The sequence below is a fragment of the Paralichthys olivaceus genome, chromosome 13, assembly GCF_024713975.1.
Source record: "Paralichthys olivaceus isolate ysfri-2021 chromosome 13, ASM2471397v2, whole genome shotgun sequence".
Taxonomy (NCBI): domain Eukaryota; kingdom Metazoa; phylum Chordata; class Actinopteri; order Pleuronectiformes; family Paralichthyidae; genus Paralichthys; species Paralichthys olivaceus.
In genome coordinates this window covers 3,514,245-3,656,780 of record NC_091105.1, presented here as the reverse complement: position 1 = coordinate 3,656,780, position 142,536 = coordinate 3,514,245, and the positions used below count along the sequence as shown (strand labels likewise).

General features: G+C 42.3%; 7 protein-coding genes and 1 long non-coding RNA gene across 20 annotated transcripts; 5 read left to right on the top strand and 3 right to left on the bottom strand.

Annotated features, from left to right (window-relative positions):
* Window positions 1-12,113: 12,113 nt before the first annotated feature.
* On the bottom strand, window positions 12,114-21,537 carry LOC138413564 (uncharacterized). Of its 4 annotated transcripts, none has more exons than XR_011245938.1 (4): window positions 19,451-21,537; window positions 14,204-14,318; window positions 13,989-14,056; window positions 12,114-12,528 (listed from the first exon to the last, which is right to left on the bottom strand). It is a non-coding gene; the product is annotated as an uncharacterized lncRNA (long non-coding RNA). The 4 variants fall into 4 exon arrangements; XR_011245937.1 differs by lacking the exon at window positions 12,114-12,528 and adding an exon at window positions 12,537-13,562; XR_011245936.1 differs by lacking the exon at window positions 12,114-12,528 and having other exon boundaries at window positions 12,549-14,056; window positions 19,451-19,583; window positions 19,787-21,537.
* Window positions 21,538-21,701: 164 nt separating this feature from the next.
* On the top strand, window positions 21,702-29,111 carry LOC109639775 (homeodomain-interacting protein kinase 2-like). 6 transcript variants are annotated; one of them, XM_069537709.1, is made up of 14 exons: window positions 21,702-21,837; window positions 22,380-22,820; window positions 23,392-23,576; window positions 23,665-23,788; window positions 24,287-24,409; window positions 24,722-24,790; window positions 24,878-25,065; window positions 25,152-25,519; window positions 25,892-26,032; window positions 26,736-26,910; window positions 26,993-27,129; window positions 27,467-27,588; window positions 28,414-28,440; window positions 28,554-29,111. In XM_069537709.1, exons 1-12 carry the CDS (start codon window positions 21,835-21,837, stop codon window positions 27,490-27,492), a joined length of 1,980 nt encoding a protein of 659 aa, XP_069393810.1. In that variant the 5' UTR covers window positions 21,702-21,834; the 3' UTR covers window positions 27,493-27,588; window positions 28,414-28,440; window positions 28,554-29,111. The 6 variants fall into 6 exon arrangements, with proteins under 6 accessions (XP_069393810.1, XP_069393814.1, XP_069393811.1 ...); XM_069537713.1 differs by lacking the exon at window positions 28,554-29,111 and having other exon boundaries at window positions 25,913-26,032; window positions 26,757-26,910; window positions 28,414-28,519; XM_069537710.1 differs by lacking the exon at window positions 28,554-29,111 and having other exon boundaries at window positions 25,913-26,032; window positions 28,414-28,519.
* Window positions 29,112-56,808: 27,697 nt separating this feature from the next.
* On the top strand, window positions 56,809-68,094 carry tbx20 (T-box transcription factor 20). Of its 2 annotated transcripts, none has more exons than XM_069537703.1 (8): window positions 56,809-57,267; window positions 58,429-58,666; window positions 59,501-59,665; window positions 60,610-60,718; window positions 63,070-63,228; window positions 63,801-63,877; window positions 66,038-66,153; window positions 66,372-68,094. In XM_069537703.1, the coding sequence occupies exons 1-8, from the start codon at window positions 57,138-57,140 to the stop codon at window positions 66,698-66,700; spliced, it is 1,323 nt and encodes a 440-aa protein (XP_069393804.1). In that variant the 5' UTR covers window positions 56,809-57,137; the 3' UTR covers window positions 66,701-68,094. The 2 variants fall into 2 exon arrangements, with proteins under 2 accessions (XP_069393804.1, XP_069393805.1); XM_069537704.1 differs by having other exon boundaries at window positions 56,810-57,267; window positions 66,041-66,153.
* A 7,365-nt stretch (window positions 68,095-75,459) lies between these two features.
* Window positions 75,460-81,725, bottom strand: herpud2 (HERPUD family member 2). Of its 2 annotated transcripts, XM_020103448.2 has the most exons (10): window positions 81,586-81,725; window positions 80,540-80,651; window positions 80,240-80,462; window positions 78,962-79,039; window positions 78,560-78,667; window positions 77,945-78,117; window positions 77,598-77,723; window positions 76,967-77,302; window positions 76,754-76,862; window positions 75,460-76,386 (listed from the first exon to the last, which is right to left on the bottom strand). In XM_020103448.2, exons 3-10 carry the CDS (start codon window positions 80,384-80,386, stop codon window positions 76,141-76,143), a joined length of 1,323 nt encoding a protein of 440 aa, XP_019959007.2. In that variant the 5' UTR covers window positions 80,387-80,462; window positions 80,540-80,651; window positions 81,586-81,725; the 3' UTR covers window positions 75,460-76,140. The 2 variants fall into 2 exon arrangements, with proteins under 2 accessions (XP_019959007.2, XP_019959006.2); XM_020103447.2 differs by having other exon boundaries at window positions 80,240-80,651.
* Window positions 81,726-82,340: 615 nt separating this feature from the next.
* Window positions 82,341-84,842, bottom strand: pkdc (protein kinase-like domain containing). Its single transcript, XM_020103423.2, has 3 exons — window positions 84,714-84,842; window positions 83,674-84,058; window positions 82,341-83,381 (listed from the first exon to the last, which is right to left on the bottom strand). Exons 2-3 carry the CDS (start codon window positions 84,042-84,044, stop codon window positions 82,739-82,741), a joined length of 1,014 nt encoding a protein of 337 aa, XP_019958982.2. The 5' UTR covers window positions 84,045-84,058; window positions 84,714-84,842; the 3' UTR covers window positions 82,341-82,738.
* Window positions 84,843-86,137: 1,295 nt separating this feature from the next.
* Window positions 86,138-91,550, top strand: ankmy2a (ankyrin repeat and MYND domain containing 2a). Its single transcript, XM_020103406.2, has 10 exons — window positions 86,138-86,357; window positions 86,786-86,850; window positions 88,409-88,547; window positions 88,675-88,773; window positions 89,033-89,193; window positions 89,379-89,593; window positions 89,727-89,862; window positions 89,981-90,109; window positions 90,283-90,412; window positions 90,627-91,550. The coding sequence occupies exons 1-10, from the start codon at window positions 86,291-86,293 to the stop codon at window positions 90,755-90,757; spliced, it is 1,272 nt and encodes a 423-aa protein (XP_019958965.1). The 5' UTR covers window positions 86,138-86,290; the 3' UTR covers window positions 90,758-91,550.
* A 2,383-nt stretch (window positions 91,551-93,933) lies between these two features.
* sostdc1a (sclerostin domain containing 1a) lies at window positions 93,934-97,211 on the top strand. Its single transcript, XM_020103424.2, has 2 exons — window positions 93,934-94,232; window positions 96,184-97,211. The coding sequence occupies exons 1-2, from the start codon at window positions 94,037-94,039 to the stop codon at window positions 96,630-96,632; spliced, it is 645 nt and encodes a 214-aa protein (XP_019958983.2). The 5' UTR covers window positions 93,934-94,036; the 3' UTR covers window positions 96,633-97,211.
* An 884-nt stretch (window positions 97,212-98,095) lies between these two features.
* On the top strand, window positions 98,096-130,184 carry crppa (CDP-L-ribitol pyrophosphorylase A). 3 transcript variants are annotated; one of them, XR_011245799.1, is made up of 11 exons: window positions 98,096-98,475; window positions 98,837-99,104; window positions 100,717-100,866; window positions 105,000-105,104; window positions 106,136-106,181; window positions 107,628-107,725; window positions 111,088-111,165; window positions 111,310-111,402; window positions 113,940-114,059; window positions 127,553-127,940; window positions 128,036-128,086. XR_011245799.1 is itself a non-coding variant. In XM_020103407.2 (10 exons), exons 1-10 carry the CDS (start codon window positions 98,246-98,248, stop codon window positions 129,232-129,234), a joined length of 1,293 nt encoding a protein of 430 aa, XP_019958966.2. In that variant the 5' UTR covers window positions 98,096-98,245; the 3' UTR covers window positions 129,235-130,184. The 3 variants fall into 3 exon arrangements, 2 of the variants coding, with proteins under 2 accessions (XP_019958966.2, XP_069392688.1); XM_020103407.2 differs by lacking the exons at window positions 127,553-127,940; window positions 128,036-128,086 and adding an exon at window positions 129,130-130,184; XM_069536587.1 differs by having other exon boundaries at window positions 127,553-128,086.
* Window positions 130,185-142,536: the final 12,352 nt, after the last annotated feature.

Sequence of the window (142,536 nt, the reverse complement as noted above, 5' to 3'; positions counted from 1 at the left end):
GTAGATGGTGAGGGGATTTTAATTTTTCTGTGAACGATCCCTTTAACCTCTGGTGTTTTGCTGCATAACAGACCAAGATTTATGACATAAGTACCACAAAAATCAGTCAAAAGGCCGATATTACATGGTTCATGTATCAATTAAGTTCCACCTACATCTGTGAACCAGTAGATGTCACTAAACAACCACAGCATTGCACATCCACTTCCTGGACTCACAGTTCAACATTTCACCTCCTGGAAGAGTCTGTGTTGATCTGCTGATGATTCCAGTTCGTTTATTTAAAGGAGAATAATCCTCACTGTGGCGTCATTCTCCAAAACAATTGCATTTCTTTTTTTTTTTAACAAACACAAATCGTGTTTGTTCTTCTCCAGTTTCAAAGACTCACATTTTCTTAATAGCAGCCAGACAACAGCTGCAGCCTTATCACCATCATCCCTGAATGTAAGAGACTCTGCAGATGCCTGGGCCTTGACAGGGAAAATTGTATTTTCATAGAAAAAATATGGCAACTGGTAAATGAGCAGACGAGCAGATACTGATGCCTTTGGGCTGAGATATCGGTGCCATATTTTAAACTGGATGCTGTGGTGCTCTATCTGGCGACAGAGACGGGAACATCAGGAAATATGAGTTGATCTCATCTGTTTGGCTTGGAGGGAGCAAGAGGGGGAAAAATCCTGTCTGCCGTCTGGTGGTGACATCATGACAGCTTCCCTCAAACTCCACAAACAAACACCCAGCGGTGAAACCTTGCAACACCAACTCCTGCTCGGGCCGGTGCGGTGGTGGGCCTGTGGGTAGAAAGAGAAAACATGGAGGGATAACAAGTTTTGGGGAGACAGTGTGTTTGTTTTCTTCGCTGGCTCAGCACCGAGAGTCCAAAAGTCTGCATGTGAGAATCTGTGAGAACCGACAAAAAGAAAAGGAGGAGAAGAAGAGGCTGAACCCAGAGTTGAAGCAGAGGTCTGATCAGTGAGAGGCTCCTCAGGGCTGTAATACTGAACTCTGAACATGTGGGAAACAAACTATGGGTTAAATCAGACAAATGTATTGACCTGGTCAAAGAGGTTATTGTTGTATTATTCTAACTCCGAGTCAAATTCTTTATTTCTTTTACTCTGTAGCAGTTGGTAATGAGTTTACAGGGAATGTTATTTCACAGAGCCCCATAAGAAGTTCAGAAAACTCTTTGTGAGCTAAAATGAGAGAAATAGAGAAACTCTTTGACTCAGAATCAAATCAAAGTAACTACACCAAAAAAGGAGAATTAACTAAATTCATAAAGTATTTTTGTAAAGTATAAATGTTCATTTGTGTTATTTATAATATGTTTGCTTCCAATTAAAACAAATATTTTAATTATTTTTATCTTAAGTCTTAGTTAACTGAAAAATCCAAACTTTATCCTCCACATGTGCAGAATTTTTATGTTTGACTGTGGATACAATTTTTTTGAATGTTAAGATAAAACTCGACCCTCAAAGAATTAACAGTATAGCTAATAGATGAATGGATGGATAATAATTTTACTCTCTGAGACTTCTGAAGAATTTACAGTCAGGTGCATCATTTTTCCAGGACAGTGTAAGAACACTGCGGGCTGCCGCTAAATAAAATCTCAATTTAGGTCAAACTGTCTAATTTGTGAAATTCCTCATAATCACAGACGGAGCCACAAAATGTCATGTGTTGCTTCACAGGCTGTTTTAATGTCACACCGTCTTATTCTAACAGGCTTCCTCTCTGCCCACACACATCTGGCAGGAGGCTTATTGTTGTACCACCCTCCAGCAGTTGTTGTTGGAGCACCGTGCGTTTGTGCCGTCCTCGTCCAAAGCCACGCCTGAAAACCACCAACACATGTGGACACTGCATGGGGATGAGAACCCCTCCCTGCTCGCCACATCTCTCACTATCGTCCCCAGTTTCCAGTCCACCAAAACCCCCCTCCTCCTCCTCCTCCTCCTCCTCCTCCTCCTCGCTCCCACCATTGTATTTTCTCAAACTCCCGGCTGAATTGTGGCTGCCGGGCCTGAACCAAAACACAATAACTGAGACTGAGCGGTGGTCAGGGCTTTCAGAGAAGTCGAGGTGTCGCTGGACGGGACCGTGGTGAAGGACAAGCTATTGAAAACTGTTAGCTCAGCTTGCCCTTGAACTGAGGGAATTTGTTTTTACACCAAACACAGCGTGGCAGAGGCACAGGCTGGACGAGAGGGTGGGTGGGTAGAGTCAGGGGTGTTTTTGGCTGAGTCGGGGCTTGTGGGTGACGACACCTTCTATCCAAGACGTTTTGCGGGATGTTGCCTAAGGGACCTCATACTAATTAAAGACAGCTGGTCTGGACAAAAATATCTGTGTCCACACATGAATTAAACCAATGTCCGTATGAAAAGAAAAGACTCGGCACGGATTACAGTCGTCTCCTCTTCTTTGAAACAGCTCAAACTGCAGGATTCCATTCAGATTTCTGGACGTCATTAAAATCCAACGTTTCATGCATCTTAACACTTCCTGCAAACTGCGGTCGTCCAGTCACAGCTGAGGCCCTCAGGCTCGGCTGGTCCGACAGAATTTGGGTTTTGACTTGTGCATGTGGCTGGTTTACTGAAGAGTTTGCGGCACAGTAACTTTTCAACAACAGCTCTGTCTTCTACCCAATCATACATTCACAGGCTTTCTTTCACTATATGTCTCTCTCTGTTTGCTCAGTGACGCCAAGTCACAGCAAAAGTCTCTGTTGGTTAATGATGAATCAAAATCCATTTGACGATAAAAATCTATGAACCTTTCACGGATATATCGATTCTCTGTGTTTGCAGATATGCACGGACGTATAATCTTTTTTACACACTGAATAATACAGAAATAAATGTGCAGTTATCTTTACATTTTACATTAAAGAGTAATGATCTTCATCAAACTGGGGATGTGAGCAGCCATTTCGCTGTGATGTGTGTATCTGATCATTTGTCAGGTCCATTTGCATCTCAGCGACAGGACTGATCAGATCACTGAGGTCGTCTCTGCCGCACAAACTGAGGAGGAGGAGGAGGAGGAGGAAGAGGAGGAGGAGGAAGAGGAGGAGGAGGAGGAGGAGGCTTGGACAGAAAGGAACCCAACGACTCCAAAGTAACTAGGGGACAGTGGGAAATGTTTGTGTGTGTCTGTGTATCTTTCGTTTTCTCAGTGTGTGTGTGTGTGTATTTATTTTGTTGAAATAAAGTCGTGCGTAACTAAAAATTTCAAACAATTTTTTGTTGAAATAAAATCTTTTTGTTGAAATGGGCACGATCCTGCATGAGTTCATGTGTCGGTACGAGTGTGAACATTGTGTTTTTTTAAGCAGTACTATCTTTGTGTTGTAAAACTTCATGTATTGTGCATGTGTATAATTTGTGCACATGTGTTTGGATGTTTTTCCACTGATGCACTTTTGTTTATGGCTCCTGAAGGGTCCTCACAAGTATAGTGACATCATCCCTGTGCGGTGAGGCAAGCGGTGGGACAGAACACGACGAGGGGGGTGGAGGAATAAATTTACCGACCAACTGGCTCTGTGTGTTCCTGTGACATGTTTATCACGGAGCAGAAACACATGCTGTCAATGATCACTCGTTGTTTGAGGATCAGTTATCTCAGCATTAAGGCCCATTAGTATTCTTTGGAAACCAATTCAATTAGTGCTCTCCAGGGGCCCCGGGGCCGCAACACCACATCAGTCAGACCGCTGGAGAGAGAGAGGAACTGTCACAGCAGCGTGTGAGTGCGTGAAACTACATCTTAAAAAGAGATTGAGGATTTGTTCCCCACCTCTCACTCCCTCTAGAGGCATGTTTAAGGTCCAGATACGGAGCGTTTAGGTTTATAATGAGAAGTGATCTCTGACACGCGGAAAAATTGGGTCCGGATATTTTCCAGGGATTCTCTTTCACATGTGAAGAAGCAGCAGGAGATTGTCCGGGTCAGACTCGTCCTCAACTACAGGACAATGTGTGGAACATTCAGACGAGAGGAGGAGCCTGTGGAGCAGCAGGAGGCAGGACATGACGTATAAATACTGCTGCAGAGATGATAGGTTTTTTTCAACAGCGACGTCGGCTCTTTTCGAATCTCGTCGTCTTTCCAAGTTGACCACTTCTCTGGTGCTTCTACGTTTACCGCTCCTCTTCTTCATCCTGAGATATTTATATAACATGGACTCACTCTGTCCGTACATTTTAGGAGCTGCAGGAAAGTTCTGGAAAATGTCAAGAGCAACTGACATTCGTTCTCACAGAACCTCCAGAAAATTTAAGGCAATGAACTGTTTTGGTGAATCCACTCTCTGACTTGTTGGACGGCTCAGTTTTCATCTTTAAGTTTTACTTTCTGAACTGATGAAAGAACGTGAAAGTGCTTCACAAACTAGAAACCTAAAAGTAAAATCATATCATAAAAAAAACAAAAAAACAATGAAAAAATAAGAGTAGTACCCCCACCCCTTAACCCCCCCACCCGGTCGTGGTGGTTATGGCAACCACTGTTTTGGGCTGAGGGAGCGACGGCCTCGGCCCGGTCTTAATCCTGGTAACACAGCTGTCTGGATTACCGGCGCACCTTGACCTTGAGCGTTTGAATCCCTCGCTTCCCGGGACAAAGCTGTCGGCCGGTTCACCTGCTGCTCCACTGATGGAGAGATAAAGCCAGGACGAGACATCGGGCTGAACGGAGCCTGATCCACATCACAGCCGCTGTTTGGTTCCATTAAATAAAAGCTGCTCAGCTCAGTGTTTGTGTTTCACTTGACAGAACAGGTCATGTTGACTTTTTAAACCAGAACTCATATCAGCAAATGAATGCCTCGATTGTGTGATCAGAGATTTCCTGTTATTGAACTGCTGTTGATGCTTCATATGTGCTCATTAGTGTCTTTTAATCCAGCATTTTTACACCAGTTCCATTGTCATAACTGTGGCCTCGGTTGTAGAAAATCTGTGAGATCATATATATCAGAAAAGATGATGAGCCGCTTTAAGCTTTTATAAAAGGTCTGACCCACAGAGATGGACGACTATCATTACACCTCACCCTGTTTTTGCATTATCAAATATCTAATTAAAACCAAACTGATCAGAAACAAAAACACCTGAACAAACTATCTGTAAAGAAATGTATATAAAGTGCATTGATTGTTTAGTTTGGTCCATGTCTCATCTGCTAACATGGAGGAGGCATGGGTTATGACCTGTAATGCAATCAGCCACCAGGGGGCAATTGAGACTCTGGCTTTACTTAGCAGAGCCTTCATTTTGTTCGTCATGTCACTAAATGTATAATCTGATGATGCAGACACAGAAAGTCAACAATCAGTTTCCTCAGAGTTTCTTTGTAAACAACTCTTCAATTGTTCAGTCCAACAAAAATAATTATATATATATATATATGTTTTTTAAATTGAGGGACAACACTGATGATATTTTGTAAAGTTGTGGTTTAAGGTAAATTCTTATCTGAGGACTGGGAGCAAACAAAAATGATTTAAAGTAAAAAATCTGAAAAATAAAGGGAGAGAGAGACAGGGGGGAGAGTTGGAGGGCAAGCGAGAGGCCAAGCGGCGGGTTGAGAGAGAGGACATGATTGGCTTAAGCCAGTGCAGAAAGATTGTTTCCTTTAGCCCTGTGCTGCGATTTCCTGCCCTGTGATCATCTCTTCCATACGATTAGGCCGATGTGCAGAGCATGCAGTCATATGACTTCTTTGCTCCGCGCTGGCTGTGCAGACAAATGAGTCCGAGCAGCAACACAGTCAGCAGCCGCAGGACTCAGAGGATTAGCTGCAGCACAGAGGACGACGCGCAGGTGATGTGCTTCAGTTACGAGGGTTTAACTTGTTAGAGGCTCCGTGAGTTGGGTTGGCTTGATGGATGTGTTTTATTTTGTCATCTAAACATAAGAGCACTGCTCCACATAAAACCTCCATTGTCCATAACTCTAACGTCAACAATTACAAGTATAACCTCAAATTCTAACCGTGAAAATATATTGTGTAACAATTCTTCATCAGAATGTGGATTTATGTTATATATCTTGTTGACTTGAGTACTTACAGACATTTTACTCAAGGTAACAGGACGTTTCATTTGGTTCGACCTCATCCGTGAACATGATTTGCACCTGAGTGGTGAAGACAACAACTCCCACGATGCAACGCTGTTTCACGACATCATCAAACTAGGTTTTTTGTCATTGTTTTGATCGAGAGACCCCTGGTGCAGAAGTTACATGACCTATTGTATGTACAGAAATGATCTCCTCTGAGTAGCCAGACGCAAAGTGACAAAGGAAGATGTACAAGAGTAACACACACACACACACACACACACACACACACACACACAGACACACACACAAAGACCAAACCAGCCCTGAGTAGGATACATGTAATATAATTAGGCTAAATCAGTGACCTCCTTTTCAGACCCTACACAATGCCAGAGGGGCCCTGCTCTCTCTCTCCCTCTGTCTCTCTCTCTCTCTCACACACACACACACACACACAAACACACACACACACACACACACACACACACACACACTCCTGAACTAACACCACCACCCAGCTGGATATTTTGGTTAATGGACACAAGAACAGTATCATTGTGGAGCCGTCACATACAAAGAAAAGGAGGAGCAACACAATTACTGACAGTTTGAGTTTGCATCGAAAATCAATCATTCGACCAAACACACGTGTATTTCAATGGTTTTCTAAAAAACATGTTTTGAAATCATCATTTCATTCAAAAATCATTTCTTATTAAGAAATATTTTAACTGTGATCGGCGAAATGCTGAAAGTAGCCAAAGTACAAGTTGCTCAGTAGCACAGATAAATGTAGTAAATGTACTGTACTGTACTCAGACAACTGGATAAAACTCATATTAGACATATAATATGATTATTAATATTCAAACTGTTCAATACGATTTGTGCAAATTTGTCCAATGTGTCCGAGACAGTCATGTAAAGATGAACCAGAATTTTAATATGACTTTAAAACATCGAGAGAAAAACATTATCAATAATCATTGTGCACACAGGTCATTCTCCCTCTCTCTCCCTCTCACTCTCTCCCTCTCTCTCTCTCCCTCTCTCTCTCTCTCTCTCTCATTACCACTATGATTTTGCCTAAGCCTCTTACTGCTACCTGATCAAGTATTGGGGAAGCAATCTGGAAAGCCAATTGCTTTAATTGAGGTGAAGAGTCCTTGACCATTTGAAAAGGAGGGGCGGGCGGCACACAGTGTGTTAATGTATGTGTGTATGTGTGTGAGTCCACCGCTGCGACTTACACAGTCGACGGGGTTCTTCTGTCACTTGTCAACACCCTGACGGTTTAATCTTTCCTGCCTGTGTGGGTATTAAAAGATTATGAGCGTTCTGCATGGCTTCATCCGCGCCACATAAGGGGCTGTTTCTCCCGGGGGCCCCTCGGTTCACCCTCCGAGGGGGTGAGACAGGGGCCGACAGTGGGAGAGAGGTGTGGAGAAGAGGTGGAGAAATTACAGTTGTGTTTTTTTTTTTTTGAACAGTTTCCTCCAGTTGCTGATACACGAGAGACTTTTTTGTCTAAAACTTTTGGCCATTTCACCACCGTACCTCTCGGCCTGTGATTGGCTCGTTGGCAGCGACTGGGCCTGAGGAGGGGGCTGGTTCTCACGCTGCAATCGTTTATCTACAAGATTTAACACACACACACACAAAAAGATTGAAACTAAGAGGTGCATTGATTAACTCAGATAAGAGCTACTGGAAAAATGCAGGGTTTTACAACAAGTCCTCTAAATTAAAATCTGTTCCCGTCCTCCTTCATTGCTTTTCATGGCTCGAGGGAAAAAGCGAAGAACCTTATGGTCGTTTTGAAAGTTTTCTGGAAGCTGGTGGAAGGAGAATTCTTTTGACGCTGTAAAAAAAGGATAACACGTCATGACTGACAGCTGATACTGAATCGTGATTGGTCGAGTGCATGTATCGGTGGGACCTCAATACCGCAGCTCCACCCAACGATCACTATGGCGCCGACTCTGACTCCAAATGATGTCAGAAGCGTCAAGATGACGATGAGCTCTTTTTTTGTGGACGTGTCCTCCGTCTCTTTCAATCTCTCTTTACAGTTTGTTCTCTAAACCACACTGACTCAGATTCATCAGAAGCAGACACAACATTTAGCATACGTGAACTGGAAGATGACTAATAACTATTATATCTTTAAATCTTGTTCCAAAATTGTGCTTGTGTTTCTACCCACATAAACATAAACACCACAGTGCCTCACACTTCAGGTCAGATGTGCAGGGTGTGTGTGTGTCTGTGTGTGTCTGTGTGTGTCAGCGAGCGTCTTCATTAACACTGGCTCCAGGTACAGAGGCGAGGTGTAATAGGCTCTTTCAGCGACTTGCCTGGCTGGCGTGCCGCAGTGATCTTTCAGCGGCCAGGCTCCCCGCTAACGCCCCTCCGCTCACTGCAGTCCTTCAATTAGCAGTTTATTATTACAGGGGCCCTCGCCTTCGGCCCCCGAGTGCTGATAGCTACATGCCAATACAGCTACTGACAGTCTGTGAGCTTGTGTGTGAGAGAGAGACGTGCTGCAGAGTGACACCTTTCAGCGCTCGTCTTTTGGGCTTTTCGATGAAACTTGCCGTGCGTTGGCCAAAGATTTGACGTACATGTGTTTGAGCGCTGCAGAATATACTGATCCACTTGTATGTGTGTTTGTGTTTGTGCGTGTGTGTATTCATGCCAACCCCATGAATCCTGCACATGTCACATGTGCGTCATGTTCTGCTTCGTCAAAGTGTAGATCTGTTGGTGAGAACTCTCTCGGGTTGCAGAGACTGACACAAGAACGTTGCTCCTGTTTCAAAGGATGACGTGCATGTTATACCTTTATTGGCTTTGATTTACTTTAGGTTTGGTAAAAGTAATTGATATTTTATTTGCAATTTCAATGCAGCAATCGTGTCTGTGCATTAAATTTGGAGCTCACTCTCACTACACTTCATATTTTTAACCACTCTTAGTTTTAATGCTTTATTACTTTTATTCTTTGTCATTGAAACTTCGGAGCAATATCTGCCACAATAATATTAAGATATTGAAGTTCTATCTCATCTTATCTCAGAAGGGACACAGGCGACATAAAGCCGCTCGTGTTTACGAACAGTGGTTTAATCTGCTCTTCCTTCTCCTCTCTAACTTACATATTGACTTTATCACCAGTCAAAAGTGCCGCAAGTGCAAAAATGGTATTGAAACGTTAACAAGCAACAAAGTCGTCATCTGTCACCGTCTGTATTGAATTGACCGTCATCATCTGCATAGAAAAATCTATTACGGTCAAAACCATCTGTCATCATCAACACCGAGTCATCAGCTGTCAGATGTTCTTATTTCACAGAGTTCAGATGAATAAACAAATAAACTGTCATATAAGAAATTAAAAAATAAATAATGTGGATTATTCAGAGATTAAAAACAGAGAATAAAAACCTGGTAGAAGCTTCACTGTCACAGATCAAGAAACATTTTGAGGAGTTCTGCTCACTGCATTCACTGCTCACCACACACACACACACACACACACACACACACACACACACACACACACACACAGTCACACACTCAGGCACACAAACACACACACACAGTCGCACACTCTCACACACACACACACAGTACTGGCAAATTGTGGGCTTCTCTGTCTCGCTTTTCTTTCTTGCATGATCAGAAGCTATGCACACACACACACACACACACACACACACATACGCACACACACACACACATAGACACACACACACACACACACACACACACACACACTCCTCCCCTGTGCTGCTGGTTAGATATTGTTAGCATTCCATTTGCCATTTACATTTTCTCTGCTTGACATAATTGAGGAATGGATGCTCTTATGAAAATTAAACTCGCGGTCCTCCTGGGTTACTGTAACCCTGTTAAAATGTAATGAGATTCTTTATGCGTCGTCTTGTGATTTTTTTATTAAATAGAATATCAGTATGACTAATTCCCCGGGCCCAAATGTGGACTGGGACACCGCATTATTGATAGGCCAGTGCATAAGTGGTCTCTCTTGGCCTGCCTCTAATGGCCTAATAATGCATTATACCAGTATCAGTGGGCCTGCGGCTTGCAGTGCTTATTGTCGTTATTGAAAACACCTGAGCGGACCATTCATCAAGGTTAAATCACCAGGGCCCATCCGTTCATTAGCCTGTCAGTAAACATCTTTATTTAGTTTGGGCTGCCGATACCGACAGAATAGAGGCACGAGGGGCCGTGACGAGCAGCTGCGGCCCCCTGAGCGTCCAGGAAGACACGAGGACACGAAGCAACGAAGCCAGCCCGCGATGAGGCTCCCGGCCGGCGACCACCGTGCCGAGCCTCCCCTGTCAATTGGAGGGATGATGGAGCAGAACGGATTAGGGCGGTCGTTCCCGGAACGGAGGCAATTCTTGCGATAGCCGTGCGTCGGCTGTGCATATTTATCTTCTCTGATGATTGTTTTGAGTGTAAGCAGAGGGAGAGGCTGAAAAACTGTCGGTGATCTCAGTGAATTTGGAGCCTTTCTCTCCCGGTGACGGATGGGCCCCGGGCCCTAACCAAGAAAGATTGGCCGAGGCGGAGGAGCCAGTGGAGAAATGATTAACCTCATTGACTCCCATGTTTGGTTAAAGAGCAAGTTGACAAATCCTCACTGCCCAGGCTGGAGACACCAGTATCAACATATTTAATGAGATATAAATATCTTTCAAAAACATCATTCAAACGACACTTTGAAGAAAATCAGTTCAACACAAACGATTCCTCTCATCAAACTTTGAGTTTTAATGATGTTGAATAACTGTTATGCATTCGTGTGTTTGGATCAGGATAAATCTCAGCTTTACAAGGAACAGTATATTTCCTGGTCAGGTCACAGGTCACACCACAGAATGAAAACATGTAAACACGTGATTTTGATTAACAACATTGGAGAAAGAGTTCATGTTCATATCTGATGCAGACTAACTAAACATTTCAATATTTTAGAATTTTATTTTTCCATATTTCTACGTTTGAATCATTACATCAGTCCCAGTTTCTTCTAATAAAATCTGTAATATAAACTTTCGGCCTCACACTAACGTCATTAAACTACAACAAGACATGAGACTCATCTGTTTTGGCCTCGGAGCCGACGTGGATAAATAATTTATTGTCTCCTCGTAATTAATTTCTTTACAGCTGCAGGACTCTTGTAGCCGAATCGGACAATTTAATGAATAAATTAGGCAGATTTGAGAGAATTAGTGACGTCTCTTACCGCGTGCTGTAACACAAATGGGACCTAATACAGTTGACTGTGACGTTAACGATCAATTCGGAGAAAATTGCAACAGATTAAGGAGACGGGACAAAGTTTCAGGTCTTAATTCTAATAAAGAAACAAAAAAAAACAGACTCTGCTCTGATCGGTTTGGATCCTAATCTGGAAAATGGGCCAAAAATCAGACGCTGCCATCGTTGGCTCAGAATAGATGATGTGAGGGCAGAAATTCTGACTGAGTCCAAATGGAGATTACAAAAGCACGGAGAAGAAGAATTTGCTGACTTGTGGCTCATGGAGACAAATGGTGTGTTGGTTCATCACTTTATCACTGACAATCTGTAAGAAGCTGATATTTTACCAGAATCATCGGGGGGTTGGTTTCTTCTCCTTCTGTTCTTTGAACAGTCGGACAGAAAGCTGCAGACACATTATCTTTAGTGGTGTAACACCTTTTTCCTCAGCGTGGATTTGAATTTGTTTTCTGTCAAAACCATTTTAACAACATTTCTGACTTTAACTACGTCACTGAATCTGAATCTGAATTTGTTAAAAGCAAAGTGATTCGATTCCTTTCGCCAGCTCCATTTACATGTTGAGGGTTTCCAGCCTGTTATTAATTAATGTTCCACTTCTGACACACACACACACTAATCATATCAGCCCCAAACTTGAATAAATGCTTAGAATTAAGTTTAATTTAACTTTAAACTGAACTCTGAACTCTGAACTGTGTGTGTGTGTGTGTGTGTGTGTGTGTGTGTGTGTGTGTGTGTCTGAATTCAGTGGGTCCAGCTGTTGTTTGTTTGTGTTTGGTCTGAGGCCCGCTCAGTGACAGACATGTGCAGCTCTGTCTCACCCACACACAGATACACACACAGACACACACACACACACACACACACACACACACACACACACACACCCTCTGAAATATATATGGTTCTCTAGAACTTCTGGTTCTCATGAATCTGAGCTGTGTGTCCTGAGCTGGCAGGAGGAGAGCCGCCCGCCACATCAATTCATCAACACCGCCGGCCGTCCGTTGCACGTATGGCGGCTCTGTGTGTCAGACGTGTGTGTGAGTGTGTAACGTCTCTTCAGATGTACCACCAGTCACGTCCACAGCTGCATGAACAATGATACAGGATCCTGGGAGAGACAAGGAGAAATAACATAGTGATTTTTCAATAAATTAAATGTATTTGTGCTTCTGTCTGTCAAGAACAATTTATACTTTTTTTTTTACAACATATTGTCTTGGATAATTATTCAGACTTGTCGAAAAATACTAAATTAATGTAAAGTATGTTCAGATGCACATTAAAACAGAAATCACTGTAAGTATTATTGTTTTCTACATCAGTGGTGAAAATTTGTAACATTTATATAAAACATTTTGAGATTAAAGAAATTAAGTAAAACTGGGTTTTTAAATCTTATCAGGTTGAGTTGTTTCTGGAGAGTAACTCTGATGTTCAGAGGATGAAGAGATCATCACACATGACATTAAAATACATCATATTAATAATAGAAGATTATGAGGTTGAGCTGCGTCTTTGAATAAAAATCCTCTTACTCAATCATTATTGTGTGTATTTTCTATTTTTTACTTTATTCCTGTATTCACACATTCACAAAAACACACACAAAAAAAAACATGAGGAACAACATTCTATTGTGGAATACAATAAGAATGACATAAAACACGTGCAGGTATTTGCCCTCATGCATTTACACACAAACAGATAAACACTCAACAACACACAGGAAACATGAAGTAACTCGAGGAGATGAAAACTTCTATTGATTATTTAATTCTGAGGAGTCGATGTTCACGCCAGCATCATCGAATCACGAGTCTGGTTCAAAATGTCAAGGAGCAAAAAAAAAAAGGATGAATAGAATGATAATAAAAAATGTTGTGCTGAAAAAAATGTTGACTCCCAGACTCCTAATGATTAAAGTCCTTAAATTAATTAATTAAAAGTACTTTTAACTTTTAATTAAAAAAAGATTCCATGTCCTCACGTCTTCACCTCTTCACCTTTAACACCTCGAACCAAAACCTCGTAAAAAAAAACAAAACAACAGCACATAGACAGTCGTTTACTGTGTGCACCACCGGCTGTGTTATTCCTCCGTGAACCACCAGGGGGAGATAGAAGCATGAAAAGCCTCTTGACCTTTAAACACAAAGAGGACGAAGTGAAGCCGAGAACAGAGACAACACTTTTCAGCTCTGGAAAACATGAGGAGTCACAGAGGAGGAGAGGAAAGTCTTCAGGGAGAGAAACCGACAGAAGAACAGTCGTCTCTCTCTCCACCTCTCCTCACCCTGACTCACTCTGTCTTTGTCCTCCACTGGGAATCTAAACCTTCTGTGACACTACATAAAACAATGTATTCTCAATTAAAACACCACGACGCAAAGTGAAATTATGAATGAAGAGTGATTTCTGGGGTTTTTCCACTTCCTGACGTGTCGTCTCACCTGCAGTCGACCTCTAACTCTCTAAAACCTCCATTTTTTAAAGTCTTTTAAAGCAGTGCCAACATATTTTTCCAAGCGACTGCAGACAGACACTAACAATTAAAAGCTGTTAAGTGACCTCGTTTGGCAGCAGCAGCAGCACCAGCGGCGGCGGCGGCAGCTGGACAGACGGCAGCGGTGGCTCTCCTGGCAGAGAGAGAGAGAGAGAGAGAGAGAGGCTGAGGGGAGAATGAAACCTTCTCGACAGCGTTCGTCATCCCGGCCTGGGCCCCCGAGAACTTCTGAATGAGTAAAATGATTTGATTATGTTGAGGCTAATGACGAGGGGCATACTTAAATCCATCTCCACGGTTTTCTTTGCTTCTGCCCCTGATTCAGCGCGCTGTCAGCAGCTTGTTAGACAGGTTTTAACTGCGGGGCTTCGGCTAACTGCACCGTCAGACGAATGCTGAGGGAAAGAGAGAGGGAATGAAGGGGAGGCACGAAGGTAATAAAAAGAAATAAAGGAAGAGAGAACAGGAAAACGGGAGAAAGGAAACTAATGAAACAAGAAGTTGAAGAAACTTCTGACCCACGTTTGACCCATGTTGTCTGGAAAGTTTGACTCAGAGCTTCATCTTTAGCATTTAGACAATAAGATAAAGCTGCAGTGGCTCAAAAACATCCAACACTGGAAGACTGTCGACTGGAACTACTTCAAAACCACCAATATTTTATCACCATGCACGTTTACCAGCTGTATTACATAGATATACGATCTTATTACTTGTCTACAGTATAATATTTTGGAGTTGCACAACAAAGTTCACTGTACAATGTAAATGACAATAAAGTCATTTTATTCTACACACACATTAAAATACTGTCACTCATTAGAAACCACATTTAAATTCACTTGATCCAGATCTTAACTTGGATCTGCACCAAATAAAAATCTGGGTGTAGTGAATTTAAACGTGGTTTTATAAGGTGACTGTTGTTTTATAATTTTACTCTGTAAGTTGCTATCAAAGTGACAGGACAGCCATGAGACTCTTTTTCACAACACCTTGCAATCGACTTTGGGAAACCATGAAATAATTATTTAACAAATGTAAAAGTGAGAGTTGGAACCCAGCTCACTTTCAGCTGACAGCTACTATATGAATTGAATGTGAATAACAGAGACTTGGTTGGGGAAGTTGCAGCCGTCGCCTCGATCTGATGTTTGAAAGGTGCCAAGCAAGAGATCCATCGATCCACAGAAGAGATTAAATTAGATATAAACATGTGTTTGCATGTGCGTCAGGACAAAACACCTTCACTTAGACAAGATGAAGATAAAGGAGATACGACGGCCCATTGTTCATAAATGTCCCCGCTGCTGCAACAAATCAATTCAGGCCATTTTGAGACGTTAAGTCACTTTTTGAACATCAGGACCAGAACTCAACAATCAGCTGCGTGTCGACCTCGTCCGTCCCGTCACTTTGACTGACGTATCAAAGCCGTCGAACAAAGCTGGTGACTGACGGACAGTGACCTCTCCTTCCTCCCCGTCAACACAACAAAGACACTCGCCATCCATTTACAGACAGCTGCCGCTCCGCACGCCGCTGCGCCAGGCCGCCCTCCAACCCTCGGAAACCAAACAGATTACTGTAAAGAAAAGGAAATCACGTTAGGGGATGAGAGTGGAGGTGAAGAGGAATCGCAGCCTGTTGTTCTAATATTAGCAGCGCTATTGTTGTAGGTCAGGCCTGCTGGGAGCTCTGTGATTGGTCGTGATACACAAAAGCAGTTGTGTCATTGTGATTTAATTTTGTGCTCGGGACAATGTTCAGAATAATGTGTGTGTGTGTGTGTCTATTGTCACAGATGCATTACGTCCAATCAGTGGACGTCAGTTGCTCTGTTACGGTCTCATCTACTGTTGTGCTTTTGTTTGTGTATGTAATGAGATTAGATCAATATATCGGGATGATATTGATTTTTCATTACGTATCTGCAATGGGGAGGTAACTGTTGTAACATGACAATGAGATAGAGTCAGAAATCTGACATAATTAAGACAAAAGCAACCTTCAAACCCAGTTTCACACGTCACAGAGGATCAAAACAGAACAGAACACATATATATAAAACCACAGCATCTTGATCACCCCCTAGTGGCTGGCAGCAATGTAGGTCATAGACCCTGCCTTCTTCATGTTAATGAATGGTACATGGACTAAATGAAAAGGTCAAATTAAACACGTCAAATACAAGTTTCTGTCATCTTTGGTGTTTCACACTGCTGTATCATTTTATCGTCCATCTTTATTTTCAGTCTGTGGGCGAGATGATGATGATCACTTAACATAAGCAAGTTAGCATTGTCGCTGAAAGATCTCTTCCTAGGATTAACGAAGTAGATTAAGTTGACTGTGCTGTTATTGATATAAATAGAATAAGTAGAACTGCAACAATAACCAGCTGGTAAATATTGGCATTGAATGATCGGCCATTAAACATCCATCAAACTACTGTTACTGTTACTTCTCATTGATGCACGTGCTGCGTGGGTAAAAATGTCTGAAAGTTTCTTCTGTTTCTTTTAAATGAGCCGAAGGTAAAACACTGTTTCAAATCCAGCTGTTCTCTGATCACTGAAGCCAAAGCTGCATCCGCCTCGCTCCCTCTGCTCCTCCCGGGGTTAAAGCTGTCAGAGGGCACAGTAGACGATGGGTGTCAGACTAAATAAACGCCAGGAACCCTGGCTTATTTGTATGGTGTTAACAGTCTGACTGCGAAGCCCCCGCCCACCACCGCCACACCCCTTCAACTCTTCCAGAAGGAGCCCCCCCCCCCCCCCTCGATGGATGGACAGTTCTCACAAACTGAAGGATCTACAGGCAAAATGTACAGTTTGGATGAAAACACTCAGTTGTGTATAATGGGAGTGCATTCAGGCAGACACACAAAAACACAATGAGAAAAAGCTCATGCGGGTTCCAGCCAGTATTGATCTTTTAACATAGGATTATACAGTCTGGCTCTATAGGCTTAGCGGCCTTTAATTCCCTCACAGAATAGATAGACTGACTTTGGCTCTATACATATCTGGATCAATGCAAATCTACTTTCGCCCCAGCGGTTCAATTTTAAGCGAATTCCATTAGCCATAAGTAAAAGTTTTCTTGGGTAATGTGATTAGGAAGGGGAGGCGGTCTTCACCATGGAGTCCCTAAGAAAGCGGTGAAACATTTTTTCCCTCCTTCCATTCTTCTTCTTCGTCTTCGTCCCTCCTCCATGTTTTCACTCTTTGTCTTTCTCGCAGTCTCAGCGGCGTGACCTGCTGCAGTGGCTGAGGAAGTGACGATCACATAGTGACGAACTGTTTGTGATGCAGGGACACACGCACACATGTTAGCCGGCAGATGAAGAAGGACGGAGTGATTTTCTTTTTGTGGCTAAGTACACTCTTACATTTCAGTTCTAAAAAGAATCGTAAAGTATTTAAGCCCTGAGACGTAAGTTTTTGAAAATGGAGCTGGTCCCATATTAAGTCGAGAAATCCAGTTTTTGGCCGGACCATAGATTGTATGTAATGATGCAAGACAAGAGGTTGTATAGTTTAGAATGGACAATTATTGTTTAATGATATTTTAATTATCTTATATTGTCAGAAATAGCTTGATTTTGCTGATCATCAGCCTTAAATCATATCATATATAGTTTAAAAAGAGTTTTGCATATTTGCTTAAAAATTCCCAAAATAATTAGGGTTTGGTCGCAGGTCAATCGAGCTAAACTAGTCTTCCCTCAGAGTTGATGAACAAAAACGTTGTTTATTGCTGAATGTTAATAAAGTCTATCTCCACTGTTCTCGTCACAGCATAAGTTCAGGAAAATAGTTTGTTCTCTGCGTTTGCTCAACATGGAATCAAAGAGTGAGATTAGCTAAGTGGTCAAAACTAATCAGATCACAAGGTTTTAACTGAGCGACATTGATGAGCTAGGGAAAATAATTCCTCCCGACAGTCCATCAATCTCATCCATATTCACTCCCCCCCCGAACATCTCCACGGTTCCTCTGCAGACCCCGAGAATGTGCTAAATGACCTCGCACACCGAGAGCGTGGCCGCGCGTTCACTCGATAGTGACCTCATTGATGAGCCAGCTCCTGCCAATACTGTAACACACACTCACTCACACACACATAACACCAGTCAGGAGGTCAGGGCGACCCCATCATCATCACGCCAGCCGAAATGGACAGCGGCGGCAGCGCAGCAATGACATTGGCCGTCAGCAGTGAATCTGATGACTAAGAAATCCAAATATGAGATTAGTCCCTCTGACTATCCTGATCCTAAGTGCCACTCCACACAAATGGGGCCCTAAGAAGATAATAACCGTACAATTGCTTTTATAGGGATGGAGTTATTCAATTACAAGCCTCTGGAGTGAAATGTTGCTATAACTGTACCAAAGCCGAGCACGGCCATTTTTATCATCTCAAGAAAGTGGGACGTTTCCCAGAGTGTGGTGTTCCTTTAAACAACCATATTTACAAAATCATTAGGGCCCGAGCACTAACAGTGGGAGAAGGAGCACCCTATTGAAATGCAAGGAATCGTTATTTGTCTTCTTCTTCTTCTCTGTCAAAATTGCTCTACAGCACCAAAATTCATGGTACTTCATAGTTAAAATTGTGAGTTTTTCTCAAACTGAGTAGCCGTAGCACTGCGGCGAAGGTTGATGCTTCGCCATGAGACAGGAAGTTGTTATAACTCCACTTTGCATTGTCCAAATTTCTTACACATGATCAGAGTCACAGCCTGAACAGATCCATATGTCAATATAGAGTCAGGGTCATAGCGCCACCTAATGAAACAGGAAGTTGTTAAACTACTGTCATTATATAAGCACACCGAAAATAAGCACGTCGTAAAGTCAGGTTGTTCCTTTCATAAAGATTATATAAAAAGTAAGCAATTGTATGATAAAATATAAATATAAGCAAAAGTAGCCCAGTCCCTGTAATACAAGCTGTGCACAATGGGCTTGGCTTTTAACACATAAAGAAGCAAAATTATTTAATTTTAATTAAATGCACAATGAGAGCGAAGGCAGCATTAAGAAATGAGAAATGTCAACTGTACTTGAACTCACCATCTTGCACGAACTACATTTGGTTTTAATTTACATATCAAGACCCTCTCAGACATTATCAGACCAAACTGAACTGCCACATTCAGATGCAAGTAAATTAAACAAATGACTGCACAACTACCACAAGCTTTCCTGAAAACCTTCTTTCCTTCAATGAGAATTAACTGCGAACAGCGCGGCTGCTAAATGAATGAACGTGTCTGACCATTCTTCCCGGCTCTTTGGCAGCACCGAGTCAGAGCTGTTGAAAGTCCCGAGGCCAGCTCACCCTCTCCTTATGCCTCCAACTTAATCCTGTTTACCAGGATTGAAGTGGAGAAGTCTCTCTGTACCCCCCTGCTGCCTCCCCCATCAAAAACATTTCCTGGACTATACCTACGTGCCCTCATCCAGGACAACTTCTATTACTTACAAATTACAGGCCCTGTAACCCAGTTACCCACCAAGGCTTTGGTTCTTCTGGAAATCAACAGGGTTTCCAGGGGACAGTGGCTCAGCCAAGGGCAAACAGCAAAACAGCCGAGTGTGTTGGCTTCTTGAGGGAATATGTTGAGAGTCGAAACACAAGATTTTCCGCTGTGGTAAAACATTTCAAGAGGTCAGCAAAATAACAAATATCTACGAAATGCAACAAACATTAAATAATTAGAAGCTTACGAGATAAACAAGTTAAAAATGTAAATCTGAATATTTTATACACGTTTTTTCATCAATATTACATGATAATCGATTATCATTTACCTCCATTCTCTACAAAGCCCTCCCCAATAACCACTTACAATGGCTTTAAAATGATTGATTGATTGATTCATCCTCTGATGCTTTCCGTGCCCCTCAGGAGGAGACGAGTGTCTGTGGATAATCATCCATCAGACTCTGGGGAATCACTGATTAAGTGTGGAAGTTGCGTGTTGAAGGAGAAACCCTACCAAAATGTTTTTTCTTCAAATACATGGTAAACTGTGTCAAGCAGTCTGTGTGACCACTCGCCTCAATCATCTGTCCCCCCAGACGTGTCTGAGAGCAGATGTCCAACCATCATCCATCTTAGTAAACAAGTCTTTGAATCAACAGTGAAGGAGACAGCTTGGCTTAAGACACAGGGTCCCTCCAGCAGCTGTTTTCAGTCCCATGTTCCACTGATGACATTATTGGGCCCCTCTTAATTCTTCTTCATCTTATGATCTACATTTTTATATGCATGCTTTTTATACAACTTCTGTTGCTGCTCTTAGTGTGAGCACAAATCTGTGGAGCCGAGCCAGTCATTTGGAGCTTTACAGAGACAGTGTGATATATGAGGCATTGATAAGTGCAGAGGTGCGGAGGTCTCAGGACACACAGACATGCTGGATTGTCGGAGTGTCCTGCAGGCGTCCTTACAAGAGGGGATTAGTTTAAGCTAACTTTCTGTCATTCACATAGACAGTAGGTCATTCACAGTTTATCTGCAGCTGTTTCTGCCAACTACTCTAGAGCACTTTCACCAGAGAGGTCAAGTCTGGGAAATTTCACACAGATTAAACAATTATTGTCCTGCACACACACACAGAGAATAACACAGGAATGCCCCCAAATATGATGTATGCACACATATGCAATTATAAGAAAGCCAACGTTTAATGTAAATTTTATATTTATATTTTTCTTTGATGACCTCCTCGCTTCCCATTCTGACCCTGTTAAATATCTGATCACATTCACATTCTTTTTTTACATTTGGAGAGCACCCAAAAACCAGAAGACTGTCACTTGCACTATTCTTTGTCCATACATACTTAGGGCTAGTAATGAGGTATAATGATTGAAAGATGAAGTGATTTGAAATAGGTAATGTCAACAGGTGATTGTTATCATGATTCAGTACAAAAGCAGCATCCAGGAAAGGCCTAGTCCTTTAGGAGCAAAGATGGGCCGAGGATCGCCAGTTTACCAACTAGTGTGAGAAAATTATTGAAATATTTAAAAACAGTGTTCCTCAAAGAAACATAGAAAGGGATTTGGATATTTTATCCTCTATGGTGCACAACATTATTAAAAGATTCAAGGAATCTAGAGATATTTCAGTGCGTAAAGGGCAAGGGCGCAAGCCTAAGCTGACGAACTGTGCTCTCCGATGCCTCAGACGACACTGCATCAAGAGCCCGCTTTCATCCATAAGTGATATAATCACATGGGCTCAGGATTACTTTGGCAAACATTTGTCGAGCACTACAATATGTAGTAACATCCACAAATGCCAATTAAAACTTTACTGTGCCAAAAGGAAGCCTTGTGTTAACAATGTCCAGAAGCCCTGTCGACTTCTCTGGACTTGAAGACATCTGGGATGATCCATCACACAGTGAAAAGAAATGGAAGAAATGGATGCCGTGTGCTCTGGACAAAAGACAAAAAGGACCATCCAGGCTTTTATCAGCAACAAGTCCAGAAGCCGTGGTCTGACATGGTATGGGGTTGTGTCAGTGCCCTTGGCAAAGGTTACTTACACTTCTGTGATGGCTACCATTACTTCTCGTAGCTTATTATACAAACCTATCCGCTTCAGTGATGCTAACATACCTAACTTCCTGTAATTTTTGGATTTAATAATGGATGTCTTTGATAGGTTTATAGAATGCTCTCTTCTTTCTTGTTCTGTTTATTGGCAGAGTGCAGCCATTTTAGATCAAAGACATTCGGCATCCCTTTTATCAAATCTTAAATTTGATAAATACAATGCCAAATGTCTTTGATCTGCTTTGGTTGCCAACTAAACAAAAAATTAGGTTGCTGTGGCAACAACACTGTACAAAATGGACGACTTTAAGCCTAACTGAGGGGGCAAATGGCAAGTTTATTACTATTATCGTCTATTGGTTGGAAAGTTGTTTGTTAATCACATTGCTTTTCAGTCTACAAGTTTTACTTTATTTTAAAGTAATGTGAGGAAGACAAATACAAGCAGGGAAATGAGATGTCACTCATAGAAATCAGTGGCTGATACAAATACTGATATTGTTTTGCACTGTTGTGAGGTATTTTCTCAACCTATAATATTCATGAATATATCATATTTATATTTTATATTATTAATCTGAATCTGCTAAATAACCAAATGTATCAAATAGTGGATTGAAAAATACTTGGTGGAATAGTAGTATAAATTAGCATAACAAAGTTAGTAACTCAAAATTGTACTTCAGTGCAGTACTAGTAAATCTACTTTCCTCCTCTGGAATTCATATTTATGCTGCACATGAATAGAGCTCACAAGAGCTTGACAAATCATATCCCAGGATGTAAACTCTTAGTGGCATGGATGTGTTAAATGTTAGGATTTATGAGACAAAATTTGACACCTTGTTTTTTTTTCAAATTTCTTTCTGGTAGCCTTTAAAATATAGGGAGGAGAAAGACATGCAGGTGCCGAGCACATCCTCATGTCCCCCTCAACCAAGTTGTCAGTCCCAGAACCACATCAGAAGCCTCTGCTCTCCCTTCTCTTGCTATGTGGTGCAGTCTATTATTGGAGAGGGCAACTATGGAAAAGTGCTCAAGTGTGTGAAAACAGCCACTGGTGAAACGGTGGCTGTCAAGGTGATGAAGAAAAAAACGTCGATATTTCTGACAGAGAAGGAGGTGTCCACGATGTTAATCCTGAAAAATTATGATCCAGACAAATTCAACTTTGTGAAGTTCAACAGTGTTTTTGTTGACAAACAGTTTGTTTGTGTCGAGTACGAATTGCTGGACCAGAGTCTGTTTGATTTTGTGATGAAGAGACCCAACTGCTGTCTGTCTGTGAAGGAGATACGCCCACTCTTGCATCAGGTAATTTCTATACTAGAGTTGCGCTTGCATATAAGAGTTGGACATAAACACAGGAACTCCTATAGAATACAATACAACTGGCTGTTCACCAAGCCCTGTTAATGTTACTCATGTCTCATGGAAATATTTACCACTCACAATCCCGACTAATGACTAATGTTTGATACAAGCATTGTAAAAACTAAGTTTGAGGCTGCTTATCTTTTACTTTACCAAAAGCAACAACATTTAGGATAGATGCGTCTGTTAGCAAATATAACACTATCAAATAACAAGTATTTGAACTGCTCCATACACTTCTGCTTTTGGGTTGTTAAAGAGTGGAGTGGTGGAGGGACTAGTGAACGGTCAGTTGTTGTTGATCTGAGGGCATTTTTGTTCTTCAGTGTTATGTATGGTCAGATAGAGTTTTTTAACGTAAATTTGTTGTTATTTTGTGCCGTACAAAAATCCTTACTATTGAATTGGACTTTTGAATGCAACTGATGTTTTAATAATCTGACAAAGAGAAAGAAAGATCATCTGATAATTTGTACAGCAGCTGACTGTATATTGTTCATCATGTTAATAGATGGCCACCACTTTGGAACTCCTGCGCAGCTTAGACATTTTACACACGGATCTGAAGGCAGACAACATCATGATGGTGGACCAACTAAACCAGCCATTCAGGATCAAATTGATTGACTTTGGCTTGGCTGGTTGTGTTGCAGAGATAGAATCGGACATGCCGTACATCCAACCACTCATCTACAGGTGAGTTATTGGCAAGTGGTTCTAGATTTTACAACCAAAGCAAACAATAGTTGCCTCAATAATGTAATAACTCATGTCCTCATTTTAGGGCTCCAGAAGTTATGCTGGGACTTCCATTAACACCAGCGACTGACATCTGGTCTCTGGGCTGCATTGCTGCAGAGCTGTTCCTGGGCTCTCCACTTTACCCTGGAAACTGTGAATATGATATAGTCAGTATTAAAATCAAATATATTCAGTAATTATTTTGAAGCAACAAGGAAATAAGCAACTGATTGCTATAACTGTATGATTGAGGGAAAGATAACAGCGCCTTTAAGGTACACATTACCATCATCATCATCATCATCATCACATTGTGCACGCCTGAGAAACAACTGATGTTTTTACAAAATGGCAGCTAAATAACTTGAAAGTCTCAAACAGGAAAGTAAAACACTTTGTGCATTTTAAGGTTATGACTATTGCTTTCTCCAACTTACAGTCCTTATGCTAAACTAAGCTAACTGCCTCCATACCCCAGCCTAGCTCAATCTTTGATAGCCTTTTGGCTATTATCTGATGATGATGTTGAGATTTCTAGGCCAGTTCTCAGTCTTCTGTTTGCTGCATGATGCTTCTCATTTCTTGTGAATGGGCAGATGTCATCCAGGACTGGTTTTTAGTTATCAACTCATTGATCCTACTTGTGTTGTTTGTTGTTCCTACAGTTACAACTTATCACCCAGACACAGGGTCGGATACCGGAGCGACTGCTCAACATTGCAAAGGACACCAGATGGTTTTTCAGGAAAAGATGGAAACCTCGGGCGACAAATCAGTGGATACTGAATGTTAGTAGGTTTCCAAATATCTTATATATGCTGTAAAAAAAAACACTGGTTTCTACATCCAAATTCATATGTCAACTCCTGCCTTATGCAAGCCCTTCACACCCCTCGTATGTACAGTATGTGTCAGAAGTTTTCTGGTGGTTCGGAAAGTGTCTGATATGGACAATCACCGGCTGTGTTCTTTATATGTGAAAAGCTCCAGAAAATGTGAATTTTAAGACATTTTTTAGCATTTATGTCCGAAAAGAGTTAAGTGACTTTCCAACTTGAATTTGGGACACATCAAGTAAATCAAATGCTATTTCTCTTTAGGACCCGAGGGTAATGGGACTAAAAACGAGGATCAAGAGCAGATTCGAATCCCTGGACTGCCTCATCAAGGTAAGATTTTTAGTTTTCGAAAAACAATTGACAAGACATGAGCTTAGAAAATTTTATTGAACTTTGTGATCTTTTTCTCTGACTCAGGTCAGACCACTCTGCCACTTACTGGAGGAGGACAACATGACAGAACTTGAGGACAGACAACTTTTTATAAATCTACTGAAGAGAATGCTACGTGTGGACTATAGCAACCGCATAACACCCAGACAGATATTTCAAGATCCCTTCATAACAATGAACTACCTTGCAGAGAAATACCCCTACAGCTTCTAGTAAGTCAACATTAAGATCCCGTGTATAAAATCTCTCAAATGATGTAGATAGGCATAGGTTCTCAAGTCAACTATTTCTCTTTCAGTATGAAGTCGTCCTTTGAGCTGATGGACGTCTGTCGGAGGAGGTCAGTTAACCCAGTGCAGCCATCGTGGTCGCCCCTACAGTCATCCACCAGCACCACCAGCCTGGAAGAGTTCAACACCTCCAACTGGGTCATTCCTGCTTGGCACTGGCACCAAGAGCATCCTGTTATATTGCAGTTGGCAATTAATTTTTCAAAATCCCTTTCGTTGGATGAAGACCACAGGCCACGATGTTACCAATCAGGTTCACAGAGTGTTGCATCCAACAGCCTTCATCGAAGGAAGAGAAAGTGCAGAAGTCCAGAAACTGATTTATCAGCTGCAAAGATGAGGAGGCTGGACTGCATTGAGGAGAACACACAAATAGGTAAGAACTGACTTTTACTCAGTGCATCTTAGGGTAGTTTTGTGAAACTTGGTGAATCTGCTTCATACTGTGAGATTTTGAACATTTGAACTTCAGGAATATATGAGCTGTTACCAGCTAACATCTCATTCTTGTATATTTAATGCTATGTTTATGGTACCTGTATAAAATTAGAATATAGCCATCAATTGTAAAAACATCCACAAATGTCTCTGGAAACCTTCTATAGCTAGTATATGTTAAATCAGTTCAGTGGATGAAATCTTAACATCTAATGTAAAATCAAGAGATAATGTTTGATGAGTGTTGAAGTATTTCAATAATATTAATTTGGTGAATATAAAACTAAAAAAAATTATTTTTTCTTTATAGTGTTGCTTCCAAATGCTCCAGCTGAGGCTACATCAAGCATTGACCATAATTCTAGGAAGAGAAAGATCAGAAGACAAGAGATTAGTTTACCACAAGTGAAGAGGAGGATGATCGACGAGACTGAGATGGACACACAAACTGGTGAATACAATGCATCTCAGTTTAGCTACGTCCTGTACAAACTATTGATTTAGAGGCAGTTTGGTGAATTGGAATTTCCTTTTTTGATATTATTATATCACCTATTTCCTTTTTATACCTCTGTGCCAGCAACTGCCAGTGGCTTGAGGCATTATGTTTTCAAGTTTTTGCATGGCAATCCATCCAATTCTGGTGAACGTCATATCTCAAGAATGTATTGAAGAGTTTTTTATTATTCAGACCCCGAAAAGGGAGCAGCCAAAAGATGAAGAAGAAGAATATCCCCTTGAGGGCAGGAGGTCAAGGTTAAAGCAACCTTGTGTTCCTGTGAATAGGATAAATCAGGACTGCCTGTAGAGAATTTCACAACATTTCGCACAATTAATTTGAACTCATGGATGACCTGATTAGAAACACGTTTTTCCTTTTGAATATATCTGAGGAACACATTGAGGAAATATGTTCAGATTTGGCACACAAATTTCGAAACATTCGCTTGGACTCACCAATTAACTGATTCGATTTTGGTGGTCAAAGGTCAAGGTCACAATGGGCCTCTTCAATGAGATATCTCAAGACTGCCTTGAGGGAATTTCTTTAACTTTTGATCAGTTGTCAGTTGGACTCAAAGATGAAGTGATTAGATTTCAATGGTCAAAGTTAAAGGTCACAGTCATATTATGTGTTATCTGGTTATTTTTAGATTTCTTCCAAAATCTTCCAGCCGACGCTTCAGCCAGCAACTACGAACCTATGGAAGAAAATACAAAAAAGAAGAAGCAAAAGAAACAGAAGAGGAAGAAGCAAAGGAGAATTGTTGAGAAGACAGAAACAGAGACTCTCACCAACTGTAACGAGGGTTCAGGGACTGTTGACATGTAGGTATTCTTTAATATCAATGTCTTGATTGGATGATACTTGTAGGATTCAAGACACTTAAATAATATTTGTTGTGTGCAGATACCCAGAATGCTCAGACAAGAAATGTCTCCATCTCAAGAATCCAAGGAAGAATGGTGGGAAAAAAGAGGTAATTGGAGAGGGCGTTCCAGAACGGCCAAAAGTGAGCAGAGGAAAACACCTACAGAGAGAGACTGGTGAGCAGCTTTTCAACTTAAACAATATTTGTTGTGTGCAGAGCACCAGAATGTCACAGCTTTCTACCTATGCCTTGATCCAGTCACCCTCACAAGCTGCTAGTCACCTCATTCCCTTCTCCTGAGACTCCCTACACATACACTCACCTGCTCCCCATTCCCTCATTAGTTCGTGTACATTATTTATACCAGTCTCTGCCAGATTGTTTGTGTGTTCCTTACTAGCTAGCGTTTTTTATTCCGAATTCTTGCCTGCCTGTTCCAGACCTGATTACGACCCCGTTTGGATTTTTGATTTCCCAGTTTTGACCCTTGCCTGTCTTTTTCTGCTCTTCAGTAAATAAACCCCATTTACTGCACTAAGACTGTCTGAGACCCTCTTGAACAGGAGTTGAGGGCTCAAGCAGAGACTATTCAACGTCATGAACGGAGACTTACCTCCATCACTGGGGGCTTGCAGGAGATCGCCGCTCGTTTTGAGAACAGCCTGGAGTCTGTCCGCGCCACCTACTCTGACTCTGCCAAGGTGCAGGTAGTCACCCAGTGGCCTGTGTCATCCACTGGCCGCCCCTCTCACAGCCCTCACATCCCAGAGGTCTCCATTCCAGTGGACCCTGGCAGCTGGTAAGGCTTTTGTTGAGTTAAAACATAGATTCACATCTGCTGCTATTCTCACCATTCCAGACCCCACACAGCAATTCCTGGTGGAGGTGTATGCCTCTAACTCAGGGGTCGGCACCATCCTGTCCCAGAGAATCAGTAGACCTTTGTGGTCTGGACTGACCACAAGAACCTTGAGTCCATCTGCTCGGCCAAGTGGTTGAACTCTCACCATGGCTTGGTGTTGAGTACTGTTTTTTAACTGCTTTAACTTTTCTGGCAAACCTGATGCCACCGTCACCCCCTCTGATGGTAACACAGTCATCCTCACTATTGTAGATCTCTTCTGAGACTGCCCCATTTATCCCCTTACCCAAACTACCTTCTGCCAAAGAAACTGCTCATGTGTTTCATCTACTTGGCCTCCCCAAGGACATTGTCTCTGATAGGGTGCCCCAATTTACCTCTCGTTTTTGGTCTAAGTTCTGCAGGTTCCTGGGACCATCCAACAGTCAAATGCTCAAGCAGAACTGATGAACCAGGAGATGGAGATTGTGCTACGTCTGTCATCCTGCAACCCTTCCTTATCGAGGGCGGCCCCACCTACATGGTCCGCCGTCTCATTAAGAGAATACTCAAAATTGCTCCGGCCCTAGAAAGAAAAGAAAAAGACAAAAAAGGGCATTCCAGCACGGCCACAACTGAGCAGAGGTGGGATGTTGTAGGGTTTTTGCCGGAAGCTCCGGTTTTTCCCATTTCATAAATTTTTCCAATTAAAGTTTGAATATAATTTTTGTTTCCTCAAACACTTCTTATTAAATTAGAGCTAGTCTGGCCCCGGCATCATAGCTGTGATTCCACTTCAAACAAATGGGTTTTCCAATGACAGTATAACTTGGTACATGTGACAGAGGCCTCAGTCTCTCGCTTTTGCTTACTCACACTTAAACCCAAACACACACATTATCCCACACACACTCACTCAGTTACTACACACCCACCTTCTGCCTCCTCCACTTTACCTCCCTACCACAAGGCCATGAGGGCAACAAGCTGGGTAAGTAGCCAGCTAATTAGCTAATAATGTCACGGCTCTGGCCATTTCCATGGTGTTTTCTGTCTTTCCTCCTCCTGTGTATGTGTGTGTGTGTGTGTGTGTGTGTGTGTGTGTGTGTGTGTGTGTGTGTGTGTGTGTGTGTGTGTACGTGGGCGTGGTCTCCACTCAAAAACCCTGGTCTCTCCTCCACTCATCGCCAGATTGTCACAGTCAGTCCACTCTCGGCCGCTCTATCGTACTTTCAGAAGAAAGGATATTTTCGTATGTTTCTCGTGCATTCAACTTATTCTATTCTATAATCTCCTGCTCACCCTCAGCCAGCACTCAGCCTGTCACCTCCCTGCCACAAGCTTATTATTAAAGACTCTGTTCATTCACAAACTGTTCCTCTCTGTGTCTGCTTCCAGGTCCAGTTACCAACAAATAACAAATAACCTGTTAATCAAATTGGCAGCCACTGGCCCTTTAGAGGCTCACGGACAGTCCATTAGCTTTGGCGACTGTCATCATAGCTCTGATCTGTCCAATATTCAACCAAAGAGTTCAACATTTCTCATCCAACGTTTCACCTTCATCCATTCACAGCCTCCGCTAATAACGACCCTCCTGTCTGAAATTAAATGTTTTGAATGTCTGGCTTTACCGTAAATGACCCTAGACTGTATATAAACACACACACACACACACAACGCCTCGAAGAGCGCTGAGCTCTCCTCGCCTCCCCAATTAGGCCTCTAATTTGGCTAATGGAGCATTAATGGAGAAAGAGGCTGCTGAAGACCCAAGCTCAGCACAATGTCCTCCAAACTACACACACACACTCTCTCACACACACACACACACACACACACACACTACCCTTCCAATCCCCAACCTAATACAACACAGAGATTAGATTTCACTAACAATAGTATCAGAATGCTCCTCTCTGGAGACACAAACAGATAGGCTTGGCATCGTTTTAAGAGATTCACAAACACACACACACACAAAAACTTACAGAACCACACTGGCTGGGCTGAGAGGGAAACAAGAAGTAAGTTCATTCAGTGTGCAGACAAAATGTATATCGTAAAACACCTTCCACAGAGCAAAGTCACAAAGTGCTCCACAAAAGTAGAATTAAATCAAAAAGTCAATCGGAAAATAAAACACACATTTGGAAAACCACAGAAAGTTAAATAAAGGCCAGTTTGATTAAATGAGCTTTCTGCAGCTTTTTGAAGGTGTCAACAGAGACTTAGCCACTTGGCTTAAAATCTCTCTCTCACACACACACACACACATGCACAAACACCAAAAACACTCTCATTAAAGATGTGGACAGCATGGGAAATACTGCAGTGCTGCAGAGAGGAGGATGAACATGGCGCCATCACCCTTCTCCTTATCACACACACACACACACACAGATGGTGTACTGTATATGTACATAACCTCGTGTGATACTCTAAACATGTATGACCTGTCTAGTGGGGCTCTGCTCTGATCTGTCATGCGAAACCTTCACAGATGAAAATTGGGAGATTTTGACACGAAAGAATTAGATAAAATTCAAACCCTCATCATTTCTCGTTGTTCCTGTGAATCTGAGACATTCTGCCACAGTGAGGTCATCACCCGAAAAACATGTTTCAGCAGCTTTAGTGAATATTGGTGCTGTGTTGCGATAAGACTCCCATGGTGCCTTGTTGGGTTGTGCTGGAGTTTCCAAGCCATGACGGCGCTGGCGACAGCCATATCTGACGCTCTGACCCTTTTCAAGGCAGCCGCCAGCACTTCAATCTCTCTTTCTGTTGCTCACACACACACATCCTCCCCACATCTGTAGATAGTGTCGCTGCTCCAGTCTCCAGGCTTTCGATAAGGGGACCCCCTTAAAAAGAGGAGGGGAGCAGTGAGCGTTTATGGTGAGCAGTCTGAGAGGAGAGCCTGCATTGGAAATAGAAACAGAAAGAGAGAGAGAGACAGAGAGAGTGTGTATGCAGTCATCCTAATCTCCAGCCCGGCTCCATAAACACTGCTGTGGCCTCACAGAGCCTGAGCAGTTCTGAAGCTCCAAGTCTGATGCAACGCTTTACACCGTGCTGCCGCCGCCGCTGCTCACCGACAACAAACCCAGATTGGCTCAGGCCCTTTCTAATGATGTCATCAAATGCTGCTAATGGAGGGAAAATAAAACCCTGCAGTCCTTCACTGCATTACCCTGAATTGGATGCAGTCAGAACTGAAAACTCAGCTCGGAACAAACATTTCATTGTACAATAATCTAAAAACTAGAACCCTTGCGCTCTATTTGTGGCTTTCAGGGTTCCCAGGACTGCTACAGACCACCTGTTAATACATTTTTTATTCATATTAGATATATATTGCAAATCACACCAAACTTGTCACTGCAACTTTGTATGACAATTTACAATAAACACGGCAAGTGTGAAGTAACAAAGACAGACAGAGGTTTGAGTAATAAGTGGGTAGATGAAACAAAAGCCGTTTTCACTGCAGATAAACTCCAGTTCAGCAAGAATTTCTCTGCAAGAATCAGGTGAGGGGTGGTGCAGCAGGCAGGATGTAATGTATTAACTTTTTTTATTAACGGCACATCGACCCTGTCGTCGGCTTTTATCACCACAAACTCTCTTGACATTTTCGTCGGTGACGTCTTCTTGTATGACACTACTGTTTGATCCTATTTTTCTAAAATAATTTTGCGTCTGTTGTGTGTCAAAAATTCCAGATGCAGCTTAAACACCTAACACATGAAGCCGCTGCATCTAACATCTGAAAACAAATGTGTCCTGTGATATTTCAAGATGCCAAAGCGACAGTGTTTGTATGCTCAGTCTTCTCATCTTATCACAAGCTACATTCTCCTGAACATATTATTGTCTACATTTGATTTCACGTTCACACAAAAAACAAGGTGATTCCTGCCAATCCTTTGGTATTGGCTCACTCAGCATCTGGAGAAGTTGCACCAGGCTGTGATTGGTCGAACACCGAGAACAAAGTTAGGTTGCGAGAATCAGGAACAGATAAGAGCCAGAGCCAGACCAAATAAAGAGCAGCAGTCTGTTAGCATTCCACACGTTGCTCGATACCCCCCCTACCACACACAGACATTCCATGTCTCAGGAAAGTCACAAATACACTAAATGTGTTTTTGTTTTCCCAACTTGAATTATAACTGAACAGTGATGTGTGTTTTAAGGTACTTCACCACTGTTTGAGTGTCTGGGAGCTTGTTAGTGATCTAATAAATACCTGGTCCGTGATGAGAGAACAGTAGTGCAGCAGAGGTGATATGGTGCACAGCTCATAGACGGGCAGTGGTATCACAAATATGCACAGAAAATAACACAGATAACGCACACAATAACACATGAAAAGGACAGTCTGCATCATGGTCCAAACGTTAATATGAATACAAAATAGTCTCAAATGCCATCTCCTTCCCAGATAACATACAGTGGGCCAATTTAGGAAATTATTCTGCACTCCTGGCATTCTCCTGACCAACTGGATGTGAGCCGAAAGTGGCCCCACGAATGTTGTCCAAATATCCCAAAACCAATATGAGCCCTTTTAGCTAAATGTTCAGTGCCTTAGGTAAGGTGTGTGATGATCTAGAACACCTTGAGGGGCTTTCTATCTATTTTAGTTCATCATGCACACCTTTGAGATAAAGTTTCCCATGTTATAAGTTATTTAGGGGAAAAAAGATTAAAATCAAGCTTGATGAAAGTCATTTTACTTAGAACAAGGAAAAAACAAAAAATATTAACTTTCACATTTGCCTGCTACGTTTGCAGACTGGTTCCTATGTTTGGTTCATTCCAACAGGATGCTGTTTGTCAATGTTTCCTGTGTGAGGCAGTTTTGTTTCTCGACTTTTAGGACTAGATGAATGATAAGCTGCCGAGTTCAGGACAAAAGCTCCAGACTTCCATCACCACAAGACTTCCATCATCTCGAGACGTGGTATTGACTGGACTGAAACTTTCTCTTCCTAAACAAAACACCAGGAGTTAAAAAACAACAACCAATCGCTGTTAAAAACCATCGAGCAATGACGGCTATGCCCTCTCGTGCTTTTGCTCATTCATGCCATGGGAAGTAGGATGCCGTTCATTACTAGCAGTTGTTTGGCTTGTGTCAGCTTTTACGAGTGAAAGAGGAGACGTTGACTTCCTGTTCGTCAAGATGGAGACCACCCTGTCCCTAAAATGTTCCTTTTAAAATGGGCAGATAGCATTCGTCTTTTTAGCATTTTCTCATATATGACTATATTAGGAATATCCCTGTATTTTCCTCATTTTAGATAATACTTTACGTTTACACCTGGCATCCACACCACTCTGCAGTTTTCGAGCTCCTACTGTTTCAAATTTTTGTTGAAAACCTCTGGGGCAATGTTTGAGTTTCATTCCTGGTTGGTTCTCATCATTCACGACTCGACTACCAGCAGTGAATGTAAAGTGTTGCCAACACCTACTGTCAGTAAGTCATCGTCAGTCCAAGAAAAGAAATCCCTCTTTTGTTTCGTCGTTGCTTTTCATCTTTTGTAGTATTTTCTGTAACTTAGTAACCAGCTGCAGATAGAGAATTTGCTTCCCGTGTACGTGGATAGTTGTGAGATATGCATTTGACATGTAGCAAAAAAAGAAAATGAGTTGGAGGTTGCCTTAATCAATGCTATTTTTTTTCAAATGATTGTGACATATCTTCAACAGTGATTTCAAACTTGTCTATAATACAAATGACAAGAAAACATTTTGCTTAATCACAGGAATTGGGACATCAGTTTTTCTGCAGACTCCATCTCATTGATTAAATGGTTACGCAAAAGTGGTTTGCATTGCATGACTTAAGTGTATTGCTCCTTGATTAACGCTAACGGATTTCCTCAAGTATGTCAATGTCACAGGACATGTTGAAGTGTGTAACAATGCGTCTGTTCTCTGAGGTCACTGACAAGCCATGACTTAAACCACTTGACAGTCGTTTCACCTGTGATCTCTCAGGTTTTACCTCAGTGTTCGCACCTCTTCTGTGAGCAAACACACTTGGATGGGGTGTTAATAGACAAGTTCGTTTTGAAAAAGTTCAGTGGAGAGGGCCGCTGGCATTGGATGATCCCTAACTTCAAAGAGCACAAACACGTCTGTTATATCTGTGCCACAAATTGCCGTCTGTTCAGTTTTGGTATTCATCTCTGCAGATCCAAACGGCTCGACCGACAGCACAACAGTACCTGTGTTGTTGAGGGTGTAACTGCAACTACGGCCCCAGGGAATCCGCTGGCTGAGAGCCTCAAAGCCACACAAGAGGAGCTAAGCCCTGCTGAAGAGAGGCTGTCATCTTCTCTCTGCTGCACCTGTGGAGACTGGCCTGCCACTCCACGGGCCCAGCCGGGAAAGAGAGGGGAGATTTGGGAGGATTTGGGTGAGAATAGGAGCCCACTTTGCACCTTGACACTGTAAATGCCTTGAATAGGCTGACGGCCTCTGGTATCAGCCCCGAGGGGAAGGAACAGAGGTGATACTTGAAGTTATTCCTGTTTGTTTCATCCTGTCTGGTGTTTATTATTACACTTTACTTGAATGAAAGATTTTTACTCTTTTTCATGGGAACAACTTTGTTCAAGGCCGCGTTCACACCGACCCTAACCCCTGCATTAAAAGGATGTGCGTTTGTGGGGGTTTGTTGCTTCATATACTAGTAAGACAATGAGATACTAACAGGGAAGTGCAGTCGAAGGAATCTATTCACTTAAAAAGCGTCTTGGACGCCAGATCGCATCATAAAGATTTGTAATATCCTCCGACTGGATATGTACAACTCTGGGATGTTATCACGGTGGCAACAGGTTTATCTTTTGCCATAACAATCTTGAGGTAAGCAGAAAATATGTAGCGCTGAGTGTACAAAGTAATCCACGAGGAATGCACACTTGCATGTGTGTGACCAGCCAACACAGCGTCTTGGCAGATGACATCATGTTGCATTGCAGCTGAAGTTAAACCAGGTTTAGCTTTTTTGGGGGGGATTTCACATCCTAGTTTTATTGCTGTATGTCAAATATACAAGCTATGAAATGAATGAAAAATATTTGAATGGTAGTTTGAATTATGACTAATAAGCAAAAGCATTCCAAAGTGTCCATGGGCAAGATGCTGAACCCAAAACTGTGCCACGAGTGTGTAATTGATGTATGATAGAGAAAGCACTGCACATGGTTTGCCCTGTATGAATTTTCCATTTTAACCGTATTACTCAGTAGTGACAGGATGCTGAGAAAGTTTAGTAAGACATAATTTCTCATTAACACGAATTAACTCTTTTTTATGTAGCTAAAACTTGACATACACTGTATACACCTGTTTTTTTACCAGATTTCTAAGCTCAACAAATCAGAAACTGAATTTCAGCTTTGCCGTTTATCGAGTGGTGTACGTAGAGGAGCGGGGAGCACGCTCCGGAAGGTTGGGTGATATGTCAGAAAGTCGGCTGTCTTCATATTCTTGCACAGCTGAAGTATAGTCACAAGTCGATTCCCCAAAGTTTGGCAAAAATGGCAAAAAACACAGTGATAGTGACACCAGGACATGGTGACAAATAAAATGTTCAGAGAACATGGAAATTCCTCCTTCTATCAACACCGCCAAACCTGAGAGAAGTGTCCTTGATGTTTTGTCCCATAGAAACACGCCTCTCCCTCGTTAGCATCGTGAAAGCTTCTACTCTTTCAGGCCGGTCAGGAGGGGCTGACAGGAACGCACAGTGTGAGCGATCAGATTGTGGCTTGATGATCAGAACGTACAGTATAACTTGTGCAGACAACTGACTCGTACAGTGTGAGATGGAATGAAACAACATTTCTCTGTTTGCTCAGCTGAGCTGATCACAGAGGAGCATCAACTCCTGCAAGACAATTATCCCATCAGAACATCCTGCTCAATATTTACGAAACCTGAGACTCAAACAAGATGTCGTCATGGAATAACCGAAGTTGAGTAGTTTATTGGTTTTATCATATGTTAAAAAAAATTCTGAAAGACAGATATATGTGGCACTAAACCTGCTCAATTCTCCCAACTCCCTCCATCCACAGAAGAGCGTTTCACAGTCTGGTACTGCAGACGTGTTTACACACACTTAAGCCTCACTGTATTTATTACTGACAGAATTCCCAGGAAACTTATAGAGTCAAACGAACGTCCAAAAAACACAAATACTTAAAACCTGACAAATATTCTCATGCAGAATCACACACACACACACACACACACACACACACACACACACATACGCAGCAATATCATGAAAACTGCACTTTGCGATCACACATTTTTCTCTGGACGAGCACCTCCGATGCTCACGAGTACTTAACGCATTAGAGAAACAAAACAGATCTACCTCTCAGCACACTCTTTAATCCTCAGGCATCCAGCTCTGGGATGGTGTGAGAGAGCTGGAGGTTGAGCTCTGCATCCCAGCCGGTCCTGCGCTGACAGACAGTGCTCTCTGCAGAAGGATAGGTCACCGGGTCGATCTTTGGTCGAATGACGAGTAGACACGAGGGCCACACCGCTAATCCAACCAGACGTAACGATGGCATTGCTAACATGCGAAGAACACAAATATCTCTTTAAAGGGCCAAGTAGAAGAAATGAGTTCGGTTGTGAATGCATCTGACCCGGACAATCTCCTGCTTCATTCTTCAAACATGTCAGAAAACTGTTTTGTTTCCCTCTGCCTCTGGAAAACATGACATTTTTAATGCAGCTTCACCGCGACGTGAAACACCTGAATTGAGTTTTACACAAACTTTATTCCAAAATGTGAAAGTACAGCTGATAACTTTGTCCATGTGCAGCCGAACAATGGCTGAGTGAAAACATTACACTCTGTTAACCACATAAAGACATTTGCTGCAACAAGTGGATGTGGACAGCTTGAGAAATGAGGCCGTTCATAGTGTGTGCGGGAACAAATGGAGGGCTGAGCGAGTGCTAGCAAAGTACACGATCGATCACGGGGCGCGAGGGGAGGGACGAAGACAGAGGGAAGGTCTGAGCGAGAGTCGGAGACGCAGAGAGAGGGAGTGAGGGAGTCGGGGGGCCGGTGGGTGGGTGCAGATAAAGCCAAGCTCTGGAGGATTAACTTGTCTTGAGTGTGTTTCAGAGCCGACGTGGTTGAGGGACAGGCACTCTGCTCCGGGGCTCTGGAAGTTCTCAGCAACGTCCAGACGCCCTGTCTGCGGTCTCCCGTTCACACACACAGATACACACACACAAAAACAAGCGGCAAGTGGCATCCACGAAAAAAATAAAACGCCTAAATAAAGACATGCACACATTCACAGTGCTCAAACAGAAAAGGGCACTGACAGTAGTTCCCACATTATTTTTGGCTTGCCTTATTTTTTTCCAGATGAGACAAAAAATTTGAAACGAAAAAATAGTTTTGGCCCAGATTTGGCCCACACTCATCCGGCCAATTCTGTTCGGGGCCACAAGACGACCAGAAGCGCCGCCTCAATGCCTGTGTGGTCCACATCCGTAGGTTATCTGGGTTCTGACTACGTAATCTGACGGAAAAATAAAGATGCTAATGGTTGTAATGTGATCACGCTCAGCAGGGTTATCCAGGACCAGCAGGTTCACGCTGTCAGCTGCACTTGTCCCCTTTTCATTACCACCGTCCAGGTGCCCTTGAGCAAGGCATTGCTGTAGTGCAGCTCTGTGTGGCTGTCTGCAAAGGTGTGAATGTGTTGGTTTAACACCTGACGTTCCAACCAGTCCACCTTTACTTGACACTGATTGGTTTGTAGACGGGCGCGTGTCATCAATGATGTGAGAAAGAGTTTCAATGTGGAGAAAAACTGAGTCACATGTGAAAAGCAAACTCTGGTTATTTCCTTTCAGCGGTTTGTTTGATGAAAGCTTGATGAGAATTAATTAATGGATGGATTTTTTTTTCTTTGGTTCCCTGATTATTTCGGCCGCTTTGAATCCACCGGCTCATTTTCACACTGTGACGCTCTTGGCTCTGGCTGCTCCTCTGGTGTCAGTTGAGGAAGGTGACAGGAGCCGGTGTGAAAGCACTGATAGCAGCCGGGCTTTTCCAGAACGTTCCCACACGGAGCGTCTCCAGAGCCGCAGACTCTGACAGCATGATGGGTGACAAGCGTGCCTGCTGTCAGTCATCCACGTCTCAGCAGCTGCAGGATATTCACATGAGCAGTGCTGAGATGATCGGGCAGTTCATCAATCAATCACGTCAGGTTTAATAATCAATACATATTTAAAGTTACAGTAAGATTCATGTGCATACAACATGACTCAGTGCTTCAGGAAGTTTAAGAGATTAACTCTCCTGTTACGAGCAGAGAAAATTCTTCTACCTCTTAAGATAAATAAACCATTTATATCCTCCACTGAAATAATACAAGGCTAAAAAAAACATTATTCAGTTGTGAAAACATTCAATTGCTGCCTCATGGGTTTGTATTTAAACCAATGTCCTCACAGAATATGAATTTTGCAATTCAACTGATGATAATTGTTTGTACTGACTAATCCACTAATCATTTTCTATTACTAGCGTACATTTGTTTATGATGAATATTTTAAATTTCGTCTTTAAGAGTTAAAACATTTCGTTTTTTTCAACTTTGAAAGTTTTGCTTTGTATTTATTTATCATCAAGATTTCAAGCATCTGACGGTTAAACGTTAATTCCCATTGATACAGCACGAAAACCACACACACAGACACACACACACACACACAGAGATGAAAAGCAGATGTCCAAATGACAGAGACAGGCAGCAGGTGACTGTGTGATTGTGTACATGCATTTGTGTCATGTATAATTGTGTGTGTGTGTGTGTGCATGTAGTTCGGACGTCATGATTACTGTCATGTTGACAGTAGGACACACACGTAGTGCTGAGAGGAGGGTGTGTGAGGAGCCTCAGGGTGTGTGTCAGCAGTGGTGAGTTAATTGAGTCTTTACTCTGATTAGAACCTGCTGTGTGTGTGTGTGTGTGTGTGTGTGTGTGTGTGTGTGTGTGTGTGTGTGTGTGTGTGTGTGTGTGTGTGTGTGTGTGCGTGTGTGTGTATAGAACATTATCCCTTATAATTGAATTGTTGTTCTTGTAAATTCACATATTATTTCATTCTTTCTCCAAAACTAAACAAAAAACAAAAAACCCAGAGACATTATGGTTTTTCCTGAATTGTATTTTGCAGGAAATCTATAATTCCACAGACTCATCACACGTCACACTCATCACACCATTTATTTCTTCGTCAAGGGACAAAAAAAATCTTCTTTTTGTCATTATTTCACATATTACACAAAATTTGTTTTTGTGAAAGATCTGGTTAGTTCTGGTTTCACATTGAAAGTAAATATAATTACAATAATAAATGCCACATTTAAATATTTTCTTAAACATGTTGAAAGTTACATTTGTCTTTTTAATTTGTATTATTTATTGATGGTTTAAAGTAAACAAATAACGTTTAATATTTATTTCAATATTTCTTGAATCAAAAGCTGCAGCCTTTTAAAAACTGGTGATAAACCAGAAAGCAAACACTGCATTTATGTGCCGTTTTGTAGAGTCGTCATTCTGCTTCTTGCTCTCCGCTGTCGGAGAAGTAAATGAATTTGCTGCGTCTTCGTTCAGTGGTGGTTGGTTTGTTCTATTGTGTGAGTGATTTGTCATCTTCTCTTGTGCATCAGGAAAACTTGGCCGGAGGACAGCGGCCTTTGTGTCGTCCTGGTGTTGAGCTTTGGTGAAAGGGACCAGCCAATGAGCTAAGTGATGTTTAGCTCTTTGCCTGGCCCGAACAACACACACACACACACACTGAAGAATACACAACCACAAAGACACACACAAGGATTAAAGTATCACACATGCCGAAAACCAAAGAAAAAAGCAGAGAAGTAATGTCAATGCACTCGGCAGTCGTCTACGCTGCCTACAAACCTCTAAACAATCACACACGCACAGAGGAAAACACACATCCTCTGTCAGGCTGGAGTTGACGTTGACAGGCCGCTCTTTTGTCCATCATTCACCCGCAGACGAGAGCACAAACAAGAGAGAGCGGGAGAGATAAAAGCCCTCCCCCCTGCCCGCCGTAATCCAATTACAGGCCTGCAAATTTGATTGGCGCCCCAGGAGTGTGCCTTCAGCTGTCCGTCATTAGCGACTAGAGAATGGAGGGGGGGGGGCTTGCTGAGGGTGCTGTTAGGGTGGAGTGGTGTGTGTGTGTGTGTGTGTGTGAGCCAGAGCAGGACTTGCACTTTATCTCTGTTGGCTCAAAGACGTCTCCTCTGTCTTCATGTGCCAATGTTCGATGTACACCTCCCATCAGGGCCATTAGAAAAAAAACCCACTGAAAAATGCCTTTATTAAACATTTGTCAGATTATCAAATGTGCTGCAGATTCCTGTGCCAGGCCTCCAGCTCACACGAGTCACGTGATCGCGGCGAGACGAAATAAAAGGTTAAAATCTTTTCTTTCTTTTTTTTTTAAATAACATGCAGGACTCTGTTATTTGTCGGATGATCTCAAATCTCCTGGTGATCTGGTCGCACAGAGATTTCTGAGGAAAGTAAGAGCAGAAATGTCAGAGATCTGGATGCTGATTGGCCGAGTGGATAAAGTGATAAAGGGCCGCTGTAATCGGTAAAAGCTTCTGCTGCGTGTGCACACGACAGCCTGGACACACTCCGACATCTCATAATGACGTATTTCATTTTTGCGTCTGTCGCATTTTAGAAGCGTCATCAACCCCCCCCACACACACACACACACACTCAGCGGAGGATCCCCTGATGTGTTCACTCATCCACTTCTCCTGGATTTGTACGGGCTGTACACCAGGAGGTCAGGCAGATAAAGTCCACAGAAACTATGGAGCGTCTCACGCAGACATTTGTGTTCACGCATGAACCTGCTCTGAGGAACTGCGGAGCCCGGTGCACGTCTGAACGCAGAAAGTGAAAGATCCTGAAGCAGCTCCATGTTCAGAACAATAAATAGTTTATATGATGAAGCCGTGTACTTGAGATCATGGCAGTGTTCGGCCTAATGGACTCGTTCGGTTTCTCTGTGGATGCCAGCGAGACGCCAGCCGTATCAGTGTGGTGCCTTGTATCTGCCGAAGGAAGATCAGTGAGGAAGTCACAGACGTGCCCCGGGTCTTATCTTTTATTGGCTGGCTCCTCCGTCAAGCTTATCTTTATTGGCTGGCTCCTCCTGAGGACAGCCTGTAAGCTGTGCAGGGCCGAGGTGGAGGTGGAGAGGACGGGGGTCGGGGGTGGGAGGCGCTGCCAGGATGACTGGGACCGACACAGATAGCTCTATCTCCAGTGTGGGAAAACTACACAACCCTGTTTCCACCTTCAGCACAGAGTCACTACTGTCTCTCCTTCTCCCTTCCTCTCCTTCCTCCCTGCTTCCTTTCCTTCCTCTCCGTCCTCCCTCCTTCACCACTCATTGTTTTGACCTCACAACCTATTTTACATGTTGAAAAATCACTTACAGTTTGTGCTTCATAACTCTAGACATCAGTCATATGCAGTTTGGGGCTTAGTGATTTGCCCGATGACTCTTCAACTTGCTGACTGGAGGAGTTGGGGATCAAACCACCGACCGACTTGTTAGTGGACAACCCGCCCCATCTCCTGAGCCACAGCCTGGAGACCTTACACTCTCAGTGACTCAGTGTCGTTCACCCGCCTGTTGAGTTTGAATCAGTCTCATGAAATGTCTCATGTGTATGGAAACATCAGTGAGGTTTAGAAAACCTTATTTTTGTTTTAATATCGTGTGAAGTGCATGAACACACATCAACACACATGAACACACATCAACACACATGAACACACCAGAGCACACAAACACATTCTCAAAAACAAAAGAAAAGTATATTTGCAAAGAATTCTTTGTTTTTATTTTTTCAATCTTAGTTTGGCTAAATTTCATGTCGAGATAAATCTCTTCTTTTTATTCTTCTTTCCATCTTGTGTGTATTTTTTTTAAATTAGTGTCCTGGACTCACCACAGACACTGACACTGTTTTCAATCAGCAGCCTCCGTGCATGTGTGCGTTTGTGTGTATGGATGTGTGTGTGATTTGCTGTGTTTAAGGGTTTATTATTAAGGGTTTATTATTTAAGATTTGGGTTTAGAGGAGTTATTAGAATTTGGTTTAAGTTGCGATTAAGGTTAGCATAAGGGGTTAGGGAATGCATTACACCAATGAATGTTCTAACTAAGATAGAAATTGTGTGTATGTGCATGTGTGTGTGTGTGTGTGTGTGTGTACGTGCGTGTCTGTGTGTGTGTGTCACTGCTGTTCTCAACACTTGTTTCCTGGAGTCTGTCCTATCAGTGAGATAAACAGCAGATCTCCTCCTTCGGCAGGTTTGAAACAGGAACAGGTTTGTTCACAGGCGTTACACGGTTTTATCATCCACATCCAGAGGAAAGCTGATAGCTGAATTCTGCAGACCCCGACTCAGCAGTTAACAATAATTAGCTTTTTGTTGAGGGTCCGACACGAGATATCCAGCCTTCCTGGAAACAGACACCTGCACTTGTGAAACACGACAAAAATAACTTCTTGCACTAAAAGCAACATAATGATGTTTTCAAACTGAAGTGTTCACGGTGTTTGGCAAAATCCACATTCGACTGTTACCAACTACTTAACGACGCAGGTTCAAGTGTAAGCAAGGATGTGACAGTTCACTTGAAAGCATCCTGCGTTCAACTATTTTCAGGTTGTGTGTACATGTATGACATAGTGGCCGTAATGTTGATGTGAGTCATAATCGGATTACGCTCTGTAACAGGAATATAAATGGAATATTCTATTAGCAGCTCATGTAAACAATCGACAATTTTTATATTAACATTTGAGCTGTTATGACCCCACTGCTCCTCCCTCTGTCTGCAGGTAGAGAAGGGCGGAGCCATCTTACCTGGCGGAGGACAGACCAAAAAGACTGAAGCTTCTGTTTCTCACCTGTCATTCCGACATGGCTCCAAATCACTCAATCCTCCATGTGTCTGAAATCCTGCTGAGTGTGTTTTTACGAGTGTGTCCTGCCGTTGCCCCCCGTCTGTCTCCATCTCTTCAATGACATCACTCGAACCATCAGGGGGCGAAGTGTGTCTGGAGATGGAGCGGTGTCATAGCGTTGCTGTGACAACCGCATCGTCCTTCCCAAGGGAGAGAGAACAGGAGGCTTATCACTCTGAAAAAGCTTTTAAAACAGAAAAAAAATGAAACAGTTGAGGCTTGAGAAAGCAGAGCCTGATGGGTAAATAAGTTAACCAGGATCCATCTCCGCCATTTAAGACCAGTTCCCGTATTTCCTAATTGCTGAGCGAATAGAGTGTGAGTGTGTGCTTGTGTGTGTTTGCAAGGTCCGTTAACTTTTCATTAGAAACACAACAAGGCTTTTGCCGATTGTTTAAGTTGAGCAACATGTTTAAATGAGTGAATTGTAAGTATTGACCAAAACCTACGACTGGTTTTTAGAGTTAACCGGCCGGTGGCCATTGAAGGTTCAGTGTGAAAGATTTAGGTTAGATTCTATTGGCAGAAACAGAAGATTAAATAATACAGATGTTTCCACTTGTGTGTTTCATCTAAATAGTTTTCTTTACCCTAGAATGGACCCTTTATATTTATTTATATTTACATCAGGAGTGGCACCTCTCTACGGAGGCCTTGAGTTCTTATGATAACTGAAGCTACCGCAGGTTCTCTTTCATGTTTGGAAGGGGAGGGTGAGGTGAGGGGTGCTCAGCTGCAACATGCAACTCCTCCACTAGATGTCACTAAATTCTGAACACCTTTAACCTTTAATTTAATGATTTCTTGTAGTCGCAGTCGGCTCCAAGAGCGAAGATAGGGAAAGAGCGAAGCTCTGTCAACAGCATCCCAGTATCAACCAGTCAAACACACACACACACACACAGATGCAATAAGTGAGAACTTGATTTAAATGACAAATAAGTAATCGCCAATTTTACATAGATATGCTCGACCACTATCAAACACACACAAAAACCAAGAGCTTACAAAAGACGGACTCAAAAATAAACACACATGAGCTTCACAAACTTTCAGCTTTCTCCTTCCAAGCTAAATGCTCAGACCCTTTCACTCTCAGCCAATAAAACACACACACACACACACACACACACAGATCCAGACCTGCCTGCTCCTCCGCCCCTCCTCCCTGGGAAAGGCTGAGAGGACAGCAGGCCGTCACTGTTAGCGTTACATAGCACTCAGAGCTCGCTCAGATAAGACAAGCAGAGGAGCCGGGTCCTTCAAAAAGACCACGACCAGATCCTGACCCAGCTGCTGGCGACACATCAGCGAACAGCGTCTAAATACTTTCCTACTCCACATGTGTGTCTGAATTTCAGGCCTTGTTGCTCCAATCTCCCAATTCAGTCTCTGAGAATGAGTCTCTATTCATTTGTATTTAAGAACGGCTCATTGGTCTAGAGGGATGATTCTCACTTATAGGGTGCACAAGGTCTCTGGTCCAACTCCAGATGTTTTATTATTAATGAACTCTGTGTGTGTGTGTGTACTTAAACTGTCACTACACGTCGCCTCAACAACATACATACAAACAGTATCCAGTGGTGATTTTAGGAGGCGCCTGTGGCTCAGGAGATAGAACGGGCCATCTTCTCACCAGAGGGTCGGTGGCTCGATCCCAAGCACCTCCAGTTTGCCTTCAGAATTGTCCTCAGGCAAGATACAGAACCACAAACTACCCCTGATGACTGTAACAGTGTAGGAATGACGTGTGACAGAAACCCCCAAATATTTACAGTCAGGATGTGAAAAATTTAAAATAATAATTATGAATGAATAATTATTTAGTTCTTGTAGTGTGAACTACAGTCTGCAGACTAATGCAGCAGTGTGGGGTAGAGGAGAGAGACGAGCTGATAAAAGTAGGAGGAGGTGATGTGTTCACTTGTTCACTAATTGAAGAGCTTCTCTAATTGTGGCTCACTAATGGACTGTAGAGCTGCTGATAGGATCCGTCAGATAGTTTATCTATGAACCGACACACGCGGGAATACAAAGGACAAACAGAGCACATTAAAAAAGTCAAATTAAATTAAATTAAGACTGAATCATCAGTTTTTCTTCTGTTAATGGTCTCGTGAAATAACTGAGATATACACCTGTGTAAAATTAAGAGTGTTCATATCATTCATGGTGAAAACAAAGAATAGATTTATGATGTGATTTATAAAAGATGTGAGGCTAACTAATAGTCCAATATGTCCATAAAGGACTGAGCTGAAATGTAATGTTTCGTTGGATCACCTGCTGATGTGTATTCATATAAAACCCTGAGAGAGTGAATACCTCGGGTTTTCACAATAATGTGGACTTTGATTCATTGGAACATGAGTCAAAACAAGATTCTCTGCAGAGCAAGTGTCCCACAGGAGCTTGGTTTGAACTCAACAGCCACAGCTGATTTCTGCGAACTGTTCTGTTCAGTAAACTGACCATTACAGCCTCAGTGTCCAGATCCTCACAGGAAATAGTTTATAAAAGAGGGAGTCAGACGGAGGGATGGTCTGGTAATGAAGCGGTGGTTCGGTCTGACTCTGAAATCTCTCTGGTGATCCAGTTGTGTCGAGCTCTGAGGGTTTATCATGGTCCGGGTGCCGAGCAGGGAGTGGGGGGTCAGCGGGGTCACAGTGGGAGTCGTGAGGGTTCAGGGACAGATTGTCTGTCTGTCTGTGAGCTAATCCTCAACACACACACATACACACACATACGCTTAGACATGACCCCTGTAACAACAACTGTATCTGTCTCTGGTGTCTGTGTGGGTCTTCGTCCCACTCGAGCTCTAAAACACATATTTCACTGCGGCTGTGTAACCGCGTCCATCACTATAGCTGAACTCCTGCTGCTGCTGCTGAACTCCTACAGACGGGGAGGCAGCGCCCGGGGTCAAAGGTCGGAGAGAAACAGAAGCCGCCGGTCGCATCTCTCTTTCATCACTCCATCGTACTGTGCCTCCTTTTTTTCTGAGCAGTATGGAGCAAAGTAACGACAGAGTTATTAACACATGTAATTTATGGAAAAAATGACATCAGTTGATTTGTTTGCGTCTCAGCAACAAACTCACTTTGACTCTCACACATTCCAGCTCAGCACAGTTGTGTGTAAAGATTCAATCGTTTTCTCAGCTTTAGAAAAGTTACTGTTCCTCTGAGTGGATCATTGATATTAAAACAATCATGCACATAAGAATAAGATATAACAGGCCTGGAATAAAGTCTTGCCGTCTCTCGTCGGCTAAATAAAATGTTTTAATACAAAGGGCTGTTGTTGACGTACTGATTGACGGGATTGTTGGCCCAGTGTCCCCACTTCCAGTATCCATTGTTTCAAATTAAAAGCCCTGTAGCATTTCTTATAGTCTTGTGGTTGTAATCGCACACTGTGCTCCTATATTTTTTTCCCGTCCCCTGATCCAGATCTGCAGCAAAATCACGAGGATCTGTCCTGACTATCCTTCCACCAAGTTTCTTGATGACCTGTCCAGGTTTTATGAAATCAAAACAAAAACATGAGCTCCTTGTAGGAGTAGTAAAATATTTTACACGTAGTCTTGAATGAGACTGAGGAAGCTGTCACTGCTACCCTGTTTAGAATGGACATCAGTCATTTCAGTTTAGTCAGAACACAAATAACTAGTGGATTCCTCAGATGATCCAGACCAATGGTCCAAGTTCAGCCTGAACAAAAGAGGTGGTCTAAAGAGCCTAAGATGGCCGACTTGGCCCGTGACATCTTGACAGCGTTGGAAAAATCTGGACCATGCGACATGGGCCGAGAAATAACCCATTGCATTATTAACACTGTGAGATTTTTTGACATTTTCACCACTAAGCCAGTAAAAAAATGTTTATTAGAAATTATTTAGAAACATCTGACGTTTATGGGATTGATTTTGTTGTGAATCCAAATGAAAATCTGGATCTAGCTGATATAAATGTGGTTTGGGGTTGTTATGCTCTTCACCACAGAAGATTGTTGTTGGATTTTTACAATGTGTGTTGGCTCTTTTCATGCACTTGTATGTACTCACAGTAATATTCAGGTCCACTCTCTTGGGACTGCAGCAGTTCTTAGCGGCTGCTTGGTGTTTATGTGACACCTCTTCCAGGAGTGCTAATGCTGGAGAGACGTTTAACAGCCGAACAGGCCGACGAGCCCTCTGCTCCTCCTTGCTGCCTGGAAACAGTAATGGATGGTTGGATAGTGACTGAGCGGGGGGAGGATAGGGGGGTGAAGAAGGGTGAGGGAAAATGTTGTTATGAGGAGCGGGGGGGGGGGTTCCTTGTCCCGATCCCATGGCGGCTCCCCTGCTGCGCTGGATGAAAGCTCCCCGACCAGCCGTCGTCGCGGTAACTAATTTGCTGAGATTTTCTGCTCGACTGGAGGCACGAGGAAGAGGCCGCCCGCGCCCCAACTCCACCGCCCTCCCCGTCCGACCATCAACTTCCCCTCATCCCTCCCTCAACACTCACAATCTCTCCATCTCTGCTTCCCCGACTCCAGGAATCCTCCTCAGCTAAACGTTTTTATTCAAATTCCAAAGAGAAGTGCATACAAGTCCAAATCAGTCAGAGATGTTAGGACGAAGAGATCAACATCATCGTCCCTAAGAATGAACAGAGGATCGAGTCCGACCTTCCTCACTCTCACCTCTCTTCCTTCTTGAGCCACTGCCACGTCATCTCGGTAATATTTCCTAATCACTGCTGTGGCACCATTTGTAGAGTTCAAACGGGTCATTGGCAAAACGGCATAATCCTCCTCTTGAACTCTGATGGCCATTTTAATGGGGTCAAATACTGGAAGCGGATCACATCCTAACAACCATCGCAATGTCTGACGTGTCGACTGCGGGAAGCAGGAGGACGAGGGCCCTTTGTGGCTCCCGCACTTGGCAAATCCAGGAGATAGAAGGACCAACATGTTCGAGACATGGATCGATTGCAGGTTTGATGACATTGATGAGGGCGCAGCGGGAACAGGCAATCGTTCATCGTGGGATCATGTAGAAAATCTCACGGGAGGCAACACGTGCATGTGTGTATAGATTGTTAACAAATGCATGGGAACTGTGTGAAAACTGCAAAGAAAAAAAAAACAGTGTGTGTCTGTCTTGATTGTGCACAAGTGTCTACGTGTGTGTGTTCATGTGTGTGTGTGTGCATTATGGTGTAACTATAATCTCAGATAATTCCGGGCAATAACAACACTTGGACAACAATAGACCTTTTCTTGGGGCTGTTTGGCTCCGCTCCAGTTTCCTCTGTGTTATTTTAGCACTGACGCTAATCCCACTTCTCACAGCGTTCAGGCTGCACAGCGGCCAAGGCGAACACAAGATTACAGTTTATAGATGTTTTTTTCTGTCCCGACCCATACGTAAACCATATGTGTGTCTCACAGTCGTTTGCAGATGTGGATGCTAAAGAAAGTGTGTGCAGCATAGTTTGTTTTCTCTTCTCATCTCTGTCTTTTATTTCCTCTGACTCTGACCTGCTTTGTTTCCGGATGCTGCGAGATACTTATTATTAAGTTGGTTGTGTTGTTCATCTTCGGTTGATTTATTTCTCCTCTTTCATACAAACTTTTTGGATTAAGAAAAATATTGTCTGTGTCACAGCAGGAAAGGAGAAATGTAAATAAGAAGCATTGCTATAAAAAGTAACCCTGCAGTACCAACATGAGGAAATATAAAACTATGAAAAATATATACAATGCAAAAAAAGAATTGTTTATTGAGAAATAAAGATCTGACTCATTAGCCTGGTTTCTTTATAGTTTCCTTGTGTGTTTTGCTCGTTGTGGAATTCTGGTTCTTGTTTTCCCTCCATCTCACCTGCACACCTGAACAATATATCTGATCATCCATCATCAGCTCACCTGTTTCCAGTTTCCTCATCGTCCTGCAGTCACGACTGAAACCAGCTCCATGTCAAACTGTCTCTATTTGTTCCTATATGAGTCTGATACATGTGTGTAGTTACCTGTTACACCTTTATGTGTGATTGGGAAAATGTCTATGTAATCTCTCTAAGCATGAAGAGAGGCTGGAGAGGAGGATTTGGTGGAGGGGGAACTTTAGTTTGTTGGGTGGGGGGGGGGCAGAGAGAGAGATTACTGAATTGAACAGCGAAAAGAAATTATTTGGAAACTCATATTCAGTTATCTTCTGGTACCACAAACATTTAATGTTTGTTTTTTTCATTATTCCCTTGTGAAATCTGCAAATATCCAAATAATGTCCTATCTCACAATGTTAAAGAAAGGGATACAATCTTGATCCAGATTCCTAAATTTGATGGGGTCTTTTCTGACCCACAGTGGATCCTTCCAACAAGTTTCATTGAAATCTGTTGAGTTGTTTTTGTGTAATCTTGCTCTCAAACCAACCAACCATCGGAAAATGGTGAAAACATAAAACCACACGGCATCTCAAAATGTATTCAAAATACCTCAGGAATTAAATCCTGTCTATGACATTCTCCTGGAATGATTCAAATATCTTGAAAAATCTTGTGTGTCTATACATATGAAGGCCGTCGTCTGACTGAGAAGAGGATGCCGAGAATCTGATAATGAATATAAAGTTTATAAGTTGTTTAATAACCTTTTGACCTTTACTTTAACTTTTCAGCCTCAGTGTGAAGGCTCCCGTGTGCAGAACTCCTCCGCTCTTCTTGCCAAAGTGAAAATCTGTGGAGCTGAAGTGTGGAGTTCTGAAATCGAGGTCAAACTAATAAAAGGACATGGAGGTGAAGTCCACAGTCTAACATGCAGCGATGACTCCCCCTAGGCCTGGCCATATTTAGAGATGTGACTCTTGGCACATCTCAGGAACAGCCTCCCCGAGGGGGTCATCGGGGTCGATTCGGTCTGCAGAGTCACCACACAATTACAGCACTCCTCCTTAAAGACATGTACAAAGAGGTTGAGGGCTGGAGGAGTGTATTCCTCAGATCCCTGTGTTAGCTTTTAGCACCACGCCCCTGCCGCTAAAATCTCACGGTTGTCCGTGCTATGCTGCAAAAAGGGTTCTGGTGTTATTAGCCTCTCGCCGTCGGTGTCTGTCGCACTCTCTCACACTCTTGAGGACATGCAGCCTGTAGATGTGTAACAATCTGTCTGTTTTTTACACCACTCAATTATTCAGCAGCATGGTGGAGTCAAACATTCCCATTTAAAGATCTAACACTTGTTTGACCAGCTGAATGTCCAATAGTTGTGTAGAGACGGACAGAGCAGATGGGTGGGTGAGGGGTGAGGAGGACCGACACGATGCTTTTAGGCTCAGAGACCGTCAGTGTGTGCATTTTAAAAAAAAACACAAAGACATAATTAACTCCTTGAAACAATATTTCAGTAGAATAATGCAAATATATAATAATAATGAAGAATAACTTAGTCATGCATTGTTGAAAAATACATTTCTCAAGGTATCTCTGCATTCGACTGATGAATGATGGGATAATGATGTCACCATGAAGTCAGGATACGACGTTGTATAGTGTAGTAATACACATTTTACGGCCTCCGCATTTTTATTTTCTGCTTCGCAACATAAATGTTCCATATTATGTAGTGTAAACTTGTCCAATATGGACATTACTACCAGCAATATGAGCGCTGCTTAGATATTGATTCACAAAAGGCTGAACACACAGAAATTGTTGTTATACTATATCTTTTTTAATTTAAAAAAAAAAAACCCTGTATAACTTTTATGTGCCGTTCACTTGTTTCTGCCACGGACTCTAAAACTATCCAAACAGTGAGTCTGCTCCATTTTCCTGAAACTGGCAGCACAAGAGCTGGATAATGGAGGAAATGTCATTGACGTTGACGCTCTGTTTGCTCCTTAATACACGTTGTCTAGCCTCACTTAAAACATTCTGCCACACAGATCACACTTATATTCAAACTCTGTGCCACTGGGTCTGTGTGACTGTAAATTCTGCAGACAATGTTGTGAGAATGACGGCAAACTGGAAGGTCACAAATTAATTAAAAATCTTGTGTGATTTGAAAACAACTATCAGTGATGCGGTTCTTAACAATAGTGGGATGAAATTATCTTTTCATCGGTATTTTCAGCCTCAGTAGCTTTGAAACTTTGTGACGAATCTGTTTGTCAAAGTTTCTGGTGGAGGTTGATGAGGAGAGAGGGAGTCAGGGGGAGAGAGAACTGATGGTGGGAGTTGGTGTGTGTGTGTGTGTGTGTGTGTGGTGGGGGGTTAGTGGAGACGTCGGTCCTGCATTTGAACTTAACCTGACTGTGGCCTGGGACTGACGCAGCAATTAGCACCAGGGATCAGCATCAAAAGGAACGGCGCAGTGTGAGGCTGGTCTAATTAGTCATATGAACGGAGGCAACAGACCGACCACTGCATGCCTCAGCTTTTGTGGAGGGTGTGTGTGTGTGTGTGTGTGTGTATGAGTGTATGAGTGTGAGTCTGACGTGCCTCAGATCAAAGCAGTTAACGTGTGATCTGATATGATCTGTTTCTGAGATCAAATCAAAACATCCCCACAGTTTCTCTGCTCACCTCCTCCTGCAGGATTCATCTATTTTTCATTATTACTCTTTTGTTCATTCCATTTTCCTCGGAGCTTCCAACAGCATGAATTCATATCATGGAGACTTTGTCGTGAGATGATGCAACAAATAAAAAGAAGAAAAATGATAACACCTGATAACAACAATTATATCCAAACTGAAAGATTCTGCAAAACTCTCAAAATACGTTTTCTGTATGTTTAACAGTAAACATCTTGTTCACAATGTATTTATTTAGTTTACATAAGGTTCCCTGTAGTCAGAAAAATAAATTATAATTTTATCTGATCTCAAGGCATCTGGATTGACATTTTTAATCAGCATAGTGAAGAATTTAAATATTCAGGATCCAGGGTCATTTCATGTATCATGATGCAAAAAACTTAGGCACATTGAGGGAAATGCCATTCATGAGTGTTTGCATTGGCTTGAGTGAATTTTCAGATAGAGGTTTAGTAACAGAAAACCAGGCCTTATTTTTCAAGCTTATATTGGCATTGGTATAGTAGATGTTATGATACTTCAAAGGATACATGAAGAACTTGACCTGCTGGTGGCGCTAGATGAAAGGTAAGGTGATTGTCAAAGTCTTTTAAAGTCTTTCTCTGGGAACAATGAACGTCTGTAGACATTTTCTTAGCGATCCATCTAATATCTGTTGAGATATTTCAGTCTCAACCGTAATGGTGACTGGTTAATACCACATGGACACCGCTGGCTACTAATATTTTGCCTCTGCCTGAGTTTCCATGTAAATTATCCAGGTTTGTGTTCAAGCTGGTTCTGTTGTTCCACCTGTTAAGAGCTGCAGGTGTAAAACTGGAGTTGAATAAATCACCACCCCGCAGTGGCCCCATCAGCCCTGCAGGTGAACGCTTTCATGTAATATTCAGAAGTATCTGTGATAATGGGGATTTACATTGACAAAACAAACCTATGCACATATATTAAATGGGTTCCTGTAGGCAAATAGTCGCCCCTGCCGCCTGCTCTGTAATCTGGTAAAAAATCATCGGCGAGGTGGACGGGTCGGGTCACGACAACAGCCATTTCATTACTGTGGCTCAAATTTCCCAGGATTCAATTCAATCACAGGGCGATTATTTTTCCTCAGATTCCACTCTGCGGGGAATTGGCTGTCGTTTGTTGCTGACCTTTTCGCGCCGCGGCCATTTATCTGGAGGAATAATTGTTCAGATGGTTTCGCCGTCATATCCCTGAGTGCTGCGGCTTGTAGGCTGTCGGTGTGGTGAGGCGTCACCTATCCTGTTATCTGCTACCACTGACAAATACTGATGTGAGGGACGAAGAGCACAGCACACTGCAAAACGACTCCACTGCAACAAGTTTAATATGCTGAGAATCTTTTTCTTGAAACATGTGAAGGAGCCAGGGAACAAAAGGAGAAAAGGTTCAAGCGTAATGTTGCGTGACCTATAAACACACAGATAAATCTGTCTGAATGAGTCCAGCTATTATTGCTGATGATCCTGAATGAAATGATTTCTCCTTCTTTAAATTTATTATTCAGTTTTTCTGAATTTCCTTGATGCCAGTGTTTTCTTCCCGACAGTAACATATAACTATCTACTTCATTCTGCAGCGTCAATTTCTAACAAGTTGTTTTAACTATAACTGATATAATTCTTCTGCTTCTGTTCAAGAATATTAACATTATTGTAAACAGGCCTAAAAGATGAATGTCAGAGGAAAATTGACAATATAATCAAAGATCATCTAAATTAATTTGAAAAATGGCATTTTCCTTCTTAAAAAGTGAATAAGCATGTCATTTGGCGGACGCTTTTATCCAAAGCAACTTACACTTAGTGCATTCAACATCTATGAGGGGCCATTTAGGGGTTCAGTTTCTTGACCAATGACAATTCAATTTCATTTGCTAATGAAAGAACAGCACTTTTGTGTGCATATCATGGTTTCAACTGCATATTTATATACATTGTTGGTGTAGAAATACCTTTCACGGCTTCAGGAAACATGAATATATTCACAGTAAAGCGATGAAAAGTTGAAATCCTCTATTTTGGTCATGGTTTGTATTGTTATTTACTAAAATTATAGTTGTAGGAAATCCTATAGTATATAGACAGATGTATACATCACCTGTCTTATCCATCCTGTTGTCAAAATATTGACTAATGGATTAAACTTCTGTAAAATTAAATTAATCAAAACAGAAAATAATATTATTGCATACAGGGAATCTGATAAATTAAATATCTAATTATATTGATTTGGGATTTGGGATATTTGTACATCATGAAGAGACAGGCATATTTAGAAACCAGCTGGAATGAGATCACCACATGTAAACAGGCTTTATCATAGATATTATTCAGTTGTATTTGTGTTTTACAAATGAAAGAAAGCTTTTACAAACTTTTTCTGTTTAATAATTATATTTTGAGTGATTATCACTAAAGATTTTTATGAGCGACTGGGTCATTTTGTTGTATTTTGGGGTTCCTGGCAGCTTTGTTAAATTCAATTAAGTCATGCATCAGACTTGTAACTGAGTTTGTGCTGGAAACAAAAAGGACACCATGCATGTGGGGTAACGACAGAAACAGAGTCATTCATAAAAGGAAAACTGAGACGATAATTGTCGGTTTGGATGTTATAAAGCCATATAAGAGAAAAGACATACGTGTGTCAATGTCATCCAGTGGTTTCATCTCTAAAGATCCATCCATCCTCCATTTTTTTGGCTTCTAACCATCAATGATTAGTCAACGAACAACAAAAACAATCTATTCCTTGTTCATTTCCCTGTTTTATATGCAGCTCATCCTGTATTCAGCTGTGAACGACACCAGCTCTAACCACCATCTGTCTCTTTTTTTTTTTTCTTCTTCCAGGCCGTGTGTTTCTCTGAAGCTGCTCCGGCCCCTCAGAGTGTGAATAATATTCAGTAAGGAGTAAACACTTAAGTGGGAAAGCTTTTAGCACATTATCCACTGGCAATTGCAAGGTAATCTAGTTTTGCCGGCGCAGGTCTCTTATTAAATATCTGCAGCAGCAGATTTGCATTCAGGAGTCTCCTAATGGGTTTAGCTGCTCCGCGGATCTCTGGCTCGGTGTTTGTGTGAGGCCCCCGGCTCTGAGGGAGGAGAGAGAGAGTGACATTGAGGATGAGAGGTGATCCTGCACACACACACACACACACACACACACACACACATACACCTTTGGAAAACATCTAGTCAGCGTTCAGTTAGCAATTCCTCCTTGTGAGCCTCAGATGTGACTTTTTGCATCATCAAACATTTTGACTTTTCAAAATCATGTCTATCTACGATCAGGTCTGTGGTGAAAGCTGTGCCCCTGATTGGCTGCTGCAAACCAAGCAGTGCCTATCAGTTGTATCCAGGAAGAAAAAACATTCTGCCGTGATAAAGACTCACCCTGAGGTGACGTCTAGACCGGATTCAGTCCCTATCAAGTTAAAAGCAAGGGAAATAAAAATAAAAAAAAGGTTTCTTTAATCCATCTTGAAAGCTTTCTTCTTTGATATGAAATTGAATGAGTGAGTAAGGACAGTAATATGATCAGAACAGTGGAGAGGCCGAGTCTGGAAACCTGCAGCATAGACTGGATAAATGTAATAGACTGCAGACTGCTCTGTTGTCACCATTAAGACCAACTGAGCTGTTCCACTGTTACAAGTGGGCCTTAAAAATAATGTGCATTTCCTGTTGTCACGTGAAAGTGTGTGTGTGAGTGTGTGAGTGTTTGAGTGTGTGTGTGTGTGTGTGTGTGTGTGTGTGTGTGTGTGTGTGTGTGTGTGTGTGTGTGTGTGAGGGTGTGTGAAAGATTAGGGGCTCACTGGTGTGTGTCATAGTACGGATTAACCCAAGACTGCTGCTCCTGCACTCAATAAGGTTCCTGTGTGCGTGTGTCTGTGTGTGTGTGTGTGTGTGTGTGTGTGTGTGTGTGTGTGTGTGTTTCTGTCATAGGCTACCTTTGGGGACACATTTCAGACTAAAGACCAGTTAATTGGGGACAAAGGCGGAATCACAGTTTTATAATATGTGGGTCAGTGGTCGAATGAAGACGGAAAATAGAGAAATAAGACTGAAATAAAAAATATATTAAAACACTCCCATGAACTGTTGTTGAGATGATCAGTGTGTACTTTGAATCTGCATGTTGCACTGTTGGTGTTTTATAGTCGGTTGAAAACTTCCCTCAATGTCTGACACTTGTTCTCACTTTATTAATATTGTTTAGAAGTTCATCGTAGCAACAAACAGACAAAACTTCTTCACTCAAATACACTTTAAGGAACTTGCTGAAGTATTTTGATTTTATGCTACTTCCATAAAGCTTCTATCCCTCGACCCCACAACAGTTTCTGAAGGAAATATCACAACTGCAGGTCCACTATGACTATTTCGATAAAATGCATATATTATGCAACAGTAATATTCTGAATTAACATTTAACACTGAATGGTGCCACTTCCCTTTAATCTGAACAGAAAACATTTTACTTATCGCTTTAACACTTCCGTGCTTGGTCACGTCAAGTTTTAATGTTTAACCTGTCACGGAGTGGTATTTCCACTTTTACTTCAGTGAAATGTGTACAAAATTTGCAGAGAACACTAACATAAAGAAAGAAAATGAAAAACTCAAATCAGAGGATGCAGCACCAGACGTTTAATCTGTTTTTGCACAGAACCTAAAATGAAAAGTTTGTTTATTCCATATAGTGCAGTAAAACATACATGTTCAACAGACTGAGGTTATTGTTATGATATAAAAAGCCCATTTGTGGAAGGTGTGTGTGCAAAGCTGCCATCATCTTCTCACTGCTGCCATTCATTATCAAGTATCCTATATTGCACCATCTCAGCCAAACGCCTCCAGACAAATCTCCCCTGTTGACAGTCTGGGTTTGTGGTTCCCAACAGGAGGTCTGGGAGCCTCTGAGGGCCCCAATCATACAGTGACATCTCACCTCTTAGTTTAGTTCTTAATGTCAAGCAATGGAAGCAAATACTTACATTTTCCTGACCATGTGTTTGTCATTTCCCAGTGTCATCACCTCATATAGCTCAGTGTGAAGCCAGAAGAAAATTCATACAGATTAATTTCCAATATTCTCTGTGTGTGTGTGTGTATTTGAGGTTTTAGGCATGAAGAAGAAAAACAGCCTGACAGCTTTAGGTGATTTAATTGGCTGCTCGGTATCAGAGCTGCTGTGGGACGGTGGGTGTGTGACGTGGAGGCAGAGGCAGTGATTGGAGGGCAGGCTGGAATTATAAGGGGAGGGTGAAGCTGAGGACTGAAGCTTCCCAAAGCTGCAGCCGGCCACAGATCTGGCACCGCAGGACTCACACACGTCTCCGGACTCGGTCCTCCTCCTTCCCGCATCATGCATCCAGCGAGCCTGAGCTCAACCCGGCAGTGACGAGCGTCTCCACAGAGCCGAGCGCGTCCACCGACTGTGCGTAAAGACGCGAAGTCGAGGAGAGACTGTGCGCTTTTCTCCTGCCGCTGGAAGCCAAAAACAGGCGGGGTCGAAAGTTTTTGGAGGATTTTTTTTTCATTCTAATTACAACTATAATTATTTAAAGAGGAATATTTTTGGTCCAAGCCTTTTACCAAGGACATGGAGTACACGTCATCCCCGAAACCGCAGCTGTCATCCCGGGCAAATGCTTTTTCCATAGCGGCCCTGATGTCCAGCGGGAAGCCCAGCAAGGACAAAGAGACGGAGGAGAGCACCATCAAGCCTCTCGGTAAGGATGGAGGAGTGAAGGAGCAAAAAGTTTTGAAGAATCAACTTTGATTTTCGTTAGATTTGTGCGCAAAAAATGACACCTGTTATATTTGTTTTACGCAAAAATTTAAATCCAGAGAGTTTCTGAAGGATTCAAGAAGAAAGAGAGAAGAGAAACTGATCAAATGTAAAGTACAGTAAGAGGTATGACGAGGGAAGAACAAATATACAAGAAGAGAAATTATAATTGAACCAAGATGAGGTTTGTGACAGTGAAGTGAAAAGTGAATCTTATGTGAACTTTTATTATTCATGAGTAAATAAATAAATGAGGTAAAACAAATGACATGTTGACTCTGAGCCAATCAGTGAGAAAGTGTTTGAATTTGAACTAACATAATACTGACAGCTTCTCATGGGCCATGAATAAATGTTAAATATGAAATTAAGATGTTTATTTTGTTGAAAGAGAAATTAATGTGGGTGTGAAGCTCTTGTCTGACTCGCTCCTCGTCAGTTTTTAATATTGGATCATGAGTTTCAGAGAAAATAAATAAATTGTCATGCTTCCCATGAGGGGGATGTTGGAACAGAGATATAAGAAAATGTAATTATTATTATTTCTTTCATTTTCAGTCAGGTGTTATTTGCAGCTTCTATTTAACAGAGAGAAATCCAGACGAGATGGGTTGATTCGTTAATTTGCCATTTTTCGTTTCTTCCCATTTTTAAAACATGGAAAGAAAAACCAGTTGTCCGACGAGTGAGACAGATTTTCTCTAGTTTATTTTTTATAATTTAAATACAAATATAAAATGAATTTAGCTTTTATTTTAGGATAAAACTGTTAAATCCTATTCCTGACGTGATGCTTCCATTTTTCACTGACTGTCAAAAATATAACCTGACACACAACTTCAACTCTTTTATTAACACTTAGAATCACGCTGCATCTGCCAGAGGTCTAAAGATTAAATTAAATAAAACGGCAATTTTATAACCACCCTCCATTTTTCTTATCATAGCCTTCATATTTATATGAGCTCATATTGACTTTAATTAAACACAGGTTCTAATCTCTTTGCTTTTCTTTATCACACTGTGTTGTTTCTGTCACACAAATGAAAATAAAGTTAATTTCACATTCGCTCTGTTGATTTCTGCTCATTTAAAACCACAGAACAGTTCGTGGAGAAGTCCTCGTGTAACCAGGCTCTGGCTGACCTGTCCTCCCTGGACGGGCACGGCGGCGACTTCAGCGGGAGCGCGCCCTCGGTGTGCACGGAGCCCCTCATCCCCACCAATCCCGGCATCCCCAGCGAGGAGATGGCCAAGATCTCGTGCAGCCTGGAGACCAAAGAGCTGTGGGACAAATTCCACGAGCTGGGAACCGAGATGATCATCACCAAGTCTGGAAGGTCTGCGTTTATTTCATGTATTCTGTTAATTGGTTTATCTATTTATTTATTACCAGTAATTCTACTAATACATGAACATGCAATAACCTAAATTATGTTCACAGGACTTTAACCCCACAAAAACGAAAACAAACAGTTTTTATCGTTGTTTCTTTGCATCATTGAGCATTCATACTTTTTTCTTGTCTATCTGTAGATATAAAATAAAAATAAAAATCAATTTATGGTTCACTTTGGTTTCCCCCCCCCCCACACAGAGCATCAGGTACATCAGATCCAGCTCCACACTCCTGAACTGACTAGTTAATATAATAATTATATATATATATATATGTTATAATTCACTTTCTGACTGACCCTGAATCAGGTAGATATGTGTCAGGTTGCTGCTGCGTGTCTTTCACTCTGCACAACGTAGCCTATATGAGTCAATGCTCAGTAAATCTGGACAATGAGGTGAGTGTTAGAGACCTGAGGCTGTTTGTAATCTGCAGCTGAACAAATCACCTCATGAGGAGCTGTTTCATTGGCTCATTAGCTGCAGTGCTTTTACACTTTGGTGTATTTAAATCTCACCACGTCCAATTTCTATTCCTACAGTGTAAAAAAAGAAGAATGATCAGCAGTTATTTAAAATCTATTGAAAAGTGACATTCTGCAGAAATTTCGTTGCGTCTAAAATAACCTCAGTATTTAAAAACCCTGCATTTCAGTGGATGACGTTTTATTAATAGTTTTTTTTTTTTTACACAATATCATAAGAAATGCAGTAATGACGATATAGTTGTATTAATAGAATAATATTAATGGTGTGAGCTGTCTGTTCCTCATCAGGAGGATGTTCCCCACCATCCGGGTCTCTTTCTCCGGGGTGGACCAGGACTCGAAGTACATCGTGTTGATGGACATCGTCCCGGTGGACAACAAGCGGTACCGGTACGCTTACCACCGCTCCTCCTGGCTGGTGGCCGGCAAGGCGGACCCTCCTCTGCCCGCCAGGTACCGTGGCTCCCCGGCTCTCACCCTCCGTCCCCCGCGATACTCACACACCTAACCTGCTTCTTCCTCCCATTGTTTATAGCTTTTTTAAAATTTCTTTCCTTTCAAATAATTTGAGTAGAAATAAAACCCACTTGCGTAACGAACTCCATTAATTTATTTAAACCATAAAGAGGGAATCATTTTTTCGGCATCAGTTGATGAAAGTCACGAAATCAGATTAAATCACAACATTTTGTTAAATAGTAAAAACTACTTTATCTGCGTTAACAATAATAAAACCAATAATTATTTGGGCAGTGACAGTTTTAGTTTGTTTATTTGTTGAAAAGTGACCTTAAATCACCGCACGTGGACTGAAGATGGTCCGTATTTTAACTTATTTATGATTCAAATGTATTAGTCGAATGTTATTTTTAATTAAATGGTTTTTAATTAATTCTTTGCATTCGCTTGTAAATATTGAAATAGCTTCTAAAAGCTTAATGTCAAAAATACATAACCAACCGTAACACCGTTAAAATATACAGTTGTAATAATATATAATAATAATAATAATAATAATAATAATGATAATAATAATAATAATAATAATATAATAATAATAATAATAATAATAATAATAATAATAATAATAATAATTTTTGCGGTGGAGATGGGACGCCGTTGCTAAGCGACCTGTAATTGGCCTCGTTAACATGTGGGCGTTGATTGGATAATTTAAGTCGTCAGCCAATCAGATTCGAGTATGAACCGGCCTCGTTCTTCTTCGTGTTATATTGAACAACTCTTTATTTTTTATTTTATTTTATTTCTCTCTCTGCGTGTTGTTTATCCTCTGGACACCTGATCATCGTTCACCCACGTGTTCCTCTCCAACAACGTTTCTCTCACCACTTCCGGGGTTTCTTCTTCTTCTTCTTCTCCTTCTTCTCCGGTGGCAGGTTGTACGTGCACCCGGACTCTCCGTTCACCGGGGAGCAGCTGATGAAGCAGATGGTCTCCTTCGAGAAGGTGAAGCTGACGAACAACGAGCTGGACCAACACGGACACGTGAGCACTCGTCCCTTTGTTCCTCTCGAGTCTGCACATTCAAGCGCTTAGCTGTTAGCTAGCAGCATCGAGCTAGCTGCTCTCAGGTGCAGCGGATGTCTTCAGATCACGTGTCGCACATCATTGCTCTACAGAAACGTGTGTGTGTGGAGTTTCCGTGATAAACATTGGTCTCTGTCAGATTGAAGTGTGGGATTATAATTCCTCTATGTCTGGAGCAAATTGTTCCTTAATCCTTCTTTCACTGACAAGAACAAACAGGCTTCAGGCTCAGTGTTAACTTCAGGTGTGTGTGTTCGTTTCAGTCCGAAAATAACTTACTGTTATTATTCACACAGCTGTGACCAAAGCACCGACACACGAGACAAACTTCTAACATTATGTTTTACTATATTCGTTAAAGTTTAGCTTTATGAGTCAGATATCATTTCTTAACCTGAAGCTGTTCAGTGATACACAGAAATGTAACGCAGACCTTTAATTAGCTGACATGTTTCTAATACATTACAAATACACTAAAGAGCTACGATGACATCAGAGCTGTTTGTTTTAAGATGAATATTGTGCTAATGCTAAAATAGAGACGACAAAACCATGTATTTTATGTTATTTTAAACTAATTGATTCACATTTTCACATTATGTGGTGATAAGATTTTTACACATATCAGCTGCATTCTGAAGCAGTGAGGTTTTAAAAAGTCTCATTCAAACACTTAGAGGAGGATATTTCCTGTTATCTATTATAACATGCAGTAGTTATTATTGTTTTACTCATTCATATGATCATTCCTGTTTTTTCTGACTCACATACAGTCAAACAAATAATTTGATAAATGAAAAAGAAAGATCGAAAGATAAAGTTGAAGAAAAAAGAAGACATTTGAACGAAATGAACAATCGAAGCATCGCTGATACAGATTTAATGGATCAAATTTGTGTTTTATTTAATAGCAGACAAAACAAAAGCGGACTTATCATTTAGAAAAACAGGTGGAATATATTCATTGATAAAGATAAAGGGCAGTGACATTACTCTTTATGTAATAAAACATTTGATCTTATTATTACTCATTATTTTATTAACTGAAACGGTTCAGCCCACTGATATCAAGACATGTGTATAATATAAACAGTGTCTAGTCTGAAAAAAAAAAAATCCGTTTTCTGAATGACTGAAAGCCCAAAATCCTACACACACACACACACACACACACACACACACACACGGATCAGCTGCTGGTTTTAGTTGTGTTGCTGATGTGTGTTACATCTGTATTTTGTATTTACCGTCACTCAGTGGCTGGGGAAGATAAATATGAAGTTTCCTGGGCTGCAGCCAAACAGCAACTATCATGGAAGGAAATTCTCACACTGATGCTGCAGCTGCTGTGTTAACAACTTTATCTCTTCACGCTCTTGTCTTTTTATTCTTTTGTTTTTACTCTCATCTCTTTATTATTCGTCTGTCTGCACGGATTCTCTGTCCATCTCTGTCGTCATGTTTTTCTTTGTAAGTCTCCCCCTTCGTTGGCGCTCCCTCTCCTTTTAAACTGTTAAATCTGGAGGATTATAATTTCAAAATAAACACAAAGCTTCACAGAGTCACAAAGCAGCTGAGAAAAGCTTCGTCTCTAATTTACCACCTCGGAAATGTTCCAGTGTAGTTTCCTAACACTTATTTAGATATGAAATTATAATAAAATAGTAATTACTGTATTTTATTGTATTATGTGCTTCGTTAATTTACAATATTTAATGAATTTATAAAATAAAAAATAAGTGAGTGAAATTTACGCTTCTCATCCATATTTGATTAAACGCAGATCTTGATAAAACAGATTAGTAGAAACTACTTTTAACAATTGTCCCCAGTGAGTTTTACTTTAATTCCAATTATTATTGTGTTAGATAAATTGTTTTCCATTATTAGACTTAATTGTATTGTAGTAATTTCCATTCCAGACGGAAGAGACGGGATTTTTATTCCCTTTGTTCAACATGAGTAGTTTTTATATTTTACCAAATTTACAAAGGATGATCCACAACAGAGCAGCTGACAGAGGAAACGTACTTCCACTGTGCTTTTTAATGGAGGCACCGGATTTTCTGTATTTTTTTATTATTAGTAAATCTAATGAAAACATCAGAATCAAGCTCTTGGGTTTAGGTTTGTGACCTGAAACTATTTTCAGCTGTGGATTAGCAGGCGGCAGCAGGAGGGGGATCATTTAAAACCATTGCAGCAGAACAGACCCTGATCGTAACGTGTTTACCCTGGTGAGACTTTGCTCTTTCTCAGTTGAGCCTGTACTTTTTCCTTCAATCACCGATCGTCGTTGTGCTTTGCAGATCATCCTGAACTCCATGCACAAGTACCAACCACGAGTCCACATCATCAAGAAGAAAGACCACACCGCCTCACTGCTCAACCTCAAGTCTGAGGAGTTCCGCACCTTCGTCTTCGTGGAAACCGTCTTCACGGCCGTCACAGCCTATCAGAACCAGCTGGTGAGTGATCGATAGCTGACGTGCACCAGTCGACCTTATTGTTGTCGCTCTGTTCTTCCTCTGGGCTTTAATCGAACTGCTGAGCTCTGCTGTTTGCCTCCATTAAATCACGACAAGTACCATCGAGTAAATCGATTGTAGCACAAAGTTTTAATCAGCACACATGGAAGTGTTTGTGTTAATCAGGATTTCAATTCTTTTCTTTTCGTTTTTTAACTTTTGCTCAAGTTAAAGTTGAAATAACTTGAATTTGACGGAACACATTGAGCTTTAAAAGTATCTGTAATCACAATAATCAGTCTAATCTTATCTGTTTAATTTGGACTTTATATCACTTTCGTAAGAATAATTTGTCAGGGCCAGATTTCTCCTCCCCCTGGTGTCCCCCAGGGTTTCCTGCAGCACAGGAGGAGGAATAATGAACTAATAAGAGTAATTAACAGACTCTTAATAGCTGTAAAGCCTCGTCTCTGCTGTGTTGCCAAAGAAAAGCAGATGGAAAATAAGAGAAGTAGTAAAATCTGAGAGAAGGATGAATTTTGTCTGACTCTTTCTTCTTATTTTTTAACCAGATAACCAAACTGAAGATCGACAGCAACCCGTTCGCCAAAGGATTCCGGGACTCGTCGCGGCTGACGGACATGGAGAGGTACAGGGGATTCTGGGTCCTGCACTGTTTGTTTACCTCTGAGCCGCAGATAAGATACACAAAGAGGGAGGAGCGTGTGTGAGTGTGTGTGTGTGTGTGTGTGTGTGTGTGTGTGTGTGTGTGTGTGTGTGTGTGTGTGTGTGTGTGTGTGTGTGTGTGTGTGTGTGTGTGTGTGTGTGTGTGTGTGTGTGTTGTTCATTAGTAAATCCAGAAGCTTCATTGTTTATTTCTCTGCTTGTGTCAATATTTAAACAGATAATCTTTATTCCATGTAAAAAGACTCAATATCTGTTTTTTTCTTTCATTCTTTTTCTTCTTTCCATCATTACTTTCTTACCCTCTCCTCGTATTTTCCTCTTTCTTGTTCCAAATTCCTCACATTTTCCTTCTCATCTTGTTTGTGCATTCATCCTTTCTTCTGCCATTTTTCTGCTTTCCTTCATTTATTATTTTCCCCATCTAGCTTCTTCTTTCATTCACCTCTTTTTTTTTTCTTATTCCTGGTTTATCTCTTTTCTTGTCTTTCCTTGTTCGTTACTTCTTCTGTCTTTTCATCTTTGTTTCTTCTTTTTTTTTTTTTTTTTTTCCTTTTTAGTTGTTAAGTTGGTTCCGTTCTTGTTTCCTAATTTATTTTATATCTGTATCATTTCTTCTTTACTGATCTCTAAAGATTGGTTTTATTTCTTGTCATCTGTTTTTCATACTTCCCTTCTTACTTTTCTTGTCTTTTTTATTTCCTCCTCTCTTTATTTGGCCTTTTTCTTTCTCCTTCCTTCCGTCATTCATTCTTTTCTTTGTTCTCTCTTGTTTTCTTCTTCCTTACATTTCTTTCTCTCTCGTCGTTGCTTCTCTCCATCTTCTGCTCTTGCCTCTTTTGTCTTTTCTTGTAGTTACATTCTCTATTTTATTACTGTTTTGTGCATGAAGGAGACGAGTCAGTGCAAGTTCATTCACACACACACACACACACACACACACACACACACACACACACCCACACACAAACAACCACACACATACACACACACTTACAGTTACAAATCCCCCTCCAGAGGATTTTAATGGACGCTGCCAAAACACACACTTCTCTTAATCCCTGATTCCGGCACAACGGCCAAAATCAGCTGACAAAATCAAACCATCTGCTCATTTCACTCAATCAAACATCTCAAACAGAGATCCCCCCCCACACACACACACACACACACACACACACACACACACACTCCTCCTCCTTCTTCTCCTCCTCTGTCTTTCTCTTTTTGAGGGCTGTGAATTAGACCTGATCAATTGATCTTCAGGGAGCTGCAGAAATCACATTAGTCTGGAGTCGGCCACTGCACTAAAACACACTGTAATTCAATTGGCTGCAGTGACTGATTGAAACCAGCATGCCCCGCCTCCCCCTTCCCTGCCCTCAGCTCCCTGCAGCCGTGCTGTGCATTGTGGGAGTTTGCTGTGGCCTCTGTGCCGGAGGGGCCCGACGCTGATAAAAACACACACATTTGTACTCCTCTGCTGACAGATATTGCACTTTCCTAACCTAATTGGAGGGTGGGGGCTGCGGAGGGGGGACTGCTAATGTGGACGCATGGCTCTCATGATGCAGACCACTTGCCTGTCCACCCCCCCCACACACACACATACACACACACACACACATACACACACACACACACACACACACTCTCATGCACTACAACTGCCGCACAACAATTTGTGTCACTGTGTTTGAGAAGTGCTGTCTGACAAGACTCAAATGGGCTAATGCACTTTGTGGGAGAGACCACACACACACGCCAAAATCTACATGTACCATCAACACAAACAGGAGAAGAAGAATAGACACACGAGACGCACATATACTCATGAATACTACATGAATGCATGGACACAGTAAAAACTGAAAAGGATACAGGTGTTATAGTGAAATCTGTCTGCTTCTGAATTATACCAGTTGTTGTCACAACTGTCAATCCTGAGATTTTGAAGGTTTTTAACAATACGAATAATTTAGAGTAAAATGCCAATATATTCTTTTATATTCTACAGTATGTTGTGAAAGTTAATTACTACTTGTTAGATTCAGATGCAGTAAAGGAGCATTCACAGTGGAAACAAAGGAGATTTATTTTGGGGCTCTCTCTTCGGCTTTTGCTGCAGGGAAAGTGTTGAGAACCTGATCCACAAGCACTCGTACGCCCGGTCGCCGATCCGAACCTACACTGGCGACGAGGAGAACCTGGGCGAGGACGGACACTCCGCACACGCCAGAGGTGAGCCGCTGTCACAGACACACGCATCAGGTCGGCGCAGATACAAGAGATGACACTGAGTGTTCTTGTGAATTTTTCTTACGGTCAATGAATCCCATGAAGAAGAGCACGTGAGCCTGTAACTCAATAACGTCTCTATTCTCATTTGATCATAAATCAAATCGTTTATTGGCAACATGTTGGACAGTTTTTTATGTTGCATCATGCGCCCCCTGCAGGTTCAGCGTTCACCGCCTCAGACAACCTCTCTCTCAGCTCCTGGGTCACCACCACATCGGGCTTCTCTGGCTTCCAGCACCCACAGTCCCTGTCGGCGATGAGCACTGGCGCCGCCTCCCTGCCCCACCCCATCCAGGGCTCCCTTCCCCCCTACAGCCGGCTGGGCATGCCGCTGACGCCCAGCGCTCTGGCTGGCACCATGCAGGGCAGCGGGCCGTCCTTCCCATCCTTCCACATGCCCCGCTACCACCACTACTTCCAGCAGGGGCCCTACGCCGCCATCCAGGGACTGCGCCATTCCTCCACGGTCATGACGCCCTTCGTATGACTCCATCCTTGGGAGGAGACGACTAAAACCTCACACTAGCGTTCACCCCGAGTCCAGTGCAACAAGTTAGTCCTCCACGCCGGCTCATCACTCCTCATCCAGTTTGTATCTTTCCTCCGGTGTTTGTAAATAGTTCACGGCAGCGGGCGAGCGGGCGGTGACACTACGAAGAGGACGTCGCTTCCTGAAAGAGAATCCAGAAGAAAAAAAGGACTGAAAGAACCCAAGATCTGCGGAAACACCAGCAGGTCCACGGGTTTCTATGACAACTGCAACATCTAACACAAGACAACAAAGGGAGCATGTTTGAAGAACAGTGGATCCTCAGTTCAAACCAAATTTAACAATATTTCGAAGACCACGTCTTCCTCTAAAGATTCAACGTCTCCACCGAGCTTTAAACACGGCAGGTCGCTGCGTGATCCTTCAACGGTGCAACTTGCAAATGACTTCCTGGAGAGACTCGTATCTGACGCTGCAGTACGTTGGACAGCGGAGCTCAGTCTGTGAACACTTCAGCGTATCAGAGAGGCCGCCTCAGCTTTTCTGTGTTTTCTAGAAAGCAGCCATATGTACAGTACAAAGTTCCAACACCTCCACGCTCTGTTGAAAACACATGTTAAAATACATTGTACAAAGATGAAAATACTGCATTTACTCATAGGAAAATTCTCACTGTAGAGTGCAAAAAAAAAAGGAAAAACCATAGGACGCATGCTGACGCAGTAGACAAACACACTGGGTGAACTTTATATGGAATATTATGGGATGAATATGTTCACCTGCAACAGGGTCGAAGGGTTTTTATTTTCTTTCGAGGTCAAACCAGCGTTTTAAATGGCGAAGAAGTTCTTGGATCAATTGAATGTTTAGATTTTTTTTTTCAGGGGCAGAGAAGTTCAGCATTTTCTTTCACCTCATTAAACAACAAAAAAAGACTCAACTCCAAAAACCAACATTATGAACTGAAAGCAAAACACAAAGATAAATAAAAGATTATTCATGAGGATAATTTCCGATCAATCGTGAATAAAAATGAAATCCTGACAACAAAATGTCAGCAGGAAGTAAAAAGAGAAAATACAAAGAAACTGTTGCTGGAATCTTCCTGGCCTTTTAGCATGTTAGCTGTTAGCTCACAGCCACATTAGTTGAATACGCACACACACACACACACACACACAAACAACAGGAGTGAAGGATTTTATTTCCTTTAAAGGTCAAAATCAAACCAGCATTTGAAACACGAAAAAAATTCTGCGAAGATACAAATTCATTTTAATTTAATCTTCAGACTTCCATAAACTTGTATTTCCCCTGTTTACTCTGTTGCTAATTGCACTGACTTGCTCACCGCCACTTCAATAATTTACTTTAAATGTCAGGAAGTAAAATGAAATTTCAACCGAACATTAAATTTCACTGTGTCACTCTCTGTTGTGACTGAGCCTAAATTCAAGTTTCACTAAAATCCATTTTGAAATATCTTAATTCGATATTTCCAGTGTGTAAAACAGCCCCTCAATGTTTTCCTTCTGTTTCCACTGAATGAAACACACAGAAACATTTGAAGTGCGGTTTGTAAACAGCATCTACTGTAACTCTAACGTTCGTTCTGCTGACTGTCGACCGAAGCCTTTTAGCAGTCGGCCTCCAGCAGACTCTCCCGAGCTGATTCGTGTCGGAGCGTGACGACAGGGCGTCCACGCCTGGAAATAATGGCTCCGTGCAGTTTGGTTTAAAAAGGGAGGAGGAAGCTGCAGGAGTCGACTCACACACTCAGTTAATGAAGCGATTTATTTAGAAACACATAAGAAACTAAAAGCAGGAAGATGGTCCGAGAAACTTTAGAGCCAGACTGATCAACCGGACAAAGTTCAGTTTGTGGCCAAAATATTAATTTAAAAAACCACATTACTATTGTGAACTTTGACCATTAAGATTATTTTTCAACTTTAAAAAGATCTATAATAATTATTATATTCAATTTGATGGTTGAATTAATAATTTTGTCCACATTCTTCAGAAATACGTATAATAATGTTTTATTTAACAGACCACAATGCAAAAAAAAATACTTTAAAATCACCATTAATATTATTAATGTCAGAAAAACAACAAACACACACATCTGAGAAACAGGAGCTGGTGAACGTTTTCTTTAAAATTGAAAGATTCTTGATTTTGAAAATGTTGAGAGATGAAGAAAAGAAGCTGTTGGTTCTTTTGCCGTGGATCAAAAAATGGATTCACTGAATCATCTCAGCTCAAACGTTGAAGGATCCATGTCAAAAATATTTATCTTCTACATTGATTCATAAATTGATATTTGATTTTCAAAACCAAGTAAACCAGTATCACTACAGAATCTAGTTTGATTTGAGCTTCACCCAAAAAAACATGAACTGAATTACAGTCGGACTTGTCCATCCTGTTTCGGTCTCTCTCATTCTTCAGCTCTGTTTAGTTTAAGAAGCTGAAATAATGAAATCATTTAACGTTCCTGGTTCAGAGGGAGGTTCAGCGTCAGGTTCAGTCAGAGACGTGTGTGCAATGAACAAAGATGTTTTCAGTGCTCGGACAGAATTTCAATCTGTGTAAAAAAGGTTTCACAAACACTGTAAATGTTCCTGTTTGACTTTTGCCATATTTTGACATCATAAGACGCCTGATTCTGTAGAATGTGGACGTTCATGTTCTTAGTGTGTCATTAATGTGGAAGCAGTTGATTTATTCTCATTTGTGTGTTGATGGAAAAAGTACTTGGGTCCTTTTCTCCAGTAGTTTCCTTCTTTCCACGTCACAACAACACTCTTTGAACCAAACGCACATTCCCGACTTACCACTGAGAATATTCTCTCTTTCCTTCTTATTTTTTTATGTTTTATTTCCTTTTATATTCCATAATCTGAATACGACACCGGACGAGATTGTGTTTTGATGATTTTTGTTTTTTTTTAAGTGCAATATATTTATTTTGCTCTCTGGAAATAATGTGTAATGTACGATGCCGCATTAAAAAAAAGTAGTTATTTGTAAACCTTGAGAAATATATATCACCACTCAAACACTTTGAGGTTCTTTTTCTTTTTCGGATATTGTGTAAGTTTCTCTCTCACAGTGAATCACAGATGTTCAGAAATAAATGAAGTCATGAGATGATTTAAAAACCTGCAGCTGAAAACACAGATATTTATTTAGATTTCACTCTTTTCACTGAGGCTGGTTTTTTTTCTCTGTGTAAAAAAAAAAAAAATGCTGTCATTTATTTTTTCCCGTGCCGTCATTCAATTATCTGTATCTTCTAGTTTACGGGATAAAATATTATTAAACGTGAAGGAGGCCGAAACAGAAATAGAGCTTCATGTTTTAACTGCCTTAACATCACATCATGCAGCACCACCTAGTGGTCAGCTTTCACATTGCACCGATATACTCTGCATTGGCTCCGTTATATCTGGTTGGGTGCACAGTGAGCCTGAATTGCGATACATTCATTTTCTTTTGTGCAAAATCTAAATTTCAAATTCATGATTCTGTTGAAGCTCAATCTCTCAGTGAATTCACGATTTTCACAAATATTTATTTTTTCTAAAACTGACAATATTACAATATTAGTTTATTTCTATTTTATAACAAATATGAGAAAATAAGTGTCACGACATTATTGTAAAAGCAACATTAAACATTACAAAACAAGGGATTAAGAACAAATTAAAAAATATATATATAAAAGACATAAAAATGTGATAAAAGTTAGGAGTAGTGAGATAAATGTGTTGTTGCCTGAACTAATAAAATCTCCAGGTTTGATTTAAAAGACGTGAGAGCTTCAGCTGAACCTTCTCACATGAGCAGAATAAAAACTGAACGCTGCTTCTTCATGTTTAGTTTTTACTCTGGGGACAGAAAACAGACTCGTCCCAGACGACCTGAGGGGCCTGGGGGACGGTTCGTAACAAAAACAGCAAACAGAAAAACACAAATCTATTTTGGCCCTCGATCATCGAGTGCGTCATAAAACAAGAGAAGTATTTAACATTTTTCGACAGACAGGAAGAGTAAAGACCAGACAGCTGATGTGATCCACATGTTGGTGTTTGTGACACTGTGATTTGTATCAGCTGCAGAAAAACCTGTAACGGCACCATCACAATACAGATCAGACGATCAGAACTCGTTGTCTTTTTACTCATGAATAATCCAACAGGAAAGATTTTCTGAATTTTTAGTGTTTTCTTGAATTTCTGGCAGCAAGACAAAAGACGCCTGGTGGACAGGGACACGATGAGAGGGTTGATTTTAAAATGGAAAGTTATTAAAGGTGGAAAAACACAATGATGAAGCCGATCAGTCACATTTGAAACTACTTCCTGTGAACCGGACACAGACGTTCAAATCAACACTTTGCTCTTTATACAAATCTAAACAATCTCCATCAAATGAGTTGCTCCCTGTTGGTCGAGGGCGTTCAGCAGAGGCTCCATCCCCCGATCACAGTCTGTCTCCAGCTGACGTCTTCAGCACAAGATGGCAGCGTTCACGTCCGCCGATATTTTGGCTTCATTTCTGGAGAGTGGGAGGACGTGGAGACGTGTCGTCCATCTTTATTTACAGTCTGTGGTAAATGGTGTGTACTTATATCACTCACACACACTTCAGTCACACACTGGCTGCACAGGGTTCTTTTTGAGGTTCAGTATCTTGCCCAAAAATGCACAGTGCGTAGAAAGGAGGAGACTAGGATCGAACCACATTAGTGGACGACCCGCTATAACTCCTGAGCCACATGACAATGGTGTGTCATCATGGCTGAATGTGGTCCCAGAGGAATCTACTGGTTGGAAGTTATCTGTCTCTGTCTGTCTCTGTCTCTGTCAAGAAAGATGTAGTCACCAAACTTTAAACTTAAAACGTATTCTTCTGTTGTTTTGGAATCACAAGTTTATTTTCTTAAAACTGTTTAATCGATCATTCACGCCGTCACGTTGAGAGAATGATTCCTGCTGTTTTCCCAAACTATGCCGAGGTCATTCACTTGATATCCAGATGATAACAGAGTAAAAGTTTTCTTGGGATTTGCTGACCTCATGCTTTTGATAAAGATTCCTGATAAAGCAAAAAGAAGAAAGTTAGAGAAGGTTAAGAATGACAAATGACAAAGATTCAAACACTCTGCAGCCCCGAGGAGCTGGTGAATTATTAAAAGCAGCTGTTATGCACCTCTGCATTAGAGTCCATCATGAATCATAATATTCTGTGACAGAGCTGTGAGCGATGTGCGTAGAAATAAGAGCAGTGACGTGTCACATTTACATTTCAGGCATTCTGCCGACGCTTTTATCAGCAGCAGCAACGGACATGAATATTTGAACGAGTCAGAAATCATTCAGTCGTGAGTAAAACTCGAATTTTAAAAAGCAAACATGACGTCAGACTCAAACACACACACACACACACACACACATATCTGCTCTGACGACTTCACTACATGAAAATCCACTCGTGCGCTCGTCTATCACCAGAACCATCACCCGCCACCACAGACGAACTGACGGATCGATGGCTGGACGTTAGTCACCGTTTCACCAGGAAGAAGGCCCCACTTCGGCCCTGATAAGAATCGGTTACATCCTTCGAAAATAAATAAATAAACAAATAAATAACATCCATTGCGGCCGTGATTGGATTAAAGAGAGAGGGGAAGGGCAAGACGAGCCAGTGTGAGGTATGGCCCAACAAATTGGAGCTAACAGTCGGGCCAGAGAGTCCATTTTGGGGCATAATTTACACGGTGAGGAGCATGAGCTGAATCTAATGTCATTTCCATCAATTTTGCATTTTGGCCCTTTTTTCCTTCCCCCCCGGGCTTTTAGCGGTCGTTTGAATCGTCTGGCGGAGGACAGCCAGCGAGCATTACAATGTCGGGGACGACATTTAGCGCGGCAGCAGAGTGAGAGGTGCTTCTTTATGGTGTGGTGACTGGCTGCAGCACGGCAGCGTGCACCCATTGATGCACCGTCCCGCAAATGGCCAAGAATATGCTAATAGGCAGAGAGCACGGAATTGCCCCAGACAAGCCACTTAATGGATGTTTTATCTGCAGGTCGAGAGTCTCATCTGCTGCGATCCGTCCTGACAAGACGTGCCAAGTCAAATTTAGCGATAAAGCACTTTTAACAAACAGGCCACAAAGTGCTTCAGGGAGGACGAAGGACACAAACACACAGAGGAGTTTGTGGTGAAATGAGAAACCTGTTGGCAAACAATGGGAAATCGTTTTAGCGGAAATACGCCCTGAAAGCAAAGTTGCCCGAGGACAAACGGAGACGACAGGACTTCCTGACAGAGCTCGGAATAATTTCACGTCCTGCCCGCAAACCTTTGCATTTCTGCTTGAGTACAAATCTCTCTGCAGAAAGTTTCTAAAACCAGGTCGGACATGAAGTTCACAGATCCACTCTGATATTTTAATAATGAAAATACGATAAAACCGAGCTGGCTGCAGTAAAGGTCAAAAACCCTCCTCCATGTTAGCAGATGGGACATGGACAAATCTAAAAAATGAAAGTTCACGTTAAATAATTTCCCAAAGATGGATTCTGTCATTCAGTTTATTATCACACCGATGTTTGTTCACGTGCTCATGTTTCTGATAACACGTCTGAGATCTTCTCACTTTTGTTCCCGGACCGTTACAGTCATGATGATACTCAGTGGAGGAGGAAGTCAGTAAATAAACAGATATATACAGTACCAGTATAAACAGTACCACAAGTATCACATCAACTTTTCTACTTGAGTATAAGTATGTACATGCTTTTAGATTTACTGAAAGTATTAAAAGTTCAAGTACTTGTTGAGTCTATTTAATGTAACTGTACTGCATCATTAACTGTGTCTACTGTATTGTAGTATTTCAATACAAGAATAATACAGACTCTACTACTACTACTACTACTACTACTACTCTACAGATGCTGCTGAAAACACATAAACCTGTTGAATCCATTTCAGCTGTTTCTTTTTCACCAGTGATGACTGCAAGGGGCGGAGTCTAATGTTACCCGCCTGCTCTGATTGGATCGGTTGACTCCTCTCGTTATTGATAACTTTAGAAAATATAAATAACAATGTGAACAGGAAACAACAATATGAAGCACATATATTTGTATATATAAATATATGTAGTTGGGTAAAAGTTTCTACTCATGTAAAGATTTGATTGACAGGATATTTTCCTGATCTTTGTCCTGGTTCCTGTAGCTCCGCCCTGATTCTACCCATCAGTCATCAACGACGTTCACCTGAGAGCTGAGGCTCCATAAAGCTGCCGAGCACCAGCCTCACAGGGAGAAGTTTCAGTGTGGAGCTGTGGTGGGTTGTGTTGTGGTTGTGTTGTGGTTGTGTTGTGGTTGTTTTAAAGGTTTTCTGTAGTTCCAGTGATTCCTGGTCGTTCAGCGATGGCGGCGTAACAACTGGTTGCTGCAGTGCATCAGGTGACACACGCTCCATCTCCTCATCTTCTAATAAACCGTCTGCTCTGCGGCCTCGGTGGCAGGTGTCCAGCCCAACTGCTTCCTCTCCACAGACAACGAGGCCTGATAGCCGGGGGAACGGGCCGGCCGCATAACAAGGACTTATTATGATGATGAAATGTCCTACAAGGGCTCAAACACCCTCTTAGAGAAATCTCTCCCACAGATAAGGGGAGTCTAACCTCGCCCCAGAGCCGCGGGAAAAATTGAGGGGTGGTGGGGGCCAGGGTGGGGGATCCTAACCTGATTGGATGGGTGGCTCGGAGGGGGCGCCCGTAACGAAATCAAATGGCCGTCAAGCCGCTGTCATGCATAATTAATTGGGCCTTCTACGACCAACTACACAAAAATCCATGGTCATTCGATTAGGGGGTTTTGGAGGACTCTCTGAAGTGCATCGCTGTCTGAGCTGCTTCCTCGCTCACCTCGCTATCTGTGAGGACAGCGTCAGAGCGAAAACCCAACACTGTTCAACTGCAACATCCAACCGACACAAGCCCCAGACTTTCAGTGAGCTCCCCTCAAAGCTCAAGGGCACGTTGACTCCAGAGACGTGAAAGATCTGCTGACACAGACTGAAACCTCAACGTACACACAGGGACAACCTGCAGATCTCAGCAGGTGGAGGAAACACATGGTCCTGTCCCCCGTCCACCAGACAGCTGCACTTCACTGAGACGCTTTCCTTCCTATCTGTCCCCCCCGGAGACAATAATGAGCCTGTGCTATATTTCTGGTAGCGTTAAGAGTCAGAGTGGCTTAAAAGAGACTGAGCCATGAATGTAATGACTGTTAAAGTGTTTGTCATCAGGGCGCTGATGAATGTGCACAGGCTGGCTTTAAAACAGAGTATTTCACTTTTTAATCTCATTATTATAACTCTTTATTTGTTTATACTTATTTTACTTGAGTACTTGCTTTTCGTAAAAAGGTTTTTTCTTAGTATTAATACTATAATTGTTTACTATACATCACAATATCACTGGCTGAGTGTTGCAAACTCTTTTTAAAATGAGATGTGATAAAGTAAATACAGAAATAAGAGCATGTTACAAATAGTTTCAAACACTACGATCAAAGTTTTCAAAGAAAAAAACAATATGTTCACACATACAATGAAGTACCACTCTGAGCTAACTGTAACATCTGTGAGTGAATGGTGCCGCCTGTGGGACATTAGACGAACTACAGCACAGGAAGTAACACACGGCAGACAGAAAGTTAAACTGCAGCAAGATTTTTATTCAAAAAGCATATATTCAGGAATTAAAGATGCATATACTTACATGTGTAAATACATTAAGTGGGAAAACAATGTGCTTCAGTAGCTGCAATGTCTATAAGCACATCGAGTGAATATATGAAAATGTCTTTAAGAGATGTGGTTTCACGTTTTATTAAAGACAAACATCTCCCCATCATTTAAAGGAGATTCCTGTTTTTTTCCCCATCGTGACCTGCGTCACTTCCCTCGTCTGAAGACATTTTTGAAAGCGTGACCTTATCACGGTTTAAAATGGAAGACATCTCCCTCCGGAGTCTCTCTCCATCATCACGTCTCAATGAATTCATGATCAATGACAGAAAAGAAAAACTTTCACTGCTGAAGCATTAAGTCCAATAACACAGCTTGATATTTCTTTTTTAAATGTTCACGTGTTCCACTCAACTCCTCAGAACACACACACAGCGTCTGCTCTTTAACTTCAGACTCGTGGTTTGAAGTGTCCGTTTGTTGGCGGCAGGTAGAAGGTTTGTAGTCGAGCAGCTGGAGTTGTGTCCTGCGGTAGAAGGGTGTGTAACCAATTGGTTTTTGGAAACGGGGGCATTTAGGACCATAGAGAGGAAGGTGGGAACTGCTGTACAGCGACACCTGCTGGCAGGAGGAAGAGGGGGGTCTACCTAGTTGGCCGGTTGGGGCCGTCCCTCCGGGATGAGCGAGGTGAAGAAGGTGCTGATGAAGGACCACACGGTGGTGAGGAAGCTTGGCTCAGGGAGAGCAGGAGCAGCAGGAGCAGCAGGAGCAGCATCATCTACGGCCGCAGCATCAGCGGCTGCCGCAGCAGCAGCGGCGGCTTGGTCCTCAGGGCCACCGCCCCCTTCCTCACCGCTGTCATCGTCCTCCAATCCCTCGTCCATCAGACGTTCCTTCGACACACATGTACAGAGGGAGGCGAGGTTACAGAGACACACATTACTGAGGACATTTGTTTTTCAGCAGGAAATCCTCAAACAATGATTTGAATAACATCTTGTTTTGTGTGTCTAACTTTCTAAACAGTTTAAATATTCAAACCCCCATTTGTTTTGAATATGAATTTAAGACCGGTCAATATCTCTGAATACATGTATTCTTCCTATCTTTACACTTTATAAACTAGTTTAATTACATTCATATTTTTCTATGTATTTTTTATATTCCTTACACTTACTGCTGTATTACTGCACATGTCCCCGTCGTGGGATTAATAAAGGACTAATATCTTATCTCATCTTATCAACATTCTTAACTCACCATTTCCTGAATGTCCTGAAGTCTCTCTGCTTCCTGCTGAGGAGCCTCCTGCCTCTCTCCTCTAAGGTTCTGCTGCTCCGGCCTGAAGGGAAACCAACCGGCCTGGTGCCTAAAAAACACACAAACAAACGCACTCTCACACCTGAGTTTAAAGTTTAATCTGTAAAGAGACGACTTTACTCTGGTCTGACACAGAACCCAGCCCGGACTCACAGGTAGACCAGAAGCATGGTGCCGATCACCATGACGAAGCGGCTAAATGAAGAGTAGAAGTAGACGATGCTGAGCAGGACGCCAGCGCGAGACACGGTATACAACCAGTCCAGCCAATCGCGGTTCAGCTCGTCATCGTTTAACACTGCGCCGCCCTGCGCATTCATCTGGATGTTGGGGTTGGCGGGCTGGTTCTCTGGTAAAGGGTTGGGGGCCGGGTTAGGCCCCAGCGGCGGCTGCACGGCCTCATTGGGCTGAGCGGCCTGAGGGGTAATGGACGAGGGAGAGGAGGGAGGCGGGTCGCTGGGAGGCTGAGAGGCAGCAACTGCAGCTTGGCTGAGAAGACGAAGTGAAGAAGAGACAGAAGAGAGGAAACACAATATATCTCAAATTAAATTTGTTATTGAACGGAAGAAAGATTTAGATTTAGTCTTTTATCCAGTATATACAATCGCAGTATTTCCAAACAGGATGCAGTACATTCAGTTGGCCAAATATTATGAGTTGTGAGGGAGCAGTATATTAGAAAAACGACCTGTCGAATTTATTTGGAGTCAAATCTGGATTCAACTCTTGCGCAGCACAGGTGTAACTTTCAATAACCATTTTCAGACACATCTCTTTAACTTACTATTGCATGTAGTAATGCCGAGCGTACATCTGCTGCCACCACAGCATCTGCATGGGCATGTACATGGGGTGGGGGGGCATGTTGGCAGGGAGGCCTCCTTGTAAAGGGACCTGAGCTCCATCTGGCCTGTAGAAGAGCGACAATGAACAAGACGCACAAACAACACCAACATCTCCTGCCTGCCGCCTGCCACTGAAGATCACTGACATATTTTGGTTATATAACATTACATAGTTCTTATCATGTTTGACATCACTGTGAACAGAGCCTGTATAAACTGTATAACTTAAAACAATAAATAAAAGTCTGATACATCTTGTGCGTTGTCTCATCAGAGGCTGTCTTACCACTGAGGGACACCGGGGGGGCTCTGCGGGTTGAACTGGGGGAAGCTGCCGCGATACCTCAGTCCATCGTAACCTCCAGGGGGAGGGGGGGAGGAGGAAGAGGAGGAGGAGGCTGGCTGACTGTCCTGATTAGCCGTGGTGGCAGAGGAGGCGGGGCTGGCACTAGCTGAACTCTGAGTGACATCAGAGATAAAAACACGAATCATCACCAGCGTGTGGGAAACAGAATATTTTCAAGGTGAATTTTACAAGTAGTTGGATTCAATAGACATAAACAGGAGCCAGCGAATGTTGACGACAGGCGACATTTAAAATCTTTTTGTAACAAGGGTTAATAAAAACATCTTAGGAGTCATTGCCAAGTTTTTTATATATATATATATTATAATGTCTTCTTCAGGGTTTAGTTGTGTATAAAAGCTGCTGTCACTAAACATGAAAAGCTTTATTAAAAAAAAAAGTGGCTCAGCAGCTCCCAGAAATGTTGATAAAGAAGAACAATGCACCACGTCAGTTTGTTTTCAGCCTCCGTGTGTCCTGTGATGAGGCTCAACTCCAAACAATAGAGCTGTCACACACACACAAACTATCAGAGAGGAGGATGTGTCTACTCACGCTGGAGTCAGAAGCCGTAGAGTTGGCCGCGGAGGGGCTGTGAGGCATGGGTGAGCCTGGGGGACTGTGTGAGGCGCACACTAGGTGCATCATGTGGTATCCATCCTGCTGTGGGTCGATAAGTTCAGGACACGAGCCGGAGATGTGGGAGGAGGAGAAACAAGAGGAGGAGTTGGCGGTGAGGGCCGAGAGACAAAACAAGAACAGAGTGGGAGAGAGGATCAGCGTGGAAACGACCAGAATTCAGACACACAGTCGCCCTTTGTTGATTATAGATCAGCTTTTGTTTCCCTGACAGTCTGCTCCAGTTCCTGAACATTTGCACAGACACAAAGAATCTATTTGCAGGGCGGCCAAACTAAACTGTATCTGTGTGAAACTTTGCGCATCATCAGTCGTCACCTTTCTGAGCACATCTCTGAGCTGCAGGTGGTCCTGAAGGAGTCTCCCTGAGTACACCAGCCGCTGGTCTTTGGACAGCTACAACACAGACAGCAACACATGGTGGGACAGGGACATGAGCAGTGTGAGGACAGTGTTAACTGTGTCTTCATTTAATTGTCAAAACACACAAACAGCAACATGAAGGTGCATTTAGGTGACTTTATAAATATATATACTGTGTCTTTATATGTGATATGTTTTGAATCTGATATGTAATCTGGTAGCTCTTGGGCAGATGTAAACATAACCACTGGGTGGAAGTGATACTGCTCAGGGCCCGGGAGCAAACCAGGGTATACAGCTAAAATTAACCCCTGAAATCCTGAAATTATGACCTCGGAGGAACTCAATCTGTTCCTGAACCTGTTTTACTCTCCTCTGGTACCGAGGCCCCTGCTGCTCGGCTTATCCGTCTTGTTGTTGTTAATTTCGGGTGTGAGACCGGAAACATGTCATCGTTCAAACTCAGACTTAAATTGAAATGTCAATATCTACAATATCCATAACCACTGTGCCAGCTCGCTGTGCTGAGAAGGATAATGTGACAGTGAGACTAATTCCTCAAATGCTCAACAACAAACGTGTTTTGAGGAAACACTGCCAGTGTGAGGTCACAGCAGGAGATCCTCCGCTTTAAGTTTATAGTAAAAAACTAGATACGTCCTTCTGACTGAGATATGAACTGGAGCATGTTTAAACTTTAATTGACAATGAATTTTTTTTTCTTTCATTTTGAAGAAAGTGGTTTATATGTTTGAAATCTGAGGAGTAGAAACAAACACATTAACTGCAGTGCACCTTAATGTCTTATCTTAAATGTGCAGCACTGCCTGTTTTGTATAGAAAATGTAAGAGGAGACGGCTGCTTGTGAACAAACCAACACAATGAACCTGGTAACGAGTAATTACACAGGATAAAGACTGCTGTATTGTATTTATCACATGACTGGAACATAACAAAGCAGACGGGATCATACTGCAGGAGTGGCTAGACAAGTTGTTCTCCCACTTTTAAATATATTGAACCTGACTAAACTTCAAGCAGCAACACTGTCCATAAAAAGATAAACTACAACACCACACTGGAACATCTATCAAAAACTTTGGTCAAAGGCTGAACTTTTTAAACCTATTTCTGATCCTCACGAGTGATTCAAGCTGTTTCTTTAAAGTAAATTTAACTCAATTCAAGTCATAACAAAGGCACCAGAGAAACCACAGAGAGACTGGACTCACCGGTTTGCTGGGGTACACGTTGGAGATGTGACTCTTCAGCCTCTCCACGGTCCAGTTGAGGAAGCAGTTAATGGTCTGGTCTTCATACTTCTGGTTGGGGGCCTTCAGGACCAGGGTTACAGGACTATCAACTGCCCCAGAGTCCATGGCTCATATTACTAGCAGGGTGGGGCTCTGAAGAACCTGAGCTCAGGAGAGCTTAGTGTCACGACTCAGGACTCACCTGAGGAGAGAATGTCCCTCAAATCTTCTCCATTCTGGCCTCACAAATAAAAACACCTACAACAGTCCCTGTCGTACCTGGGGGTGGGGGGGTGGAGCTCCCCCTCTACAACATCTGCTCCATCTGGAGATCTGTGGTGGTTTCTAATATAATCACAGCTGCTCTTGTGTGGTCACAGCTCCTGGATTTCTGGAGGAGGAAGAAGAAAAAACGTGAGTGACTTTGGTACGAAAGGAGGTATATGTATATATTCAGTACTTTGTTGTAGCAAAGTAAATATCCTTGTGATTTGGAAAAGCACAATTATTATGTCATATCAAATGATTACTGTTATTTTCCACTATTTTCTGATGTTTAACAAACAGTTAAACTGATCGATCGATCGTTCGTGGCGATGTTCTTCACCTCCAGTCTTACGGTGTAATAAACAGAATATATTGCGTTTTGGACGATGTAATAGAAAGTTTGAAAACTATTTGTAAGGCTCTGAGAAATTATTAGTGACATTTTCCACAATTTTTTTTTAAATATTTGACAAACCAAACCTCTAATCAACACATCCCCCTTCTGAGGGTCTGACACATCGATATGCAACTTTTCCACTGATTCCCTGACTTTTAAAACTCAAACAACTCTTCGACTGGTTGAAAGACACGATGGAAACATTGGCCACAGGTGTGAACGCTGGTTGTTTAACTCGTGTGAGCTGCGTGATGATCTGTTGGAGGTGGAGGGAGCAGCTGAGTTCCCGACACCTGCCCTGTTGCATCATGTTCACACTTAACTACCACAACAACTATACCACCTCTAAATCACCACGAGTCAAGCTGGCGAGCAGCCGAGCTGGTGAACTGAGCTAACACGTCTGTTTACCGACACAGTCCTCGTGTCCACGCACCGACACATCCCCCCCCCGCGTCCAGTCCGGTGTAAAGGCAGCTCAGCCCGGACTGTTTATACTCTGACCCCGGTCACGGAGCCACGGTAGCGGAGTTAGCTGCTCGGCTAACTGCTAGCTAGCTTCTGCGGAGGTTTGCTAACCCCAGGTCCGGACTGAGGAACCGTGTCCGCGGTGACAGCGCGTTCGTCGGCCTGGCTGAGCGGACTGACGCCGGGTTATCACCTCTGATGGGGGTTAGATCTGCTCCTGGACCGGTTTCACTCTGGTCCCGTCGGCCCGCAGCTGCTCGTCTGCTCCGTCCTGTTGTTGTAAATGTCGGGTGTGAGACCGGAAACACGTCATCATCTTCCCCACAACAGCTGATCAGATAAATAAATAAACCACGCGCATTATTATTATTATTCAAACTACTTTTAAAATGTTTATGTTTACTCTTATAAAACATAACAAAACAAAAACAACAATCATTCAAACCATTGTTTATTTAAATGTTTACAGTGATGTGGTTGCTAGGAGACACCAGGTAAACATTAGTTTATTTAAAATTATCATTAACCAGCCATGATAATACAAATGGACGATAATACTAACACCAGACTAATACTATACTAATACTATACAGAAAAGTGTTTGGGAACCATTTCCCTGACTTACAATTCCCGACAAAATTCCCTGACACAAAAGATATTAGATTTAAAGAATGTCCTAAATGTTTCATCCGTGTTAATTTTGTAAAACCTTTTTAAAAAACTACATTTCCCTGAACATTAAATCTTCTTCCACCTTTTAATAACTTCTAAAAACATTTTCTAGTGGTTATTGTCATGAAACATTTAGAAAACCCTCTGGTAAAACTCTTTGAGGATTCTCATGAAACCTAAAAGTTATTTTTAAAAGACTTTAAAAAAATGTATTTCCCTGAATGATTTAATCTTTTGAAATGTGTGTAATGTTTTAAAAGCATTTTGTTACGTTTATTTTTCATGAAACATTTTGAAAATCTTCAAGTTATGTTCTCTGAATGTTTTTTTGTGAAACTTATGAAGACCACTACTTTAAATAATATTTTTAGATAAATCAATCACTTAAGCTTCTGTCAAAACACATATATTTATATACTTATATTATTTCTTACTGTACTTTTTACTCTTGCTCATTCAGTTCTAAACATTGTCAATTTCAGGAAACATAAAACCATTAACAAACAAAATCAGTAGTTGCAGGAACACATTAAAAGAAGTTCATCAACTATAGAGAAGGATAGACGAGCTCATGCCTTTTTTTTTTTAAACTTTTATTTATCCAGAAATGGTTTGATAAACATGTTTAAATAAAGATGTGTATTCACTTTTTCCATATATAGATTTCCAGTTGATCACCTTTTAGCCACACGCTTGTTCCTCTGTCTGGTTTTCGAATTTTCTGGTTCTGATTTCAGTTTGCGTAAAACCTCTTTAGTCAGTTGTTTACTGTAGCGGTTGATCTTCCAGCTTCCAGGCATCCACCCCAACAGAAAACGGTGGAAATCTGTCCAGGCAAACGCAAACATCTCCCGCCACTCTCTCTCCAGGGCAGCAAAGTCCACATCTTCTTTCACAGCGAGCTTCAGCTCTGTGAAGTAGAAGTCCAGTAATCCTTCTGCCTTCCTTTCACACTCGTTTTCGTTCATGCAGCTTCCTAAAAAATAAACCACATCCTTCATCCCACAGCCTCCACCGATATACTGAAAGTCTACAGCTGCCACATCCTGTCCATTAGGGGAAAAACAGAAGTTGGCCAACTTGGCGTCTCCGTGAACAACAGTCTTGAAGCGACATTCGTTGAGTATCCTGTCGATGTCGCCGGCTGCTGCTTTAAGCACGGCGTCATCCATGGCCTCCAGCTCATCCGGCCGGGTCTCCAGGTGCCAGTAGGTACCGACAGGCCACAGCCCCTCTGGTGCCACACCCAGGAACAGAGCATGGAAATGGGCTAGCCAGCGTAGGCATGCCCTTATCTCTCTGTCCTTCACGCTGGTTCTACAATGGAAAACAAAGTTATTTACCCAGCCTGAAGTTTATTTATTCTCCTATTCATCATGTCTTGCTCTGGAGAAACCATAAGGTTTAACAGGCATCTAATGACCAGAAGAGAAAGGTTTGCTGTATTTATACCGAAGCCCAAAGGTTGAAATGCAAATCTATTACTGAGAAAACTAAAAATACATCCTCAGCATCATCAGGAGTTTTAACAACTTGAGTAAATCTATAATTTGTTCATTCATTTGATTCCCCAGACTTGACCTATTATTTCATCATTTTGTCATCGTACCTCCTCTGATCATAACCAGCCACATCCAGATCCTCCAGCACGATCAGCATCTCGTCTCCATGGGAACAGGCGGCCAGGCAGGCGGGGATGCGACAGTTCTGATTGGTGGAGTAGTTCTGGTACCAGTGTGTCTCCACCTGATAGGATCTCACTTTACGCCTGTGGGAGCGATCTGTGTTCCAGCCGCCCGGGTGCTCGGCCTCCTCAGGAAACTTGATATGTTTGACAACCACAGACGGCCGGTCGCAGCCTTCCAGGTGCAGCCGCACAATCTCCCCATAACCGCTCCACAGGGTCTGGATCTTGGCACCAACGCGCAGAGATGAGGCTCCACACGCCTGCAGGATGAGATCCTGGTTCTCCTGTTTCATGTCCCAGGTCAGAGCTGAAAGAAGAGGAAGCACAGGGTCAGTACTCGTCTATTCAAGCGTCTGGAGATAACCTTGTTAAAGCTGGCGTCTGGTTCAGACCCACAATGATTTATCTGTTCGGTGTCAGCGTTTATATTTCAATAAAATATATAATATCTTTTTTAATAACCTTTTTAACTCAACATGTATTTAGTGAATATCATTGACTCTTCCTCTCTTCTTTACTTTTCATTCTATGTAAATGGTTCATCTTTCTGTACCTATCTTCTTCTGATCTTTCTGCTAATGGGTTTGTTTTGTATATGAATGTCTTTCATATTGTCTAGACTCAAATGTTTAATCTGTTATCGTAACTGAACTATTAATGAACCCTGTTCCCTGTGTTGTTGTATCATGTCAACATCTCAGCTGTGTGTTCTGTTAGCATTTTCAATAACATCTTTGAACATCTGTTTAAAGTGAAAACATCTGGAGATGTCATTCTGTTTGATTGAGTGGATCATGTTATCACTGGTGTTTGGACACTTAAAAAAGATGTCAGGACAAAAGCTTGATTCTTTCTCTCACACACAAATTCAATCACCTGTAACATTCGAGCCAGTAAATGTGAATACTAACATAACTACTGCATCAAATTAACCACAACGTGATGTGAACACTCAACGTTACCTGCTGCTTCTTGTCAAATGTGTATCCATCGACAGGAGAGAACAGGAAGTGTTGTCTCCGGCCCTCTGTGTCATGATTAAAGACACAGACATGAAATAGAAAGTTATTTCACATGAGTACTACTGCTCCCTGCTGGACTGGAGTGCACTAACACATGGCAGATATAAATATAAAGGCAGATAAACTGTGGAGTTGGATATTTGTGGGTCATTGGGGCTTCATGGCAGAAATTCAGCCAGTCACCGTCTGTCTCTCTGCAATGTGCACTTTTAAATGAAAGATGAGTTATTTATGATTATAGAACCTTTCTGTAGAAAGAAGAAAAGCAGGTTTGAGCGTAAGCAAAGGTCTTATTGGACACTCACCTTTAGTTTGGCCTTCAAATGCATTGGGATGAAGTTTGCATGTAGCTTGATTATGTGTGAATGTGTTTTACATACAGAGGATTGATTTCATGCTCATCCTGTTCTTCATCAACTGTTTCCTGCTGGTTTCATCCTTCCCTTGTGTGTCTGTGTGTCTGTGTGTGTCTGTGTGTTTGTCTTCCCTCCTGATGCCTCCTACAGTTCACCTGCACATTAAAACTTCGTCTGCTTCTTCTACATGTCCCCTCTCCGTCTCCCACGCTGGCTCAACCATTTCAGAAAATCTTGCTTTTAAGAGACTGGGTTTAGTTTACACTGAAAAACCTATTTGAAATTGTATTAGAGAAATCAAACTCTTTTGGTTCAGTGTTTTACATCTTGAGGAGACAAAGGATTTCATCAAATTAATCAGCATCTGCTCATCATGGCACAGTGATTGTTGTAATGAACTTCATAACAACAATGGAAAAGATTTTACATCTCATCCTGCTTCTTTCAGGTGAGTGTTACATCTTGTATTTTGATTTGCCTTCTGAATTTATATGTATTGCAAACCCTCCTTCATTTTCTTGTCTGTAGCATAATGAAGTATATCTGCAAATGAAGTATATTTCAGGAAATGCATATATTTAGTTTCCACCACAGTTTTTGCAAAAGAAGTCTCATCTATAAGTCTTCTCAGAAATGTAACTTTTATTGCTGTGGTAGATTTATTAATTGTGTATTTTAATGAATCACTTTTAACAAAATGAATAGTATAAATAAAGACAAATCACTTTTAAACATGTTCTTTATAATAAAAACTGTTGGACTGACCTCTATATATGGACTTTCCTGGAACTGATTATTCCTGCTAAAGTAAATGGGTGTGAATGGAATAGAATAGAACAAAATTCTACAAATGTCATAGTTCCCAATTGCAATTTCCATCATCACACCTCTTCTATATATTGTGAATTCAATCCGAGAATAGAAACAATATAAATTGTATCGTGATTATTCTGTTATCATCGGGATGGAGTTTTGTGATGTAACTCAACCCCCCCGCTGTCAGCCCGCAGTGGTACAGTCCAGATGACAGCTGGACTCAGCTAGCTTTAGCAGCAGCAGCAGCTTCAGTTTCCTCAGACACTGAAACCGTCGCTTCGACCCGAGAACACAGCGTTTCATTCGTGCCTTCGTCCTCCCGTTTCAAACCGACCCACCACCGACATGTCCTCGCCGAAGAAAGGAGACTTGTCCCCCAGCGAGAAGGAGTTGTTTGAGGTCATCACTGCAGGTAAGCCTCTCCGGCTAATGCTAATCCCTCAGGAAAGCATGGGGCAGTTAGCTCCCGTTAGCTCAAGTTCGCGATGGTAGAATACAACACAGCGCCGCCGGTCGATGCTCGTCGTCTAGCTGCTCTGTCGGACCTTTGCAAACCCGCGACACTTTGTTAATTCAGTGGTTTGCTGAAGGGCGAAGCTAGCGGCAGCTAGTGCTAGCTAACAGCCAGTGATGTGTTCAGGAGCAGCGTCCTGTCTTCATGTCAACCTGTGGGACAACAAGTGGTTTGTGTACTAATGCAAGTGTTTGCTCTGAACGTGCACAACATCAGTTACTGTCAGGGTTTGCAACACAACCTCACAATCAAGGGGTTCGTGGCTGTGGAAAAGCTTGGAAAGTGTTTAATGCCATAATAAAAAAGTTTTGTGGTTTTTTTTTTAGGAAATGTTCAGGAGGCCTCGAGGCTGCTGGGATGTAAGGATGTCAGAGTCAACTGCTTGGATGAGGTAACTGACTTAACTCTTTATATATAAAATATATTTATATTAATTAAAATAGCTTTACTGTCTCCTAACTCTCACGGGAGGAGGCTGATGTTCTGATTTAGTTCTTAATATTATTTTTGATTTGCACAGGTAAGAAAACTGATGTTAAATAATCATAGCATGACGGCAGTGTCTAAGTAAGTGTGACACGTGATTCAAGTTATTTTATATGAATGATCATGATATTCACTTGTTACAACAACAATAAGTCAAAATGCGTGAACACAAGAGAACACCTGAAAGTGTAAAATAGAATAAATTAGCCAACAGACATTATATATAAAGTAAAACAAGTTAGAGAGACAGTGTACATTACACGATAGATAGAAATTTGAAAGATGCTGAAAACCAAAGAAATGTACTTAAAGTGCAGTGATAGAGGCTGATCACATGAGGGTTATTGTGAATAAGGAGATAATTAAAAAATGTATGCATATATGTACTAATATAAGTATATATGCAGGTATGGAAGACAATATGAGTAAATATTTGTATGTATTTATACATAAACAGGTATAATTGCACTTAACAATCGCTCAACATTGTTAAATCATTTTATCAAATTTCAAACTGAAAGGTCATTTAATAAAACATTCAAGTGTTCAGTTTTTGTTGAAAGATGTAAAGAGGTGTTGATCGACTGTTGTATTAGACCCTTTTATTTACCTAAGAAGTAAATTACCAACCGATAACATTTTCATTGGTGTATTCTATCATTGTCATATGTTTCCTGCATCAAATGACCTGGCAGGTGAAAAGCTCCTTGTGTTTATTCTGTGACTCGAGTGTTCTCATCACTTCAGAAGTGTCATGAACACATCAGAGACGCTGGAGCTTGTTGTGCAACGTACGATTTGCACGTTGCAGGATGACATGATAAGATCTTCCAGCAGAGCTCTTCCTTTGTTTGGTGACATGTGTGTGGGACAAGAGGACTCGAGTCTTCATGTTGAAGAGCCCTGGAGGACATCTTCCTTCTTTCTGTCTGTCACTCTTTGTGTTCACCTGTCAGAATCAGCTGTTTGAATCAGATGTTGTGTTAAGTAACAGAAGCCACGTGAGTCTTTTTAGAAGCTTCGGGACATTGAGATACAAATTTAGCGTTTGCAGACATATACCAGATAACTTCTACTGTATCAATGTGTGGGATCAAAACACATTTTATGTGCAAAATGTATATCAAATTTAATTAGTTAAAAACTAAAATGCAAGACTTACTGTAAAGAAAAAGTTTTCCTATTTGTGACACGTTATAATTATTTATCTGCAGCCTTTAATTAATACAAATCAATTAAAACATTATGATCTTAATTAAAATGTAATGAATAATTTGGAAAATGCAGAAAAATATAGTTAAACATTAAAAATGTATTTAGGTAAAGCATGAGAGCTTAAACTCCATTGTGAGTGACATTGTCCATATGTGTGTCATTTAAAAAGTGGTTTGTTTGTGGTCTTAATAAAGACACGTTCAATTTAAATTGCACAGAACTCTTCAGCCTTGTTGTCTCGTCCACAGTACGGGATGACCCCGCTCATGCACGCAGCTTACAAAGGAAAGGCCGACATGTGCAGGTTGCTGCTGCAACACGGAGCGGACGTGAACTGCAATGAGCATGAGCATGGATACACAGCGCTGATGTTCGCGGGGCTGTCAGGTACGATGTTAGTGCATCAGATGTTAGAGTTGATCATCGCAGCAGAATGATTAAAAATCATCTCCTCTGTTGGTCTGGAAAGTCCCTCTGTGGATGTGTTGTGACTTGTCCTCCTCTGTGCCTGCAGGGAAGACTGATATCACATGGATGATGTTGGATGCGGGGGCGGAAACAGATGTGGTCAACTCTGTCGGAAGGACCGCCGCACAAATGGCTGCCTTTGTCGGTACGTCCGGATGCGATGTGTCCTGACTCACAGTTTTTCTTATTAGTTAATACATCATACACAAAAAGACGAGGGCCACTTCTAATATAAATCCTTTCTCACTTACATTTTTTCTCACTAAAATACATTCTTACTGTTTTGACGTGTGCATTTATTTAAATTATTACACTTTCCTTTTATCAGTGTGAATAGTATGTAGCTCTGACTAAACTTCAACATGTGACCTATTCTTGTTTCTACTTCCTGTCTCCGTCCTCAGGGCAACACGACTGCGTCACAGTGATAAACAACTTCTTTTCACGCGCCAGGCTCGATTACTACACGAGGCCGCAGGGTTTGGAGAAGGAGCCTAAGCTGCCGCCCAAACTGGCCGGCCCCCTCCACAAGGTCATCATGAGCACCAACCTGAACCCTGTCAAGGTACGACGCCACAAGACAAGGACTGTTGTGTCCCTGAAAAGCAATTAAATTAAATGCTGTATAAATAAACTTAGCTTGCTTATAATGGTGAAAAAAAAAAGAAAAGATTGCTCATTGAAGAATGTGTTAAATTAGAAAACACACCGGATCTTTGGTACAGTTTGAATTTCTCGTGTTTTTCTCAGATGGTGATGCTGGTGAAGGAGAACCCCCTGCTGGCGGAGGTGGAGGCTCTGGAAAAGTGTCGCCGGGTGATGGAGCTCATCTGTGAGAAGTGCATCAAGCAGCAGGACATGAACGAGGTGCTCGCCATGAAGATGCACTACATCAGCTGCCTGCTGGGAAAGTGTGCCTCCTTCCTCAAGAACCGCGAGGACAAGCTGGATGGACTCGTCAAGAGGTGGGACGTTAAAACTAACACGTTAAATTAATCGGAGGTAGAATAGATCTTAAAGGAGCATGTCTGAGTGTCCCTCTTTGGCTTCATGCACGTAGTTATGTTTTTAGTTTTTCCTAAAACCTCTTTTCTGCAGTTTGCTGAAGGGTCGGGACAGCGATAGTTTCCCCGTCTATCAAGAGAAGTTCATCAGAGAATGTATTCGCAAGTTCCCTTACTGTGACGCGACTCTGCTGCAGCAGCTGGTGCGGAGTATCGCCCCTGTGGACATTGTGAGTCTGGATAAATTATTAAGAATTGAACTGAGTGAGAGCCTCTTCTAAATGTTTCACTGTGTGTCAGGGTTTTGTTGTGATCAGTTTCGTTGTGCTCGTCTTTGCTTTACTTCAGGGGAATGACCCCACAGCTCTGTCTGTGCTGACTCAGGCCATCACGGGTCAGGTCGGCTTCATGGACGCAGAGTTTTGTACGTCATGTGGAGAGAAAGGAGCCGAGAAGAGATGTTCCATCTGTAAAATGGTGAGAGTCAAGAAATACATTTTAAGTTTACCTTAAAAAACAACCTTCTGCAGAACTATCATTTCTCTACATATGATTATTTTTACTTTATAAAAACAGCACAAATTTAAAGAACTGTAACATTGACAGGGTTTAAAATGTCTTTATTATAATAAAACCTTTTCTTCCACCAGGTGATCTACTGCGACCAAGCCTGTCAGAAGATGCACTGGTTCACCCACAAGAAAGTTTGTAAGAAGCTGCAGGACCAGAGAGAGATGCAGGAAGAAGAAGCAGACAGACTCAGGATGCAGCAGACAAAAGGTGATTTGTTCTGTAGTTTTTGTGTAATCCAGCTGACACACAAACAAAAGAACGGAAAAACAGGCAAACAAACAAATAGACAGGGATGAGAACATTTCTTGTTGCATGTGAGGTTCATAAAACTAAACAGGATGAAGGCTGAACATAACCTCATGTTGCCTCCAGTGAAATAGAAAAGTCAGACCTCCAGTTCCGAGCTGTGTTTGTGTTTCAGACGAGAGTGACGCGGTGCAGGAGGCAGCGGACTCCATACAGGAGCTGTCAGTGGAGAGCAACAGTGAGCTCGCTGCCTTGAACGTCTCCAAAGCTTCAGACACCACTTCCACCGCAGCTGCTGACAACTGAGGAACACGTAACCGTCGCTGTCAGCCGCCACCTTCTCCAGAAAACATCCATACTCCACCGACAGAGACAACGACCCGGCAGCGAGACCCGACGCCAGACATGGACTGGTCCGACAGGAGGGAGGAGCCTACATATTTATTATGGAGCTGAGACTGTCACACAGGCAGGGAGACACTAAAGCCTCTGAGGAAGGTTTGTGACACAGCCGCCATATGTTTGTCTTTTTTTATGTTTTCTGATAATATCGTCATATGTGAATTTGAACACTGTTGTAGGCTGATGTTTGTGGTAGAGGTCAGTGGGAGGAGTCAAGGGTTCATATCCATGACAGAGCGTAAATCTGCCTTAAGAAACTATAGCAGCCTGTGTGGGGAATAAAGTGACTGTGTAGCCAATCAGAGCTGATGTTTGTTCACAATTTACTTGATTTGTTATTGATTCGTTGTTTTTTGTACTGATAACCTCGTGGTAGATTGTGAGAGGATAGTATGGCTGCACACTAATGACCAAAAATGTATATTTTTAAAGATGAACGATATAATTATGGCTTTATTTTGAAATTGATGGATGACGTTAATGCTCAGGATTTTCGAAATTTTTCATTTTGCTGCATCACCTGTCACCAAATGTTGTTGTACACAGCACAATAAAGAAACATCATGTTCATGACTTAGAAACAAAACTCTGCGATAATCTTTCATTATTTTACAGCCTGAGTGAACAGAGAAGCTAAACATGTCCAACAAGACTCTGTTTGCCCTGAATAACCATTAAATAAAGACCATCCTCATCAGCTCGGCTGTAGAGTTTCATATTTTACACGTTTATATTTTTCTGCGTGGAAGGTCAGTGTCCAGCAGATGGGGGTGTTTCACCAGTATTCGAGATCTCACTGTGGCTCCACAATAGTTTACAACTTTTTTTGTTTCTGCCAATTTCTTACACTCGGGCCTCAACGGATATTTGTATCAGAGTAAAAGTGAGTTATACCTAAAAAAAAATTAAAAAAAATAAGTCAGGTCAAGTACAGATCCATGAAAAATGTGCTTCATCACATCCCACCAGTGGATTTGTCACAATTCTCGCAGAATCAGCTATGTTGGTATGGTTGTTAAGCAGTACATCCACTAGAGGGCGGCAAAGAGTCCTGAGTTTCTGACATCAAACATGGCAACCATAGAGAAAGAGTTTGTTCCTGTATCCAGGTGAAGTATGGATATATATGTATATATATATATTTGTGTGTGTTTCGTCCTTATCCATAAACTTTCAGAAAACAGGAAAAATCCATTTGAAAGGAACACAGTACAGACAGAAGACTCAGTCAGTCTCAGAGAAGCTGCTGGTTGTGGTCTCTGGGGGACATGATGTAAACTGCCATGTACGTCGGGGGACACTCAAGGCCTAAGGACACGTTTTGCCTCCTGGACCCCTCAGTGGGTTAATGTGGCCATGTGTTTGAACTAGTAGTAAAAGTAGGCTAATGTTTATTGCCATATCGTCCTCTCCTTCTATTGTTTGTCTCCTGTTGGGATCTTTTCCAAACTTTCTTTCTTGGCTTTGTTCTCGTGTTGTACAAACCTTTTGCCCCCCCCGACCATGCCTCTTGTCAATATGCTATTAACCCGGCCACCTCTCATTTCCCATGAGGGTTAGGGGCAACCAAATTCCTGCTGCCGAGTTTCCGTGGGCACAGAGAGGGAGTCAGCTCTCAGCTTTCCGTTTCTTTACACGGTGAAAGTACAAAAGCCGTTGGGGGGGGGGGGGTGCTATCATATTCACGTTTCAGCATTCACGCAGCGCGGCTCTCAGAAGAGGCTCAGAGGGGCGTCAGAGCGTGAACAGTCTCCTGAGAAGAGACGACCATGTTGTCCTTTATTTTCTCTCGGAAGTGGAGTGAATGCGCCTCTGGTGTCAAACAGAAACAATAACAGACTACGAGCATGAAGGTTAACAACAGGTCGGTTTCTAAACCAAAATATGTAAAGGAACAACTCCATTTACTCCAAAGCTCTGATACTCAAGTATTTCTGTCCCTTCACATTTACTCTGGATTTAAAAAGTTTGGAAGGTGATTTGTTTGAGTGTAAAGACGAGATCAAACTGTTTGTCTGCTTTGATTCAAGCTGCAAACATTAACACTGCAGAGACTCCACTGATAAACTCTCACTCAGAAAGAGAACAAGAAACCACTGCAGGCCTCCTCCTCCATCTTCTCCATCCTGAAAGAGTCTGTGTGATCTGCGGATCAGCTTTCACTCACATGAGCAACGATTAGTGTCCGTGCACGACGCAGCTTTTCAAATCAGTGAGACGAGCCTGGTTTGAATGTTCCCCACACAAGTAATTATATCTGCTCATGTTTAGTGCGGCGGACACACAAAGACTCCAGTTAGTCTGAGCACTTCAGACCTTCAGACGTGTCACTGAGAGGAACTGACAGGAGGCAGCAGGACGTCACACACACACTAACACACACAGACACACAAACAATATCGGCTTTCATTCTTCAATTAAACGTGTGATTATGTTAAGAGGTGGGACATGAGCCAAACTACAAGAGAAGATTCGGAGATGGTTCTTATCACACTGATGTTCAAGGGTTCATCTTCTTGATCTGTTATTTGATGATAAAAAAACGAGGTGAATTGTCATGATTGACACTTAAACCCATCATCATCATCACTCTTAACTTAATCTTCATCATCATCATCACAATTAACTTAATCTTCATCATCATCATCATCACAATTAACTTAATCTTCATCATCATCAACTTCATCAGAATTAACTTAATGATTATCCTCCTTATCATCATCTTTATCACAATTACCATCATCATCATCATCATATCGATCACCATCATTATTATTACCATCATCATCATCATCACCATCATCTTCATCATCACGATCACCATCATCATCACAATCACCATCATCATCATCATCTCGATCACGATCATCATCATCATCATCATCATCACCATCATCATCATCACCATCACCATCACCATCATCATCATCATCATCATCATAAACCAGGATCTAAAGAAACTCTCCAAAATAAAAGCACGTGGGCGGGTGTTATGAATGGTCCAATCATATCCTCGGGACAGAGACGCACCTGAGCTGCAGCCAGAGCTGGAGGCGGAGCTACAGTATAAAACCAGCGGCCCAGCGGAGTCTCTGCTGCACTTCACCCAGCATCAGTGCATCTCAGGCCGGCAAACATCTTCACTTCCAGCCGCTGCTCGTCCTCCACCACCCAGAGGCAGACATGCAGGTGAGCGCGCACGAGTCGCTGGTGTTACTGTGCATCCTGCTGAGGAGCTGCCAGGCCTCCAGGAACCACGCCACGGAGCTGCTCCTCTCCCAGGAGGGCGCACCGGAGCCCGAGGTCCAGAGCAACGTGTCCCTGAACCGAGCGCGCACCGGCGGCAGAGGAGCTGGTGGAGAGGCGCAGGACAGAGACGGTGAGTGGAGGAGAGGAGGAGGAGAAGAGGAGGAGGAGGAGGAGAAGAGGATGCTCTGACAGTTCTGATTTAATGATAGTTCAATAATGAGTTAATACTGGGCTGGACCAAGTTATTACATCATTGATATCGTTAATTATCGCGATAAATGTCGTATTACTGTGTCTGTAAAGTTTAAAGACTGATGCCGTGATGGAGAATTTCATAACATCATAGAATTTTAAGTTTTAGAGCAATATAGCAGAAAATATATGAAGAGTTAAATAAAGGAAACCGTTGATATCGATGATTATCGCAATAAACGTCATGACAGATCAGGACAAATATTTTGTTTGTTTAGATAAGTCCAACAGAATTAAAGGGTTATTATTATTATCAATGGTAGGATATAAATTAAATCAAGATTAAAATGATGATATCAGTGGATAATAAAAACGATTAACGTCCCTTTATAACTAGACTTTTGCTCCTGAGTGAAAGTTGTGGTTTTAAACTCTTCGTCATGAGCAGAGAATGAGAAACAGCTTTAAAACACAGATCTGAGGTAGATGAATTATGTGTTATCCCATGTTTTGTGCTTTTTGGTACTTTATTTTAAGGAATAATCTGTTTCTACTGCACAACCTTTGACTTTCTCATTGGCTCTTTTGAGTTTCTGGGGTTGTTTTTAATCCTGAGGAATCCTCCTGTTGTGATGCTTTGTGAATGTGGTCTTTTCTGAGATCTGGTTACTTTCATGCAGTCAAAAATACTTTTTGCTGCTCACGAGGCCAAATTAAGGCGCATGAATAACAGATGAGGGAAAAGAAGCAGCACAAAATAAAATATCTTAAACTGTTCCATGTGACCGTTAAAAAATGTATTCTTCTTTGCTTGGTATAATTAGTTCTCATCCATTAATGAGGTGCATGCATCACATCTCTTCTCTTTGTCTCAGGAACTTAATCCCATCATCCCTTTAAGCACTGAAGATCGATTTATACACTCATCAAAAACTTGATAAATATCACAGAGTTTGATAAAAAGTCTAGATACCACCAACAACCCTTGAATGTAGAAAGTAATCCCATCTTCAAAGACAAAGACAGAAGAAGCCTCCTTGACGGTGGTAATTACAGCAACAGAGACTGTTTCACCTGGCGAGCTGTCATCCAGGTGCAGGGATGCGAGGCTCCGACAGCCTGGGCAGCTGAATGGTGGTGTCATCCATGCACAGGAAACCATGTGACCCCAGCAGCCAAGGAAGGGAGAGAGTGGGGGAGTAAGACATAGAGAGAGGGGGAGAGAAAGACGGAGCCTCACCCCTATTCATTCTTCAAACGCTGTCACAGAGAGGGGGCCATTGTCACTGAGGTGTATGCAGCTGTATGAATGGAGCTGAGCTTGGGTTACAGTGATAGAGGAGGCAGCAGGGGGACAGTGTGGTTGCCTGAAGCACAGAAATAATCCTCGCTGATACACTGAAAAATAACAAGTTTAATACCTTTTATGAAGTAGAAAGGTCAAGATGCTGCTGTGCTCGTTCGGAGTATAATGCTCAGAGTAAAGAGCAGGACAGTAGCTCACGATTATCGTTGAGGCCGATTATGTTTCAGTATAATTATACTGAGATATCGCTGTATGCAAATCTCTCTGGAAACTAAATGTCGACATGACTGTTCCCCAAAAGTGAAGCCAAAGCGTCTCAATCACCCCCTGGTGGCTGGCTGCAGTATCCGTCATAAACCTGCCTCCATCTCCAAACGGCGACCACACAAACTCTGGCTACTAATGACGTCATCAGCACTTCTGGGTTGTGGGAGGAAGTGGAGACGTGACGTCCATCTTTATTTCCACATTTATCAATAATGAATATAATTGGCAGTTGTGTTCCTGTCTAACATGATTTTATTTCCTGTTTCCCTTCCGCCATATTTGTTTCTCACAATTCTCATTCATTGTGTTTCCACAGATCGAAGCCAAATTGGATGCAGAGAGCTGAGATCCACCAAGTACATCTCTGACGGCCACTGCACCAGCATCAACCCCATCAAGGAGCTGGTGTGCGCCGGTGAGTGCCTCCCGGCGCAGATGCTTCAAAACTGGATCGGCGGCGCCTACGGCAGGAAGTTCTGGGGTCGCCGGAGCAGCAGCAACCAGGACTGGCGGTGCGTGAACGACAAGACCCGCACCCAGCGCATCCAGCTGCAGTGTCAGGACGGCAGCACGAGAACGTACAAGATCACCGTGGTCACCTCCTGCAAGTGCAAGAGGTACACGCGGCAGCACAACGAGTCGGGCCACAAGTTCGAGGAGCTGGCGGTGTCGCCACCGCAGCTCCTGCACAAACACAAATCCAAGAGCAAGAGGAGGCTGGGAAAGAACCGGCTGAGTGAGAACTGGCACGAGACTGAACCCTGAGAGTCGGCACACACACACAAACTCTGAATCCACACACGCCTACAGGAGGTTAGTCTCTGTGATAGAGAGACACGACATCCAGAGCTCGCCATTGTGGATTATATTTGACTGGGACTTTCTGTGAAGCTGGTTCCTCACTCCAAGCTCCGAAGGGCGTGCTAAGGACTTGTCTTGACATTTGAATCCACATGGTTAAAGACAATGTGAACAGACCTGGGGGTGCACAGTCTGCAGAGCTTCCCCGAACCCCTGAGCCACGCCACATTGTCCCATGACGTAGCCGTGTGCATGCGTTCCTATATTCACTTCATGCCAACACCAGTAAATAACACCAAACATCTCAAAAACAATCTTGTGTAAATACTTGTACATATATCAAATTCTTACTTGCCTTTTGAAGTATGGCCATGTGTATAAAATTGTACTATGTAAGATTTATGATGTATGATGTAATATATTTTTCTGTGGCACCATATACCATGATACATACGTGACGTCAGTATGTGGGTGAAGTTGGGAAAAGCTTCTTCATCGTTCATTCTTGTAATAACTTTGAAATAAATATAACTTTTTATCACGTATTGTTGTCAGTGGAGAGTTTAACAGGAATGATGGAGTTTGATCTGCAGGTGGGTTGAGATAAATAAGGTGAATATTATACATATTATATATAATATATATAATATCACTTTTTACTGAGGACAAATGTATAAATGTTGTCCGTTAGGAGGAGGATCAGAGAAAATTATCTTTTCTGGTAAAACAAATCCTCGTAAACGACACAATAATTTCATGATTTTTGTATCATGAATTCCACACCAACATAAAGTCAAATTTAAAATGAATCTTACAAACAAGTTTAATATTTCAAAAGTGTAATGTCGTGTTGACATCTCGTGAGATTTGTGACTTGACCTTAGTTACTTAAAATGGAAGTTGAATATCCAAGACAAATAGAGTGGGGAATTTAAGTATAATTTATTATGTAAACTACACTTATTCCTGATATTCAGCTTCTTTAACTTTTCTTTTACTGCAAACACAACTCAAGATCAGCCGTCGTCAACTTCTCTGGTTTTTCAACTCAAGCTCTGCTCTGCAACTTTTCTTTTTTGACAATTTCAACATAATGTCAGTTTAATTCCAATTTCGAGATGTTTATTCTCACTTAAGAGACAATACATCAAAACATCATATCTTTGCAAAAAAAAAAGTGTGATGCTTCAGATGCTTAAATGAAGTAATGTAGTAAATATTTATTTTTCATTTCTTATTTAATAAATGAATTAACATGTAATGAAGTCAAATGAACAAGTTTATTATCTCTGATAGATGGTGGGATATTTTTTATAACTGATATTATAAACGACAGATTATCAACTAACACGTGTCCACTTATAATTAAGTTTCCTATTCAAGCAGGAAACAATAAACAAAAGAAGTTTATTTTGAAAGTGTTCACCGGAAAATGTGCGTTTGAATCCCGCACCTTGACAGCGCAGTTCCTCCACGTTGCGGTGTTTACCTGGTGACCCACAGATCGGAACCAGTGATGGACCCGTCCTGACCCTCTCCTCCCTCCCGGGAACCACACGCACACAAACCGCATCAGCATGGAGGACGACCGCTGTGATCCGGACGGGCCCGCTCATCCTCGGACTTTCCCAGCCGGCGAGTCCGGGCGGAGCGAGGGGCAGCCCGCAGAGCGCCGCGTCGACTTCCCGGTGTCTGTGGTTCTTCCTGCCGGCGGCACCGGGGAGAGAACCGGTCTCTCGACACCGAAGCAGTTCTGCTCGATCCTGGGTAGACCGCTCATCAGCGTCACCGTCCAGGCGTTCGAGAGGTAGGAGCCGAGGAAACCGGACAATTAAGATTTTAACGTAAAATGAATTTATATCCAGGTTTGTTATTGTTTATTATCAAGAGTCACGTGGAGAGGGACAGCGGGGACAGCGCCTCTAACGGCGGGAGTGTGTAAATGCAGGCTGCTCACACACACACACACACACACACACACACACACACACACACACACACACACACACACACACACACTCACACACACTCACACACACTCACACACACACACTGCAACTAAGTACATTTACTCAGTTACTGCACTAAAGAAAACTTTTAGTTTCATATTGACGTTTTAATATCTGGATGATTTATATATCGACCTCTCCTGTTGTGATTTCTTGCAGGGTGTCATGGATCCAGAGCATCGTGGTCGTTGTTGCCAAAGAAAACGTGGAGCTGATGACGGATATCGTTCAGCGCTTCCAGCACACGAAGGTGCGAGTGGTGGCGGGCGGCTCGACTCGGCACAGGTCCATCTGTAATGGCGTCCTGGCTCTGGGTGAGCAGGAGGAGGAGAGGGCACCGAAGGTGGTCATCATCCATGATGCTGTGCGGCCTTTTGTTGAGGAGGACTTTCTGTACAAGATAGCTGTGGCTGCTGAGGAACAAGGGGTCTGTATTGTAAAAGATCATTTTAAATTTCAATTAAATTAAATTTCAATTTGATTTAATGAGATAATGATGCTGGAGAAATATCAATGTGTCACTATTTTTGGACCTTTGAGAAAAAAAATATTTGTCCATTAAAAGTAAAAATAGAAACAAGAAACTAAAAGTAGATGCTCAGATTGGAAGATGACAGAAATATATATATATTTTTTACAACAAAATAAAGCCGAGAGAAAACACATTCTGCCAGAAATGATTTGAAATGCTCCTTTTTTCACTGCAAACAACCAAGTGTTTGTAGGAAAAACAAGAAAACTGAATAAAATGTTTGGGAAATTAAAATAATCAACGTTATCTTCAAAGCTCCCATTAGTGAAAATGAAGTGAAGATGTGTAACCTTCGTTTATTGTCAACTTTCCAGGGGCTTATGAAGGCAGGATGTGTCTATTTCCTGGAGCAGGTCAGAAAGATTAGAATGCGCCTACAAATAGAGGAAACAACCCCAATATGCCAGTATTGCTTCATGCTTGGAGAGCCCAGAACATTTAATTAAATCTCAGCCGTAGCTCATACCTCATTTCTTCTTGAGCTTTTAGCTAAAAACCAGAGAAGGTCAATTACAGCACAGAGTATAAACATATCCATCATCTCAACAGCAGTCATAGGAGCCGGAATCAAAGCTTTCACATTTCAAGGAGACATGTGACTTTTTGTTAGTGTGATCTGTGGATTTTTCACCGCACCGTGTGAACATAAACAAACCAAACACCAAAATATGTCAAAGTCAAGATTTCCACTTGGGAATTCAGACCAAAGAAGACAAATAATCCTCGTGATCGGCCTTTCCATCTCCTCGTAAACTGTTTATCAGATTGACACGTCCATTGCTCCCGGTGGTCGTGTTTGTTTCATCTGTGATAAATGGAAAACACTTGGGCCAAAGCCACGGCCGCTCTGACGAGGAGAAGTTTGATAATGATTCATGTGTGAGCTGCAGCAGCTGAGAGGAGACGCTGGTGAACGCAGGTCACACAGGTTGTGAAAAAGGCAAAGAGCTCACGGACCAACATGCACGGCGTGTGTTCGTGTGTGTGTGTGTGATGAACTTTCACAGCAGGCGGTCTGGTCTTCATTATTTGGCCGGCTCGTGACAGAAAGTCTGTCCGCACCGAAGAGCAGCAGATTAATTCAGATTTTTACAGCATGTGTAACACGCAGAACACATGTTTGCTTTCCTTTCATTTGCGAGGACTTTCCTCCGCACACGCTCGCTGACTTCCTGCTCCTGGAAACAGTCTTTTAATCATGTTATAGTCGGATGAAAATATTATCTCAGAAATGTTGATTATTTTAAATTTCCGAGGCAGGAAGTGTGAGAGGGGCGTGCTCCAGCTGGCTGCCAGAGAGTACCATCAAATTTAAAGTCAACTCACAAACTTTTTTAAGGCTTTGTCGAGTATTTGCTTGTCTTCATTCGTAAGTCAGGATTTGTAATTCATGATTATTTGTCTTGATTATCTACAATGTAAATTCTAAAAAGTGTTTAGACTATAAGGAGATTGTATTATTACCATTATCTTTGCTGAAAAACTGAATCCTCTTTCCTTCTCTTAGGCCGCAGGAGCTATCCGACCTCTTGTTTCCACGGTGATAGCCACCACATCAGAGGGTTACCTGGATCATTCTCTGGAGCGAGGCAAGTACAGAGCCAGCGAGATGCCTCAGGGATTCACGTACAACGTCATCCATCAAGCTTATCAGAGGGTAGGTTCAGTGGTGGCTGATACAATATATATAACACCTCTATGCACTGATTCTCACCGTATAAAACGTGGGAACCCATTGAGACTGTTGCACTACAAAGCCGTCACCAGTTAACTGATGATTTTATAACCGAAGAAGTCGAAACATGGTTTGTTTTTATGACACTTGATGCCAAATCAGCAATGCAAGAATTATCCAGAGCCCATGCAACCAAAAGACATAAAATCAAAAGATGGAAAAAAATCAAGTCGTGCAAACTCGCTGTTCTCTCCTGGTGTGAAATATTTACAAAACAAGTCTCATGAAATGACAGTCAGGGCGAGATTTATGTTGTAAAAATTACAGCACTTAGATGACAAAGGCCGTCATGCTTCTCATACATCACAGCAGGACTTCACAGTCCCTCATTGTTCAGCTGATACGCCAGAACCTGCAGGGTTTCAGAGCTTGTGGCCTGGGTGCTATCGTTTTCACCCGGTCTCTTCTGCATGTGGGAACGATATGACATGTTCATATTTTTTTTTTTGCCACACTGCAACAGATGAGTGTGTGTGTGTGTGTGTGGAACGAACGCTGCGAAGCTGGAAAAAACGCTGCGAGAGCTCTGAAATTACACGGCACATTTGGGCGGATTGGGATTAATAATGTCGGCAGTTGAGTGTGTTTTAAAAAATGGAAGGAATGTATCCGCTGATGTAAACTGTAAATGCGTCGATCCTTCTCTCAGAGCAGGGGCTTACTGCTAAGACTCGGCGGTCCAACCAAGCATGAAACTGGAGTTGCAGAGGTTGACCTCATTTATTTTTCAGACACTTTGAGTTTGCTTTTTCAACCTCACCTCCATTAGATGGTTCTTGCGATAGCCATGTTTTTGGAGAGCGCAGCAAACTTTGAGCTGAGAGGTGATTGGAGCCCCATTCGTCTGCAGTTATTTTCGCTCCTGGCACATGCGGATCTTAAGATCGCTCTGAGAGCCTTGTTGGCTTTGGTCTGTTCAGAAAATGACCTCACATTTGCACCACGACGTTCGAGGCCAGTCGGGTTGCAGAAATGAAGACAAACCGGGGAGGTCACAGGAGGAGGAGGAGGCTGGGGTCGATGCAGAGCGTGTCCCCCCTCTCCCCGTGTTGTTCCCCTCTTCAACCCTTCAAAAGAGGGGAAAGTGTCAGGTTAGGACTGTAGGACATGTGCATGAAAAATCTCTGAGAGCTGCACATTTGTAGCTTGACATCCATTGAGTGTAGAAGAACTTGGGGCTGAAAAGACAATGGGGGAGACACTTTATCCAGTCCCCACTGACGGCTTTTGTACCAGGAGAAAATGCTAAAGGTTAAATTACCTCAGGACCAAGAGCATATTTCTCCTGTAATCTCTCTCTTCAGTCCCAGGGTCGCTGGAATAAAAGACCCCTCTCTTTTATAGCTTGATAAAATATTACCCAGGTATAATCTCAGGTAGCATGAACTCGTCTTTGTAGTCCAAACTGTATTTTAAACCAAATGAGCTCATCGCCTCCATCCAAACTTCCATGAGATCTTCACAAACAGGGCGTTCCCAGCAACGAGTGAAAGCACGAGCAAGAAGTCCATCGGTACAATAAACTGCAAAGATATTCATCTGGATTAAGATTAGTTCAGGAAAATAAATCACAGTTAGCAGAGATGACGTAAATGCACACACAGCGAGGACAGGCTGTTAACGCTGGTGCTTCCACCGATACTAGAGAAGCTCCTTTTTAGTTTAAAGGTTTTCCAGTCAATATTTTAACAATGGATTAAATGGCTGTGAAGTGAGATGCTGCTTTCAGACCTGCAGACCTTCCATCCCCCGAGTAGTAATTCAGGAAAATGTAGGAAAACGTAGAACACGCAGACGATCTCCTGCTGCGTTGTGAAAGACAAATCTGAAAAATGTAAGAAAACTTCCAGACATTTCCCAGAATTCATGCCTGAAAGCTGAGAGAATCATTGCCTCACTCTGGTTCCTCTCACTGTAAATAAAGATGGACGCGGCGTCTCCACTTCCTCCTGTTATCATTGAGTCGTCAGGGTTTATGACCTATACTGCAGCCAGCCAGCAGGGGGAGACCCAGAGGTTTTGGCTTCACTTTTGAGGAGCTGTCATGTCGTCCATCTTTATTTACAGTCTGTGATCCCTCTCAGCTTTACCGTGTTTCATTTCAGCCCACAACTGGACAAACCTCGGCACCAAACAGCCACAGGCAGTTTCAGTAACAAGCTGAGGACCACGGTGAAACGTTGAGCAGCCACACATCGTCAGTCCGCGGAGACCTTTGGTTCACTCGTTCCTCTGCCTGTTTATTTGGGATTTCCACCAACACAGATTTGTTCCTGCCCCAGAAACATTTGTCATACCTTCATATTTATTTTCTTCCATTAAAATGTGACATTCAGCTGATTATGAAAGACAAGTTTTTCCCTTTCGCAAGCATCTGCAGCCAATGTCATTCATGTTCTTTAAAAAAACAAAAAACACATCATATTTGAACTTGCAGCATTTTCCTCCGGCCGCATATGTCGAACTATTTCTTGTAAAACCACGGAAAAAGTGTTTCATGTAAATATGAGATCATTTTATTAGTCACCACATAAAAATGTACGTTAAATATTAAATTTTTATTGCATTTATTTGACAGAAATATAAATATATAAATCAACAATAATAATAATATCATATTACAAAAAAACAGCAATGTTTAGTCCATAGTTTCACACTTCTTACTTTCTCATTCTCCCAGTAACTTGTGACCTGTAGAAACCAAACTCTCACATTTTAAATCTTAGCTGTGGGAAGATAAGAGTGTTACAGGGCCAACAGTCCATCAGCCAAAGAAAACATTGTCTTCTGAAGTATCTGCTGAAAAATGTGGTGATGGCAGCTTCATGTTATGAGCCTGTTTCTTTTCTGTGGAACAGCTATCTGTGATGCAGCCCGTCCAGAAACTGAGATATGTGGAGAAATATCTGCAGAAAGTTCAAGTAAAAACAATAAACTGTTAGATCGGAAAAGTGTCGGATCAGTGAGTTCACAGCAGGTCATGTTTTAATTTCACTGACTCTGAACTCTTCTGCAGAGACAAGTGTTAAAGCTGGTTGGTTGGTCCGCCCATTCATTTCATTAGAGGTTAGAAGAACCGCTGACTAAATGAACCTCATGACATCTTGGGCCTTGTAAAGATTTCTGTGTCGTTCTCTGTCCAAAATTACCATTTGGCAAGAATCAGTAACCTCACTTTTCCACTGGTTCAGGGACCAACTCTAGAGGCCGCATTGGCATTGCACCTACGGATCGAACACCCAAATCTCCCTTAATCTGTTCAGCAGCTTACGATGTGATGTTTGAGGACGTACATTTTAAACGGTGCCAGTATTGGCTCAAAGAAAAGCTCCGATCTTCAGAGTGTTTTCTTTTGTTTGATGTACTGGTCATTGCAGGCTCTGCAGGATTAAGACTCAGTCTTGTTAAATCACTGTAAAAGACAGGAGTTTTATTTTATTGAATGTATGTGGCCCGATGGGAATGAAATAAAAGTTTTTAAGAGTTTTTTTACAAGAGTTTTTGGAGTTTCATCATGTATTTTTGTAGAGTTGTCCCCTTTTCCAAAAACCAGGTTTGAAGTTCGTCGCACCACTTGTTTGATTTGTCCCACTTGCAGTTTGTCCCGCACACAGTCAGACGAGGCTTTGTGAGACAGTTGCGCTGCAGCCTCAGCTTTGTTCGGTACTTTTCCATCTTCAGTTTTAGAACCCATAATAACTCCACTCGCTGCTCCTCGCCACTTCTTTGGTGTCGTGATTGTCCGCTCGGGACGGCTTCGCCTGCTCGCTTTGATTGACTTACTTTACTGATAGGTCAAGTGGGCATGCAATGGGTCAAGTTAAAAGTGAGCGCCCTCTGCTGGAGCCGGGGGCAAACTGCTTCAGGCGGCCTGATGTTTTCCCAGACTGTGTATTTTGAGTTTGCGGAAGTCACAACAGTTTGAATGTGAACTTTTAACCCCACGTTAGAAGGGGACTCAAGTCAGTGGAGCAACACAATGTACCACAGTCGCTCTGCGTTATGATGGAAATTCATTGTCCGACAGTTGCCTCTTCTCTGTGTCCCCTCTGCAGTGCACTGAGTCAGACTTTGAGTTTGGCACCGAGTGTCTCCATCTGGCTCTGCAGTACTGTGGCACCAACGCCAAGCTCATCGAGGGGCCGCCAACGCTGTGGAAGGTGAGCACGCCAGGAGCCTGGTTTGGGTCGGGGATTCTGGATCTGGTAACACCCTGGCGAGCGCAGCTGTACGCCTGCTGCTTATTTATCATAAGGCTACAAAGAAAGCTTGTGAATTAAAGCTGAAGGGCGCATGGCAGAAGAGGAAATCCTAATCTTGTGAATGTGACATCCGGGATTAACTCGCAGAAATTAGTTTAAATGTAAAGAATTAGTTGTGAACCTTCTGTAAAGTGACTGAGGGCTCAAACGATTAAACGCTAATGAGAAGAGACACTAATTACACTGAGCATTACTGTCCATGAAAACAGTTTAGGTTTTATGTGTTGAGGTTTTAAGATTCCTGTCTCCACCCGGGTACAATGAACATGGTCAGAAGTGTGTTTGTATTGGTCAAAGAGTTGAAGAATGACATTTGAATACGATTTAAAGAGCAACTTGTTTTCCAGACTTAGTGTCCCTGGTTTCTCTGGATTATCCACAGCTCCCTAGATTCATGCTTGTGACAAATACAAAGCTGCGACCCTTTGACACGGGTCCGTGAGCCCGAGCAGCTCCATCAAAAGAGACTATAACATGTCATGTGGTGTTTTTATTAGCAGAGCAAACTTTGCTGAAATTGTTTCTCAGACTCGGGGAAAGTCCCAGTCGAAGTAAAGTTTCTGAAAAGATTCCTGGTTCCCTGGAAAGATTCTGTTCGTGGAAAAGTCTTATTAGATTGTTTCATTTGAATAACACTTTACAGCACAGATCAATAAAAATAAAGGTTATAAAAAGTTTGAAGAAGAAAAATTACTTTTGTGTGTTGCAGAATTCAATTTTTTTTGTTATTAGCTCTGTTTCTTTTATCAAACATCTTGTGACACCGGGGAACAATTGAGCCGGAGTAAAAGTAGGACAATATTTCTGGAACTCCAAATTGTATTATTTCAGTACTTTGAGCAGCACAAATCAATCAATATTTTTTTTATTTAGTGGATTTGTTTTATAATGTTTTTTCTTGTTATAACCCAGTTCATTCTGTCCCTCAGGTGACCTACAAACGGGATTTGGCTGCTGCAGAGTCCATCATCAAAGGTGAGTTACCTTCTTTATAAATGTCCCTTTGCATTATTTCCAGTTGGTACTGTGTATACTGGACTGTGTACTGTGTACATTATGTTATTATTAATGAATGTATGTAAGACTGAGAGCCACAAAGTAATTAATACATATCACTGTAAATGTGCCAGAGTTGACAGATGTTACCAAAGTCATCCTAAAATAGGAAAAGGTATCAAATGACAAAGTTCTTTATAATTTCTAAGCATGCAGAACAATAATGACAAGAAAAGATCAGGAGACATGCTCTTATATACAGTATTACATTGGCAGGTACTTTTTTTTTATCATTATAGTTTTACTACCAACACAATTATTGTCCTGTTATTAAATCATTATGTTGACGCTGCCTCAACTTCCTGTGATTGATCCAAAAGTCAGAACTATCCAAAAAAAGGGTTTTCACTCTGCAAACTAACCAAACCATGGTTCGGTTTGATCCAGACCCAGACCACCGCTTTTGGTCGGGCTTTATTTTGGTGCGTTGGTCTGAGGAACCTTTCACACCTGATAGTTAGGTTCAGACTAAACTGAGAAGTCTTAAGGTCCAAAGCAGACAAGGTGTGAAATGACCCAAACTGAAACATGACAAGACAAGCACAGGATGTACAACCTTACATTAGTCTGCCACAGTGAAACCACACTAAAAGTCATGCATGTGCATACGTAGACATACTGTGCATGAAAGACTGAGGGGCAGCTCCTCTCAGACGAGTCGAACGTTCCGACATGAGTCGAGTGTTTTGTCTCTTTTTGTGTGGCCGTGTAGAGGCAGAGCTGAATACATTGAACCAGAGTTGCTCCTCGCTGTATTCAGGGGCAGAAATTCTTTGTTGAGAACAGGGAGGGTGGCAGCAGTGTATGAATACTCTCCAGAGCAAGTCAGGACAAGGGGGACTATCACAATCAGAGAAATGGAAATAAACACGGCCCTATATTTCACCCCCACCAGCACCTGGGCCAACAATTACCTGTTTGATGATGACATAAGGTGCACGGTGATTATTCCCAGGGCCTCTGAAGTGAATGAATTCATTGTGTGTTTTTTTACAGGAGACGTGGATGAAAGTTCTCACATCTGTCAGTTTGAGAAACTGTCGAGTGTTTTCAGGTTGTGTGCGTTTGTGTTTCATAGTGGTCGTGTGCACACACACTTGCGTAGCCACCTCTGTGTTAGTGCCTGGGCTCACTCGGGGCTGTGTGCCTCCTCATGCAGAAGTGTGTTCATGTCGATTTGAATTTAGAAATGTTTGAGAAAGAGACGGCCATAAGGGAGGTCCTCCGATTTTTGTTGCAATGGCTGTGATGAGCCATCGCCCTAATTCAAGTCCAGGATCTTTGCTGCTCACATAAATGTGTAAATAAAAATAGATTATAGTGTTTATAAATGTCTCTGACCAATCCCACGTCTTCCTCTTCCAGAGTCTCTGTCTCGATCGGCCTGTGTGATCACAGGTGGATCAGCGGCGGCTGTGACGTTGGCCGACGCTCTGCAGAAAGCTGCTGCAGCTCTGGACATGGTAAGACTGATCAATATGTAGCTTGACTCCCGCCATCGTACCATTTTATTTCCCTCAATCTTTGCATCGCTGTCCCCTGACCTGCACCTCCAGTCCACCCTCCGGCTCGGTGTCAGCTCCACTTGGGTGGTCAGGCTCGCCATCTGTGGTCAGGCTGCTTTAATGGAGTCTGTCTGGGACGTCCACACTGCAACTTTCCCTCCTCCTCATTTTCACTCTCCGTTCCCCGACCTCCACCTCTCTCTCCGCTGCATCCAGGAGAGCAGATGGCAGTTCTATTTCCTGTATGGTGGGAGTTTGCTTGATGAATGGAGTGTTTAGTGATGAGCTCTTCCCTTCTCCTCCTCATCTTCCTACCACCTCGCTCCAGTCACACTTGACGAGCTCCCAGTTTCCACTGCAGTTCCTATCCCTCCCTTCAACTCTGAATCATTTTTGGGCACATCAAATTCCCATGTTGTCCTCGGTCCGTGTTACAAACATCCCCCCGTTTAATTTGTAAAATTGTTCCTAATAGACGATGGAAAAATGTATCCATATGCAAAACAGTGACGAGCGACAGTCTGAGATATTAAATCTGACGGCACAGACCACACAGAGGTTCCACATGGGACATGTTCTCTTTTACCTCAATAACTGTTGGGTTTCCCTCGAGCAAACCACGTAACCAGCACCTCAAGTCAACTTTGATGTTCAACTTGTTGTTAATCAAAGCATCAGAGGCACAAGTTTCTTTCTTGGCTCATGTCCCTTCCTTACACCAAGTTTCTTGGAAATCCATTCAGTAGTTTTTGTGTAATCCTGCTGAGAAAAAAACGGACAGGAGCGAAGCCATAAGCTCCTTGGCCAAAGTAAAAGACTCCAGTGCTCTCAAAGAAAAGAAAACTTCCTTCTCCTCCTGACGTGTTCTTTTTTTTATTGGAATTTACAACTTAAAACTTTATTTTTCAGTGTAAATGTGGATTTAATCTGGATCAAATGTATATCTCATATAACATCCTGCTGAAAGAATCCCTTCATCACGTTATTACTGTGAACGTCGTCCTCTCTCACACACACACGGATACAAATCCTCACACACACACACACACACACACACACACACAGGACAAAGGTAATTCTTCATCTTCTGCTTCTTCCCCTCGTCTTTCATCTCCCCCTCCGTCCTCCTTCCCCTCTCAAACTCCCTATAAAAGATGTATCTGGTTCTGAAAACACGCACCGGATAAACACACCACACAGCCACCTGAGCACACATGGGAACGGCTCCAGTCGGCCAATTGAAAAGAGGCCGACACCGACCCTGATCTGTCTGTGGGGCCCGGTCCAGCTCTGAAGAAGGAGATCTTGGAGCGAGTTTAAAGGAGGATGGACTGTTTGGATGACGGTGGAACACAGAAACACAACATGATCTGCAGCTTGATTTTGAAAGAGAGTCTGATAAAAGGGAAAGCTTTTGTAAAACTGATAAACTCCTCTATACAAGTTGAACCAGTTTGTGTGGGTGTGGTTATCTCACATAATTAGGATGCATCCATTATTCAGATATTTGGCAGCAGTGAAATTGGATCAAAGGCTGAACACAGACAAGTGGATGTTTAATGGTGACATGATAGAAGAGGAAGAAGTATTTCATTTCATTTAAAGAGGCTGATTCACCTCTTCTGTATTCTTATCACTAATCCTTCTTTATCTTAATGTATGATAATGTTCTTACATTCTTTCCACATCAAAACAAATTCTCAGACTCGTGTATCAACAAAGTGAAGGTTTGCAATGATTAACCTCAATGAAGAAGAGCATCTGTCATTTGGACGGAAAGAAAGGGGTCAGACTTCAAATGGGGAATAAGATTTGTTTTGTTTGTCTGACGGTGAGAAATAATGCGTTCGCTCCGTCTGTCTTCTGCATACCTGAGGTCAGGTCCTGGCTAATTAGGGTATTCCAGATGTTCTCTCCCCAGCTAAGCTTTCCAGCTCCTCACTGTTTGATCCCGAGGTGTTCCCAGGCCTGATGGGATATGTAGTCCTTCCGGCGAGTTCTGGGTCAACGATCCTGTACAACTCCTGCATTGCTGCACCGATCCAGCTGTCTCGCTTCCCGTCACCGATGACAAACCATGACAAACCACTTCACTTAGGGTCTTAACTCGCCCCTAATCTGGAGAGAGACGTGCGGCCTGGTACTTGGAGAAGCTGACTCTTTCTGACCTCTTTACACTTGGCTTAAAAATCCCAAATTATACATTTTTGTCCATAAAATGACAAAAAATTGGTCTCATTCTGAAGCCATTTAAAATTCTAATTGGTTGCTCACTGGTGATCTGATCTTTATTTTTCTTCTGTCCTGGCAGTGGTTTGGTTGTCGAGCCTTCGCAGCCTCTTGGCTCTTTGTTCTGTGCCTTAATTCAAATAAACATTCCTACATTAGGATTTCATGGCCACGCTGGTTTACATCATGTCAAATTTTTTAAACTCCACAAATCTACATTTCGGACTGAAATGATTTTCCTGCTGAAGCCATGGGCAGTTTATCTTTCAGGACCAATTAACCCAGCGACATGTGTTTTCCATCACTATTTTTTCACATTTTCAATTACTCTCTTTTATGTTAATGGGTAGAACAACTGTGTGTCAAAGCCAAACTCAGGCTGTGAATGTTTATTTCTCTGTTTGTCTGCTGCGTGTGTGAAATTAAAGTACCAAGCTGTAATTAGAGGCACAGCAACAAAGGGGAACGTTAATCTAACATGGCGGACACTGTGCTATCCCGTTGGCTCTTGTCACTCGTGTGCCAGGGCTGAAACTAAATGGAATGACGATCAGGACCTGAATGTCCTGGTCCTTTGAGCGAAAAAGCTTTTACGATTCTTGGCCGTACGTCTGCCTTCAACTCAATTTGCAGAGTAATGAAATTTAAGTTGGCTTGTGTATGATTACCGTCCCCGTCTTTTGCATATGGCAGAGTTTCCCTGCCAGCTCAGAAGGATAAAGGAGCCCAGAAACGGTTTATTTTTTATATTTTTTACCTCTTCCATTTGTTCTAATAAGCTTCTGATTACAGCTGATGGAAATAAACCACCAACTTGCACAGTCTCAAGTGTATTTTGTTTTTTTAGGCCTTGTCTCTGATCGTAAAATGATTCATGGCAGAAAAACAGGTGGTAGTGCTGTCACACCAAATGACTGAAGAAGTGGCCGAAACAAAAACCAGAAGCCTCTTGACCTTTGAGCACCGAAGCCGATCAGTCACATGTCTGTGCTCGGGCGCCGCAGCACCTGCTTTAAATGTTACCACTCGAGATCCTTTAACAAGCAGAACATCAGCTGAATATTAAACGTCCGGGTGTCTCTGTGTTGCAGGAGCTGGACGTCGTCTCAGATCTGATGGGGGACAGCGGCAGGTATCTGTTAAAGGAATGTAACTTCATCCAGGTTTCTGTGAGTTCCCGTTTCAAGCATAACCTTTATAAATAAAATAACATGAACGCGTTCAGATTTCCCTAAAAGCTGCATTTTTAGAGATAATTCAATCTTTTCTGTAAAGGTTCTTAGCCAAGTGTTTTTTTATCCCCTGGTCTCCAGGTTAATCGTTGCTGTTCGTCTGAAGTGAAGTCCTTACTGATGGATTTAGAGGCAGCGAATCGAGCTCTTCTTCAGCCGCTGGTCGTCATTTGGGTGAGTTCGCACACGTATCGAGTCTTATTGACAAGAATGAAGCTCTGTCCCAAATTCATGATACAAACTGATTCTATAATCCTTCTGGAGGATGCTCACTACCTGTCATTGGCCATATTTGACCCAATCAGAGCAGAACAGAAAACACATGTCTAGACCTGCACAAGGTGATTTACTGTTTCAACCTTTTATGTGTATGAAGAATAATTTGTTAATTCTTCTTTCAAAAATGACAAAGTCTTGATTCTTCAAAGCTGAAAGAGTGAAAAAGTCAACGATAGTCTTTTTCTTTGAATTATTGAGGGCATCAGGTTTTTATCAGACCTTGTGTCTCCGTAAAAATCTCTTCAGACGTCAGTCAGTGTGTGTGTGGTGAACGTTGACTGAGGTCGAGTTAAACAAGACTCCACAGTTTGACTAAACCTTTCTTTGCCTGTTGCCTGTGAATACTCAGACTTCTGGCCCTGGACACATTCAGTTTCAGTGAGGCACATGTAGCCATGTACAAGGTGAGCGGACCCTTTTCCTTTTTTCCCGCTTGTAAAAACGTCACCTGTTGTCTACCTCAGGTCCCTCCAGAAGCTCTGTGGCTGTTTAGAAACCGTACACCTCTCCGGAGGGCGCCGCAGCTCGACCTCGCTCAAAAACTCAAAACAAACTGAATCTGCTCCGGGAAACATTTAAATATTTGTGAAAGGCCTGTTTATGTTTTTTTTTTTAAATTTGAGGAATTGACCTCTTCGACTAACACACACAGAGCAGCAGCCAAAACAATGTCACGTTATGAGATGAAAATAAAGCTGCAGATTTTCCTCGACAAAAAACATCTCACTCAGCATCACTGCACCGAAAACACGTTGCTCTGGTTCACCAGAGGAAAACCTTCCACCAGTTCTGTTCTATTCAGCTTGATTTTATTCTAGTCGACATTTTATTCACAAAATCACCAATTAGCAGACAAAAGGCAAAGAAATGATTAATAACAAAAATAGAAATGAGTTGCTTTCTTCCAGGTTGTTGCACTACATGACAGTTTGATGGAGGAAAGAAGAGAAAAATCTGCTCTATCAAAGGATCACACACAGTTCACTCTTCTGTCTGCGTCTAACCGGATTTCATGGTCACATTGGAAACGTGAAGAAACTTAGTCTGGGAATCTGTGACTTCGAGAAACCTGAAGCAGCCGCTGAGTTTCACGCTCATAAGCGATGTGGCTTAGTTCAGGACCCAAGTGTTTTTCTTCTCCTTCACTATTTCTTTTTCTGTGCAAGGCTGCCGTTAGATCACATACGAATCTTGTAATGTTTTGCAGGTTCGATCACATGGTTGTGATCAGCGGGGGGGGGGGGGGTGATTGAGTTTGAAGGGTAGGTGGTAGCCTCCAGGGCAGAGCGGCAGACTGATTGATGAAGGTCACTGTTTCAAACAGTCTGTGAAAATGAGGTGCCATGGCCTTGAGCAAGGCATTAAAGCCCGAACCCCATGTTGTTGATATTACCACCTCATGTCTTGTGTTGTTAGGTTTCATAAATCCATGATGGACGTCTGCTCCAGAAGATTTTGTTCTATATGAACTCTTTTTTAAAAAAAATGCTTGTTTCTGACTGACAGGTTAAAATCATGTGTCATGTATGCACACACGTTTAACTAGTCACTGCATCGGCTGTATTACACAGCAGGTAACCATAGCAACAATTCTAATGCTTTCTTGCAGACGACCAGATGCATCATCATTGCAGTTCTTAATCTCCCTTTATTGGGGAGTTTTTCTAAATGTTTTTATGTGTAACTCAATGAATATTATTGTCTCTGAAGGTGCATATGAAAAACAGCTTCCGTCTTAATCACCTGTTTGACTTTTAAAAGTTTATGATTCAATTTGTACATCGGAACAGAGCGATTCATGTTGTCGGTACAAACGTCGGCGTCAGTGTTTCAGTCGTGTGAGGAACCAGCGACATGAGAGTTAAACTTGCTGAATATTCACTCTTCCGATGGAACGTCACCTGACGACAGCAAACATCTGATTGATTTTCAAGCATAAGTATAATAATTACATGTTTAGAACAGATGTCTCGACACATGTGAAACCATTCTTGCGACTCTCACTGTCACAGCATTTGAGGAAATATGACAAAATAATTGCAGTGAATAAATCTAGATTTAAGTTGCTGTCAGTGGGACGGTTATGGAAATAAGATCGCAGGGATGACACAGCAAACGTGAGCCAATGTGTCTGGATTACACCGCTCTAATTGGTGAAAATAAACCGCAGAGGCCGTGAAGATTTACAGCTGAACTAGAGTCATTATATCCTCAGACAGGACTGTGCATCAACCACACAGCTCACGCTCCTCTAATCTTCCATGAACACAACCTTAAATAAACAGGCCTATTGAGTTGCAACATGTTAAAACCAGGTTTTGAACAGTGAGCTGTAATTGCTTCATGAAAGTGGCATAATTGCAGATCTGTTAAGAAATTCTCAGTATTGCCAGGTTGTGTCTGATCGGGAGTGTTGGCCTTTGTTTTGTTAGGTGCATTTGAGTGGTCCGGATGAGCTGGTGATGCCAGAGCCAGCGTCGATCATGGACGTGGCCTCAGCAGCCAAGCTCAGGAATATTCTCTTCTACGGCATCCAGCTCCAGCAGTCAAAGGTGAGTTTCCATCATCTTCTCCTTTATCTTCTTTTATTTCTTCCTGCAGTGAAGAGAGTGTCTGTGCTCTGCATATTTGAGAGAAGCCAAACTAAACAGAACAGTAAGTATCTTATATTTTCTTGTTCCAGTGTCTTGTCTTGTTCTTTTACGCTCCAGGTGATTTCTCTGGCTTTTATCGCCCGTCTGCATGTGTTCGTGTCCGTGCACATGTGGATGTGCGTCTATTTGTCGAGGGAATAAACGTGTGGCTGCTGCAAGTGTGATTTAGAGGAGAGGATATCAACTTTTCACCTTCCGCCATGTGTGAGTGTGAGCGTCATGTGGTATTGTTGAACAGAATGCCAGAAGGATGAAAAGGATACAGAGGTGCTTTAGGTCTTAAAGCGCCGTGCAGCTCGACCACCACACGCGTAGGCCGGACCTCCACAGTTAAGCCGTGTTGTCATGGGAATCCTCCACCGGGCCCTGCCAAGTGCTCACTGGAGTCTTCAGGGTGGATGCGGTCGCCCTGAAATCCACAACTGACAGCTCGGTAATTACAGGATTATATAAAGTTGAATTATTCATCTTGCACAGTGAGAGATGTCAGGATTCATGCTACCAGAGCCGTTATGTCAAATCACAACTTTTCGTCCAGATGTGCAGGGCAGAGTCAAAGACAAATGTTGAATATTCATGGCGTCGCTGGCCTAACATTTGACATCTGGTATGATTTGTGTTTGAGATGTTCTGCAGCAGTGTGACACGTGAGGCTTCTTGGCAGATGGATCACTTCACAAATCAGTGGTAAAAACCTCTGATCCTTGGTCGAGCGGATGTTTGAGCGGGTTTTATTCAGTCCTCTACGAGTAAATGATGAGCTGAAGGAGGCCAGGTCCTGGCTGTGGCCAGTGAGTCGGCATCGAACTCCAACGTCACAGTGGGGTTTAATTTAATCTAGAGGCTTCGCGTCCAATCACAGCCGACCCACATCTGAGTTTAATTTCACTATCGCATGTTGAGCATCATAGTTCTTCTCTGAATTACAGAGAGTGATGCTGTTAATTAGCTTCGGCTCCTCTGAGAGCGTGGACGGAGATGATACGTGTTTCACCGTGATAAAATGTCCTTAGTGGATAGTGGAACAGCCGTGTATAAATGACTGTTGGCCTTTTGTTATAATGAGGATGATTCTTCCCAGATGGCCTCATTCATACTTGTCGAGATGTCCGCCAGCACTTCCTCTGTCAGCCGCACAGTATGTTTGAATATTTGTCACAAAGTTTGTTTCATATCTTTGCTTCTAATAAAGCAGACGTGGCAGCAGAGAGGGACTCAAACCTGTCTTGGTAGCTGCCTGGTGATTGGCTGCAGTATAGGTTTATAAACCCTGCCTCCTCCGTGTTAGTGGATGGGACTGTTTGAAAGGTCTCTTTGTATTTTCTGAATGAAAACACTAATTATTTAAAAACAGATATCACCTGAGATGGTTTTTGCTCAGCTCTGGTAGCCAGAGGATGAGGTTATTTTCGGGTTGTTTACATCACACTCGATGTGACATAATTGCCTCGATAAAATGTTAAAGGTTTTCCTGTTTGAAAGTCTGATAATGGGTTCGTAGCCAATGCAGATAAAAATAATTATACCTATGTTGCTGTCTATACTTTGACAGTATCAACATTCACTCTAGCTGTTGCTATGTTTGACATTGTGAATTATAAACGATCTGTTTCTCTTTATTTGTCTTTGTTGCTTTGTGTCTTTGTGTTTGTACCACCTCCTGCACCACAGAATAAAATAACATTAGTCCTCATCATCGTCATCTTGACGAGATCTTAAAAATCATTTTATGTTGTTTCTGGCTCTCGGAGAGAATTTATTATGTTGTCAAACATCAACCAAAGGGCCTCCACTCACCACAGCCTAATAGATACAATCTTAAACGCTGCTACAGGCAAGATTAACAGTAGATTTGTTTTTCTTTGGTGCATTTTTGTGAAAATAGTTTGTGTGGGATAATTGCATGATTGGCAACAGCAGTCGCTGATGAAACAAAGCACAATAGCCAAGTCAGAGCCATAGTCTGTGAACATCGGAACTGCGACTGCGTTCGCTGTTATAACATGTTAATGGGTGAACTCCCTATAATCAGCACCACTGAGTTGCCCTTGAGGAACGATGCATCTACAGAATCTATACTGCAAAGGCACGATAGATGGGAACATAGTTTATAGGAAAACTCTTTGAATTCAATGACAAATTGTGAGTGTTCTGTACAAGATCAGTTTTAAATGTAAAAGCTGTTCCTCTGATCAAAATCACAAAGAAAAATAGATGTTGCAAAAAGAAAAGTACAGGCACACTGAGGAAAATATTATGAAAAATGTGTTGGGTTTTTATCGCGGCATCAGTCTGGATTTGTGTCTTATGAAGGATAATATTTGTGCAGACATGGGAAGCTTACTTTTCTTGATTTAACTGGAAAGTTCACATTGACCAGGACAAGGTGCCAATATACAAGAACTTCTATTTCATACTATATTCACAGCTGCGTGTCACGAGAAATGTTTCGAATCTAGTTGAGATTTTACAGAATCTCCAATTTTCAAATGAAATAGTTTGTTTCATTCAGTGTGCAGTTTGCATGTTTACTAAACAGATGAAAGTTCAAGGTTTGAAAGTGAAATACGTTTCAGATTTTCTCAAAAAAAACCCACAAATCCCCAATTGATGGTAGAATAAGGAATTACATCAATACTATGTGTATCTTCCAGATGTTTTAATACAAAACATTGTTAAATTTAATCCACTGTTAACAAAAAGCTCTTTTTGTCCCTCCTTAAATGATTTCATCTTCTGACATGACTGGTTGTTGTCAACTGCTCACCAGTGGGAAGAACAACTGGGGAGAGCATTTAAGTGCCTCTTGCCTCTTATTATGTATCACTCTGAGGAATTATTGGACGCACCCACTGGTCTGGAAAGGAACAGCCATTTCGCTAATTGAATTTTAACCTTTGACAGTTACAATGCATGAGCACATGGAATTGCGTTTGTCCCAGAGAAGTTGGGGAAAATGATCCACCCCACTGACCTTCAGCGATGTCTTTCTGGATAAAAAGTGAGTTTTTCTCAAATGAGGTCTGACTACGGTTTCACATCATTCAGAGGAGGCACAATGCATCCAGCAGCGTGTCACCATGCGAGCTACTTTGCTGCATCAAGAGGAGAGAGTGAAATGGAGTCACGGACAATGAAGTGCAGTCTCTCCGAGGGGACATGTGATCAAAGCACTTCTTTAGAGTCCTTTTCCGTTTGTGTTGCCACCTCTCTGAAGATGCCCACAAGCAAAACATCAGGTGCAATAATGTGTGAAAACCTCAAACCGATCCAAAGATGTTGACGGAGAATATTCAGACACCGGATCCTTATAAACTGACACGATGTTAAAACGGTGACGGTATGCACTATCGGTGTCGGCTGTGGCGATAGGAAGTGTCATTGGATCCCTCCTCGCACAGGGTCCTGGCTACTTGTCATCCGCTGAAAAGGGAGTTGTCACAGTGATATATGGGTGTTGTAATCCCTGCAGTGAGAGCCCTGATGTTTACCCAACCCCATATTTCCTCCTCCTCAAAGAGCCCTGACCGGGAATCCTAAACCTGAGAAGAGATTAGCCGGGCAGGAAGAAAAGAGAGGGAGAGAAAGGAGAAGAGGGAGGGGATGGAAGAAGAAAAGGATAGTTCTCTATAGGTGTATTCTCCTCTACCTGTTTAGATCAAGGTCTGAAAGGCAGACAGGTGAAACCATACACGACCCAATGAAGCTCTTGCTGTGACACCCGTGGAGTTGTACCCTCGCCAGGGTCAAGGGAGATCGGGGACAACTGCAGTCTCTGTGGTTTCAGCACACTCCCACATTTTCTGAGACTGGATCTAACAATGTCTTCTGCAACTAGTCTTAATGGAGAGACACAGCTCTGCATGTTTGAACCTGTGTGCATCTTCATATGAATCTCAACACAACTTAGAGTACATTGTGAAAAACGCTTTATTGATTGTCTTCAGATGTAATGTAATGCTGAAGATTGTTGGTGATCGACTACTCACTCATTGTTTCGGCTCTAAACACTAAATGCTCTTTAATGCTTTCAAAGATTGTGACTGTCCAGGCACTTTCATGCGTCCTTTGGTTTTGCATGGTTGTTAAGCAAAACATCCACTAGAGGGCGCTGCAGAGTGGAGAGATTCTGACAACAACAAACATTTCTGTCATTGTACATATCATGTGTTGAGCGTGAATGAGCCTTAAGCTACACAACTATCTTCATATTTAAATTTCCGTGATGCCCATTGAAAGTGTTGTTGTGACTTTCTTCCCCATTTAAGTCGATAGGGGCCTTGTCTTATTATCCTGATGTAACTGCCCAGGGGCATTGCCAAGATGGCTGCCTGAGTGGCGACACTTGCCTTTAGGGACTCTGTCTTGACCAAAGTGGGTCGAGCGACTGACTAATGTTGCCGTCCAGAGAGACTTAAAATTGAGCCAAAGTTAATAAAGTCATTAAAATGCAGGTTCCACTGCAGAGTTCAATAACCAAAACCTGGTCCTGTAGTTAATGCTCTCAAAGGAAAAACGCATTCCTGGAGAATTTGCTAAATTAGGCGCCGAGGGCAGATGATTTCTCCAGAGGTCTTTGTCCACACTTATTCTCACTCTAAATCTCTCTGGCGACACACGCAGCTTATCGTGGTTAGATCCCACAAAGCAGACAGGTGAAACCCTACACAAGCAACCGAAGCTCTTGCTGTGACACCTATGTATTTGCACCCTGGCGGGGTCAAAGGGAGATCAGGGACGGCTGCTGTCTCTGCTGCCTCAGCACACTCCCAACCTTTCTCCGAGCAAATCCAACAATTGCCCTCAGATGAATTCGTGACTTGTGTGACAGTATATTTGTGTGATGGAATGGCACTGGAAGCTTTAATGTACCCTGGGAGACTGTCATCATCCCAGTTCGTAAGTAGAATAGCACTCGAAGCACAGACCTCCACCAAGGGCTGTATTTGGCAATGTCAAAGTTTGTAATAAAAAAAAATCCTGGATCAGCCCCATTGTGTGGCGTCGTGCCTGAAAAAACATTACCCCTTAATGAAACCACATTTAAATCCACCAGATCCAGGTTTTTATTATGATTCGACACACTCATCGATATCAGTGCTATGAATATGTTTGTTTTCTCATCAAGATCCATGAATTATTCTTTGGGAAATCTGAAAATGTCCAAAAATGACCCCGTGTTTAAGACAATGATGGAAAAAGTCCTGGATCCACCTCTTTGTTTGAATCTGAGTCAGAATCATGGGTTGTTTTGGTTCTTTCTTGTCTTTCTTGGCCCACGTCTCATCATCCCACCAAACAAACTATTTAAACATTTAAACATCCCAAGAAAGAAACAGACAGGGGCGAGAACATAACTTCCTTGCCAGAGGTAAGAACGACTCCCTCCTGTTCAAGACAGTTGTGATTGCCAAAATTGCATTCATGCTTCTTTGAGTCAGTGTTGTCTGACAACTGAAGAGAACCTTTCAGCAAGAAGTGAGAAGAAAGTAACTCAGATCGACCAATAAATCTTAAAGCAAATCCTGGATATCGATCTAGTGTTAGATTGGGACTCAACAGTTTTCCTTCTTCCCTTAGAACTTGTTGATTTTCTGCATCTGGCATCAGCGTAAAAGTGCAATACCCATCCTGTCCCTGTTCTTCTGCTGTTTTGCCTAAGTACTTGTCTTTGTCCTGACGATAATGTCTTTAAGCTTTATCGAAGTTCCTCCTGGAAATGTGGATGATAGCACTTGGCTCCCTCTGTGAAATCCTGACATCTCCATAAATACAGAAGCCCGAGGATCAGTCCCCTCCTTAGTGATGTATTTGTAGAGTGTTAGGGTCAGAGCCTCGAAGGAGACTCGTGCTGCTGCAACATGTGCAGGATATCAAGCCTGATCTTCCATGCAGAGAGTGCTCCAGATGTGTGTCGGCATGTGTGAAACTTGACCACTGGAGTTTGGCTCAAGGAATCAGACATACCAAAGCAGTGTTTACTCAGCTTTGATTTCTTAGATTAAAAAGACCAGCGAGCACACTGTTTGGGCTGATGGGACCTGACTCAGGCTCTTACAGACAACTGGGAAATGACATTCCAAGAGAGAGTCAGTGTTCCAAATAAACGGCATGTTCTTATGGAAGATTCATGTAAACCAGCTTTTCACAACAAGTTTGTAAACATTCAATCAAACTGAGTTTGGTCAAAACATGTCTCTATTTTTGTTTTGCCACTCGGTCGTGAGCTGTTTCTGACCACCCACAGCAGTCCTGGTTTGAGTTTTCTCTCACAGCTCTGCAGAGATTATGTTTTCATTTAACAGGCCTCATCAAAGCCTGTGTTCATGGTGCTCACCTTCCTGCTCCGCTAGTGCACATATTTGTGTATTCAGTGTATTGAGATGAGGGAAAATACCACCCAGTGCCCCAAAATGCTGGAAAGGTTACCTGCTCTTAAGTCACTTGCAAATTAGAAAGGTGGAAGTGGTGATTGCTCAGGGGGCAAATACCACTGCCAAGGCTTAACAGTCTAAATGTGTAATTTAAACACCAGAACATCTGATTGTCTGATACTGAAAAGTGTAACATTAGAAAACACAGGAATAACTTATTTTGAACTCCCATTTGAAAAGCTCTGGGCGGTTGAATGAAACTTTTCAAACAAAAAACACATGATGGAGCCATGGACAGAGTAATTTAGCCAAATCTGTGCTTACCATGAAGATACCTACAGCGAGGTTCTGATTTAAAGATCAGCCTCAGATTCCATGCACAGGCGCCACATCAGCAGCAGCACAATATAGAGCTGTATTAAATGAAGATGAGCTGCTCTTCAGCTGCTTTCAGACATGCACTGAAGTCTGGACATAATCCTGAAATCCTGTAAAATGTCCAATTGAACCCATGTGAGACAAGCAAACTGCAGAATGTGCAAGATTGGGCGTTGGGATTGATGATGTTTCTAACACACGACAGATGCAAAACTGGAAGAATTCAACTTCCCTCTTCACTCTCAACAAAATCCACTGGTCAGAGAAGACACAAAGCACCCCCCATGTGGACTGTGTCACTGCAGCCATGTACAACATATACACCTTAACACGTTTTACTTTAGGGTCTACACACAAAACTGCTGCAGCAACAGCCATAACTCCTTAATGCACAACCATAAATCAGGATTTTTGCATTGGGCTGTATGATCTAACTTTCCATGAAATTTTCAGAAAACACCGGATCAGATTTGAAGGATGGCTTTTTAATGGAGGTATTGACCAACCAAGTGTATTTGGAGCTATTTCCCAGCAATTTGAAAGTTCAGTCGGCTAGTTAAAAAAAAAAAGTGAAAACGGATGGTGAGTCTTGGGACCCACAGCTGAAATCAAATTTATTGCTCAGATTGAGAGTCTATAAAGTCATAAAGACCCAGATTTCAAGGTTGGATTCTGGAACTTAAATCTGGTCTTTTATTTAATGTCCTCAAATGAATCATCCGGTCCTGGAGTTTCCTCACGATGGGTCATGTGAGAATGATTTTCCTTACCAGTTTCTCGTAATTGCCCATTCTTGTTCTCACACCACATCTGTCAAGTCACACACTGGCTTCATCCTCCTGATGTTAGGTCTGTGGTACACCGATATTTTGTCAGCAACGCAAAAACATGGTGTTGCATCCATGTTTATATATGTGGCTCACTGCCCATTGCCATTACAATCTCATACTTGAAATGAAAGTGAGGGCATTAAAAGCCTTGGCCAGGATGTGCACTGCTGAAAACACACGTAGTCTTGTTTCGTGAAATGTTCCTGCACCTGCAGCTGACCTCAGGTGGCCGCGATATTGCCTTATTTTTGGCTCGTCTGGTTTTCGGTAAATGATACAGTGTGATAAGTAAATGAGGCATCGGTGAAGGGTGTGTGAGCTTGTGGGGCTCTCTCACCACATGTGGGATTTGGTATGTCCCAGTTCATAAATCCCACCCATGCTTTCATACCTCCTCGACTATGCATCCATTGTTCTGCTTACTGTTTTGAGGTATGTCTTTCGGTGAGACGAATTCAAACAAAGTTGTCTCTCACCAGAGCTCGTTGAAAAACTTCCTACAGAGGGGATCCGTTGGAAGACAGACCCCCTCTGTGTCCCATTCTTAGCAGGGTTTACCTTTTCTGAAGCGGGTATACACAGAAAGAGAAGTTGTACATTAGACGTGACTAACAAAATGCTCTGTTTGCTCAATGGACGCCCCAGACAGGATATTTTGGAAGCCTGTGTTGAAAGAGCTTTGCCGTTGTACCATGAAAAGGCTCTGTGGCAGCAATTGTTCTCGCAGTGGCTTCTGAAAAGCAGTTATCAGTACAAAAGTTTGCTTTTTCTATGGCTGGAAAGTCTGAGGGAAGTCTCAGTCGCTCAGAAGTAGGGTGGGATACAGACGTATTCATTTTCCTACATTACGATCCCTTTCAGATGAAGTGAGGCAGAGTTCGGAATATCTAAAATACAGACGCTCAGACAATAAATAAGTTTTCGCGAAATTCAATAAAATAAATTCCCCGGAGAGGCTTCATGAGAAAGAAGTACGAAATATCTGCTGCTCTAGTGTCTCAGCGTGGAAGCAAGCACATTTTTACATTTATTGCTAAACCTTAGGTGTAAGCATGATGTATATTCTAAAGGTTGTTGAGACCTGAGGCTCGGCAGTAAATATAAAAACTAGCTGGATCAGAGTTTGGAGGTTTCTTCTCTTTTCTCTTTTGTGAGCCTAAAGCCTTGTAAAACCTAATTATAAAGTTAAAAAAAAGGTTTTCGTCTAAACACTAATGCTCTTCTTCGTTTCGTACTTTTATCTGTGATATTTGAGGAAACTTTGCTGCTAATACTGGTTTACTTTTATGTTTTTAATCCCATTTACCAGCCTGTGATTCAGTCAGCATAGACTCCTGCTGTGCAGCCGAACATTTTTCAAAAGATCTTTATTTCATATTTCAGTGGACAAACCGACGATTCAAAACACGTCCGACTGAACTTTGGGGGAAAATTAGTAGAATATTTCGCACAAGACATTTTAAAACATCTCCAGCCATATGAACATTAAGTTTTCGCATATTGTAAACATCATATAGCTTCAATAAAGAACTGCAATAAGCTGAAACAGAACATATATATGATACTATGTGGAATAACAGGGTTTTCAGACTTTAATACTTCCTAAGGGGAAATAAAAGAGGAGCACTGATATATAGGCATTGGGAATATAAATGCACGTCTTTAAATTGTAAAAATATCCTTTCCTGCTGCAGCAATGCAACTTTTACTACAAGCTTTTCATCATTCTGCCACCATTGCTCACAATATCCATTGAGTCTCGGCCTCTGCTGGGCCTCGGCTGTGTAAAATTCTGGGCTCTTCGGACTGAGTAATTGGACCTGTTACCCTTTTCTCTCCTCTCTGTTTGGCCCCCAGCTACTGCCTGTCTTCAATGATACACGGAGGGGAGGGAGGGCACCAGGACCACAATACCCACTCAGGGACGGGCTGTCAGAAACCATGAAACACTATCCTCTCTCAAACCAAAGCACTGGGTGCTTTTTAGCAAGATTGTATCACTGGGATTCAACACACGGGTCATTTGGGGAGAGTTGTTCTCAGGAATTACTTCATCCATTTAGGAGCCGAAGAAGTGAGAGCAACGCTCAGCGAGGTTCATGTTAGGTGGTGGTTTTCACTTTACCCATCGTGAGGATTGCCGTCTGGATCGTGATGTTAGTAATGATACTGCCCTCAAGTGGATTCTGCAGCTATTAGAGCTGCAGCACTCTCATATCACAGGGGGGAAAACGGTGACATGATGAAAAGAGGCGATAAAAACGTTCTCAATGTTCTTGGCTGCGTCGGTTATTGTAGCTGGTGTCACTCTAGCAATTCTTTCCAGTTCTCTTGGCTCAGGCCCCATGCCAAGCGTTTCCATGGGCTGTTTTTCAATTAGGACCCTGTGCTCTTGGCATTTCATGAAGGGAACAGAAGTGGAAGCCCTCAGCAGCAGCAGCAGAAGCCGTCCTCGGGGCTGGAGATCTCGGGTAAATGACAGAGGCGTGCAAATTGTCACTGTTAAAGGTCCTAATTGCCTCAAACCTTTAAGCTTCAGAGCAGACTCGTCTTGTGTGGCAGAAGTGCCGCTGCGCGCTCCTCTCAGATGGAAAGGTTGATTGCATCTGTGGCATTTAAGAGCAGTGAAAGTCTGAGGATTGCTTATTGTGTGGTCCGCTGATGCTTTCCTCCCCTGTGCCCTCCCCCGTGCCCCCCCCCCCCCCACCGCTCTGTGTTTCAAAGACCTGTCGCCTCATGACTTGTCAAAATCCTCCCTTTTAAACTGGAACGCAAAAATAGAAGGTAGTGATTGAAGTTCCATTCCATAAACTTGTGGTTGCAGCTCGGGAATAACAAGGCTGTTGCATGTGTTTGTGCATTCATACACATGGGAGTAATTGAGAACATTTCGCTTTCAGTTACAGTCCGGTCAGATGATAATATATTGGGTTGTTTATGTTTCAAAACAATGCTGCTACTCAGTTCTATATTATGACTTTCTCTTGGACTGGAATCCGGGTCTTTGCTCCATGAAGTCAAAATAAAAAATGAAGTAACCCCCATAAAGCCCCCTGTTCTCTCTCCATGCATGACTCTGATCCTGTGGTATTTTCCCCTCGACACCAGTTCATATATTGTTTGCTGACAGTCTCTATTTTTAAAAGTGAAATCTGTCAAGAGGAACTATGCAAATGCCATCGAAGCCACCGAGGGATTGGATGTGTTGGTAATCGATGTAGCAGAAGCTGTCAGTGGAAAAAAAGTCTTGCCTCTTAAAAAGAAAATGTGTCGCTTTCGCGTTTAATATGGGGAACGTTGATGCTGATAGTCCCTCCACTAATGTGAATAAATGAAGATACATGTGGCTGGGAAATCCTTAAAGTGAGGATTTGTGGCAGGTAATGATTATGAAGTGGAAAGTGAGTTTCCCTCACGTCTAATAATCGTAAAGAGAATCTCGTAAAAAAAAACGAGAACATAAAAAAAATCCTCGTACAGACTGAACTCAAGCTCTGGAACATGAAGAGATGTCTACCTTTGGAATAAATGAAGATTAAAATTATAAACAGGTGAGGAGCTTCTGTCAGCTACACCTTCGTTTCAGGTTTGACCTCATGTTTATCTAAATGTCCCACTTCTGTCGGGGAGAAATATTCAGCCTCAAGCGTCCGCTCGTGGTATCTCTGTCTCCGTACCCTGCTAGAACAGACTCTGGGACACAGACGGTGGAAAACCCTCTCAGTCAACGCCGGAGGACATAAGCTCTGATGATGATGAAGATCTGGAGACATGCAAATCCCTGCGGGATCACATTCCACCTCTGTGTGTCTGTGAAGGTGCAAGCTTATATATTTGTAGATATATGCTCCTTCACAATGAAGTGTGTCCCCGGCTTGTGCTTTATTTATCACTCTTATATGCGTGTGTCCCATGACATGTATTCCCTCTCATGAATATCTGCGTGCCCGACACAATGAGCCAGTGAGCAGCTTATTAGCAATCTGCTTTATTCATCCTGGACGGCGTTCAGTGGAAAGAGAAGACACGAGCTGCACTGAGCGCCAATGGCAGCAGAGCCGGGTCAGCAGAGCTACCAGCTCACGACCGTGCACACTGAACTGAGCAGCGCTTATTCCATTTGCAAAGTTCCTCGCAGTCCAGATTTCAGGCTGAAGGCTGTTAGATATGCAAACGTCTCTTGGCGGAGTCTCTGCGTTTGTTGCCGTTAAGTAACCCGAGCCTTGTCGTGCTTCTTTCTCCACCACAGTTGAAGCCTGAGTGACGGTTGTGACGACTTAAATCTCTGCCACGAGTCGATGAAGACCTCAAATCGTATTTGTGTTCCACTGTGCAAGCACTTACTCGATTTAATAACAATGCTGTTTTATGAAGCATGATTCATATTTCAAAGGCCTCATATCTGGAGTGGAAATAATTCAGAGCTAAGGCTTAGACAGGCCTGAAACTTTGATCCCCCTTGGTGATCTTGATTTGCTTTTTTGCTTTTCTCTTATTTTCTGGTTTGCAAACTGTAGTGCTTTTTTTTTTTTTTTTTAAATTCTGCCTTTAAGAAAACAGACCTCTATAATAGAGTCATTAGCTGCGGTTTGATGGTTGTAGCTGTCTTCAATACGACCGAGACACCTGCGGTTCTCGTGACTTTCCCATGGTCCTCGTCAATGCACTTGGGTGGTAATCGGCTGATGATCGAGCTCATCACATTCATCATCCCCTCGGCCTTTTAGCTCCTTCGAACACATGTAACATCTCACATCATTTCCGTGTGAGGATGTAATAGCTTTTAGATAACTATCGGAGGAATGCTTTGAACTTCTAAACGAGGGAAAGATGCCGTCAGACTTTGATTTGTCGCCTTTGACTGATCACGGATGAACCTACACGGACAACGTGTACAGATGAAACCACAGAAAAGCAGAAACTCACTTTCTTTTTCTTTTGATTCTTCTAAGCTTTTACCAATTGTAAATATAAGAGCATATTATTCTAGGTGCTGACGCTGAATGCCGCCGGATCAAACTGAGAGCGTTCGCATTTTGTTTTTTTTGTTGTTTTTTTTCATTCCCTGTTGCTTTAATCAATGAGAAGCTGGAGTCACTGATCTGCTCTCCCTCAGTCGGTGTGGAAAACCCATGTCATCTGACTCCCCCTCCGCTGGTTCTGATTAGGGACGAGTGCTCCGGGAGTTCTGGGTCCCAGGTCTCTTGCTCCCATTAACCACGGTTAGGTCCGATTCCACGCTCATCGCTCTCACACCTCGTCATGTTCCCGTCCAATCCCTGCACAAACTGAGCCGTCATTGACGCCGCTCGGTGGATTTTGGTTTACGATTCGAGAGATGACAGTTGATCCTACACTCGGCTCCAAAGGTGTTAAACTGCTGACACATGGCTGAAAGGCAAAATGCATTTGGAAACTAGATCTGACGTTCACGAAAAGCAGATATTCTGTCATTTTAGCGGGATATATTTTTAGAATCTTTTTTTTATTTTCCTCTTGGATGTTAGAACAAGAAAAACCTTTCCAAGCCAACTCAAATGATTTGATTCCACTGGATGAAAACCTGTCAAAAGAGTAAGTGTCAGAGTGGTCTGTGTTTTTCTTGTGAAAGTCAGAACCAAACCTGTTTTTGACGATAATTACAGGTTATTACAACTTTTTGTAAGTTTGGTTCCGTCTTCTCCAAAGTGATAGCGATTCACCAAACCCACTTTTTGTTTTTGTTGTACCTTATATGCTGGGCTTGTGTTTCAAGATATGAAAACCTTTTATATACATTCTCTCTCTCTCTCATGTTGTTACATCAAAGACTTTGTCAGAAGTCAGGAATCATTTATCAGAGTTCAGGTGAAACATGAAGCACGGATCCATGTGAGGAGAAAGCTGGTGGTCGGAGCGAAGTGAAGTTCACTGAACTGCTGCACTTTGTGAAAGATGGAAAACAGGTCGTTCTCGGCCCTCATCAAGAAACTAAATCAAAGTAAGGAGTCGTCGTTGCCTGAGGAATGGAGTCAGGGGAGTGACATCATTAAAAGTGCATTGTGCAGAAAAAGAGGAAGAAGAAAGAGAAGAGAGGAATCACGAAAGTAAAACAACCACAACAGACCGAGAGCAAATGGGAGAACGTATGGTCTCCTTTTGTCTTAACGTGCGGTTTAGTGGGGATCTGTCCAATATCATGCACCATGAATCTCAAAGTAAGCACTCGTTTGTTCACAAGCTTCAGAGGACTTCAAGAAAAAGAAAGTTAAAGTGAGTTAATTCTGTGGTGTTTCTGTTCCCCCTCCTTTAGGAAATTGCTTCCGTCTGTTGATTGAACAAACCAAATAAAGAAAAACAAAAATCCTCCACCAGAATCTGTGATGCAAATACAATATGGTGAATTTCAGGCCGCAATTCAAATCATCAGAGGTGAGTTAGGGTCACTCAAGTAGGGCTTCAGTTAGAAAAGACTCAAAACGAAGTAAAAGTACGGATTCAAAGTTTTTACTCAAGTAAAAGTATAAAGTAAAAAGTTCCCCTCTGAAGTTTCTACCGACTCTATCTGTGCAAACAAACTGAGACTCAAGTCACATTAATATTTAACTTAAACCAGAGTTTCTCCTGCCATCCAAACTCTGGATAATGTTCAAATGAGCGCGTGTGAGACAATAGCAAGATATTCTCTGGAGAATTCACTGTGAGCTGCGTTAATGACGTGTCTAACACCTGACGGACGCAAAAGTGAAGAAAACTAAAATGACAAAGCGCAGCCGTACATGTAGAAGACCCAGAAGATGTCAGGAGAGTTTTTTGTGATAAATAGATATAAAGCATTTGCACTTTGTTGCTGTTTTCATGTGGGACTCACTGCAGGTGTCAGGAGATGAGAATATGAAACGAGCAGGAGGATTTTTCTCCTCTCAGGAACGTCCTCTACATCCATGGCGCCCGTCACTCTTCATCACAAAGTTGCAGCTGACGCCAAACATCAGCGACTTTTCTTTTTTCTGCTCGTCAGTGATGTTCATGCGGCTCACATGAAATCCACTGATCTGTTCTCTTCCCTCCTCCCTCTGCTTACGTCTCCACAAGAGAAACAAAGTGGGTTCGGTTTAACTCTGCTTCCTGCTGGTTCGAACTGGCTGCTAACACTAACTGGATGCTGCTGGAAATCCCATAAACTCAGACTCTTGTGCAAACAATTGTATGACTCAAACTGAGCTCGTGACTCGTGAGAGAAACGATAAACGTGAACAAATGTGAGTCTCCATGAGAGTTTTTTTGAAGTTTGCTCCTGCAGGGTCGCACTACTGGGCTGACGTAACGAGCGAGGCAGCGTGTTGCTAACGTGTCTGTCTGTAATTTTATGTTCTCTCTCTCTCTCTCTCTCTCTCTCTCTCTAAGGATACCGAGCGTTGGGAGAGGTCAGTTTCGAGGGTCGCTGAGATCACTTCAGCCCTGATCCGGGAGAGGAGCCCCGCCTTGGTGGGACAGCTTCTGCAGGCGTGAAGGGAAGCAGCAGCAACAGAAAATCCCCTCATCATGACTCATGAATCCTGCAGGGATGAGACGGTCACATGTCTTTCTCTGATCTAAGAGTTTAGGGACTTTCGTGTCGAGTCGACGCAGCAGAGGTCCAGATGTCCTCACTTTTTTCTCCCAAGTGGGTGTCGAGCTCCAGAAACCCTGAATCCTACTCTTCTCATGATGCAACTCAAGAGCTTCTGTTGTTAAACTCTCCCAGTCTGGTGCACGATCATGTTGCTCAATCCCCATTCCCCCAATTTATAAGAGCAAAACAAGGCTTTATATAACTGGAATGCATCTGTGTGCAGCTCATACCCTCCGCCAAGGCCCAACACTCCCCTCATTTCAATCAAGCTGCACCAACTCTCTCACACTCAGAGATATCAGTTCTCTAAACAGGTCAGCTTTTTTTTGTTAAGATTAATGAATCCCTGGGAAATCAGTGAAAATGTCAAAGAAAATAAAAAGTGGAAAATAAAATTCCTGCATCTGCCCTCTGACACGGATCTGCAGCTAAATCAAATGGAAATCTTCTGCCTGGTTTTTGTGTAATCCTGCAAACAAACAAACAAACAAACAAACAAACAAACAAACGCAGACCTTGTAAACAAAGCGTCCTTGGCGGAGGTAATGAGTGTAAACAGGAAGTGAAACCAGAACTAAAAGACAACATTACGTTATGATATGAAAGTGTCTTCGGGGACGACCCCGACCTCACAACACTATGTCTGTTCATTCAAATGAGAAAAAAGCTGCAAAGTTGCTTCATCAGTGAAGTGAGGTACGTCAACGAGTCATGTGACTGATGGAGGAGGGTTTGTTAGTTATAACAGTTTAATTCTGTATTGTGTGTAACACTGGATGCTGAACATTAACATGTAATGAAATGGTCCTTTATTTTTTTGTACTCCATTAAAACTGCTTGTTTTTCACCCTCTGCTGTACCTGTGCTCTTCTCATACAGATGCTCCAGCTGTTAATGATAACATGATGTATATTCAGGTGTGTTGGGAGAAAAAAAAACGGTTCCTGCTCTTCAGTTTAGATGCTCGTCTGCTCGTCTGTCTGCGACCTCATGCATCACTGAAGCACTTAATGAAGCGGCTCAGTGCGGAGGAGGCCCCTGTTTCCTGCAGTGACCCGGCTCTAATACCACCAGAGCCTGCAGCAACTTAACCGTGCACAGGATGTTGGTGGGGAGAGAAAGTGGAAAGGTAGATTCTTGCTTTTGTTTCGGAAGAGGTGGAACCCAAACTGTAGGTAAAGTAGTCAAACATCCTTATTCCCATAATATTACTGCGAGAGTATAAGGTATTCTTAACCTGTATCTTAAATTTCACATGTTTTTCTACTATTAACAACTCAAGAGCTTAACGGACGAGGAAGAGAAATTATATGTCGTCATGACTCAAAAACTAATTCAACTGCATTTTTATCACATTTCTTCAAAATTGAAACATGATGATTGACAGGTGGGACGGACTATGTATCGTCAGGACCATGATGCTTTGCTTTAGACTCTGGCTCCAAATGATGTCACTCACACAAGATGGCAGCATCCAGGATCCGTTGGCTTCATTTTTGTGCCATGAGAGGAAGTAGAGTTGGATCATCCATCTTTATTTGCAGGTTGTGGGTCAGCGAGTGTTTCTGAAACTTGTAATTTCATCAACATCAACAGAAATGAAATGAAAACAAAACAAAACTGTAATAAGTATAAACCCAATGATTTAGAAATTGTCCATATCTGGTGATAAAGTAAAAGAAAAAGTTAATATCTGGATATAAAAAGTCAGGTAACATAAAGAATGATTATATTTTGTATTAAAGCAATGACTGTGCTCATCGTGTGAATGCATTCGTCCTCAGGATCATGTATTTGTCTCAGAAGGTGGGAAAGAAGAAACAGTGCTGGACATCAAATAGTCTTTTAAAAGTGTTGATGCCGGAACATTCCTCAGATCGTCACAAAGGCCTCGTCGCTTTGTGTACACCTCTCACTTCCAGGCCGTCTCCAGTTTCCTGCGTTTCTCGCTCCTCGGCAGCTCGGTGGAATTCCAGCTGTTGATAGAGAGACGCCTCGGGCGAGAGAAGCTCCGTCTTCACATCCAGACTCCTGTAATGAACTCCTCGCAACATATACTTAGATTTCAGGGCCTTCGCCGGAGATTGTAACCCACAGTGACATGTGATGAGAGCTGCAGGCAGTTGAACGTGGGAAGTGTGAGCGAGCATCTGCATTTCTTCTGTTATTTATTCTTGCATTCAGGTTTTGTCCCTCGTGTGTGTGTGTTTACTCCTACGTCACCTTTACTTCACTCATCTGTTCTTGTCATTATTTTTATAGTTTTAGGATAAAAATGTAGTTTTATGGCTCAGAGGAATAAGATATTTCAGGGCTTTGGAAACACAGGCTGATTATTGGGATCTGTTCTCGTTGGTTCTGGTTTAAAGGGATCGTAGATAAGATGAGATAAGAATATCCTTTATTTCTCCCATTATGGGGAAATTGTAATTGCAGTGTAACAGGGTTTTACTTTGATGTTGCACATGCAGATTAACTTTAATGGACTGGGAGCAGGTCTGGTTTGCAGGATCTAGTACTAAATAATTCATTATACAATAGTACAAAGTATATAATATAGTATAATATATAGATTATCAGCAGATTTACTGATCTTTTCTTAATTTACTTCAGATCATATAATCAGCAGCTCAGTGATGCTGTGAATTTTAGTTTTTCTTCTTAATGAAAAACTGTAAATGTAAACATCAAAGCCCACTTTTGTCCAGTTTGTCTCTAACTCTTTATGTCAAGAAATATTCCTGCACATTGATATTTGAGTTTCCTGCACGTTAGCAGATCCACTTTCATTAATGTCTCGGCTGATTGATTATTGACAAGCTGTCAGAGTTCTTTAGGTCCATGTTGGACCCACTGCTGGATTTCTACTGCAACTGGCAACAAAGTTGTGTCGTCTCCATCGACGTGGGACCCAGTGCCGTCCTGTCTTCATTCAGCTGTTGAATAAAGTCAAGAACAAGTTCAGGTCATTTTAGAGAAATGAGAGTAACTCTGTGTCGTTAAAGAAATTAAAGAATTATCACTTTTAACTGGTGTGTGGTGGTTAGATGATGAAGACCTGGTTAGACGGTGGAGACCTGTAGGTGTTTGTCTTTGACTTTAGTGACATCTGCTGGATAATAAGTCTGGCATGATGTGATTGTTACATTCTTTCTCCACCAGGGGGCACACTGGACTTCTGTCAACACGTGGAGGACAAGTACCTGCCGCTTTGGACACTTCTGGTGAGTTCGACACCAAATCTACTTTTTAAGGTTTTGCAACAAAGATATAAAACAATTTGTTAAAAGTTTTTTTACTTACTTAATGATTTCTCCTGAAAAACCGAATCATTTGCAGTCGTTTTAAATTCTTGTTTGTGGGAGAGTGGCTGAGATCAACGTGATCTGAATGTTTGGTTTATTAGATTTCTCTTTAAGGTTGTAAACTAAAAGACAAAGAGCGGGAACAGAAATAGTTTTTTTTCACTGGTCTCTGTGTTTCCCTCTGATCTGCTCATTTTTGTTCTTTGTTTTACGATGAAGTTTGTCGACACTGAAACTTTTGATGATGTTTTTCTCCAGTGGGTTGAAAACATTCAGGGTTTAAAGTGTCCAGAGGGGAAACAATGGTTGTGTATAAACCACAGGTTCCACAGCTCCAGTCTGGATGGAGGCCTCCGTCCTTCTCCATCTTTCTTTCTGCATTCACTTCCTGTCATCGCTTTGCCGTCAAATCTAATACAGACTTTAAAAAAAACCTCCTCTGACCTTTGTCTTTTGCCTCAGTCATCAATTATTTTTCTTGGAGCAGGATCAGTGTAATAATTGAGGAGGAAAAAGGAAAATCCAGCTCTTCTTAATTTCCTCAGGCCGTGATTAACCTCTGGTGCTGTGGTTGTAGGTGCTGGCAGATGGTTTCAGCCCTGTCATTGCCCAGTTAGCGTGAAGCTAAGCAGAGCCTCGTACAGGCAGATGCCTCAGACCAGGTCGTGTTTAGATAGTGCCACTGTCTGTGCTGCGGAGAGCAAAGAGCGAATCCAGATCCCCAGAGTTCGACTGTGTAGTTTCTGCCCATGCTGCAGACAGCACGTCGTCAGCTCTGATTACGGCCTTAGTTTTATAACTGTGCTCGCAACCCGAGGTGTGTTTGTGTCTTTTCATACCAGCACATTCTCTGTGTGGAGTGGACGTGACAAACCTAAATTTACCCCTGCGCACGACTTCATCCTGGCTGAAGGATTCCCAATTCTGGATCACAATAAAAGCACGGCGTCCATGCCAGCAACGCCCAGCACGGGGCACACGGGGAGAAACCACAAGAAAGCCTCTCTTCCTGGAAACTGGAAAACAAACACGACGAGGGGGTCAGAGGAGCAGACAGAGAATATGAGGACTCCGGACGGGTCAGGAAGCTCCGAGAGGTGCGGGTGCCAAGTGCAATAAAGCAGGCAGGGATACAGGAGGGAAGGTGTTGAGGAATTTGACCTGGTGAAGCCAGCGCACGCCCTCAACGCGTGGTGTCCGGGAGTGTGAAACTCGCTCAGATCTGTGGGATTCAGCGTCTGTTTGTGTGTCGCTGCTGTTAAGACAGAAGAGAAATCCTGTCCGGGCTCAGGTTCCGTGGATTTCCAGTCAACTCCAATAATGTAACCGCAACGTAAACATGTGCAGAGCATGGAGTTCACGAGGACACAACAGTGCCCCCTAGTGGAGATGGCTCTTTCACTTCATGGTGCATTGAAAAGAAAACACTCAACAGTCTCAACCACCGAGTTTATGTAATTCAATGTGAGTTTGCTGCCTCTCATCAAACCACATTTGCCGCAGTGGAGCACGTTGTAAAGTTCACATCACACTTTCCCTAAAGATCCGTCAACGACGGGAACAGATGATGAAACGATGGCTGTGATGTAAACATGTAAACATGTCGGGGCTGATGTCAGCGAGAAGAAAACATGAGTTTACACAGAGAGCTGCGATTCTGGTGGTTTGGAAACAGAAGCATTCTGGGAAAATGTCATATTGCACAACCCTCTTACGAGACTCTGATATGTGGTGGATTTGAGTTAGTTTGTCTTTTCTGAACCTTCAGGGGCAACAGCATCAAGCATCTGTTCGCCACAGTGTTGTGTTGTGATGTAAACTGATTATACTATAGGTTGTGTGGAAATTAAATATTTAGTATTGCAGCAAACTCTTTTTAATGTTTACGTCCATCACGTCCCAGTTGTTTTTAATCATAAACTCAAAATAAAGACGGAGCGACGTGTCTCCAGATACTAATGATGTGGAAACCACGTTTATCAGAAACATGAACAAACATCAGTGTGATGAGAAACCTACCTAAAATGACTTTGACTTCCCGAATTATACTTTGACATCTTAGTTTTCTCCGTACCTGCTTTTTAAAACCACAGTAACAACAGTAAGCTGAAAGTAAATCTGTTGTTTCATGACACAAACATGTTTTCATACCTTTTTTAATTTGCTTTTACTGCCTGGTTATAGTTTCCAACTGCACTTGAACGCAGCAGAGCACAACCACAACAACAGTGGGAATCAGGTCAATGCTGGAAAACAGACACATGTGAGTGGATGAAGACGTAATTAAGAAAAGATGACAGGCCTCCACTCGGTGCTGGAACAGCTTACAGTCACTCTTGCGTGTTGGTGTTCAATTATCATAAAACAGTAGAAACTGGCAGATTTCTACTCTATTGTGTTTTTTTTTTTATTACGCTGTCTTCTCCCCTGCATCCACTCCTACATATTTCCTCCGTCCCCACGAGCTGACCGCTGCTAAGGGCCAAATGAATTCCACATTTCTCCCCCTCGGAGCTGTCACTGGTGCGCTCGCAGCCGAGGCTCGCCTTTATAAATGAGACTCAGCAGGACACGGCTTCTCTCGCTGACAGCCTCGTCTGAAACAACCTGCTGGAAATGGAGATTCAGTCGGTCGGTGTGAAGCTTCAGCTGACGCTTCCCGTGGTGTGTAGATGTGAACAGGCCCCGGGGCCCACGGTGGTGCTGTGGCCAACCACAACTGTGCTGCGGGTACCTGGCGTTGAGTGGTGATGTTGTGTCGGCCTCAGCTCTCTGCACATGAGGGGGTTTGTTCAGTTTGTCTGCACTGAAGGTTTTTCTTCAGTCTGTGTGAAGCGGCAAAACTCAGATCCAGGAAAAGTAAAGAAAGATCCAAAGGAGTCAAACGCACTTTAATGTCCAACTATCGAATATCGAAATATCGAAATCCTTTAACGTTTAAGTGAGTTGAGGAATAAGAAAATAAAACCTCCACAAACCTTCACCATTAATTTCCACGTTCTTCTTTCTTCAGGTCTTCAGACAATTTGTTTTTCCCCCCGAAAGGAGCGTTTCCTGAATTACGACCCGACCTCCTGAAGATGAGACGTTCCACAGGTACGCTGCCGAAATAAATATGCTACGGTTCTGGTTAAAGTTCGAGCGCAAAGAGAAATGTGTTAGATGATGATGATGAAATAATGATGCTTTGCGTTAAAATGTGCAGTTGTTTAGGTGTTGTTGTCATGGTTACAGTAATAACACGCGATTACGGGTGATTGAATGATCAAGATATCGGTGGATAAAAAGAAGACACAGCAAAAAAAAAGCAGTAGTGAGCCGTGGTATGAAGGTCCCGCCCGTACACACACTCCTGGACCAACCACATTTCACTCTCAGCTGTCAGTCATGACGTTTCACCGTCTGTTTACGTCAAACGTGCGTTCTGTCATCCATCTTTATATAAAGTCTGAGTCAGAACAATAGTTTTGTTGTACGGACCCATATGTCCACCGTACCGCAGCTGAATTCCACCTTCGTCCCCGTCACTGCAGAAACAACCTACACAGTTGTTTCCTCTTTTATTCTTCTTTAACTCGATTTACATCTGAGTCAATATGATAAAACACAGAACCTGAATATTAGTACTTGTCCTCTCCGTGTCTATCACCACGAGCTCAGATCAGATCTCTCTGATATTCACTCATGATCTTCTCAGACCAGGTCTGAGATCCAAACCTCGTCTACATTACCAGAACCGCAGGGTGTTTCAGATGTTACAGAGGACTGGTCCAAATGAGCTCCAACAATTTTCTACAATTACGTGAGAACGCAATCGCACATCAGCTCTGCTTATTTGTGTTTGGAGGCGGCGGCGAGCTGCGGGTTAATGGTGCTTCACCAGAGGTGGAGAGGAGGAGGATGACTCATCCTCTGTGTGTGTGTGTGTGTTTCTGTTGTTAATTTGTCTTTCTACATGAAGATAAAACAATTTGATGTGTGGGAGAAAAAGTGTTTACATCACGGAAAGATAAAACCAGAAACTTGATTTAAAATCTGTGAAAAGAAAATGAGAAAGAAGAGCGGAGACATGAGAGAATGAAGGATGGAAGAAAATGAGAAGTGGGAAGGAAGGAAAAATTTGAAAGGAAGAATTAAATGGACGCAAGGGAGGAAGGAGGGAAGGAATTGGAATGAAGGAAGGAGGCAAAAAGAAGGGAAAGGAAATGGTGGGAAGGATGGAAGCAAAGATGAAATAAAGGAAATAAAACTTAAAGGAATGAAAGAAAAAAGGAAGAAGACATCAAAGAGGAGGAAGGAAGGGAAACTGAATTTAATAAAAATGAAACCGAGGGAAGCAGAATGACAAGAAGCAAAGAAAGAAGAACACAGTAAAAAAAAAATGGAAATTAAAAAAGGACAGAAAGAAAAGAAGCTTTTTTTATTCAGCCTCAGAAAAACAGTCTGCTGGAGGAAGAGGAAGAGAAATCCTCCGTTCTGTCTACTTTTGCTTTGAAGCCAGTAAAGTTCACTGACTGGAGCTGAAACTGAGAGTTAGTTGGAAGCAGCTGTGGATTTGGCCATCGCCCCCCCCCCCCACCTCCTCGTTGGGCTCTTCATCACGCTGACAGCCATGTTGCGGCCCTGTTCGTGATTCACTCGATGAAATGTCAGCAGAGCTCGACGCAGCGTCTCCTCTCGGCGCCCGTCCATTACAGCTCAAACCCACACACTGACCAGACTGACCTGCAGTCTGTGAAGGAATCGAGCCACAACATTTCCTGGTATGATAATGTGATGAGATGATAAGATTCAGACAGATTAGAGAGAAATTGAGAAACAAATACTAAATATTTGACCTCGTGTCTCGGTTGAACTGTTGGCTGCGCTGCCCCCTATAATTTCTGGTGGTATTACTCTGTTGCGTCCACACATCAATGTTTTCAGAGAGAGAATACACCACAAAGATCAATTTCCAGGGATTAAAAAACAGAAGCTCGGGACAAAAAGTGATTTGTTTTCAATTTAATTCACTGTGAACGTAGCCTGAAATCTCAGCTGCTTCTTTCTCTCACTCTGTGACACACACACACGCACAAATCCCCAGTGGATCTTTCCCATGAACATGTCTCCCTGACTCAGGACTCTGCCTCAGGCCCGAGCTCTGAGCATCCTCTCCCTCTGGACCCTGGTGAAGGACTGCAACTATTCCCCCCACAATGCAACCTCAAACACAACAACAGCAAGTTAGTCATCACGACTTACCATAACATCTTGATTTGTGTTATAGCGTGGGAGCTGCAATACACACACACACACACACACACACAGCGCTCTCCGCAGCAGCCTTTGAGGGATCAGCTCATCAGCTGTGCATTAAAAAAAACTCTGGGTTTTTTGGAAGCGTCGTGCATCTTCCCCCGAAAAATGATTTACGAGGCTGAATCACTCGCAGCGCTCACTTCCTGTTGAAATCTCCAGACGTCCTCCTCCGTTTTACTCTGTCATGTCCCATCTACATGGCTGCCTGCGGAATTTAGTGCACGGCTGATTCAGTCTTGTCCGCACATGTGTTGCGCTGCAGGAGGCTCTGCACCGTTTCACCGTCCTCGTTCAGTTCTTTCAGTTCTTTACCTTCTTTTTTTTAATGCACTGACTCACTTCGTGTTTTCTTTATATTCCTTAATCATCTCTCGAACATCTGCACTGACTGAAGATTCTCAGGCTCCTAAATTGTTCAAACTCTCGCTCGGACACATGAAGAGTTGCTGGTAATATTTCAGTGACTGAAAGATCCACTTTTGATTTTCATTGCACATTGACTGTTTGCCTCCAAGTAGCGACATGCTTGAGTGATATTTATTGATATCCAAAAGCCCTTGAGCGTCTAATTGGCTGTTCTGGAGCTGACCCGACCTGCGATGGCTCCGTCAGCTGCCAGCTTCCCTCCTAAAATGGCTGCCCCGACCGCAGGCCCTCGCTTGGCCCTGCACTTTTCATGCAGCGCGGCTGTAAATCCTCTTTTTCTTCTCCCTTCGCCTGAAACGTCTTCATTACTCAAGTCGTTTTGTCAGCGCACCATTGGGTGTAACAGAATACCATGCTGACCAACATTTAGGTCATTTCCTCCTCTGAAGACCAGATATTGCGCCGCCGCAAAGGTAGCCGGGTTGCCAGATTGGAGCCCTGGGTTGCCAGATTGGGGACCCGGCTAATCTAATTAAAGAGTGAGGGAAAGAGGCCCGAGGGGCCCGCAGGACTGGGACTGTGGTGGAGCCAGGACTGGTTCCCCCTTTTGAAAAACACTGCACCGCAAAATACAATGTGGTAATGTCTGCGGGCCTAATTCTTCCGGAGGGGAGAGAGTCGGCCTCTGAGCTACAGGCGGCCACATCCCTCCCTACAGAGGAGAGAGAGGAGAAGAAAGAGGGAGCAGAAGAAAGACAGTCCGAGGATGATTTATGTCCTGCTGTGCAGACGCAGAAATAAATCCAGCGACCCAGCACAGAGGGGGAAGCAGACCATAAAGCACAGGATCAATTCAGAACTGGTTCCCTTTTTTGAAAAACCCCAAATGAGCTAAAATCTCCTCCCATGTCAAAACCAATCTCTTTGTTTTATGTCGTCAAAGCGTTTTATGATGGCGTTCCCATTCTTAAGAGGGAGGCGTGGCCGCGTGTCTGAAGATGACATATGAGGTTCGGTCTCTGGAGTGAACCCGGCGCTCTCGGAGCTGATAATTAGGGTCTTCGGGGGTGAGCGCGGTGATAGCTGTGTGGGAGGCCTCTTTTAAAAAAAGCACCACTAATTTGAGCCATAGAAGTTATTGGGGTTATTGGTCCTCGCTTTACCTTCAGCTGTGAGCGGTGCCCACCACCTGTATGCTTTCTTAGATGTCTCTCTCTCTCTCTCTCTCACACACACACACACACACACACACACACGCACCTCCATGTGGCTCGGAGCTGTGCATATACTTCACACCCACTCTGCTACGATCAATTTCACCCCCTCGCATGCGTCCTGTAAAGTGTGCAACTTTTACAAGTGAGAGAGAGAGATCAGTTTCAGACTCCCCCAGAAATCCCAGCTTCTTTCCATCTCTATTAAACGGACCCGATGTTGACCAGTAAAATGATCACTATGCTTATGTGTGACCTCCTGAATCTGACGAGGGGACACGCACAGCGAAAAATACACCCGGGCCGAAAGGTAAAGACTCACTGAAGTGAATTTTAAGACGCTTTTTATTATTATAATATTCATATTTGCATCATTTTATAATAAAAAAAAAAGGTGAATGTTATAGTTAGAAATCAAATGTTAGATTAAAACATTCAGCGTTTTATTTTGGAATGATGCTAAACTGATTTACTCTCCCACGCTCACCACATGTGAGTCTGAACTTTAACTTTAGTTGTTGTTGCGTGAAGTGTCATGAATCGGTTTCGTTTTTAGTGACAATGGATCAGATCTCGATTTTTCTTTTGGTTACTCGACAGCTTTAACCTTCTTTCTCTTTACCGGTAAAAAGGTTCAGAGAGAAACGATCTGAACACTGATGTTTCCACAGACAAAGAACACGTGATGGTTTACAGGTGAAAGTAAAGTTCATTTAAATATTCATCAAAAAACTGGACTTGTTTGACCTCCTGGGTGCAAACTGCATTTTGGCTTATTACGGGTAAAGTTGCGTTGATGAATATGAAAACGTTTGTAGCTTTTAGCCTCTGTCAGCTCGTAGCTCCTCTGGCGTCCAAACGCATACAGCAATGATCACACAGTTAAGATCAGTTAGCAGCTGGTGCTGGTGGAGACCAAACTGAAGCCAAAAGAAAAGTATTCAACTTACATTCATCAGAAACGTGACGACAGAAAACGGCTAAAGACGTGAAGCTAACGGCTCGACAGTTCATACTTTTCAAAACTGAAGAGAATCTAAAGAAAAACAATAATAATCTTTGAAAAACAAACCAGATAAGTTCCATTGTTTTGCCTAAAATGTGTTCGGCTCTCGTCTTGAGTCCAACATTTCGACTTCCAAGAGTAAAAACAACATCCCACAAACGTTCAGTTGGTGAAATTGTCTCCTGAGGCTTCAGGACGTTCTTGTCTCTGAACTTGTCGTTGTTACCACACGCAGCCGGTGATCCTGAGTTGTCAGTCCGCAGCTTGTTTGGTATTAATACAGGCAGTTTCAGCTAATTTCCCTCATTATAATGTCGTTGTTCGATGCCCAGGGGAAACACATTTTCCTCCTCCCTCCGTCTTTCTCACACGTCGTTCTTCCTGCAGCGAACCCTTCATCTCGCCTCCTCTTCATCTCTCTGACTTTGACTAATTGGGCTTTGTTGTGATTAAAGCCACCAGATGCTCGGGCCAGAGCGGCCAAAACCCCGTAAACTCGCGGCTCTTTTTCTATTGCAGCTCTTTCTTGTGGAGAGCAGCAGGAATGTCAGCCATCTTCCCATCAGCACGGGACGCCACAACACGCTGGGTTTTTAAGAGCGTGTTTACAGTGAAACGTTCCGCTGATGTGGGATAGATTTATTACTTATTTACTCTCCGGCTCGGCCCGGCCTCTCCTTTGTCCCGTTTCTGATCACTTTCGATGCCTTACGCCAGACCACGAAGTGATGGCGGCATGTAAACACACCCGACGTGAGCTGGAATCAAGGAATGTGTGTTAGTGTTTGTGTGGGTGTGAGAATGAGGCAAGGAAATTTGTGTATTTATACCCACGCCTGGGTGTGTTTGTGTGTTTGTGTGCATGGATGTGCAAACTTTGTCTATGTTTATGCATGCGTGTGTGTGTGTGTGTGTGCCTTTTAACTGTGTGTGTGTTTAGCCGTGTGAGTGTGTGTTTGTGTGCGGCTGAGTTGTAATCAGTGCCTTATAAAGGATCAATCAGGTGGAGGATAAACACGGCCTGGTTGTGTAACGCATGACACTGAGAACGAAAATGGACATGGTTACAGTATTTACACAAACGGCTGCACTTTCAACACGTGTGATGTCGAACGTTCAGGATTTTGAAATAATTCGGCTTTTTACACTTTTGGTTTAAGGAGGAAAATTCATAATGTGGCAAGTACATTGTTGTGACGAATGATTCCCGTTCATTCCAAATTATTTGAGGCTCATTTTCACAGTTTTGACAGATTTAAGAAACAAAAGCTGACGTTCAGACAGATTGTGAAGACGACGGCAGTTTAATTAGAATATGTGAACGACAATTTAAACCATGTGAAGTTAAACAAAGTGAGAAATATTAGTAATAATTTGTCTTTGCAAAGAAACAGTAGGTATGAAAGGGAAGATCAGTGTTGAAACAGTCACCAGTTCTTTAGTTTTTTTCTTATTAGTGATCTAACCTATCATAATAATTACTACTAATCATATATCAATTACAGAAATTATACAAAATTTGCCATAAACCCTAATTATCTCATCAATAACCAATCAATAATTACAAATACAATTACAAAATGTGTAGTTTTTATTATTATTTAAGCAGTTAATGTCAATGGATGTTGTCAGGCTTTAAGCTGCAAGGAATTAAAATTAAAAGATGGGAAAAATATGAGACAGAACAAGAACAAGATGCTGGAATTTTTAGAAAAGTGCTCTCAACTTAAATTGAAAAAATCTGGATATTAAAAAATAATTTCGAGATGAATTATGTTGATGATTTCTGAATTCCTCTTCTTTGGCTTTTTGTTACAAGATCTGTAACATTTGATCTCAAACACATGAAGGTAAATAAATAAATATTATCAAGAAACACAGACAGGAAAGATGAATAGATTTAAATAACAGAAACAGTAATAAGCTATTGAGTGAAACAGGGAAACCTGAAGAATAAATAAAAGTTTAATTTTATTTGTCATTTTATTTTAAAATTCTTAGATTTAA

Excerpts from the sequence above, each read along its gene's own strand:
- LOC109639775 (XM_069537709.1), top strand. Across the intron at positions 24,791-24,877 it reads CCCTGGACTGCCTCATCAAG|GTCAGACCACTCTGCCACTT; the intron begins GTAAGATTTTTA and ends TCTCTGACTCAG. Across the intron at positions 27,130-27,466 it reads ACACCTACAGAGAGAGACTG|TAAATAAACCCCATTTACTG; the intron begins GTGAGCAGCTTT and ends TCTGCTCTTCAG.
- tbx20 (XM_069537703.1), top strand. The coding sequence starts at position 57,138 with ATGGAGTACACGTCATCCCCGAAACCGCAGCTGTCATCCCGGGCAAAT. Across the intron at positions 63,878-66,037 it reads CGGCTGACGGACATGGAGAG|CAGGGAAAGTGTTGAGAACC; the intron begins GTACAGGGGATT and ends CGGCTTTTGCTG. Across the intron at positions 66,154-66,371 it reads ACACTCCGCACACGCCAGAG|GTTCAGCGTTCACCGCCTCA; the intron begins GTGAGCCGCTGT and ends CGCCCCCTGCAG.
- crppa (XM_020103407.2), top strand. The coding sequence starts at position 98,246 with ATGGAGGACGACCGCTGTGATCCGGACGGGCCCGCTCATCCTCGGACT. Across the intron at positions 100,867-104,999 it reads TCCATCAAGCTTATCAGAGG|TGCACTGAGTCAGACTTTGA; the intron begins GTAGGTTCAGTG and ends TCCCCTCTGCAG. Across the intron at positions 107,726-111,087 it reads CTGCTGCAGCTCTGGACATG|GAGCTGGACGTCGTCTCAGA; the intron begins GTAAGACTGATC and ends TCTGTGTTGCAG.
- pkdc (XM_020103423.2), bottom strand. The coding sequence starts at position 84,044 with ATGAAACAGGAGAACCAGGATCTCATCCTGCAGGCGTGTGGAGCCTCA. Across the intron at positions 83,382-83,673 it reads GCTGGTTATGATCAGAGGAG|AACCAGCGTGAAGGACAGAG; the intron begins GTACGATGACAA and ends TTTCCATTGTAG.
- herpud2 (XM_020103447.2), bottom strand. The coding sequence starts at position 80,386 with ATGGACTCTGGGGCAGTTGATAGTCCTGTAACCCTGGTCCTGAAGGCC. Across the intron at positions 78,118-78,559 it reads CTACGGCTTCTGACTCCAGC|AGTTCAGCTAGTGCCAGCCC; the intron begins GTGAGTAGACAC and ends GATGTCACTCAG. Across the intron at positions 77,724-77,944 it reads CCCCCCGGTGTCCCTCAGTG|GCCAGATGGAGCTCAGGTCC; the intron begins GTAAGACAGCCT and ends GCTCTTCTACAG.
- ankmy2a (XM_020103406.2), top strand. The coding sequence starts at position 86,291 with ATGTCCTCGCCGAAGAAAGGAGACTTGTCCCCCAGCGAGAAGGAGTTG. Across the intron at positions 89,194-89,378 it reads CCAACCTGAACCCTGTCAAG|ATGGTGATGCTGGTGAAGGA; the intron begins GTACGACGCCAC and ends TGTTTTTCTCAG. Across the intron at positions 89,863-89,980 it reads GTATCGCCCCTGTGGACATT|GGGAATGACCCCACAGCTCT; the intron begins GTGAGTCTGGAT and ends GCTTTACTTCAG.
- sostdc1a (XM_020103424.2), top strand. The coding sequence starts at position 94,037 with ATGCAGGTGAGCGCGCACGAGTCGCTGGTGTTACTGTGCATCCTGCTG. Across the intron at positions 94,233-96,183 it reads AGAGGCGCAGGACAGAGACG|ATCGAAGCCAAATTGGATGC; the intron begins GTGAGTGGAGGA and ends GTGTTTCCACAG.